Source organism: Tasmannia lanceolata, unplaced genomic scaffold (assembly GCF_043159265.1).
Source record: "Tasmannia lanceolata isolate RefF3 unplaced genomic scaffold, GAP_Taslan_0.1 ptg000008l, whole genome shotgun sequence".
NCBI classification, from domain to species: domain Eukaryota; kingdom Viridiplantae; phylum Streptophyta; class Magnoliopsida; order Canellales; family Winteraceae; genus Tasmannia; species Tasmannia lanceolata.
The window spans coordinates 21,787,213-21,931,391 of record NW_027518685.1 but is presented as its reverse complement, the minus strand read 5'-3'; the positions used below and the strand labels follow the sequence as shown (position 1 = coordinate 21,931,391).

The 144,179-nt window shown below is 38.4% G+C and overlaps 7 protein-coding genes across 10 annotated transcripts; 4 read left to right on the top strand and 3 right to left on the bottom strand.

Annotated features, from left to right (window-relative positions):
* The first annotated feature begins 36,858 nt into the window (after positions 1–36,858).
* LOC143882813 (NAC domain-containing protein 53-like) lies at positions 36,859–50,445 on the top strand. The gene is made up of 9 exons (XM_077386221.1): positions 36,859–36,912; positions 37,888–38,142; positions 38,824–38,977; positions 39,080–39,168; positions 42,501–42,941; positions 47,158–47,334; positions 48,661–49,203; positions 49,306–49,444; positions 49,716–50,445. The coding sequence occupies exons 1-9, from the start codon at positions 36,859–36,861 to the stop codon at positions 50,171–50,173; spliced, it is 2,310 nt and encodes a 769-aa protein (XP_077242336.1). The 3' UTR covers positions 50,174–50,445.
* Positions 50,446–52,879: 2,434 nt separating this feature from the next.
* LOC143884800 (ras-related protein RABE1d-like) lies at positions 52,880–58,703 on the bottom strand. Its single transcript, XM_077388591.1, has 8 exons — positions 58,463–58,703; positions 54,991–55,063; positions 54,807–54,907; positions 54,466–54,531; positions 54,248–54,345; positions 54,110–54,172; positions 53,922–54,014; positions 52,880–53,503 (listed from the first exon to the last, which is right to left on the bottom strand). Exons 1-8 carry the CDS (start codon positions 58,533–58,535, stop codon positions 53,423–53,425), a joined length of 648 nt encoding a protein of 215 aa, XP_077244706.1. The 5' UTR covers positions 58,536–58,703; the 3' UTR covers positions 52,880–53,422.
* An 882-nt stretch (positions 58,704–59,585) lies between these two features.
* On the bottom strand, positions 59,586–71,890 carry LOC143884799 (Ankyrin repeat family protein). Its single transcript, XM_077388590.1, has 6 exons — positions 71,637–71,890; positions 60,465–60,559; positions 60,296–60,374; positions 60,131–60,225; positions 59,952–60,047; positions 59,586–59,862 (listed from the first exon to the last, which is right to left on the bottom strand). Exons 1-6 carry the CDS (start codon positions 71,812–71,814, stop codon positions 59,767–59,769), a joined length of 639 nt encoding a protein of 212 aa, XP_077244705.1. The 5' UTR covers positions 71,815–71,890; the 3' UTR covers positions 59,586–59,766.
* A 5,575-nt stretch (positions 71,891–77,465) lies between these two features.
* On the top strand, positions 77,466–78,608 carry LOC143883426 (zinc finger protein ZAT5-like). The gene has a single exon (XM_077386774.1). It carries the CDS (start codon positions 77,703–77,705, stop codon positions 78,477–78,479), a length of 777 nt encoding a protein of 258 aa, XP_077242889.1. The 5' UTR covers positions 77,466–77,702; the 3' UTR covers positions 78,480–78,608.
* Positions 78,609–85,741: 7,133 nt separating this feature from the next.
* Positions 85,742–124,199, top strand: LDA (limit dextrinase). 4 transcript variants are annotated; one of them, XM_077388588.1, is made up of 28 exons: positions 85,758–86,136; positions 87,382–87,517; positions 88,548–88,600; positions 88,777–88,885; positions 90,962–91,098; positions 91,184–91,383; positions 91,504–91,653; positions 92,619–92,679; positions 95,816–95,936; positions 98,500–98,590; positions 98,661–98,754; positions 98,879–98,974; positions 99,088–99,228; positions 101,230–101,280; positions 102,735–102,805; positions 102,975–103,067; positions 107,080–107,170; positions 110,103–110,174; positions 113,819–113,875; positions 117,319–117,387; positions 117,743–117,799; positions 117,910–117,984; positions 122,089–122,177; positions 122,370–122,447; positions 122,783–122,921; positions 123,270–123,379; positions 123,486–123,585; positions 123,670–124,199. In XM_077388588.1, the coding sequence occupies exons 1-28, from the start codon at positions 85,888–85,890 to the stop codon at positions 123,778–123,780; spliced, it is 2,901 nt and encodes a 966-aa protein (XP_077244703.1). In that variant the 5' UTR covers positions 85,758–85,887; the 3' UTR covers positions 123,781–124,199. The 4 variants fall into 4 exon arrangements, 2 of the variants coding, with proteins under 2 accessions (XP_077244704.1, XP_077244703.1); XR_013253079.1 differs by lacking the exons at positions 123,486–123,585; positions 123,670–124,199 and having other exon boundaries at positions 85,751–86,136; positions 122,783–123,037; XR_013253080.1 differs by lacking the exons at positions 122,783–122,921; positions 123,270–123,379; positions 123,486–123,585; positions 123,670–124,199 and adding an exon at positions 119,452–119,509 and having other exon boundaries at positions 85,742–86,136; positions 122,370–122,411.
* Positions 124,200–129,064: 4,865 nt separating this feature from the next.
* On the top strand, positions 129,065–130,910 carry FRU (FER-like regulator of iron uptake). The gene is made up of 4 exons (XM_077386773.1): positions 129,065–129,497; positions 129,587–129,784; positions 130,465–130,638; positions 130,723–130,910. The coding sequence occupies exons 1-4, from the start codon at positions 129,081–129,083 to the stop codon at positions 130,822–130,824; spliced, it is 891 nt and encodes a 296-aa protein (XP_077242888.1). The 5' UTR covers positions 129,065–129,080; the 3' UTR covers positions 130,825–130,910.
* Positions 130,911–141,708: 10,798 nt separating this feature from the next.
* On the bottom strand, positions 141,709–143,034 carry LOC143884796 (aquaporin TIP1-1-like). Its single transcript, XM_077388587.1, has 2 exons — positions 142,827–143,034; positions 141,709–142,516 (listed from the first exon to the last, which is right to left on the bottom strand). The coding sequence occupies exons 1-2, from the start codon at positions 142,957–142,959 to the stop codon at positions 141,894–141,896; spliced, it is 756 nt and encodes a 251-aa protein (XP_077244702.1). The 5' UTR covers positions 142,960–143,034; the 3' UTR covers positions 141,709–141,893.
* Positions 143,035–144,179: the final 1,145 nt, after the last annotated feature.

Genomic DNA, 144,179 nt, shown 5'->3' with positions numbered 1-144,179 from the left:
CCAGAGATACAGAAGGTCCGTGCCTGATGACGAATGGAGAAGGTCCGAAGAGCGCCTCCAATTCGCCCGAGTGCGAACACTTGGTCTCTTATGCCATTTATTATTAACATCGAAGAGTTTTGGGCAAAAATCATGTGAAATGGGAACAATCCTCAGGAGTCGTCTACCTAAGCATGCATTTCCTGAGGACAAAGATAATAAACACCCATAAAATAAAATGAAAGATGTGTTGCCCAAGCATAGCTAGGTTATGAGTGACATGCCTAAAGGGTGTCTAAGTTCTGGTGGACGAACACATGCATGCTACAGCTAAAGGTATAGGTCTGCACAAGAAAGTAAGAAAACACAACAAAATATACAATATAACACAACCCAACAAATCCTAAGACTCTAAACGATTTAGCCCGAGTCTTCGGATGGTCTGATGTTCATCCAAAGAAGCCTGCGTATCCCCGCCTCCACGAGAATCAAGGCAACGTAGTTCTTTGCGCCTATTCTAAGCTAGGATGCCTAAGACACCTAGACCTCTATCTTAGACTCGATCTAAAAGACCGGACTAGTTATTAAAGCTTCTTGAACGATTATTTAAATTCCAGTGAATTGTAGATTTTAGGACTCCCTATATGCCCTAACTAAATGCTAGTTAGCCCTAAGCTAATGCAGGTGGTTCCTACAACCTATGTGTAACTAGGCTGTGCCCTAAGGAAAACAATAGGATTGCTAACGTATCCAAGACCTAGTCATCAGTCGGCGATGTGAATCGCCAACTAACCGGACGGAGGCACTCCTAGCTAGGACAAACCCTTAACTCTAAAACAAACACAAACAAGCACACAACAAATCAAAGACGAACTCCTAACTCTAAAACTCTCTATCTAGGACAAACTCCTAACTCTAAAGAAAGATTTTTGTTAAAAAACAAGGTTTTAAAGTTGAAGGGTTAAAGCATTTTTTTATTTACAAAGTTTGGCTGGACTTGGGATGAAGATCCCAAGCTGCACTACGTACCTCGGAAGAGGATCAAGCCAACGTAGTTCGAAACGAACTCTCCTAATACTACCTAACAATCCAAAAGATTTAAGTTTTTTAATGTTTTTCAAATATTTTTGACATTTTTAAAGTTTTCAAATGCTTTTGGATTTTAAAACTAACTTTTTCCAATGTTTTTGAAGTTTAAAGAGTTTTCACCCTTTTGGTCAAAGACCTAAGGGAATATACAAAGCAAAAACCTAAGGCTAAACCCTAGGGCAAATAAGGGAAACCCCTAAACAAATAACACTATCAAAAGCAAAGGTAAACGAATCAAGGATTCTCTAACAACACTCCTAAAAGGACAAATGAGTCAAAGACTCTCTAATAACATCGCTAAGAAAGACAAAAGAGTCAAAGACTTTCTAATAAAACTACTAAAATGACGAATGAGTCAAAGACTCTCTAATAATACCACCCAAAGGACGAATGAGTCAAAGACTCTCTAATAAAATTACTAAAGAAGATAAATGAGTCAAAGACTCCCTAGCAAGATCAATAAAGACAACAAAGTCAAAGACTCTCTAATAACACTATCTAAAGGACGAGCGAGTCAAAGACTCTCCAGCAAAATCATCCAAAGGACGAATGAATCAAAGACTCTCTAAAAGAAATGGAAACATGAGTCAAAGACTCCAATAACACCAACTAAAGAATAGACGAGTCAAAGACTCTCTAAAAGAGAATGAAACACGAGTCAAAGACTCCACTAATACCAACTAAGGATAGATGAGTCAAAGACTCTCTAAAAGAGAAGGAAACACGAGTCAAAGACTCCACTAACACCAACTAAAGGATAGATGAGTCAAAGACTCTAAAAAAGAAATGAAAACACGAGTCAAAGACTCCACTAACACCAACTAAAGAATAGACGAGTCGAAGACTCTCTAAAAGAGAATGAAACACAAGTTTGCACATTTGGCAGAGGTAAAAACACCCAGCCGGGCCGGACAGCTACCTAGCCCTAGGGTGCAACAAATGTGCAACCCAATACCCATAAGGGTAGGGGTATGCTGCCAAGCCGAGTAGGGTATTCTCCCAAAACCAAACGGCGCACAAAGATGAGGTTTAGCAAGAGAATGAGACCGGGCGGGTCTAAAAGGAAAAAGAGACCTTGTGCATATTTGGCAAAGGTGAAACACTCAGCCGGGCCGGACAGCTACCTAGCCGTAGGGTGCAACAAATGTGCAACCCAATACCCATAAGGGTAGGGGTATGCTGCCAAGCCGAGTAGGGTGTTCTCCCAAAACCAAACGACACACAAAGAGGAGGTTAAGCAAGAGAATGAGACTGGACAAGTCTCCTATATACAAAGGAGGGGTATGCTACTTGGACTGAGCAAGTCCCCTAAGGATGGGCTTGGGCTAGCGCCTTCATCGCCCTCGCAATGAGAGGGGATTCTAGTATCTAAAGAAAATTAACAGAAATCTATAAGACTGTGTTAGTCTATCAAAGAGAGAAGAAAAGGCTACCAGATAATCTCAAATTTTCAATCAATTATTATAAAAACAAAACAAATATCCGCAAAGTATGATTTACAACTAAAGAGTGCACAATCTGTAAGAATATCAACCATAAAATGGTAAACAACATTAATTAGTCCAGACCAGCCGCTGGATAGCCTAATAAAGCAAGAAACAACATTAAACACTTCTATGCCCAACCACAAGTACCACTGCCCCAAAATGGGGGTGAAATCAGATGATGCTAAAGTAATCATCTGATATCACAAATACACAGGATAATATTTCTAAGCCCGCCTTGAGATCAGACAGTACTCATGTCGATAATATCGAATAGAGTAGTCATCTGATCTCCTTCTTTCCTAAAACAATTTATTTAAATAAAAGACAAGTTTATGAACCTCAAGAGAGTCTCACCTGAGCAGTCTATTTATTATCATCTTCAAAACCTAACTCAAAGATTAGTACAAGAGAAGAATATATAAAAAAAATATCAAAAGATTATGATAATTCCAATTTATTAAAAATTTCAGTGCATACATGGGACATCAACTTGTGCAGATCCAAGTGTGAAGCGGTGAGCCATAAAACATAAAGACGGGCTCCAAGTAACCTTATCATTGCCCAGAGAAGGGTTTTTTTTTTTTTTTAAATATGGTTAAAAGAAATCCAAAAGGTTGGGTAGGCCTACTAAACAAAAGAGGGGAGCGCTACTTGGATTGAGCGAGTCCCCTAAAGATGGGCTTGGGCTATCGCCTTCATCGCCCTCTCGGATTTTAAAAGAACTGAAGGTAGAAAAGCCTTTCTTCGCTCATCCATACCTGAAAAAATTCTCTCTTCTCTTGCTCTCCTAGGAGCAGACCCAAGCCTGCCGGCAATACTCCTCACGACATTCCCTTGGCTCCGTCTCCCATGGAAATCCAAATCATTTTTGGCATCGATGTAGGCAAGTGAAGGAGCCACCATGGGCATTAACATGTCTTAACAATTATTCCAAATCAACCATCCAAACTATTGCTGCCTCCCCAAACTATTCCATGGGCAATTGATCGAAACAGAAAAAAAAGACAAGAAACTTTCGCTATTGTGTGATGCTAGATATAGAACACACAAGGGAGCAACCACACGAATATCAGTACACCTAAAAACCTGCACCACACATCTTGTTCCTTTAATAGAGCGAAATTTTGAGGGTCCTATATATAATACTATCTCTGCTATTAAATGCCTCAAATAGGAACAGTTGATAGGGATAAGCTAGACCTGTACAACCATTAAGCAATGCTCTTCATTAAGAATCTGAAGCAAATAAACCACTACATGCATCACGTTATATCCGGACTAAACTTATTTTTCTTCCCACCACCAACACAAACATTGAGGAATATCCCAAATACCCAAAATTCTAAAAGTCTAATTGGAGGGGTACAAGCTAAACTGGTGTAATTATCAACTCATGACAGTGCCAATACCAATAACCCATTGCTTTCTTTGAAAATTCAGGACCCAATATCTACAAGCTAAAACCACTTAATTATTCTTTATAATAAATCAGATCCAATCCACTAGCTGAAAGAAAAACCAAAATCCCAACTTCCACAAATCAATTAAGATAACATCTTAGCAGAACCATTCTTAAAACAGACGATCTACATGACTAATGTCTTTTATTCAAAATTCTTCTTTTTATTATTTCCTAACAAGTAAAAGGAAAAAGGAAAGAAAGTGAAGATCAGGAAGTACTCCAAACCATTCGAACTACTGGAAATTAACACAAACCATAAACAAAGAAATGTATCAATGATTTGAAGTACCTTAGAAATATTCCCAACACATTGACTAAAGATCAAGATCTGAAACCATGATTTAAAGCTCCCTGTACTTTTCTTGTTCCCCCCCTTATTTTTTTTTTTAGAGATAGAAAATAAAACACTAGAGAAAAGCTAAAATCAATTGGTATGGAAGATGCAGACATTAGGTTTGAGGATCGGATGAAGCTAAAAGAAAACATGAAAAACCAAATGAAAGGCCCAACCAACACACAAACAGTGATAAAAAAAAAAATTAAATAAATAAATAAAAGGAAAGAAGAAATGGAAAATCATACCCTGCTAGCCTTGTAATCTCTCGATCTCCTCTTCTTTGAGTCTTTTAGATTGTCACTCTACCTCCCCCTTTTTTGTTTTGTTCACACAGAGATCAGTATCGCTCTCCTTCGCCAATTCGAGCCTCGACAATGTCGGAACTCCGGCAAAACGGCCGGGAAAATGAAATAGATGCTCAAATTGATAGAAATGTGAGGATTTGTGAGTAAAAGAGGGTTTAGATTAAAACAAATTGGCTAGATCCGATGGGAAGAAAGTGGAGTAGAAGCGGTGAAGGTCAATCGAAGCTTCGGCAAGGTGACCGGAATGTGATGATCGGACCTCCGGCGGGATCACGGGAGAAGGAGACAAAGGCCTCTCTCTCTCTCTCTCTTTGCATCAACTAAAATGGGGCTGGGATTAGAAAAGGGAAGATAATGGTGTAGGTGAAGGGTTTAAGAAGAGGGTTTGGATTAGAGGTGGGTTAGATGGGTTTTGAAGCAAAATAGAAGGGGTTCGAATGGGAAAATTTCAGAGGGATGGAGATGTGGGTTTGGTGGAGGCAGAAACAGAGGTGGCTGACGGTGGCTCGTTGGAGGAGGTAGAGAAGATGAAAATGGGTTTCAAGGTGGATGGGGTTGGCCGGCGGGAATGGGTTGGTAGAGAAGAAGATAGGTGGCTGGCTGGAATTAATGGAAATGGGTTTGTGATGGTGAAAATAGAAGAAGAAGAGGCCGGAGATGGGGATGGTGGTTATCGGATTTCCGATTGGGGGTGGAGTCTCGAACGGTCGGAGAAGAGGATGGGTTTGGATTAGGGGTTTGCAGAGGAGGAGGATGGTGTGGTGGTGGAGGTGGGTATGGGGTGGTTATGGTAATGGAGGAGGGAGATGACCGGCCGGATTTGCAGAGGATGGGTTTGGTGGTGGAGGTGGGTTTCCGCCGGAGAAAATGGTGATTGGGGAAGAAGAAGAGGTGGCCGGCCGATGGAAAAGTGGAGAAGATGGTGGAGATGGCCGGTGGGATTTGGATGTTAGGGATCTGCTTCTCCTCTTCCCTCTCTCTTTCTGCTTTTTGTAAAATGAAATCTCTCTCTGTGTTTCTCCCTCTCTTCTTCCTCTGCTCTGTGTTTCAAACGAGAGAAAAAAAAAGAAGAAATCCCTCCTCAACCCTAATTCGTGAGGTGCCTATATAGGGTAAAGATAAATTCGACCCCTTTTCCCCCTGGACAACCCCCCTCTATGGATATTTATGACTACTTCTTACTCGACAGGGGGCCCAGGAAAAGAATGGTCTAAAAAAAATGATATATTCTGCCCCCTTCCTCTCCTTTGGACAGCCCCTATCAATGCATTTTGTATATTTCTTAACTTACAGGGGGGGCCTCGGGCAATGGCGGAGGGGGAAAATTTTATGGAAAATATCTCCCTCCCCTTGATCCTAGCCCTTCAAATCAGCTTTTGTTTAAGGGCTGGGATCAAAGGAAGCCTAATCTACATAGGATTCCCCTCTGGCTAATTCTAGTCCTAAAGCTCTCACCAACCTAGCTTAGGCCTTAATGGTGACTTGGAGGGGAAGAAAAGCATCTTCGCAAATTACGAAATTGCCCTGGTTCAGGATAATACACCCCTAATTACGTTACACATTAATTCGCATACCCCTATTTTTTTCTGGACAGCCCATTGCAGAAAATTTGGGCTGGATTTCTAGGTTCCCGCGCACCCCTGCTTATGGCTGAATCGCCACCCTTAAGAACTTGCACCATGACACTTACCTCGGCTCGTTTACTACGCAAACGTGCTCGGATCCTGACGAAATTTTACAGGGACCCTGGTGGGACCCTAACCTGCTCTAAGGAAGAATTTGGGGTTCCAACTTAATGATTTGATGAGGTTATGCTCAAACAGGGAGGGATTAGGGTATGGTCAAAATGGGGTGTCTACAGATGCCCCTCTTTGGCAGGGTGTGCTTGTCACACGAATGGCAAAGCTGACAAGACAACTCATTTTGGCCAACCCGATATGAAAACAAAGCAAATTTTAAAAAAAAAAAAAAAAAAAAAAAAGATGTTTACAAGGATTAAACAGTAGAATGACCTTTCAACCAAACTCAAAGACTGCGAGCAAAAGGGAGATAACCTCTCACCGACCCTTAACTCGGCAATTACGATATCTCAATGAGATAGTCTCTCTCTAATACTCCCGACTCAACTATCTAAACCAAAACACAAAGACTCTATTGAAGCACACACGAACATTCTTTTAAAACAAAGCTTTTAAGAAAACGAACCCAATAAAGTTACCTCAAAGAGAGCAGACCATTATCGATGCAGACGTAAATCAATCATTCAAAGAATATCAAATCAAATTACTCAAAGAAAATGTAACACTCATAGAGTCTCAAATCAAACACTCAGAGAGTTTCAAACACACACACAAATCTTTATACTCAAAGAGCCCCAACTACCCGAGGAGTCTGTAACACTCGAAGGGTCTAAACTACTCAAAGAGTCTCAAATCAACACAAAAACATTTATACTCAAAAAGTCTCAACTACCCGAAGAGTCTGTAACACTCGAAGGGTCTCAACTACTCAAAGAGTCTCAAATAAACACACAAAAAAAAACATTTATACTCAAAGAGTCTCAACTACCCAAAAGTCTGTAACACTCGAAGGGTCTCAACTACTCAAAGAGTCTCAAATACATCAAAAACCATTTATACTCAAAGAGTCTCAACTACCCGAAGAGTCTGTAACACTCAAAGGGTCTCAACTACTCAAAGAGTCTCAAATCAACACAAAAAACATTTATACTCAAAAAGTCTCAACTACCCGAAGAGTCTGTAACACTCGAAGGGTCTCAACTACTCAAAGAGTCTCAAATCAACACAAAAAAAAACATTTATACTCAAAGAGTCAAATCAACACAACACAAAAAAAAAAAAACATTTATACTCAAAAAGTCTCAACTACCCGAAGAGTCTGTAACACTCGAAGGGTCTCAACTACTCAAAGAGTCTCAAACACAAACACTCAAAGAGTCTGCAACACTCAATGAGTCTCCTTCCCTCTTCTTTTTTGAAATCGAAGCTTTGCCAGAGCAACACTAACCAAATACTCAAAGTAAGAATTAAACAAGTACGCTAATCACTCAAAAGGCTCTTCTTCTTTCTTTTTCTTTTTTTTGCTGAGGATAAGATTTTTTTTTCTAATCTTATTCTAAAAGAAAACAACTCGACGGGAGAGCTTGAACCAAAAGAGCATGCTCAAACTTCTCTAGTCTCTATTTGAGGAGAATGCCCATTTCAAATATCAATGCATTTGACATCTTTTATGATGCGAGTCATAAAAGATGCCCCTAGTATGATTACTTCCATAACAAAATTCATTTGGAGAGCAACACAAGAAAACAGGCCAAAGGCTTTCATTAATGTATACTTGGGGTTACAAACTTTTCTGATGAACACCTGGGCTTATAAAGCTCCTCAAAAGTACAAGAACATGGTTCTGCTCAAAATCTTGCTTCATTACTGCCATCTGCTAACGCTGGAACTGGGCTAAAAGCCTATCAACCTCTGAATTCTGCTCTACTATACACTTGCTCACAGGAGCCATAAATTCTCTGCTTCTCTGAGAGCTCTGCTTTCCCTCCTGTCTTTTTTTTTTTGCCACCCCGGCTTGGGGAGGAATTTTAACTAAACAGGACTCCGGAGAATTGACCTCGACTCGACAAAGGAAAGACTTTGACGAACAACGAACGAGGACATTGACGGACACCTGACTCAAATACCAAGATAGACTGAAATCTGCTTCTTAGTCTGATAAGATTTTTTTTAAATGGTAAAAGTCAACCACTCTTGGAATCTTTTGAATACCGCGCTTAAAGGTGCTTCAACCCCCCTTTTGGTATTTTCGTCATGGCTATTATCCCTTTAGATTGCTCGGTTTCAACCTCTCTAACTCAAAGGGTATCAGAAGAAGTCTTGATGGCGCTTACTTAGACTTTGAGAAGGCCAAAGAAGCGGAAAGTTAAGCCGGCTTTTAGAGCTCCGCCATCTCCTCATGAAGTCACTGCCATGACCAAATTGCCTTTTCAGGTTTTCGATTCGGCGGACCGCATGCCTTAATTTTTGCCTGGACTGTCTGCCCTTACAGATTTTCCATCCAGCAGGCTCAGCACCCTGATTTTTGCCTAAGCCGCACTTTTGGGTTTTCAGCTTAGCGGGTGAATGACCCTAACTTTTGCCTAGACCGCCCTTGCGGGTTTTCAGTCTAGCGGGTCTAAGACTCCATCATTTTTCTTTCTTTCTGTTTCTCTAAAAACCTGGGCCTGAGTACACCAGAAGGACTTTCGGGTGAGCTTAGGTTCAAACCGGTTAGACTTTGGTATGTTTGCATGTATCTGGACCGAATCTGGATCCTCCAGACTGCCTACGTATCCCCAAAGAAATTGAGAATCAGGTCACGCGTAGTTCGGGTTTAAAATCTTTTATGACGAAAGTCATAAAAGATGCCCCTGGTTTAAGTTTAACAAAGAAATTTTGATTTTGCTTTCGGCTCACAGGTTCTTTTAGCGGAAAGGGGTTTCTTTTCTAGGCCCAAAGGGTTTGCAAATAGTTTAAAACATTTGGGTATTGGCTTGAAGCTCAAATCGTCCAAGGATGGCCTCCTGGTGTACTTAAGCATAATATTTTTTTAATTGATCCAGGTTTGTAGGCTCATTTAATTTTTCTCCATTTTCATTGAGGAGTCTTACGGCTTTTCCAGGCAGGACTTCATCAACAATGTAAGGACCAGACCAGTTCGGCCTGAACTTTCCTCTTGGGTCAAATACCGGTGCCCTGTAGGACTTCAATACAAGATCTCCAGGCTTCAAATGCCGGACACGAACCTTCTTATTGAAAGCTCCCTCAATCCGTCTCTGATATCCCTGGACATGATACAAGGCTCTCAGCCTCTTCTCATCTATCATCTGCAGCTCTTCGTGCCTGGCCTTTGCCCATTCTGACTCTGGCAGGCTGGCCTCCATCATCACTCTCAAAGAGGGAATTCTTAACTCAATAGGGAGAACAGCTTCCATTCCGTACACCAGAGAATACGGAGTTACACCTGTTGAAGACCTGATCGATGTCCTATACGCCCATAAGGCATGAGGGAGTTTGTTCGACCAGTCCTTATATGTCTCAGTCATCTTACTGATAATGACTTTGATGTTCTTATTTGCTGCTTCAACGGCTCCATTCGTCTGCGGCCTGTAAGGGGACGACTTGTGATGCCTTATCTTGAACTCTTCACACAGGTGTAACACCTCTTTCTTGAAATGTGATCCATTATCTGAAATCAACTCGTGAGGTACTCCGTATCTGCAAATTATGTTGGTACGGATGAACTTCGCAACTGTGTTCGAAGTGATGGAAGCATAAGATGCAGCCTCTATCCACTTTGTGAAATAATCAATAGCCACCAGAATGTACTCATGTCCGCTCGAGGATCTCGGATAAATCTTCCCAATGATGTCTATTCCCCATACTGAAAACGGCCACGGCGAAGTCAGGGAGTGCAACTCTGAAGGAGGAACATGAATAAGATTCGCATAGACTTGACACTTATGGCATTTCTTTACAAATGCGAAGCAGTCTGCTTCCATCGTAGGCCAATAGAATCCAAGTCTAAGGATCTTTCTAGATAGCATCTTCCCGTTCATATGAGGTCCACAAACACCCTCATGAGTCTGCTCAATAAGCTCTGCAGCTTTATCTTCATCAACACAAAGGAGTTGTATGCCATCAAATGACCTTCTATACAGCTCTTCACCGCAAATGATGAAATTAGCAGCTAACTTCTGAAGAGTTTTCCTTTCTTTGCTTGAAGCTTCTGGAGGATGACCCTTGCCTGAAATGAGGTTTCTGATATCTGTGTACCAAGGTTTCCCATCTGGACATCTAGCTGAAATCTCTATAGCATTTACGTGCGCAGGAGCCCATTGCAGTCTGATGGCCAGCGGTTGAACTTCCATTGTAGCAGAGATATCTAACATCGAGGCCAAAGTAGCCAAAGCATCAGCAAAATGATTTCTGCTCCTTGACAAGTGAGTAAATGTGACGCTCTTGAATTTCTGGACTAGAGATTCCAAATACATATTATAAGGGATCAATCTATCTTCTCGAGTTTTCCATTGCCCATTAATCTGGTAAATGATCAGGATGGAATCCCCGAACACATCAATATCTTGAATCTGCAAAGCTAAGGCTGCTTCGAGTCCGGCAATACAGGCTTCGTACTCTGCCATGTTGTTGGTGCACTCGAACTGCAACTTGATGGAGATAGGAATGTATTCTTTCTTCGGAGAGACCAAGACTGCACCTACTCCTTGACCACGACTGTTTACGGCTCCATCAAAGTACATTAACCACTTGGTGCTGAGAACCTCTTCTTCTTCGATATCCATAATCTCTTCATTAGGGAATTCGGCTTTTAGAACAGCCCTCTCCTCAACTGGAGCATCAGCCAACTGTTCAGCTACAACCCGCCCCTTAACTGACTTCTGAGTGACATAAGTGATGTCGAACTCGGACAATAACAATAACCACCTTGCAGTCCTTCCTGTAAGGGCAGGTTTCTCAAACAAGTACTTAAGAGGGTCCATTCGTGAAAGCAGTAGAACCCTGTTTGAAAGCAAATAATGCCTAAGCCTCTGGGTTGCCCAAACTAATGCGAGACAAGTCTTCTCCAAAACAGTGTATTTTAATTCGTACTCTAACATCTTCTTGCTGATGTAGTAGATGGGCCTTTCTTTCTTAGACTCAAAATCCTGCTGAGCAAGCATGCAACCCATCCCTGTATCTGTGATAGATAAGTACAACAACAACGGCTGGCCTGGAATAACTGGCGATAGAACAGGGGGGAAGGATAGGCATTGCTTAACCTTTTCAAAAGCCTCCTGACACTCTTCATTCCACTTCTTCGAGGAATTCTTCTTCAGAAGCTTGAAAATGGGTTCACACGTCATCGTCAGATGTGCTATGAACCGTCTCAGATACTGAACTTTGCCGAGGAAACCTCTGATCTGCCTTTCTGTCTTTGGCGGCTGCATTTCTTGAATCGCCTTAATCTTTTGCGGGTCCACTTCGATCCCTCTTTCGCTGACCATAAACCCCAAAAGTTTCCCTGACGTAACACCAAATACACATTTACTCGGGTTCAGACGAAGCTGATACTTCCTGATTCGCTCAAAGAACTTTCTCAGGGCAATAGTGTGCTCAGGCCGAGTCTTCCCCTTTACGATCATGTCATCAACGTAAACCTCAACCTCCTTGTGAATCATATCATGAAGAAGAGTCGTAGCGGCTCTCTGATACGTAGCACCAGCATTTTTCAAACCAAACGGCATCACCCTATAGCAATATGTACCTCACTGGGTAATGAATGATGTCTTCAACATGTCTTCAGGCGCCATTTTAATCTGATTGTATCCTGAGAACCCATCCATAAAGGATAAAAGAGCATGCCCGGCAGTGTTATCTACCAGGAGATCAATGCTTGGAAGAGGAAAGTCATCTTTAGGACTTGCTTTGTTTAAATCTCTAAAATCAACACACATTCTGACTTTCCCGTCCTTTTTGGGCACCGGTACTATGTTTGCGAGCCATTCAGGATATTCCACCACCTGGATGAATTTTACTTGTAACAATTTCTTCACTTCTTCATAGACTTTCAACTCCCATTCTGTTTTGAGTTTTCGGAGTTTTTGCTTCTTTGGTTTAGCACCTAGGATTAAGGGTAATCTGTGCTGGACGATTTCCTCACTTAATCCCGGCATATCATCGTAAGACCAAGCAAAAACTTCTTTGAACTCTTTAAGCAGGGTGATCAATTCCTCGCGTTCTTCAGGAGATAAAGTTTTGCCAGCCTGTGGAACCCGATCCGAGGACGGTGAGGGAACAGGTCCCTAACACCCTCAGGATCTCCACAAAGTGAAGGAGAGCTCTAATTGACTCAGCTATCCAAACCCTCATCACCTTGTTCGACATGATTCAACCTAATCACAGATAGGATAAAATTAGAAGAGAGTAAAGATAACCTTGAATAACGAAATAATAGGGATAATTTTGATCAACCACATGGGAAGGATACGACTGGTGACACTGATTTTGTTCATCAATAATCATGGATGATCAATAGATCAGAAAGGTAGACCATGGCCACAAAATGACAGAAGTAGGTCATAGACTGGATCTCAAATCTGATGATGGATATTGACAACTGTATGATCAAGAGGATCAATAATGATAGATTATGGTCACAGAGACAGCGGACAAGCCATCAACCACATCTAAGACAGAGCATGCAAATAGCAAAACCTAACCCAATGAGTAATATCTACACATAGCATGGATCTATGGCATATCAAAAGAATGGGTACATAGTCGAAGGGCAACATACATATATGACATGGGTCTGTGTACACAACATGAATGAACTCATGATCAAAGGGCAATAGATAGACCATGGCCATGAGAGTGACGAGTATGGACCATTAATTAGGTGACTCTGAAAGACTGTATATATGATCGATTAGACCAGGAATCCCTCACTGGAAAAGAGGGTTCTAATCTAACCAACCGACAAAACTGAGTATGCACACGAGATTCGTACAATCTGAAGACAAAATGACAGATATAGCCCCAACAACCGTAAAAGAGATACTATCGACTGCATCGAAGGAATGCAAATAGGATGAATCAGACATGGAACACCTACTGCAAAAGGGGGCCTGATCTGAATGACCGACTTTGACAAATAGGGTATGTACAAGAAGATGGCAAAACTGTACATCGACTGAGTGAGTAAGACATGTACGATGGAATAACACAACTGTACACTCAGAAGACAGACCATAGCCTATGATCAGGATAAAGACCAGGGAAAATGATTAACCATTTTGAAGACTGGAGAATGAAACTATGTAGCTAATAGTTAGACCAGAAAATTCTATTGACAAACAGACCCTGGTCTAACAGGTTAGCACAAAGACCGATCAGGACAATAAGGAATCAAGGACTGGACCATGGCCATGAAAGGTGGTGAACAGAACCTTCGGCTAGACCCAAAACTGAAAGAAGGAACTGTGGACCCCGATCCGGAGAGGACGATGAGGTGAGGGGACAGGCCCCCACACCGTCCTCTGGATCATCCACGTGTGAATGAGAGCCCTGCCAAGGAACTCTCGAAACGGATGCCACCCTCACAGCATAGCACGAGTGGCGATACAAAACGAATGAGATACATCCTGATCAGGAGCCAGGGCTCGAAACCGAGATGTACCTAAAAAGAACTCAGAGTCGCCATCCATGGATAGGCCATGGAACCCTAAAATCAAATCCTCTGTGCAATGGATAACCAGAAATATATATGGGTTCGTGCCTGGTTACGAATGGGGAAGGTCTGAGAGCACCCCCAATTCGCCCGAGTGCAAGCACTTGGTCTCTTATGCCATTTTCATTAATTCCAAAGAAGTTTGAGTAAAAATCATGTGAAATGGGAACAATCCTCAGGAATCGTCTACCTAAGCATGCATTTCCTGAGAATGGAGAAATAAACACGTAAAATGAAATGAAAAATGTGTCACCTAAGCAAAGCTAGGTTATGAGTGACATGCCTAATGGGTGTCTAAGTTTCTGGTGGACACGCACATGCAAGCTACAACCAAAGGTATAGTATCAGTACAAGAAAGTAAGAAAACATATCAAAACATGAGACACAAATCTATGCTATGTATGACGGGACAAGACAAGTCCTAACTCTAATGCAGGACTGGACTCGGACCAGAATGGCCATCCATCCTAGCTGCGCTACGTATCCCGGCCTCGGGAAGAATCGGAGCCCACGTAGTTCGATGCCCTATTCAAAATTATGATGCCTAAGACACCTATACCTCTATCCTAGACTCGATCTAAAAGACCGGACTAGTTATTAAAGCTTCTTGAACTATTATTTAAATTCCAATGAATGGTGGATTTTAGGACATCCTATATGCCCTAACTAAATGCAGATTGATTAGCCTTAAGCTAATGCAGGTGGTTCCTACAATCCTATGTGTAACTAGGCCGTGCAACCTAATGAAAACCACGGGATGACTATATGCCTAGTCTAGCCATCGGTTCGACTAAATGTCTAACCGATCGACTCGAGGCCTCCTAACTCTAGGGACACTCACACGACAGGACATACCATATCAATACAAATCAAGACAAACTCCTAACTCTAGAACACAACCTAAACAGCTAGGACATACTCCTAACTCTAGAGGAAGATCTTTTTGAAAATGGTTTGAATATTTTTGTAACTTTGAAAGATTTAAAATTTTTATTTTTAAAGGTTTGGCTGGACTTGGGATGTGGATCCCAAGCTGCACTACGTACCTCGTGGAAGAGGATCAAGCCAACGTAGTTCGAAACGAACTCTCAAACTACGCTTATAAAAGAAAACACTCAACACTTTAGATTTTTTTAAGGTTTTTGATGTTTTCAAATGTTTTTTGAGTTTTAAATTTCTAATTTTTTTTTGGATTTTAAAGCTTTTCCAATGCTCAGGACCTTAAAATATTTTCAATCTTAAAGGGAACACGCAAGTAATACCATAAACTAGGGCAAAGCCCTAAAGCAAAAGGGGAAACCCCGAATAAGCAACTAGCGTCTCAAAGAGACAAACCACAACAAGAAAGATAGCGTCCCAAGAAGAGAGAAAACGATCCAAGATCCCAAGCAAGCAAAGCTCTAATAAGACTGAGTTAGCCTCTAATCAAAAGCGAAGTAATCAACAACTCTAAAGGAGAAACTCCGAACTAACAACACTAAAGAGGGGAACAAATGAGTCAGAGACTCTCTAATACTACAACTTAGAGGAGGAATGAGTCAAAGACTCCCAAATAACGCCAACAGAAGAACCAATGAGTCAAAGACTTCCTAGTAATCCAACAAAAGAACGAATGAGTCAAAGACTCTCTAAAAGAAAAGAAATACGAGTCAAAGACTCCACTAACATTAACTAAAGGATTAATGAGTAAAGACTCTCTAAAAGAGATGAAAAACACGAGTCAAAGACTCCACTAACACCAACTAAAGGATATATGAGTCAAAGACTCTCTAAAGGAAAAGAAATACGAGTCAAAGACTCCACTAACACCAACTAAAGGATAAATGAGTCAAAGACTCTCTAAAAGAGATGAAAATACGAGTCAAAGACTCCACTAACACCAACTAAAGGATATATGAGTCAAAGACTCTCTAAAGGAAAAGAAATACGAGTCAAAGACTCCACTAACACCAACTAAAGGATAAATGAGTCAAAGACTCTCTAAAAGAGATGAAAATACGAGTCAAAGACTCCACTAACACCAACTAAAGGATATATGAGTCAAAGACTCTCTAAAGGAAAAGAAACACGAGTCAAAGACTCTACTAACACCAACTAAAGGCTAAATGAGTCAAAGACTCTCTAAAGGAAAAGAAACATGAGTCAAAGACTCTACTAACACCAACTAAAGGATAAATGAATCAAAGGCTCTCTAAAAGAGATGAAAACACGAGTCAAAGACTCTACTAACACCAACTAAAGGATATATGAGTCAAAGACTCTCTAAAGGAAAAGAAACACGAGTCAAAGACTCCACTAACACCAACTAAAGGATAAATGAGTCAAAGACTCTCTAAAAGAGATGAAAACACGAGTCAAATCAGATAATATAAGATTGAAAATCTGTGATCAAGATGAGATGAGATAGCATAAGATTGCTTTCAACGGATGGATCATGAATGACTAATCCTATGAGATCTTTGAAAATGAATGGGATTTACATCCTAACCCCAAAGGAAAAGTTTTTTAATCTTCGCACATTTTATCAGTGTTACCTGAAGGCATCAACCCTAACCATAATCTAGCGGAGTGGAGAGAGGATCTCGACTCATGACTTTGTTTGTGTACCTAGGACCGATCGTAGCCATTGGAAGATGGACTACGGCCTAATCTAGACACAAATGGGTAGGATATCCTAAACTAGGCTCACACACGTGATGCACATGTGTTCGTATACTACATGCATGTGTGGGTTAATCTAGGGGTAAGGCCAAGAGTTCCCTTAGCGCGAATCCATGTTCGATATACTGTACCAGTGTCCGGCGTATCAGTACGTGAACAAGAGATCCGTTTACGTACCATAAAGGTACTAGGCTAAGGGTGGAATGCTTCTCTAGCACAGAGGCACCAGGTGATGAAATCCCAGTCAACCATGCTAGATAACACTCCGGGTTCCTAAAATAGGACGTGTGTGCATGTGAGATGCAGGGGTTTAGATGCAAGTGATGTAAGTGTGTGCAATAAGTTCGCGCAATCTATGATGCCTTCAGGTTTTGTTAGATTAAGTTTGAGTAAATGTGATTTTATCAATGGATTTTATCAATTTTAATTTCGAATTTCGAATGTTGAAAATCACTTGGTAGTAATTAATTTCAAATTTTCAATGGATTGTATCAATTTTAAGCATATGAATGATTTTACAAGTGAAATTATTGCAAACGAATTCGAAATGAGTTGAAATTTCTACAGCAGCAAGATGGGAATGTATGTAGCTTAATAGATGAGTTTTGCAGATTTTTACATTAAATTCATATTTAATCTTGATTTAACAATTAAATGACCAGATTGCCAAATTAACACAGAAACTACAAGAAATAGACATATAAATTCTATGAAATTTCTACAGAAATAAGATATCAATAAAATGAGCATGCGGTGAGAATTTCATAAATTATAAAGACTATTTACTACCGATTTCGGATTTTACAATTTTCAGACCAGATTAAGAATTAACACTACATCCCATATGAAAACAGATCCAAATCACTCGAAAATTTTACAGTAACAATAAATATGGAAGATAAGACTACTGTAAAAATTTTAAGAATTTTAAGGGTGATTTGATGTCAGTAACAAGTCTCACAAAATCTGATAATTTTCAAAGAAAGCATTAAATAATATACCAAATAAACTCCAAAAATCCTTAAAAATTCATGGTAAAATGAATCAGTACCATATTAATTTCCCACGAAATTGCATTAAATTTGGAATCTGTTTGGTATATAATTAAATTTTTCTTCGTCAAAAGATGTTTTTTTGAAGAGTTTTCTATTTTTAAAACACAATTTGCGGAAAAAATCAGAAAAATTCGGAAAAATACAGAAATATTTTGAGAAAAATGCACCTACCTGTGGTGAAGATCTTGCCGCCGCCGATCCGATCCGCCGTCTTTCGCTTTCTCTTAGAGGGAAGGATTGGGAGGTGATTGGGAGAGATAATGGAAGAAGAATATAGGGAAAGGGATTTGAGGGAGTGATTGGAAGAGATAATGGAAGAGAGAGAGATAATGGAAGGTAAATCTCCTCCTCTTTCCCCTTTTTTTTATGGATGGAAAGGAAGATATATATAGGGAGAGAAAGAGAGAGAGAGAGATGTGTTGGTGGAGAGCTCATCATGTTGTCCCTCTTAGTGGAGAATCCATCATCATTCTTCTTAGTGGAGGGCCCATCATGTTTCTTAGTGGAGAATCCATCATCATTCTTCTTAGTGGAGGGCCCATCATGTTTCTTAGTGGAGAATCCATCATCATTCTTCTTAGTGGAGGGCCCATCATGTTTCTTAGTGGAGAATCCATCATCATTCTTCTTAGTGGAGGGCCCATCATGTTTCTTAGTGGAGAATCCATCATCATTCTTCTTAGTGGAGGGCCCATCATGTTTCTTAGTGGAGAATCCATCATTATTGTTCTTAGTGGAGGGCCCATCATGTTTCTTTAGTGGAGAATCCATCATTATTGTTCTTCATAAGAGGCCTCACAAGAGGCCCTACTGAGGCCCCACAATGTGGGCCCCACAACGCGGGCCCCACAACGTGGGCCCCACAATGTGGGCCCTCGGTTGATTCGAATTTTAAACAAATGTTCAATGCGGGCCCACCAAACGGGTCCAAATTCTCCCTCGCTTGGATTCTTATGAATAATCTCTCTCAACCTCTCACGGAAAAATGCGAAACATGGCGGAAATGATCGGATGGGGTTTCTCCCAAGCATAGCGAACTTGGGTCCGGTCAAAATGGGGTGTCTACAGATGCCCCTCTTTGGCAGAGCGTGTGTAACACGCGAATGGCAAAGCTGAACAGACGACACATTTTGACTGACCCGAAACCAAAACAAAGCAAATTTTTGGGTTTTCAGTTTTAAAACGATATTCACAAAGATAAAACTCTACTAACAATAGGGAGATAGTCTCTCACCGACTCTTAACTCGGCAACTAAGACATCTCAAAGAGATAGTCTCTCCCTAATACTCATGACTCGACTAATTAATAAAAAATGAACGAACGATTACAAAAACACAAACATTTTTTCTTTTTCTTTTTTTTTTATATATCAGGCTAAGCCAAAGTACACATAACAATTGCTCAAAGAGCACAAACCAAACAAACAAACCAATCACTTCAATTACTCAAAGAGCTTTCATTTTTTTTTTCTTAGAAACCACGTTGCAATTTGTCTAAGACAAGCACAAACTCAAACACTTAAAGAGTTTTTCCTTTTTAGAAACCTGCAAAAATAGGCCAAAGACCAATGTATTGAAACTCGTCCAAAACAAGTTCAAAACCAAACACTCAAAGAGTTTTTCCTTTTTAGAAACCTGCAAAAATAGGCCAAAGACCACTGTATTGAAACTCGTCCAAAACAAGTTCAAAACCAAACACTCAAAGAGTTTTTCCTTTTTAGAAACCTGCAAAAATAGGCCAAAGACCAATGTATTGAAACTCGTCCAAAACAAGTTCAAAACCAAACACTCAAAGAGTTTTTTTTTCTTTTTAGAAACCTACAAAAATAGGCCAAAGACCAATGTATTGAAACTCGTCCAAAACAAGTTCAAAACCAAACACTCAAAGAGTTTTTTTTTTTTTTTTTTTTTTAAATCATGCCGATCAGTCAAAGACTCGACCAATTATTAGGGTAATCGAATATTCAAGCTAAACTCAAACTTCTAATACCCGAGGCGAGACTAAGTCTCAAGCCCAGCGATAGTTATACAGATCATTGCTGAAAATAAATCTGTGTAACTATCTGAGTAACTCTGACTCCTCTCTTTCAAGGTAGCGAATCACTCCGGATCATGCGGTTCTGCTAAACAGTTCCACGTAAATCCAAATTCGTAGGTCCTGCTAAACAGTCCCCTACAAACCTCTTCGCAGATACACATGACTCCTAACACGTTAGGAAGCTGCACATTGCGGGACGATGATTAGGTAAGTCACCACTTGACATTACACTACTAATCATCTGGGTACTAAGTACCAGAGGCGAGACTAAGTCTCAAGCCTAGCGATAGTTATACAGATCATTACTGAAAATAAATCTGTTTAACTATCCGAGTAACTCTGACTCCTCTCTTTCAAGGTAGCGAATCACTCTGGATCACGCGGTTCTGCTAAACAGTTCCACATAAACCCAAATTCGTAGGTCCTGCTAAACAGTCCCCTACAAACCTCTTCGCAGATACACATGACTCCTAACTCGTTAAGAAGCTGCACATTGCGGAACGATTGATTAGGTAAGTCACTACTTGACATTACACTACTAATCATCGGGGTACTAAATACCCGGGAGAAGGAAGAAAAGACCAATCCGTGTAACACAGGATCGGAAATATTTTCCTTATTAAAACATTTCAAAAAGACCAAACCGTGTAACACAGGTTCGATAATTTCCATCTCTATTAAAATCTTTCAAAAGGACCAAACCGTGTAACACAGGTTCGGTAATTTCTATCTCTGTTAAAAACTTTCAAAACGACCAAACTGTGTAACACAGGTTCGGTAATTTCAAACTCTGTTAAAATCTTTCAAAAAGACCAAACCGCGTAACGCAAGTTCGGTAATTTCAAACTCTGTTAAAATCTTTCAAAAGGAATGAAGAATTTACCATCTTTGATCGATTTCACTAATGGGCCAGTCATCTCTTACCAAGAATAACTAGGAGCGCATGATCTTTGCTGAAAGCAAAACTCAAATAGATTGATGAGATTTTCAGGTGCTGACTCTCTTTAACAGGTGAGAAGCATTCTGATGAGGTTTGAAGGATGCAGGAGTAGATTTTATACTCCGCTGGGAATTAAAGTTTCTGAAACTGACTCCAAAAGAAACAATTGGATCAAGGAATTCAACTCAAAGAGTATGTTCAAGCTTCTCTGGTTTCTATTTGCTAAGAATAGATATCCCAGTTATCATTGTGTAATATCTTTTATGACGCAAGTCATAAAAGATGCCCCTAGTATGATGTGCTTCCATGACAAAGTCTTAAGAAGGCAGAACCAAGGTAAGTAGAAAAAATTTGAGTTTGCATGGGTTCTTTCTTTGGTATAGTGGTAAAACCAACTCTACAAAGGCTGAACGTAAGAATTCTTCATTTTGCTCAGTGTTTGAGGCTTTGATGTTTCAGGCAGGTCAGAATAAAAAATCTCTTGCCCTTCTTTGATTCTTAAACCAGGATTTACTCTAGATTTTTCTTTACATTTTGGAAGGTGTACACCCATTCTCTTCAGTGCCAAACACTTTTGATTCTAAAAGAAAATAATGATAAACAAGGAACAGACTCCTGAGGACTCTTTCAAAGAAGACTTACAATATTAAAGGGACTTGACTAAATTCTGATTCATCCTTAGATAAAATGTGTTATTTTTTTAAATGGTAAGGTCAGCCACTCTTAGAGTACTCTCAAAAACTATGTCAAGATGACCTAATTTCCTCCATCGGGATCTCCGTCATGGTTGTTACCCCTTTCGGATTGCTCGGTCTTAATGCCCCTAGTTTAAAAAGGTGTCAAAATAAGTCTCGCTGACACTACTCGGATTCCAGGATTCTGCCCTGTGCAGAGGTGGCTTCTCCGTCTCCCTGATTTCTCTCTTCAAAAGAAGTCATAACTTTTGCTTTCCAAGCTTTCAATCTGAAAGACCACTTATCTCAACTTTTGCTTGTACTCAAACTTGGGAATTCTACGTAACTGAGGAACTCCTTCTGCTTCTATTCAACTCAACTGTTCATGGGAAGTCTTTGCCCTTGACTGGATTACCTCTTCAAGTTTTCAATCCAGCAGACCACTACCCTGACTTTTTGCATAAGCTAACTCTTTTGGCTGTTAACTTAGCAAATGTATATCTCTAGGCCGCCCTTTCGGGTTTTCAACCTAGTGGGTCTTCAGACTCTCATTCTTTTCTTTCTGTTTTTCTTTTCATTCGCCTCGAACCTTTGCTTGTTTCACCAGAAGGACTTTCTAGGTGAGCTTGGGTTCCAAAGGGTTGAATACCTAAGGTTCTAAAGATTTGAACCGAATCTGGTCTAGCCAGACTACCTACATACCCCAAAGATGGAGGATCAGATCCGCGTAGTTCGCTTTGGGATTTTTCAAAGAATGGTTTAGCATTTAGCTTCAAAATTTTCAAAGGGGATTTTATCCCAAGGTTTGACCGAACTTGAATTAATCAAGTTGCCTACGTACCCCTGAAGAGGTGGGGATCAGGTCCGACGTAGTTCGGGTGCATAAATGCCCCGGGTTTATAATGTGTTTGAAAAGAAGTTGTTTTAATTTTGCTTTTGGCCCAAAGGGTTTACAAATGGATTTTAAAACATTAGGATTTTGGCTATAAAAGCTCAAACGATCAAGGATGGCCTCCTGATGTATTTGATGTACAAGCCCTTTTGTTTAAGGTTCAAAGCCTTTGAAATTTATTTTTTTTTTTTTGAGGAGTCTGGTGGTTTTCTGGCAAAACTTCAACCACTGTGCTCCACTCCCGTCTCAAAGATCTTGAATTTATGCTCAAGATTCCACAACTCTGTCTGAAAATCTTCTCTCAATATCTCATCAGCTCCACAGGATGCCTGACGCTTATCTCTTTAAAATTTTATTCCTCAACTGGATGTCTAAAGCAGATGAAGTCTTGCTTTGATCAACGACAGGGCATTCCCCTGGTTTATCCTTATAGGATCAAGCAAAACTACCTCAAACCCCTCTAAACAGGTTTATCAATTCTTTGCGCTCATTAGGAGATAAAGTTTTTCCAATCCATCCATCCCGAGTTTCGGATTTCGATACCACTATCAATGGCTTTGATTTCTTCTTTAAGTGGCTATGCTCGACGCTCTTCCTCTCGTTCGACCATCTTTCAGATCTCGAGGTGAATTTCGTCTGCATTCTCATCCGAGAAGGGGGTCTTTAGTTGTTTAAACATTAGATCTAAGAGTGAATCATAGAGTATCAAAGATACGAAATCAACAATTTTATTGAATTGAAGACTGTAAGTACATTGATGATTTTTGACACACCTCAATGGGCTCTTCAACAGTTCTGATAGAAAACAGAATACTGACTCTGTATAAGAAAGATTGACAGACATGACTTCATTTTTTTTTTTTTTAACATCTACGTAACTGAACTTTTTCAACTTAGAGAGAAGAAAGTTGATGTACACTCAATGAAAGACAAATCTAAAGATACAGGACACTTCTTCAAAGGTAGTGAACTGACACTGAAAGCTTATAGGTGATACACCTTTCCTCATGATAATGATAACTATAAAGTTCAATCCCGGAGTAGAAATCACAGAAAAGGCAACTCCACAAGGTCTAGGTTAAATGGGGCAACAAAAGGCTTATGTTGACAATGTGGGTAAAACAATAGACTGCCTGGATCAAGTATGATTAGAAATAGCCAGTCTTTAGAAAAACTGGTCTTTCGCTAGACATAGACTCTTGACTTGGAAGCACACACACTAGATCAATAGTCATGGGATAAAGATTCTGAACAAACAGAGAAAAGAGTAATCTTGAAATACACCAAAGGGTATTTTATTCTAAAAATCAAAGAAATATTGTCTATGAAGGTCAAAGCGAAATAGACAGTGATATTATGACCTACATCAACAGGGTTTCAATGAATTCTCAATCCACACCTTGAAGTCTCATTTGAGTATAACTGCTCTTCTTTTTGGGAATGAAAGAGTCAGGAACGATAACCATCCATAATCAAAATAAATTTCGATCTCAGCAATGATCATGCACTCAAAGAATACAGGTAAGATCAAACTTTTCCATTAATGATTTCGATATGATCCAAGGGTAAAAGATATATGATAGGTAAACATGGATCAAAAAATCAATGGCTCAGATAATAGACCATGGCCATAAGAATGACAAAAGTAGGGTCAAAGACCAGATCTAAAATCTGAATGATGGATATCAACAACTGTACGATCAATATGAGATGAAATGATAGACCATGGTCATAAGGACAGCAAACGAGCTATCGGCCAGATCTCAAGACAAACAGGTTGACAAATAAGGATCTAATCCTACTAAATGATGTATACATGAGAATCAAGACAAGGCAGACTGACTCCAAAGGATAGCAATCATGCTTAACATACTTTTGGATAAAATCCAGCAGCATAACGGCTATACGAGGAGGTCAAGGTCCAGACTAAGTAAACTGACTCTAAAGAGTAGCCGTCATGCTCAAAATGTTCTGGATAAAATCCGGCAGCATAACGACTATACAAGGGATCACCCTAGCTCAATCGAAAGGTATGAATAACGGTTACTAGAGAAGGGTGATCAACAGATGGACTAACCAAAGGTGAGAATATACAACAATGGGTCAAACCCTATAATCAACAGATCAAGGGCTAAACCCGGCCAAGGTAATGACGGTCAAAATCCACTGACTAGATCTAGATCTAAATTCGGAATGGATATAACCGACTGAAAGGAATAAGGAATCTCTGACTAAGAGGAGAACCATAATATACATAATCAGTATATATAAGTAAATACACATACACACAAATCCTAACCAGGGGCACCAGCCCTAATTCTAATCTAGCGGAGTCGAGAAAATCTCGACTCAAGACAGACTAATGAGTGTACTAGGACCGTACTGTAGTCATGTAAAATGAACTACCCTAGTCTACAAATGGGGCAAAGCTCCTAACTCTAGGCTTCACATGTGTAAGCAACACATGTTCGACCCTATATGAATGCAATATACACACGGGTACTCCCTAGTTGGGCTTCACTAGGTCAGTAAGTATATATATATAAAACAAAGTAGGGCTCCGGACTCAATCTAATGGGTGCTATGCATATGAAACATACTTAATATGTAGCGCTGGCGCATAGCTTGGAAATAGATTCAACAGTACCATCAGGATGTAATAACATCCCAGTCTTGCACGCATTGAATCTATCCCATGGAGCCAATAATGAAAAACAATGAAAAACAATAAAAGAAATAAAAAAATATGACAATGCATGATGTGCAGTGTGTGAATCCTTTGTTTTAATTACGCACCTACCTGGTGCCCCTGGATTCTAACGATAGAGTTCCCATTTAAAATGATTTTAGCTCAAATTTCTCCAAAGTTAATAAAAATGGCATTTTTAAAGAGTTAGGCAATGTTTCAAGAACTCCCCAGCAGAGTCGCCAGCCTGTGGACCCCGATCCGGAGAGGACGATGAGGTGAGGGGACAGGCCCCCACACCGTCCTCTGGATCATCCACGTGTGAATGAGAGCCCTGCCAAGGAACTCTCGAAACGGATGCCACCCTCACAGCATAGCACGAGTGGCGATACAAAACGAATGAGATACATCCTGATCAGGAGCCAGGGCTCGAAACCGAGATGTACCTAAAAAGAACTCAGAGTCGCCATCCATGGATAGGCCATGGAACCCTAAAATCAAATCCTCTGTGCAATGGATAACCAGAAATATATATGGGTTCGTGCCTGGTTACGAATGGGGAAGGTCTGAGAGCACCCCCAATTCGCCCGAGTGCAAGCACTTGGTCTCTTATGCCATTTTCATTAATTCCAAAGAAGTTTGAGTAAAAATCATGTGAAATGGGAACAATCCTCAGGAATCGTCTACCTAAGCATGCATTTCCTGAGAATGGAGAAATAAACACGTAAAATGAAATGAAAAATGTGTCACCTAAGCAAAGCTAGGTTATGAGTGACATGCCTAATGGGTGTCTAAGTTTCTGGTGGACACGCACATGCAAGCTACAACCAAAGGTATAGTATCAGTACAAGAAAGTAAGAAAACATATCAAAACATGAGACACAAATCTATGCTATGTATGACGGGACAAGACAAGTCCTAACTCTAATGCAGGACTGGACTCGGACCAGAATGGCCATCCATCCTAGCTGCGCTACGTATCCCGGCCTCGGGAAGAATCGGAGCCCACGTAGTTCGATGCCCTATTCAAAATTATGATGCCTAAGACACCTATACCTCTATCCTAGACTCGATCTAAAAGACCGGACTAGTTATTAAAGCTTCTTGAACTATTATTTAAATTCCAATGAATGGTGGATTTTAGGACATCCTATATGCCCTAACTAAATGCAGATTGATTAGCCTTAAGCTAATGCAGGTGGTTCCTACAATCCTATGTGTAACTAGGCCGTGCAACCTAATGAAAACCACGGGATGACTATATGCCTAGTCTAGCCATCGGTTCGACTAAATGTCTAACCGATCGACTCGAGGCCTCCTAACTCTAGGGACACTCACACGACAGGACATACCATATCAATACAAATCAAGACAAACTCCTAACTCTAGAACACAACCTAAACAGCTAGGACATACTCCTAACTCTAGAGGAAGATCTTTTTGAAAATGGTTTGAATATTTTTGTAACTTTGAAAGATTTAAAATTTTTATTTTTAAAGGTTTGGCTGGACTTGGGATGTGGATCCCAAGCTGCACTACGTACCTCGTGGAAGAGGATCAAGCCAACGTAGTTCGAAACGAACTCTCAAACTACGCTTATAAAAGAAAACACTCAACACTTTAGATTTTTTTAAGGTTTTTGATGTTTTCAAATGTTTTTTGAGTTTTAAATTTCTAATTTTTTTTTGGATTTTAAAGCTTTTCCAATGCTCAGGACCTTAAAATATTTTCAATCTTAAAGGGAACACGCAAGTAATACCATAAACTAGGGCAAAGCCCTAAAGCAAAAGGGGAAACCCCGAATAAGCAACTAGCGTCTCAAAGAGACAAACCACAACAAGAAAGATAGCGTCCCAAGAAGAGAGAAAACGATCCAAGATCCCAAGCAAGCAAAGCTCTAATAAGACTGAGTTAGCCTCTAATCAAAAGCGAAGTAATCAACAACTCTAAAGGAGAAACTCCGAACTAACAACACTAAAGAGGGGAACAAATGAGTCAGAGACTCTCTAATACTACAACTTAGAGGAGGAATGAGTCAAAGACTCCCAAATAACGCCAACAGAAGAACCAATGAGTCAAAGACTTCCTAGTAATCCAACAAAAGAACGAATGAGTCAAAGACTCTCTAAAAGAAAAGAAATACGAGTCAAAGACTCCACTAACATTAACTAAAGGATTAATGAGTAAAGACTCTCTAAAAGAGATGAAAAACACGAGTCAAAGACTCCACTAACACCAACTAAAGGATATATGAGTCAAAGACTCTCTAAAGGAAAAGAAATACGAGTCAAAGACTCCACTAACACCAACTAAAGGATAAATGAGTCAAAGACTCTCTAAAAGAGATGAAAATACGAGTCAAAGACTCCACTAACACCAACTAAAGGATATATGAGTCAAAGACTCTCTAAAGGAAAAGAAATACGAGTCAAAGACTCCACTAACACCAACTAAAGGATAAATGAGTCAAAGACTCTCTAAAAGAGATGAAAATACGAGTCAAAGACTCCACTAACACCAACTAAAGGATATATGAGTCAAAGACTCTCTAAAGGAAAAGAAACACGAGTCAAAGACTCTACTAACACCAACTAAAGGCTAAATGAGTCAAAGACTCTCTAAAGGAAAAGAAACATGAGTCAAAGACTCTACTAACACCAACTAAAGGATAAATGAATCAAAGGCTCTCTAAAAGAGATGAAAACACGAGTCAAAGACTCTACTAACACCAACTAAAGGATATATGAGTCAAAGACTCTCTAAAGGAAAAGAAACACGAGTCAAAGACTCCACTAACACCAACTAAAGGATAAATGAGTCAAAGACTCTCTAAAAGAGATGAAAACACGAGTCAAATCAGATAATATAAGATTGAAAATCTGTGATCAAGATGAGATGAGATAGCATAAGATTGCTTTCAACGGATGGATCATGAATGACTAATCCTATGAGATCTTTGAAAATGAATGGGATTTACATCCTAACCCCAAAGGAAAAGTTTTTTAATCTTCGCACATTTTATCAGTGTTACCTGAAGGCATCAACCCTAACCATAATCTAGCGGAGTGGAGAGAGGATCTCGACTCATGACTTTGTTTGTGTACCTAGGACCGATCGTAGCCATTGGAAGATGGACTACGGCCTAATCTAGACACAAATGGGTAGGATATCCTAAACTAGGCTCACACACGTGATGCACATGTGTTCGTATACTACATGCATGTGTGGGTTAATCTAGGGGTAAGGCCAAGAGTTCCCTTAGCGCGAATCCATGTTCGATATACTGTACCAGTGTCCGGCGTATCAGTACGTGAACAAGAGATCCGTTTACGTACCATAAAGGTACTAGGCTAAGGGTGGAATGCTTCTCTAGCACAGAGGCACCAGGTGATGAAATCCCAGTCAACCATGCTAGATAACACTCCGGGTTCCTAAAATAGGACGTGTGTGCATGTGAGATGCAGGGGTTTAGATGCAAGTGATGTAAGTGTGTGCAATAAGTTCGCGCAATCTATGATGCCTTCAGGTTTTGTTAGATTAAGTTTGAGTAAATGTGATTTTATCAATGGATTTTATCAATTTTAATTTCGAATTTCGAATGTTGAAAATCACTTGGTAGTAATTAATTTCAAATTTTCAATGGATTGTATCAATTTTAAGCATATGAATGATTTTACAAGTGAAATTATTGCAAACGAATTCGAAATGAGTTGAAATTTCTACAGCAGCAAGATGGGAATGTATGTAGCTTAATAGATGAGTTTTGCAGATTTTTACATTAAATTCATATTTAATCTTGATTTAACAATTAAATGACCAGATTGCCAAATTAACACAGAAACTACAAGAAATAGACATATAAATTCTATGAAATTTCTACAGAAATAAGATATCAATAAAATGAGCATGCGGTGAGAATTTCATAAATTATAAAGACTATTTACTACCGATTTCGGATTTTACAATTTTCAGACCAGATTAAGAATTAACACTACATCCCATATGAAAACAGATCCAAATCACTCGAAAATTTTACAGTAACAAGAAATATGGAAGATAAGACTACTGTAAAAATTTTAAGAATTTTAAGGGTGATTTGATGTCAGTAACAAGTCTCACAAAATCTGATAATTTTCAAAGAAAGCATTAAATAATATACCAAATAAACTCCAAAAATCCTTAAAAATTCATGGTAAAATGAATCAGTACCATATTAATTTCCCACGAAATTGCATTAAATTTGGAATCTGTTTGGTATATAATTAAATTTTTCTTCGTCAAAAGATGTTTTTTTGAAGAGTTTTCTATTTTTAAAACACAATTTGCGGAAAAAATCAGAAAAATTCGGAAAAATACAGAAATATTTTGAGAAAAATGCACCTACCTGTGGTGAAGATCTTGCCGCCGCCGATCCGATCCGCCGTCTTTCGCTTTCTCTTAGAGGGAAGGATTGGGAGGTGATTGGGAGAGATAATGGAAGAAGAATATAGGGAAAGGGATTTGAGGGAGTGATTGGAAGAGATAATGGAAGAGAGAGAGATAATGGAAGGTAAATCTCCTCCTCTTTCCCCTTTTTTTTATGGATGGGAAGGAAGATATATATAGGGAGAGAAAGAGAGAGAGAGAGATGTGTTGGTGGAGAGCTCATCATGTTGTCCCTCTTAGTGGAGAATCCATCATCATTCTTCTTAGTGGAGGGCCCATCATGTTTCTTAGTGGAGAATCCATCATCATTCTTCTTAGTGGAGGGCCCATCATGTTTCTTAGTGGAGAATCCATCATCATTCTTCTTAGTGGAGGGCCCATCATGTTTCTTAGTGGAGAATCCATCATCATTCTTCTTAGTGGAGGGCCCATCATGTTTCTTAGTGGAGAATCCATCATTATTGTTCTTAGTGGAGGGCCCATCATGTTTCTTTAGTGGAGAATCCATCATTATTGTTCTTCATAAGAGGCCTCACAAGAGGCCCTACTGAGGCCCCACAACGCGGGCCCCACAACGCGGGCCCCACAACGTGGGCCCCACAATGTGGGCCCTCGGTTGATTCGAATTTTAAACAAATGTTCAATGCGGGCCCACCAAACGGGTCCAAATTCTCCCTCGCTTGGATTCTTATGAATAATCTCTCTCAACCTCTCACGGAAAAATGCGAAACATGGCGGAAATGATCGGATGGGGTTTCTCCCAAGCATAGCGAACTTGGGTCCGGTCAAAATGGGGTGTCTACAGGAACAAAACTGCACCTGATGATAATAGATCAGAAAAACTCACAAACATGGACCTAAGACACCGGAATGATCATGCGATAAGAGATCACAAGGTAAATCATGATCTAGCTGACAACCGAGCAAGAGTAAGGGTCATTGATCAGGTCTGAAGGAATGCACGACCGCGATAGATACAGAAACCTAATCTAAGAGACAGGTCATAATCTAAGAATAGATACAATACATGCACGTACATATATACATACACCCTAACCAGGGGCACCAGCCCTAACCTGATCTAGCAAAGCCAAGACAATCTTGACTCGAAAGTGTCTGTGAGTGTACTAGATAGCGCGGCGGGTAATCACGGTGTGACTTACCCTTCTATACTATATGGGTAGGCTAACTTCTATCCTAGGCTCACATATGCTGGTCGCACATGTTCGTCCTATATGAGTACATATATATAGTGTCCTAGCAAGGGTTCCCTAATTTTGGTTATAAAGGGAGCAGCTAATATATATATACATAATATAATGAAATAAAAGTAGGGCCCGGGCATTTCTACTGGGTACTATGCTTATGACCATACCCTTGATGTATAATGCCAGCACACCCAGCATTATACAGAGTATGTTCACCGCTCATCGGCTGCTGTAGAACACCAGCACACCCAGTGTCTACGGCTGCAGCTCCGGCGCATAGCTTGGAAATAGATACAACGGTTCCCTCAAGGTCATAATTACCCGTCTGGTACGCGTCATATCTATTCCCTGAGGCCAATAATGAAAACAATGAAAGAAATAAAGAATATGCCAATGTATGATGTGCAGTGTGTGAATCCCTTGTTTTAATTACGCACCTATCTGGTGCCCCTGGATTCTAACGATAGAATTCCCATTTAAAATGATTTTAGCTCAAATTTCTCCAAAGTTAGTAAAAATGGCATTTTATAGAGTTAGGCAATATTTCAAGAATTCCCCAGCAGAGTCGCCAGCCTGTGGAACCCGATCCGAGGACGGTGAGGGAACAGGTCCCTAACACCCTCAGGATCTCCACAAAGTGAAGGAGAGCTCTGCCAAGGAACTCTCGAAACAGGTGCCACCCTCGCAGCATAGCATGAGTGGCGATACAAAACGAATGAGATACATCCTGATCAGGAGCCAGGGCTCGAAACCAAGATGTACCTAAAAATAACTCAGAGTCGCCATCCATGGACACGCCATGGAACCAAAACAAATGCTCTGTTTGCAATGGATAACCAGAGATACAGAAGGTCCGTGCCTGATGACGAATGGAGAAGGTCCGAAGAGCGCCTCCAATTCGCCCGAGTGCGAACACTTGGTCTCTTATGCCATTTATTATTAACCTCGAAGAGTTTTGGGCAAAAATCATGTGAAATGGGAACAATCCTCAGGAGTCGTCTACCTAAGCATGCATTTTCTGAGGACAAAGATAATAAACACCCATAAAATAAAATGAAAGATGTGTTGCCCAAGCATAGCTAGGTTATGAGTGACATGCCTAAAGGGTGTCTAAGTTCTGGTGGACGAACACATGCATGCTACAGCTAAAGGTATAGGTCTGCACAAGAAAGTAAGAAAACACAACAAAATATACAATATAACACAACCCAACAAATCCTAAGACTCTAAACGATTTAGCCCGAGTCTTCGGATGGTCTGATGTTCATCCAAAGAAGCCTGCGTATCCCCGCCTCCACGAGAATCAAGGCAACGTAGTTCTTCGCGCCTATTCTAAGCTAGGATGCCTAAGACACCTAGACCTCTATCTTAGACTCGATCTAAAAGACCGGACTAGTTATTAAAGCTTCTTGAACGATTATTTAAATTCCAGTGAATTGTAGATTTTAGGACTCCCTATATGCCCTAACTAAATGCTAGTTAGCCCTAAGCTAATGCAGGTGGTTCCTACAACCTATGTGTAACTAGGCTGTGCCCTAAGGAAAACAATAGGATTGCTAACGTATCCAAGACCTAGTCATCAGTCGGCGATGTGAATCGCCAACTAACCGGACGGAGGCACTCCTAGCTAGGACAAACCCTTAACTCTAAAACAAACACAAACAAGCACACAACAAATCAAAGACAAACTCCTAACTCTAAAACTCTCTATCTAGGACAAACTCCTAACTCTAAAGAAAGATTTTTGTTAAAAAACAAGGTTTTAAAGTTGAAGGGTTAAAGCATTTTTTTATTTACAAAGTTTGGCTGGACTTGGGATGAAGATCCCAAGCTGCACTACGTACCTCGGAAGAGGATCAAGCCAACGTAGTTCGAAACGAACTCTCCTAATACTACCTAACAATCCAAAAGATTTAAGTTTTTTAATGTTTTTCAAATATTTTTGACATTTTTAAAGTTTTCAAATGCTTTTGGATTTTAAAACTAACTTTTTCCAATGTTTTTGAAGTTTAAAGAGTTTTCACCCTTTTGGTCAAAGACCTAAGGGAATATACAAAGCAAAAACCTAAGGCTAAACCCTAGGGCAAATAAGGGAAACCCCTAAACAAATAACACTATCAAAAGCAAAGGTAAACGAATCAAGGATTCTCTAACAACACTCCTAAAAGGACAAATGAGTCAAAGACTCTCTAATAACATCGCTAAGAAAGACAAAAGAGTCAAAGACTTTCTAATAAAACTACTAAAATGACGAATGAGTCAAAGACTCTCTAATAATACCACCCAAAGGACGAATGAGTCAAAGACTCTCTAATAAAATTACTAAAGAAGATAAATGAGTCAAAGACTCCCTAGCAAGATCAATAAAGACAACAAAGTCAAAGACTCTCTAATAACACTATCTAAAGGACGAGCGAGTCAAAGACTCTCCAGCAAAATCATCCAAAGGACGAATGAATCAAAGACTCTCTAAAAGAAATGGAAACATGAGTCAAAGACTCCAATAACACCAACTAAAGAATAGACGAGTCAAAGACTCTCTAAAAGAGAATGAAACACGAGTCAAAGACTCCACTAATACCAACTAAGGATAGATGAGTCAAAGACTCTCTAAAAGAGAAGGAAACACGAGTCAAAGACTCCACTAACACCAACTAAAGGATAGATGAGTCAAAGACTCTAAAAAAGAAATGAAAACACGAGTCAAAGACTCCACTAACACCAACTAAAGAATAGACGAGTCGAAGACTCTCTAAAAGAGAATGAAACACAAGTTTGCACATTTGGCAGAGGTAAAAACACCCAGCCGGGCCGGACAGCTACCTAGCCCTAGGGTGCAACAAATGTGCAACCCAATACCCATAAGGGTAGGGGTATGCTGCCAAGCCGAGTAGGGTATTCTCCCAAAACCAAACGGCGCACAAAGATGAGGTTTAGCAAGAGAATGAGACCGGGCGGGTCTAAAAGGAAAAAGAGACCTTGTGCATATTTGGCAAAGTTGAAACACTCAGCCGGGCCGGACAGCTACCTAGCCGTAGGGTGCAACAAATGTGCAACCCAATACCCATAAGGGTAGGGGTATGCTGCCAAGCCGAGTAGGGTGTTCTCCCAAAACCAAACGACACACAAAGAGGAGGTTAAGCAAGAGAATGAGACTGGACAAGTCTCCTATATACAAAGGAGGGGTATGCTACTTGGACTGAGCAAGTCCCCTAAGGATGGGCTTGGGCTAGCGCCTTCATCGCCCTCGCAATGAGAGGGGATTCTAGTATCTAAAGAAAATTAACAGAAATCTATAAGACTGTGTTAGTCTATCAAAGAGAGAAGAAAAGGCTACCAGATAATCTCAAATTTTCAATCAATTATTATAAAAACAAAACAAATATCCGCAAAGTATGATTTACAACTAAAGAGTGCACAATCTGTAAGAATATCAACCATAAAATGGTAAACAACATTAATTAGTCCAGACCAGCCGCTGGATAGCCTAATAAAGCAAGAAACAACATTAAACACTTCTATGCCCAACCACAAGTACCACTGCCCCAAAATGGGGGTGAAATCAGATGATGCTAAAGTAATCATCTGATATCACAAATACACAGGATAATATTTCTAAGCCCGCCTTGAGATCAGACAGTACTCATGTCGATAATATCGAATAGAGTAGTCATCGGATCTCCTTCTTTCCTAAAACAATTTATTTAAATAAAAGACAAGTTTATGAACCTCAAGAGAGTCTCACCTGAGCAGTCCATTTATTATCATCTTCAAAACCTAACTCAAAGATTAGTACAAGAGAAGAATATATAAAAAAAATATCAAAAGATTATGATAATTCCAATTTATTAAAAATTTCAGTGCATACATGGGACATCAACTTGTGCAGATCCAAGTGTGAAGCGGTGAGCCATAAAACATAAAGACGGGCTCCAAGTAACCTTATCATTGCCCAGAGAAGGGTTCTTTTTTTTTTTTTAAATATGGTTAAAAGAAATCCAAAAGGTTGGGTAGGCCTACTAAACAAAAGAGGGGAGCGCTACTTGGATTGAGCGAGTCCCCTAAAGATGGGCTTGGGCTATCGCCTTCATCGCCCTCTCGGATTCTAAAAGACCTGAAGGTAGAAAAGCCTTTCTTCGCTCATCCATACCTGAAAAAATTCTCTCTTCTCTTGCTCTCCTAGGAGCAGACCCAAGCCTGCCGGCAATACTCCTCACGACATTCCCTTGGCTCCGTCTCCCATGGAAATCCAAATCATTTTTGGCATCGATGTAGGCAAGTGAAGGAGCCACCATGGGCATTAACATGTCTTAACAATTATTCCAAATCAACCATCCAAACTATTGCTGCCTCCCCAAACTATTCCATGGGCAATTGATCGAAACAGAAAAAAAAGACAAGAAACTTTCGCTATTGTGTGATGCTAGATATAGAACACACAAGGGAGCAACCACACGAATATCAGTACACCTAAATACCTGCACCACACATCTTGTTCCTTTAATAGAGCGAAATTTTGAGGGTCCTATATATAATACTATCTCTGCTATTAAATGCCTCAAATAGGAACAGTTGATAGGGATAAGCTAGACCTGTACAACCATTAAGCAATGCTCTTCATTAAGAATCTGAAGCAAATAAACCACTACATGCATCACGTTATATCCGGACTAAACTTATTTTTCTTCCCACCACCAACACAAACATTGAGGAATATCCCAAATACCCAAAATTCTAAAAGTCTAATTGGAGGGGTACAAGCTAAACTGGTGTAATTATCAACTCATGACAGTGCCAATACCAATAACCCATTGCTTTCTTTGAAAATTCAGGACCCAATATCTACAAGCTAAAACCACTTAATTATTCTTTATAATAAATCAGATCCAATCCACTAGCTGAAAGAAAAACCAAAATCCCAACTTCCACAAATCAATTAAGATAACATCTTAGCAGAACCATTCTTAAAACAGACGATCTACATGACTAATGTCTTTTATTCAAAATTCTTCTTTTTATTATTTCCTAACAAGTAAAAGGAAAAAGGAAAGAAAGTGAAGATCAGGAAGTACTCCAAACCATTCGAACTACTGGAAATTAACACAAACCATAAACAAAGAAATGTATCAATGATTTGAAGTACCTTAGAAATATTCCCAACACATTGACTAAAGATCAAGATCTGAAACCATGATTTAAAGCTCCCTGTACTTTTCTTGTTCCCCCCCTTATTTTTTTTTTTAGAGATAGAAAATAAAACACTAGAGAAAAGCTAAAATCAATTGGTATGGAAGATGCAGACATTAGGTTTGAGGATCGGATGAAGCTAAAAGAAAACATGAAAAACCAAATGAAAGGCCCAACCAACACACAAACAGTGATAAAAAAACAAATTAAATAAATAAATAAAAGGAAAGAAGAAATGGAAAATCATACCCTGCTAGCCTTGTAATCTCTCGATCTCCTCTTCTTTGAGTCTTTTAGATTGTCACTCTACCTCCCCCTTTTTTGTTTTGTTCACACAGAGATCAGTATCGCTCTCCTTCGCCAATTCGAGCCTCGACAATGTCGGAACTCCGGCAAAACGGCCGGGAAAATGAAATAGATGCTCAAATTGATAGAAATGTGAGGATTTGTGAGTAAAAGAGGGTTTAGATTAAAACAAATTGGCTAGATCCGATGGGAAGAAAGTGGAGTAGAAGCGGTGAAGGTCAATCGAAGCTTCGGCAAGGTGACCGGAATGTGATGATCGGACCTCCAGCGGGATCACAGGAGAAGGAGACAAAGGCCTCTCTCTCTCTCTCTCTCTCTCTCTCTCTCTCTCTCTCTCTCTCTCTCTCTCTCTCTTTGCATCAACTAAAATGGGGCTGGGATTAGAAAAGGGAAGATAATGGTGTAGGTGAAGGGTTTAAGAAGAGGGTTTGGATTAGAGGTGGGTTAGATGGGTTTTGAAGCAAAATAGAAGGGGTTCGAATGGGAAAATTTCAGAGGGATGGAGATGTGGGTTTGGTGGAGGCAGAAACAGAGGTGGCTGACGGTGGCTCGTTGGAGGAGGTAGAGAAGATGAAAATGGGTTTCAAGGTGGATGGGGTTGGCCGGCGGGAATGGGTTGGTAGAGAAGAAGATAGGTGGCTGGCTGGAATTAATGGAAATGGGTTTGTGATGGTGAAAATAGAAGAAGAAGAGGCCGGAGATGGGGATGGTGGTAATCGGATTTCCGATTGGGGGTGGAGTCTCGAACGGTAGGAGAAGAGGATGGGTTTGGATTAGGGGTTTGCAGAGGAGGAGGATGGTGTGGTGGTGGAGGTGGGTATGGGGTGGTTATGGTAATGGAGGAGGGAGATGACCGGCCGGATTTGCAGAGGATGGGTTTGGTGGTGGAGGTGGGTTTCCGCCGGAGAAAATGGTGATTGGGGAAGAAGAAGAGGTGGCCGGCCGATGGAAAAGTGGAGAAGAAGGTGGAGATGGCCGGTGGGATTTGGATGTTAGGGATCTGCTTCTCCTCTTCCCTCTCTCTTTCTGCTTTTTGTAAAATGAAATCTCTCTCTGTGTTTCTCCCTCTCTTCTTCCTCTGCTCTGTGTTTCAAACGAGAGAAAAAAAAAGAAGAAATCCCTCCTCAACCCTAATTCGTGAGGTGCCTATATAGGGTAAAGATAAATTCGACCCCTTTTCCCCCTGGACAACCCCCCTCTATGGATATTTATGACTACTTCTTACTCGACAGGGGGCCCAGGAAAAGAATGGTCTAAAAAAAAATGATATATTCTGCCCCCTTCCTCTCCTTTGGACAGCCCCTATCAATGCATTTTGTATATTTCTTAACTTACAGGGGGGGCCTCGGGCAATGGCGGAGGGAAAATTTTATGGAAAATATCTCCCTCCCCTTGATCCTAGCCCTTCAAATCAGCTTTTGTTTAAGGGCTGGGATCAAAGGAAGCCTAATCTACATAGGATTCCCCTATGGCTAATTCTAGTCCTAAAGCTCTCACCAACCTAGCTTAGGCCTTAATGGTGACTTGGAGGGGAAGAAAAGCATCTTCGCAAATTACGAAATTGCCCTGGTTCAGGATAATACACCCCTAATTACGTTACACATTAATTCGCATACCCCTATTTTTTTCTGGACAGCCCATTGCAGAAAATTTGGGCTGGATTTCTAGGTTCCCGCACACCCCTGCTTCTGGCTGAATCGTCACCCTTAAGAACTTGCACCATGACACTTACCTCGGCTCGTTTACTACGCAAACGTGCTCGGATCCTGACGAAATTTTACAGGGACCCTGGTGGGACCCTAACCTGCTCTAAGGTAGAATTTGGGGTTCCAACTTAATGATTTGATGAGGTTATGCTCAAACAGGGAGGGATTAGGGTATGGTCAAAATGGGGTGTCTACAATGAGAAACAGGATGATCAAGTTAGGTGTTACCAGTGTAGAAAGCTTGGACACATTCGTCCGAAGTGCTCGTTGAACAATAAAGACAAAGATTACAAGGGGAAGAAGATAGACAAGAAGAAGAGCATGAGTGGTTTGAGTTCTTCATCCGGGAGTGATTTAAGCGATGAGGAAGATGCCGACATTTTCTTTATGGGGGTTGAAACTCACCAACCCAAGGTATGTGATAAAATTTATGATTCTAATGATGATAATGATTTAAATGATGAATCCCCTCCTTATGATGATTTGCTTGACATTTGTGAGAAAATTGAGGAAGCCTTGCTTCTTGAAGTTTCTAAAAGCCAAAACCTTAGAAAATCACTTGAAAACATAATTAAGGATTTTGAACTCTTAAAATGAATATGACTTGCATGCTTATGTTAATGAGAATTTGGCTATGGAAAATCAATTACTAAATGGGAAAGTTGAAAAACTCATTTCAAAAAATAAGGAATTGAAAGAAGAATATGATAAATTGTCTTTGAAGTATGAAGATTTGAAGATTATATCTCAAAATTTTGATGGTAGTAAATGTGTTTTAAATGCGATTCTTAAAAGGAAGATTGTCTTAGGAAAGATAGGTCTTGGCTACCAAAACCTTCCAAGGAAAGTTCCTTACAAGAACAAATTTGTGAGATCTTCATCATACTCCTATGATATTACTAGTTCTAGTTCCTTTGTGCCTACATGTCATTATTGTGGAAAATTAGGACATGATAACTATGCATGTAGACTAAGGAAATTATTGCACTATGTTTGGGTTAGAAAGGATATACTTTATGCCTCTATGGAACCAACACTGAAGGACCCAAAAAGATTTGGGTACCTAATGTACCAACTTGATTTCTTATTTTGTAGGTATGCTTGAGCAGTAGATCCACCTTGGACAAATGGTATTTGGATAGTGGATTCTCAAGGCATATCACTGGGGACCCTTCCAAGTTTACTACGCTCACCATGAAGGATCAAGGCAAAGTGACCTTTGGTGACAGTGGAAATGGAAGGATCATAGGTGAAGATACTATCAAATTCAAAGATCTTAAAATTAATAATGTACTACTTGTTGATGGCTTGATTCATAACTTGCTTAGCATTAGCTAATTGTTTGATGTAGGTAATGAAGTTTTATTCAAAAATGATATATGCATTGTTAGATGTTCAAATGATAATAGACTAGAGTTTATTGCAACTATGGATGTTAATGTATACAGATTATTAGTCTTAGAAGAACTCACCAATAAAAAATTGTTAACTCGAATTGGATTTAAAATGGCTAAAGCCAGCAAGACGTTACATGATCCTTTCACCTGGCCCACTAACCTTAAGTAAACTAGATTTGAAATGGCTAAAGTGAGCAAGACATTACTGGAACCTTTCACCTGGCCTACTAACCTTAACTGTACTAGATTTTGAATGGCTAAAGCTAGCAAGACGCTATGGGGTCCTTTTACTCGGCCCATTAACCTTAAACTGATTGGATTTGAAATGGACAACTGGGATTTACGGGCCTCTAATCAAACAATTGGAATTTACTGGACTCTTTCCACCCACTAGTTGTATTGGAATTTGATTGAATAACACAATTGGAATTTACAGGGCTCTTTTACCCTCCAATTGTGTTGGAATTTGATTGACTTTGAGTGAATTAGGCAATTGGAATTTATGGGACTCTTTCACCCCCCTCCCCCTCCCCAACAAAAAAAAAAATTGCGATTGATTGATAACACAATTGGAATTTACGGGACTCTTTCACCCCCCTCAATTGTATTTGAATTTGATTGGAATTTGAATGATTGATAGACGATTTTGATTGACTCTGATGAGGGACATGATGACTTTCTAGGGTAAGGCGGGAAATTGACCCTTGAAATAAATCTCGGGGGTATCACCCAGCTGTTTAAAATTCCTAATCTACCCTTTGCTCCTCTTTAATTTCATATTTATCTCTTGAAGAGGTGCAATGCCCTTATCAAAATCTCTCTAGGATTTCCAAAACGGTTATCACAATCTACATTTGATACGTTTTTTATTTTTTCCAAAACAAATCACCCTCTTATAGCAAATTTTGGCTCGTATCTATCCTTGAGTTTCTTCCGCAAAAAGTATGCTCTCTCTCTCTCTCTCTCTCTCTCTCTCTCTCTCTCTCTCTCTCTCTCTCTCTCAGAATCTATCTTTTTTAACCTCTCCCTTCGTCTCTCGGTCTCTCTCCCTCTATCTCTATAAATCTCAATTTACCTATCTCTCTCTATAAATCCCTCTCTCAATCTCTCTCCCGGTCTCGCTCGCAGTTGTCTCTCTCGATCCATCACTCTCTTTCAGTCTTCTCTGAATCCCTCTCTAGGCCTTTGTGTTGTTTTTTTTTTTAAAATCCTCACCTAGAAGATTAAGATTATCTCTCTTACCTTTTCCATTCTCTCTCAACCTTATCAAGGTATATCTTAAGTTTAGAACTTTTTTATTTTTTGTTTCTCATCACTTTTTGGAACATTGGAATGTGTTTTACATCCTCTCTCTCCTCTCTCTCACCCTTTCATTTTGCTTGTTTGCTTCTGAATTATGCATTTGAATCACCAAAAGCATAGGCTTCTTTATGTTCTAGAGTTATTCTGTGATATAAGTTTAAATAAATTTTTGGCAATCTTTTAATTTATTGTTTAATAATAAATTACTGATTATCATATATCTACCATTCTCTGTCACCTTGGAGAAATTTTTTGGCTCTATCCCTGATGGACAATCCCCTGATTATAGTGTCTGGTAGATGAATCCAACTATTTGGAGCCCTCATTTAATCAATGATGATTATTAAACCATTCAACCATAATAAAATTTAGGGAAATGATTTTAGCACTACTCTTTTGACATGCGGCGAAAGCTTCTTTCTTTTAGTGTTAAAAGGGCTGTCAAAAGGTTATTTACAGTTCCCCAAAAGCTCTGACAATACCAATTAAAAACAAAATGATAAGAGGCTTTCGCAACATATCAAAGTCATGGAGTGCTAAAAACATTTCCCTTTTATTATCTTCCCTTCCCCTTGCTTCGATTGCAGATAAAATATTTCTGACTGAAAAAAATTTCTCAGGATAATTTTTCCTTGCACAATTTAGAGGCAAAAAATATGATTATGGTTAATTTAGAGGGATAGGATCTTAATTTTAATATCCCTCTAACTAAAAATTGAATAGGATTGTTTAAAGTTACCCTTTTTCATATGTAATTAAAGTAGAAAATTTTAGAAATATTTTTCCTTTATAAATTCATTCATAAAATTCCTGCTATCCAAACAGGGACCATTAGTAATTAAAGGAATACTAGACTCAAGAGCGGTCTTGCAAAAATCAGGGTAAAGGGCGCCCCTATTGGCTGCATGTCAACAAACAGCATTTATAATGCCTGCACAGTAGAGTTTTGAGTTTGTTGGCATGCAGCCATTGGGGCCCCCTTTCCCCTGTTTTTTGCAAGGGCGCCACTGCCTTTAGCATATCTCAATTAATTAAACCATAATTACGATGATATTTTCACCCCACTTCAGTACGCTTTTGCCCCACTGGGACGTGATTTGACAGTCAAAAAGCGCACTGTTCACGTTAACAGGGGGGCGAATGCTTACTGTAGAGGGGGTTAAAATATCATCGTAATAAGATAAGCATTCAAAGCAAACTCTCCACTTCCTCCTCTCTGAGCTGGCACTACTTTTTAAAGTCCAACGTGCAAAAAAACACAAAATAGAAGTGTTTTCATAAAGTACAGTATGGCCCGCACCATAGGATGATCCAAACCGTCCATTAGATGGGCCACAGCCTAAATAGGTTGTGCCCCAAAAATTATTTCCATAGGCTGATCCTAACCCTCCGATCTGAATGTTAGAGGGTTGACCCTGACCGTGTATAGATCGGAGGGTTAGGATCAGCCTATCGAAAGGATTTTTAGGGCACAACCTATTTAGCCACAGCCTATCTAATGGACGGTTTGGATCATCCTATGGTGCGGGCCATACCGTACTTTTAATAAAGTGAGGAGTGCGCTCATCAAAATATATTCAGCTCCAATTAAAATAGAATAAGGGAAATGATATATCTCCCCTTTTTCTTACTTTGGGCAACCCCTTGTAGTGTAAAAGAATAGTCATAAATACACTACATAAGCAGGGGCGATGCCACATGAGAGGAAAGGGGGGCAATTGCCCCCCTTATTTTTTTGGAAAAAAAAAATATGCCTTTATTTTTTAATACTTACCCCCTTTTTAAAAAAATATGCCCCCCTTTCCAATCATCCCTAAGATAGAAAATAAGTTTAAAATTTTAATTTTACCATTTTTATCTCCCTTTTTTGTGCAAAATTTACTATAATTTTTGCCCCCGTGCAAAATTTCAGATAGAAATTTTTTCTATCTTAATTTCAAGATAGATAAAAAATTACTATAATTTTTGCCCCCCTTGTGCAAAATTTCTGGCATCGCCCCTGTACATAAGCTTGTCTCAACTCTCAAGTAAGCAAGCAAATATATCAGCATAATTTCCTTTCCTTTCTTTTAGATAAAAGTGGGCGGCAAAGCATCACTGGTCCCAGGTTTCCGGTTCCACCCAACAGACGAAGAGTTGTTGGGATACTTTCTCAAACGCAAGGTATGTGGAAAAGCCCTACGAATCGATGTGATCCCCACCATCGATCCTTACAAATTCGAGCCATGGGACCTACCAGCTCAGTCTCATTTGAACAGTCGAGATTTGGAGTGGTATTTCTTCAGTGCACTAGACAAGAAGTATGTTCATGGGTCGAGAAAGAATCGTTCCACGGACTTAGGATTTTGGAAGAAGACCGGTAAAGATCGGTCCGTTAGTTGTAACTCAAGGACAGTTGGTATGAAGAAGACGTTTGTTTTTCACATTGGCCATTACCCTCGCGGGAACAGGACTGATTGGGTCATGCATGAGTACAAACTCCATGACGAGAAGTTAGAGCAAGGCATCGCTCAGGTGAAAATGGAAAATCTACAATTTCTATCTCATCTTTGTTAAAGTATTAAATGATTTAAGTAAGGGAAAGGTGTGCGTACTCGGTCGAGTAGATAAGCTTATCTACTCGGTCGGGTTAAAAACAGTGGGGGCCCACATTTTTGGGGTGATCCAAACCATTCATTTGAAAGGCCCTTACCTAGATAAGGTGTCCACGAAAAATCAGCCCCATAGGATCATCCTAACCCATCCAACAGTGGAGGGAAAAATGGGAAAAAATGGACAAACACAGCTTGTCCACAAATCTGCCCATTTTTCCCTCCACTGTTGGATGGGTTAGGATGATCCTATGGGGCTGATTTTTCGTGGACACCTTATCTAGATAAGGGCCTTTCAAATGAATGGTTTGGATCACCCCAAAAATGTGGCCCCCCCTGTTTTTAACCCGACCGAGTAGATAAGCTTATCTACTCGACCGAGTACGCACACCTTTCCCAGTAAGGGAAAGCAACTCTAGCAACTTAATCTTTATTAAAGTACAAAAGATAAATAACGCCTTTCTCCAACAGTTTAAGCTTTTGTAGAAGTTAGTAAGTTAATATGGTATCAAAGCCAAAGGTCTGGAGTTCAAACCTCCCGGATAGCAAAAATCCACATGAGATGGTCGGCCCAAAGTGGGACCACATGTGCCACGTGTTTGCCAAGTGGGCCACACGTGCGGAGTGTTGACTCTTTATGTGAAAAGAAGTCTTTTTGTAATTCAAACTTACAATGGGGTGTTTTTAGTAACTTTATGTATGCTTTTGGGCTTCCCTCCAAAAAGACTAAAGTCATGAGAAAACTTTAGTCCTAGATGGGAAGTGTGAGAGGATGAGAGTGGCCATATATATACTTTCACTCTCTTAACTTTGTAAATGAGCAAGAGGTTATGGGGATCCTACGCGCACGGATCGCCCACTTGGGTCCGGTGGGCTTTTGATCTTACCACACACGCGCGCCGTCCGGCCCGGCCGGCCACGCGTGTGGACCTAAGGCTTTTCTTTTTCTATTATTTATTTTTCCTTTTAACGGTCAAGAATTTATTTATTTTGTTTTAATTCTTTTTTTACCGTTTGAGATTCCTTAATCGTGGTTTAGTGACCGTTTGGAAAACGTCTCTCACGCACTAAAAGAGTGAGACGTTTCATCATAACGGATCGATTACCTTTCTATATAAATCGGTTTTAGAGAAAAAGAATGAATGGACTTCTTTGACACCTATTCACCTGTAACCAGAATAACTACAATAAGAATTTTAATTGCCATAGCTGCAATCTATAACCTGGAAATCCATTAAATGGATGTCAAAACTGCATTTTTGAATGGTGAATTAGATGAGGAGATCTATATGGATCAACCTGAAGGCTTTGTAATCCAAGGCCAAGAGCAAAATGTGTGTAAACTTATAAAATCTCTATATGGTTTGAAACAAGCCCCAAAACAATGGCATGAGAAGTTTGATAGTGTGATGCTATCAAATGGATTCATAATAAATGAATCAGATAAATGTGTATACAGCAAATTTAGTGGGGATAGTGGTGTTATTGTTTGTCTGTATGTAGATGATATGTTAATCATCGGAACAGACATTAGTGTAATTAAAGGCACTAAAAATTTTTATCGAATAATTTTGATATGAAAGATCTGGGAAAGGCAGATGTAATCTTGGGTATCAAAATTAAAAGAAACCCAGAAGAAATAATTCTATCTCAGTCTCATTATGTAGAAAAAATTCTTAGAAGGTTTAATTAATTTGATTGTAAACCTGTGGCTACCCCATATGATTCTAGTATAAGATTATGTAAGAATAAAGGAAGTGGAGTAAATCCACTTGAATACTCTAGAGTTATAGGGAGTCTAATGTATTTAATGAACTGTACTAGGCCAGACATAGCCTATGCAGTAGGTAGACTCAGCAGCTATACCAGTAATCCTGGTAGTGATCAATGGGAAGCTCTAATTAGAGTATTGAAATATCTTAAAGGAACCATAGACTATAGTTTGCATTTCACTAAATATCCTGTTGTACTAGAAGGGTATAGCGATGCAAATTGGGTATCTGGATTTGAGACCAAATCAAGGAGTGGATATGTTTTCACTCTAGGAAGTGCAGCAGTTTCTTGGAAATCAACCAAGCAAACGTGTATAGCCAGATCAACTATGGAGTCTGAGTTTATTGCTTTAGAAAAAGCAAGTGAGGAAGCTGAATGGCTTAGAAACCTTCTAACTGATATTCCATTTTGGAATAAGCCAGTACCGGGTATTACAATCCACTGTGATTGTCAAGCTGCTATTGGGAGAGCAGGTAATAATGTATATAATGGTAAATCCCGACACATTCGTCGGAGACATAACTCCATAAGACAGTTGTTGAAGAATTGAGTGATAACCATTGATTATGTAAGATCAAGTGATAATATATCAGATTGTCTTACAAAAGGACTAAATAAAAATTTAGTCATGAGCACATCGAGGGGGATGGGGCTGAAGCCAACTGTTTAGATCACCTATAACAGGAACCCAACCTATCTGACTGGAGATCCCAAGAAGTATGTTCAGTGGGAAAAACAAGTTATTTGAGTGATCTGTTTTGCACCAAGTTGTATGTGAATTAAGTTCACTAAGCCTATCCCTATGATGTGGGTGCAACCTGTAACAAAAAGAGGATGAGTTGTAGGACTCTTAATGTTATCTATAGCTGACTAGCTGATTGTCAGTGGGGTGCGTAGTTACAGGGCACTCCTGATAGATACACCTATATGAGTGTGGAAGTGTGGCCGCTTCCTATGAGAATGGGCTAATTTCTCTAGAGCGCTCATGAAAACAGGACATAGCACATGGCCGAAAAGTGCGACACCGTATGAACTTGCTTATGCCTTCTCTGTTGTGTGTGTGGTATTTTGTCTCAGTTTATTACTAAAAGTGCTTGGTTCAAGATGTATGTTCACCGAGTACTTGATAAACTCAATATACCTACACTAAGTAAAGGTTCAAGTCCAAAAGACACCTCTACTGACGCATAACACATCTTGCCTTGATCAAATCTATTTACATTTATGATTTATTTATTTCTTGTAATTTTGAATTAGTGGGGGATTGTTGACTCTTTATGTGAAAAGAAGTCTTTTTGTAATTCAAACTTACAATGGGGTGTTTTTAGTAACTTTATGTATGCTTTTGGGCTTCCCTCCAAAAAGACTAAAGTCATGAGAAAACTTTAGTCCTAGATGGGAAGTGTGAGAGGATGAGAGTGGCCATATATATACTTTCGCTCTCTTAACCTTGTAAATGAGCAAGAGGTTATGGGGATCCTACGCGCACGGATCGCCCACTTGGGTCCGGTGGGCTTTTGATCTTACCACACACGCGCGCCGCCCGGCACGGCGCGGCTCGGCCGGCCGCGCGCGTGGACCTAAGGCTTTTCTTTTTCTATTATTTATTTTTCCTTTTAACGGTCAAGAATTTATTTATTTTGTTTTAATTCTTTTTTTACCATTTGAGATTCCTTAATCGTGGTTTAGTGACCGTTTGGAAAACGTCTCTCACGCACTAAAAGAGTGAGACGTTTCATCATAACGGATCGATTACCTTTCTATATAAATCGGTTTTAGAGAAAACAGAAGATCATCCTTGACGGATTCTTCTTCTGCTCTTTCTCTTCTCTGGCTTTCTCTCTGGTTTTCTGCTCAAGGCTTTTGGCAAATATAAGCGAGTTCTTAGGCATCCGGGCTGCGTGAGTGCACACCCCTGGAGCGAGAGTTGTTGTATCCTTGAGGCATACGCCGAGACGCCCATCTGCACCGTTGATTCGTCATAGTGGGGGCGAGATTTGCCTTAAGGACAGCGAAGATTCTTCGTGCCTCAACTCGATAAGTGATCTAACGATTTCTTTTTCCTTCACAGATTATTATTGCAGAAAATAGTATTTGTAATCTCTGTCTTCAAGTTGTGAGATTAATTTCTTATAAGGTATTTTTCGAATCCTAAATTACAGATTTGCACATCAATTTTTCTAACACGGAGGAGTGTTAAAGTATAAAAGATGAATAATGCCTTTCTCCAACCGCTTAAGCTTTTGGAGAAGTTGGTAAGTTAACAATCTTTTAGAGCAATTGGTTGTTTCACATTCTTCTGTCTAGTTTCTTTTGAATTGGTTGAATTGTTCTCTAATTGTTTTCTTGGGATTTGGGTTTTCTAGGATGCGTTTGTCCTCTCCAAAATCTTCAAGAAAAGTGGTCCAGGGCCTAAACAGTGTGAACAATATGGGGCGCCATTTCTTGAAGAGGAGTGGGATGATTATGTAACAGTTCATCAGAAAGAAAGCGGCGATAATGCCTTGTCTGGTTTTGTTCAGCCAGATGACGATCATCAGCAGGTACATTTTGTATTTCTTATAATTTCTATTTCCACGCACACTGTTAAATAATTTCTATTTCTATTCCTATAGATGCTCATAAGTTCAACCATGAGAACTCCAAGCAGGTCCCGGTTTTTGCCAATGTAACTCAGATTTACTCCTTCGCAACCATGCTCACTCCCTCTCCAGAGGCAGACTTCATAGCTTTGTTTTTCTGTGAACGAGATTTGCATTTTTCCCCCTTTATGTTGTATTAATTTTGAAGCATATAAGACTTGAAACTTGTGGAAATTCACACCTAAATTTTTATTTATTTTTCTCTTTTCTTGGTGTTCTCTGAGCAAAAAGGAGAAATAAATTTGTGCACATATTTTTCCTTCATGTTGTACTGGTTTTGAAAGATATAAGAATTGTGACTTATGGAAATTCATACCTTAATATCTATTTGTTCTCTCATTTCCCACCTTAATTCATCTTAATCATTTTCTTTTCTTTTTTGAGAGTTTAAAACAGTGTTGTCTACTTTGCCTTGATTTCATCTTCATAGGATGACGATGGGAGAGACTAGGAGTGACAAAACAGATTTGGATACCCTAAGTTCTTAGATTGATTAGAGTTGGTGTCTTTATCTTAGGAGAAAGTCAATGCACATGACCTAAAATGATTTTTGCCATAAACAAACTGACACTTAAACTGATTTTTGCTCTATTGGAGTTTATAAGCCAAGACTGTTTTTTCCGCTTATAATGTTCTTAAAATGGTGGTACATATTCATAATTCTATATGTATGTATGTATTCTGTTCCCTAAAATTTCTCAAATTCTCTCAAATTTTTTTAACTTATTTGAATTCTTGTCTCCCGGATTTTTTTCTCGACTCCAAGTGTTTGGAGAGAATCAGGAATATTGTTCTAAGGAATATCTCAGGAAGGGAAAATCTTAGGCTATATTAATTTTTTAGCTTCATATCAGCAAAAATGTTAAAATAAATTATTTAAAATATATTGTTTAAGAAGAATAGAAAACTTTGTAAAAATATAGCCATATTTTCACAGTAAATGTTAAAAAATGAAAATCTCGCCGTATTTTTTAAATCTCAGGATTATTTTGGGAATTTATCATTTTATCAAAATATTGCGATAAAGTCATTATATTCTGAAAATGTCAGAGATATTTGTGCTCAATATGGGTTAATGAAGTGATCATTGAAAATGGATGGTTGTAACTTCTACTGTAAGCAGAGATTGATGAGATCCTTTTCATGTCTTTATTCTCATTTTATCTGCTACTTAGTTATTTATCTTCAACTTACAACATTTAACTGACATTTTGTATCTGTTTGTAGAACACAGAATTGATGATTGGGTATGAAAATGCTGTCCCTGAGGTGGAGCTTGATTTGCACGATAGTGGAAATCATTTAGAGGACCCTGTTGGGTTCCTTGATGACCAGGAATTCTTACACCACACATGTGAGCATACCAACTTCCTAGAAGCTCATGATGACCAAAAGTTTGATGATTTGGATGAAATTACTGACTTATCAGAACTGTGTCAAATGTTCCCACCAGTCACACATGAATATTATTTGGAACCAAATGATCTTGTTCATCCTAGAGAAGTCGATTATACTTGTGGTGAAACAGCTTATGACAACGAGATGTATTTCGATGCTCCTCATAGTCATAATCCACCAACTGAAGATGGACCCTTACAAGGAGTGAATGACATTCTAAACGTCAATACCTCCGGGTCTGACTCGCTTGATGATTTTCTTACGTACTTCAATGCCACTGATAATGATGCGTATTATGCATCGTTGGCTTCCTCTCCAATGCTTTCAGAGAGAGTAGATTCTGTTCCTAACCAGCCAATTCTTTCCTACAAGGTAACACACCCACCATCATCACCTTTGAAAATGCTCCAATTACAAAACATGGTTAGTTCATTGGGATGGAATTGAAACTGGGGCATCATTAATTTTATTTAGCTATTGCAGATGGATGAAGAAATGGTACAGTCAAATCTCGGATTCCCACAGGTCTCAAATGCGCATGGCATAGAAGGTGCGTCCACCTCGAATAAAAAATCAGGAGCCAACAGTGGGTTAGGAGACAGAGTTTTTGATGGTGAGTTAGCACGTGTTAACAGTCATGCAGTGCACAATTCCTAATTTACAAAGAATTTGCCACTAACTTCTTGTGGAACTTGCACTTGGCATATGTATAGTAAGAAAATGTATAGAACCATTATAACAGTTATCATTTTGAAATTCATTATCTGTCAATAGGAAAAGAATGAGTGTAGGTCATCCTGTGGTGATATTGTTTCAATTTTCATCCTAATCTAGCAATGGTTGATCGTATTATATTTTAATCTTATCTACCTTTCCTGGTGCAGATGTCCAATCGGAAGAGAGTCGAAAAAAGTCTATGGTCGAATGGGTTTATAGCATGTTGGAATCCTTCCCATCACCTCCTGCAAATGCTGCAGAACATCCTCTGAAATGGATGAGCAAAACTGTGGGACAGAACTCAGCAACTCAGTCTTCTGGTCCATTCCATGCCAGTACTGAGATGATATGCGCTGGTGGTTTGTCCGTAGAAGGCAACACAGAGCAATTACCATGGCAGAAAGATGGGCACCTGGGATTCTTGCTTAACTATGATGTGCCAGGGAGTGAAGTGATGTCTTCTGAACCTCTGATCCGTGGCTGGGTTAACTTTGATTCAATGACAAGCATACCACGCAAGGTGATATCGGTGCTGAATCGGAGTGGGTTCTCTCTTTACATCCTCTTGGCGACCCTAGTTCATGCAGTAAGCTTCAAAATTGGGAGCTTTATCTATACAAGATAATTCAAGTATCAATTCCATGCGGCATTTTATTTTTTTCAGTCTTCTTTATGAATGAACATTTAGAGTGCATTTTAAAGAGACTTCCAGTTAAAGAAATGAAGATAAACAACAACCCATCTTATTCCATTCTGGCTTCTATAATGTTTAGCAGATTTGTCATGAAATCATGACTAATGTTATGCGTAGATATTAAACTCTCTAAAGTCTCTAATTTAGCGGAAGTACTATGCGAATGTGCTCCCACATACCATCATTGACAGGGTGTGAAACAAATGTGGTAAACCATGCGGGAAATGGAAGTGGGATGCGAGCAGTTTAGAAAAAAGAAAATGTGGGAAGCGGGAAAAAAAAGAAGCACTGAGAACATACTTGAAAACCATGATTTTTTTTCATTAAATATTAATTTACCTAGTGTTGAGAAAAGGGTAGGGTAGTGGGTGTGTGTGTGTGTGTGTGAGTGAGTGAGAGAGAGAGAGAGAGAGAGAGAGAGAGAGAGAGAGAGAGAGAGAGAGGACATTAGTGAGGTGATAGTGGGAAGTGGCTGAAAAATAAGGAAAAGAAAAACTCTGAGTATATAATATTTCTTTTTCCCTATTTTTCTGCTATTTCTCTCAGTTCTATCCCTTCCTCTTGTTTGAACCTATGTTCCCCTTGTATCATCATTCTCTTTTTAATGAAAATTACGCTTACCCTAACGAAAAATCCAAGTTTTCTTGACTTAGTTTCAAGTATACATCATATGATTCCCGTGATTGCTTTTGTTCTTTTCCTCGTTTGTTTCTTTTTGGTTTCTCTTTCTATAGGAATTTTCATGCATCCACTCAGGGATGAAAGAAGGGGTGTTTCCAATGAAATATTTCGGTCTGGCATCCCGAATGACATCAAATGAAGAGAATTAGAGAAGTGGAATAATCAAACATTTGTCTGGAGTAGGAAAAGTAGAGCAGGTTAGGTCTGTGCTCAACTTCTACCAACTCTACTAGACAATCATCTTTCAATGTGGGTGTATGGAATTCTTTTCCATGCTGATGATATATAGAGAGACTGAACGTCTGAAATCTCGACAGCTGTTTTTTCTTCCTTGAACAGATGGGGCGTATGACACTAGGCCGTGTAGTATTAAATGCAAAAAGCTTTTCCCTGCACAGCGGGTAGAGTCTCGAATCCAAAAATAGCCACAAATGCTTAAAATTCAAGAATTGAAGAGACCTTCACAAATCACAACACACTTCAAAAACACTATGGCCATGTTTGGCAACCATGAATTATTTTTTCCATGATAAATTAGTTTCTCAAGTGGTGGGTAAGGAGTGGGGAGGGTGGGAGGAGAGAATAGATAGTTCACGAATGAGGAGAAGGTGAGGTGGCAAAAAACGAAGGAAAAATAAATCTTTTTTTTGTGTGTGTGTGTGTGAAAAGTGTATTTAAATTGCCACCGACCCTCACCATCAGATAAGTTAATATTCCAGGAAAAAATTCACGGTAGCCAAACATGCCATATAAAGAAGTGTTCCAGAAGAGGATTTTTGGGGTTGCTGCTACACAATTGAGAGAGAGATTTGCAATTGCAGGTAGGGTGAGTTTAAATCAACTGCAGAATAGCAATCCGTATTTAAATTGCCATCATTCCCACTGTTAATGTTCATCCTGACATTTAGCTACTCAGATGTATATTAGCCACTGTCTACAGTGCATGGAAAGATGCCACTTAAGGCGTAAGATAGGTAGTTATGTTGGGCATGGTAAGTTTAGAAGGTTGCTGCTGCTTTGATGAATTGCTTCTATTAATCAGGAAAATAAAGTTGGTAGGTTGCTGCTATTAATTATAAGAATAAAGTTAGTAGGTTGCTATTAGGATTGATTATTGTTAGAATTGCTCTTATTTAGGAACTCTTTGCTATTTGGTAGATTGTTTCCTGTTTTATTAGTAGCTAAAGTCCACTATTTATTGCTTGATTGTAATTGGAATAGGATTATTGAATGAAGAATTTTATCCCATAAATTGTTTCTTTGAGCACAAAGGAGGACCGGCCATCCCTCAAAGTGGGTCAAGAGGCTGATCTTCCTTCTAAGAAGATCAATTCCGTTGCAAACCGATTCAAGTTCGTAGCATTTGGTATCGGAGCAGCACGGGTCAACCTCATGTAGAAGCAATTCAAAGGAACGATAGACTATTGGGATGAGACAATGAAAGAGATCAAAAGGCATATAGCTTCTGTGAATGCCAACTTCAGCAAGATGGCATTGTCGTGTGGCTTGAAGTTAGAAGGACCTGCTTAGGTTGAGAGACATGGCAGATGGGCAAGTAGCGAAGGAGAAGAGGATTTGGAATTTGAATCAAAATTACAAGCAAATAGAATTGGAATTCTGGGCAATTTGAACATCATAATCATCAAATCAATATGGCCTGCAAATAGACAATTAACAGAGAAATGTTCAACTGGCATTAATCATACAGATAAGATCGTCCACTTGAACTATTTTCAGGCTATCAACTGTCCATATTTTTCTACTGTTTTATTGAGTTTTTTTCCTTGGTATTTTTTCCTGATACGAATTTGCTCATCAGCAAGAATTAAAAATGGATTCAATATTCAGCCATCACTTGTGCTACTATATTTCAATCGATGGGATAACATGATCACAAACAGTACTGTTCCAAGGAGTTGAAATCCAAAATCAGGAGGAAATAGAAGCAATTAACAGTGCAGAAGATGATGAATTCATTACCTCTCAATGTCTTACAAGGGCCAGATTTTGAGAATTATGTACTGAGAGTTCAAATGAATAAGCCAGTCAATACACTGAATGCACTGATCTAAACCAAGGAAACAAGCAAACCCAACCATCATTACTCAAACCAAGAGATTGGTAGGGAATAATTAATATTGAAAGGGTTCATATCTGAGAGACGACCATTTTGAGAAGAGATTGGCGGGGAATAATTAAAATTAAAAGGGTTCATATTTGAGAGGTGAACATTTTGAGAAGAAAATAAGACAAGCACAAAACAAATTACCCAACTAAGTGTCAGAAACCTGATAGGTGACTGCAGACTATTATCTCCCACAGCCTAGAAAGCATTCAAAGGCCACTCTACAAATCAAATGCGGAGCAAGATACGACACCCAAGGTTCAACAAGCTAGAAGAGCAAAGATGCCACCCAGAATGCCTCAACAACCACGCACACGACTTCCCCAAACTAGCCCGTTCAAATGATAACCCAGAGTGATCTTACTGGTCTGCCACTAACCACAGCAAGCTGATTTCTCTGGAGCAGTACTTGAACCCGTAGTTGGGTCTGGTTTACTGATCTTGATGCCCTGTGGCTGCATGGAAAAACAAAACTCAAACTGACGGTTTATTGTGTGCACTAGTATTCCAGGCCCATGCTATGCATGGGTGTAAAATGTTAGGCCCCAGAGATTGTGGACCCACCCCAACAAAACCTAAGCTGTAAAATGGTAGGCCCCAGCCATGAGATGTAAAGCGGTGACCCCATCTCATGTGTAAAATGGTGGGCCCCACCACATCATAGCATAAAGTGTAACATATCAGTGGGCCCCACTATGTGCTGAGTTGCACAAGAGGGGAGACACACGCGCGCAGGCGCAGAGAGAGAGAGAGAGAGTGCGTGGGTGAGGAAAAGGTTTTCTGAAAAAAAAAATCCTTGGAAGAAACATGGTTCGTATATATTATAGATAGATAAATCCCACTGCTCCAGAAAAAAAGGATATTAATATATACCTCGGCCTTGGAGTCGGTATCTGCAAGCCTTTGTTTTATATCTCTAGCGATGGAAAAGAAAACTTGCTCCACATTAAGGTTTGTTTTCGCACTCTGTCCATAAATGGGTTCCAAAGAGGGTCAAGATATCATTGATGCAATCCAGATTTCATAATCGTATCCTTGGCATAGATCAAGTTTGAACTTACCGTCTCAAAAAATTTGATACCATATTCATCTGCTAGCGACTGGCCTCGGGAGGTTGGCACAGCCTGTGGAAAAAGTTGTACTCATATCAAGAATACATCTGGAAAGGAAAGCAAATGGATCTTTCAAACTGACCTTACCCTTTTGCTCTCATCCATATCAGCCTTGTTCCCCACCAATATCTTGTTCACATTGTCAGATGCATGCTGTTCAATGTTCCTGATCCAGTTCCGAATGTCTAAAATAGTTTGCATCGGGATTCACAAATACGAATATGATAATCATGATTTTGACGATTCAAAGTCAAGCTCAAATAGCTGCCAAAATGGGTAAAAGTAACAAGACCAAAAGTGGATACTGTTGAAAGAAGACTCGTCTGTAACATCATACACCAGCAATATACCCATGGCTCCCCTGTAGTAAGCTGCACAAGAAATATTAAACAAATGAAAATGACATATGATAGATGAAGTCCAGTAATAAGACATTTCATTCAAGGGTAATGAGTCTAATGATGGAGTTTTTCAACGAGAATATCCTCCTAGCCTGTCCCTAGGTTAACCAACAATGAAACCAAAAGCAGTGGGGGACTGGGAATTGCCACCTTTGACACTACAGAGGATGTGGAAGGCCAATTCACAAAAAGCTGTTACCGAGCAATCTGTTCCAGCCAGCAAGCAAACACAGTCAGCGAATTACCTGTTGTAATAGTCCGGAAACGTTCTTGACCAGCTGTATCCCATATTTGCAGTTTAATACGCTTCCCATCAAGCTCAATGGTCCTGATCTTGAAGTCAATCCTAATAGGCAGGCATTATTCTGACTTCAGAAAGCAGCGTGAAATAGTCTTAATCATTCCAAATCAAAGGTTCCGAGTACACACCCTATTGTGGTAATAAAACTAGTCGTAAACGAATCATCAGAGAAGCGCAACAGCAGGCAACTCTTCCCAACTCCTGCAAAATTGGATCAAAGAAATTCAAACAAATGAAGAAAACAGCAGTGCCAATAAAAAGAAAAAGACCCTATATACCAATAGTAACTCATAATTTGTTGCCCAAGCAAAGAATTAATTACGAAAGGAAGAGAAAAAAGAAGGCACGGCTATAACTGAAACCCAAAATTACAGCACTTGCAAAATTAAGGATAGGCAACTTAGCACCTAATTCAAAAATGTTCTGTTAGCTTTCACAAGGTCAAACAATTAAACAAGAGTGCTGCTACAGTGCTACGGAAACCGAGAGTGCAACCGCGAGTGTGACCGAACAAATATCCTTTTCCCATCTTGCAATAGCAGGGGTAGTTTTGTCATTTCAAGGGAAAAAAAAGCCATAAAAATGAAAAGATTTCTGCCGTGGGAAGGCTATTTGTTCGGTTACACTTTCAGTTGCACTCTCTGTTACCGTATCATTATTCACTAAACAATGCACCGGTAAACAATCACACAACAAAATGTGGCTTTGTAAAAATTAACAACCCAAAAGAAATAGCACAACCTCTAACGGTTATAGCCCCAAGATAATAGGCATCCTGAATAACATTCAAGACTTACGAAGCCAGCCTCATTACAATAGCTAGTAAACAAAATGTGACAACAACTTGAATTAATAACATTTCAGCGGAAAGCAAACCATCATCCAATTCTAGATGTCACTCAAACTACAGTTGCGGTTAGATAAACCTCAGTACAAATACATTCGACAAATGTTGATAAGGCAAAATGATCAGAGAAACTTAGAGTTGTATTTATTACATTATTGTTTCAAATTTTTATTGAGAAAAACTAGTTATTTATTGTATTCCTTATTACATTATTGTTTCAAAATTTTATGTAGATGAACAAGTTATTTATTGTACTCCTAAGTTGGGGCATTTTTCTAATTGCATCCCTCTTCTTGCAAAATGAAGACACGGACAATTAGGTCATATTCTTCACAGTAGCAGAGCTCGAGAGTTCAAGTAAACACCTTGTTTTCTATGACCAAAATCTGCAGAAAAGCCGCAGCTTTTATTCCTTAAGGCTCTGTTCCATTGCCATCGTCCTCTCAGAAACCCCGAGAAATGACGTGGCAAAAAGGAAACTGAAAGAAAATAAGAAACGAATAAAAAAAATAGACAAAATCAAACAAGGAAAATAAAATTTTTCAAGACAATCGTATCCTTGTCCCCTTAAAACAAATTATAAAATACCCGTTACATCCTTTTACGTCTTCTTCCTGTGATTCCTCTTCTTCTATTCTTCTTCTTCCTTTGTTTGGTTCCCTCCTATTCTTCTTCTTCCTTCGACCCCTCTCGGAAGAACATTAAACCTACCAATGTCAAGAGTTATTAGGGACATCAAAAAACCCTCCCGAAAGAACATCAAAAATCCCCTCATCTTCTTGTGAAAACCGATCGTTCTTACATTCTTTGTGAAAACCAATCGTTCTTACGTCATCCTCTTCAGCGCTCGGCCTTCTCTCCATGGCCGCTTGATTTTTTCTATTAACAGAAAAGTCAAGAAAACACCCTATTCTGTTGCTAGGAAACGAAAACAATGTTGGTCGGAAATGACGAAAAATCACAAGAAACCTTTTTTACAAGGTGGAAATTCGATTTACACGCCAGCTTAACAAAAAAAGGTATCTGCTGAAACCAGCTAAACATATACTCTGTCTCTTCTTTTCCTTTTCATCTCTTGAAAATCAACTAAACAAACCCTAAGATTTTTTTTCCTAGCATATCAAAGGTCTCTAAAGAATATCGGCTTGCATCATAACGAATTTCCAGTTTTTAAGGCATCCAAGACACCAGCAATATCCAAAATGGAGAAGTAATGCATCTGGACAATGATGATGAAGATATAATTCAGATGAGTGATAATTATATCGCATCCAGTATCTTCATTTTCTTAAGGTACTAGTATGTTATGTATAATGGTCACTATATGTTATTATGACACTCAAAGAGAGGGGCTGAGCATATTGTTTCAAGTCAAGACACTCATGAAAATTAGAATAGATGTGTCCACCGAGGCCAATGGACAAAACCCTAGGGCCAATCTGGCCTCTATTCCTTAGATGAGATGCATTTTTCTTCACTTTTTTTGAATAATAACATGCATTTTTCTACATTGGGATCCCCCATTTTTCTTTTAGTCCATTACAAGTACATTTCATTTATGTATCAGTATTCCTCTTTGATATATCCACCAGAATAAAAGGAGCTTGCTCAAGAATGGCCAAAATCTTGCAACAAACAGAAACTGTTATAAGCTTAACCAATTTTGTCCTCTGTGTGCATGAAGTGTGTGGGTGCTGTTTAGCCTATATATTTCAAGTTCTATCTATAAAAGGACAAGAACCCATGATTTGAGGCTCCCAACTGCATCAATGAATAACTTAAATACTACTTTGTTTGTGCATTCTCCAAAAACTGAAATCATCATCTTCCAATCACTAAAAATGCTAAATTAGTTAACATCACATGGAGTTTCACTTCCTTGAGTTTGTTCTTTACTTCTCCATTTCCAAATTCTTTGCATCCTTTGAGAAAGCCTTCTATTCACAGATTCTCTGCCACTCAGATTGATGTTTTATTCAATTCTCCAATAAAAATTAAAAGAAAAAAAAAATGGCAAGTGACATTGAATATTTGTGTAGATTTAGAAAGTCACATTTGCCTATATATTCACTGATCCCCCATTAAAAAATAGTGCATCAGGAAAGATACACAATAAATTGTAGAAAAGATTGAAAAAAAAAAAAACTCCGTCGCCAACACTATACCGAACCTAGATCTGCCAATCGAGATACTGAAAAAAAAATAATAAAGATTCAAGAGAACACATAACATTTATGGGCCGTTTGGATACAAAAATTTCATAATCTAGGATTGTAAAATCCTTGGTTTTACAAGCTAAAACCTGGATTTTATTAGCTAAAAACCTGATTTTATAAGCGAAAAACTGGATTTTACAATCCTGAAAATGTACAATCCAGGTTTTAGCATATAAAATTGAGCTTTTTAACTTATAAAATCCAGGTTTTAGCTTGTAAAATCCATGATAACCCTAGATTATAAAACACTTGTATCCAAACTGCCCCTTCAATAAAATTGAAGCGTTTGGAATAAAATAAGAAAATGAAATCTGGAGTCTGGACATGGAACGACAGAATCATTGATATCAACAAATTCAACCCACCAAAACGAATCAAAGATCTGAGATTAATAACGCCAAAAAATTAAGGGAAAACGAGAAACACTAATAAGACGATGTAATACCATCCAAATTAAATCATTCTATACAACAAAAGAAGAAAAAGGAAACCTAATTTGTTCATAAAAACATATGAAAAAGAGAAAAAAAAACTTGCCGCTATCTCCGATGAGTAGAAGCTTTATGAGGAAATCGTAATCAGAACGAGGTCGTGCTGGTGCGACCGCCATTTTTAATTTGTTGGCTTTCAATTTGGGAGAGACGAGAATCGAAAAAGGAGATTTTGGATCCCCCACCCCACTACACAAACTAATTTCGATCTAACCCTAGCCCTAGTTTGCTTATCTGTACAACCATTTTTCTGATTAAAGCAGATAGTACGGAATATGAAGTTGGGTGCCATTATTGAAACAATAGGAGAGTGCGGGTATCAATCCCTCTATTTATAATTGATGATCCTCATTGGACAATTCTAACCTCCAGTTAAAATAAGATTGTTTTGAATTTTAATTTGGGAAATGATATCCCCCGCTACCGTATTTTGATGATCGCACTTTATTATTTGGGCACAACCTATTTAGGCTGTGGCCCATCTAATGGACGGTTTGGATCATCTTATGGTGCGGGCTATACCCTACTTTTTTAATAAAGTGAGGAGTGAGATCATCAAAATACGGTAGTGGTGATATCATTTCCCATTAATTTTTAATAGCTTCCATTAGTGGCCACAATTGGAGGGTTAGAAAATTAGAATTGCCCGGGATTGAATTTTACTCCGTGGGCCATAGCTAGGGTTTGGGAATGCCATTCTGTTTTTTCTGTTTTTAAGTTCTCTGATTAAGGTTAATAAAATTTCTAGTAGCCCCACTTTAGACTGATCTGAACCGTCCTTTGGATGGGTTCTGTTTTAGATCTCCTATAGATTGAAAGTGAATAGTTAGATTCTTCCTATAGGTCCTTTTCGAACCATGTGCGATCTGATCCGTTGATCCAATTGGAGACTACGAGTGTAGCAAAAATTTCCGTTGAGAATACTTTGATTGGATGATCGAGACCTTTGATTCATTAAGCGCATTTGGGTCATGTTTGGCTCATTGAAATCTTACCCGATGGGGAGGGATTGACATGAGAGGGACTCAGTGAGGGGAGTGTAAGAAAAGTCTAAAAAACAAGGAAACGAGTTGTAAGCTTACTCAGAAACAAAACAAGGAAAAAAGGAGGTAAATGCAACTTCAACAAGCAATCCAAGTAGAGAGTTTTCAGTTCAAGGGGAGATCAAGTGACTAAACTGTCCAGATATTTGATTGTATGAGTAAGAATTCTTTTCCTAGATTATATAAGTCGGTCATAAAGAAATTTTGAATTCTCTTCGACTCTCAGAAGATGAAGTGCAGCTAGTGTTTTATAAAACTGCTATTTTGTTCAATAGAAAACCGCAGAGTATTTTCATATTTCTTTGTCCTATTGGCAGCCCACAGCATCAGCAGCAAAGGCGGCGGCAGCTTCTTCCAAAATGCTCCTGACTTCGGTTTCTGCATCTGAGAGCTCAGCAGGAGTCTGTAGGAATCATCAACTATTAGTAAACTCAATTATGAGCAATTGCAATTAAGAAATGTATGACATATGTAGTTAACACTTCCTCTAACCTTTCCAAAGATATTTGTCTTTCTAGGAGAAGCCCCAGCTGTCAGCAACAAACGCACGACATCCAAGTGTTCTCCTCTCGCCGCATGATGAAGTGGCTAGATGCAAGATAAATCACACAATCAGAGAACAAGTTAATCAGAGTTAAGGTGAGATTTTTTGGGGTTTTGTGCATACTCACAGTATCACCTTCAGCATCAACTGTATCTAGTATCCGCTTTACACTGTCTGGGCTATTAGCAGCATCAATTAAAAGTCGAACAATTTCAGTAAATCCTGCAGAAAACTTTGTTAAAATGGATTGAGTGTAAACAATTTAAGGAGTTTCTGAGGAGTTAATGTCTACCTCCTGCACATGCATCATGAAGAGGAATAGCCCCTTCGTCGTCCTTGGTCTCCAAGCTAGCTCCTCTTTCCAACAGTAGCTACAGAAAATATGAGAAAGATTTGGTTAGTATCCAGCTTATTGTCACCCAAAAAAAAAAAAAAAACAGCTGGGTATTTAGGTTCCCAACCTGGACACAAGGAAGATAACCATAGAGACAGGACAAATGAAGGGCGGTGTCCCCATCTTCAACTGGATCATCAATACTGCCGGCGTTGAGGTTATCTGTATTTTTGTTTTGAATGATAATAATTATAACATGTAAATGAAAAGGTGGCACTGTGGCAAATGACTTGGAAAAACGTAAAAGCTCAAAAATGGTACAATAACAAAGGGAAAAAAAAAACCAGAAAAAAAAATAGAAGTATAATAGAGTTTGCTAGCATCCTAGTTCCATCAAATATCATTCTACTTTTTTGCTAAAGATATGCCTCTGTCAAATAAACAAAATTGTCGTATAATATATTTGAATGTAAATACAAAATTAAACAATATTGTCGTATAATATATTTGAATGTAAATACAAAATTACTGCTATTGTGCTTAATTTATGCACATACCAACTGATGTGACACATTAGTATTACATACCAGCACTACAGTAGTACCGTTACAGTTTGATAAGCACCTCTCTTTACAAACTGAAGTTAAATTTTAGTGAAGTGTTATAACCAACACTTCTACAATTATTTTACATATTGAAGGGGAAGCCTCCATATCACAGTACTGCAACTAGTAAGTTAAAAAAAAAAGAAATGTAAAATCTACTCCTCTGCTGGGGACTACATCTAAGCTAAACATAAATAAAATAAAATTCACCACTTCCCTCACGACCAATTGCTCTAGTAAACATGTGATAAGAACCATCTACGTGAAGCAATAAGAGACCAAGAAGATGGATGTTGACACATGTGCAAGAGGGGCCCACTCCACCACTCGACAATCACGAACAGATTTGGAGGAAACCCATGTTATGGGAAAGGGCAAATTTACAAGTTTGACTTGCTCATAGATGAGACAAGTGGCCCTCTAGAATTTGTTGACACTTTTTTGATTGAAGAGTTTTATTAGAAAGGCTATTCAATTGTTAAGGGTCATTATCTAATGTTTGAGGATAAAGAAATATTTCCTACGTGGGTTAGTCTAGGTTAAGTAAGTTGAGTCAAAATACAAATAGTTTCAATTTACTTTGTTGATGTAAATGAGTTAATAGAAGAGAAATAACTAATTAGGAGTCCAGTAGTAGGATAGACCTCTAGTAGTTTCCTACTTCATTTCATTGCAGAGCTTTAATTATGAGTCTTAAAAGGGAGCCAAGATTTTCACGGGGTTTCTCCATTTTGGAAAGGAAATTTTTTACAAAGATCTTGAAAACCCCTAGTTGATCAAGCATTGAGTCCCATAAATGTGGCTATCTTCTTGAATTGATGAATCATAATGAAAATTGAAGCTTTTTGCCTGTCTGGATTGGGTGATTCTCAAACTAGATCATTTGGGGGATGCATTGATCATATCCTTGGGTTTGATAGTTAGAGGTGGCATGCCCTAACACCAACTATCATCAGTAAGCTCTCTTTGTTCAACTCCATTGTTCATCTATTACTTATTCCAATCTCCAACATTCCTTGCCTACAAACTTTTGTTTGCTTTTTGCTCCCAATTTTATTCAATCTGGATTGGTCTATTACTTTCACAAAAAGAGCACCAATTGATTGATATCATTCGTCGATCAACAGTCTGATCAAGATGAAACACTAAGATCTACCTTTAGACTATAAGCAACCAAACACAATCAAATCTCAACCTGATGCAATATTTAGATTTTGATTTATCAAAAGATCTGGTTCTGAGTTTTGGTAAATTCTGAAGATTAGGAAAAGGCACATAGGTTTGATCATCTGTGATCCGATCGACCTCAAACGTCAATATCGTCGTCCCCTAAGGCTTTCTTAATATATATATCCAAGTTTCACGACGATCCAACGGTCAGATCCTTCCCGATCTTTTGGGACAGTTGCATATTTTAGCATATTTTCTCTATTCCGAAAATTCTATTCTTATTTCCAATTTAAGCCTTTGAATTGGATTCCCTCTAGTTCATCTCTAAAGTCTAACCATCTAATTCTAATTTCCCAAAATCCTATAACAATCCATCTTCGAAAGAGTCCTACATCAAGATGCCTCCAAACACATCTTTGGACTTCACATATGGAGTATAAATATGTTTACTTACCTTTTCTTGAATAAGGTAACAATCTACTTCAACACGATTAGTCCTCTCATGAAACACGAAGGTTCCCACTATATGAGTAGCTGTAACGATACATCTACATTGGCTCCTCAACCTTAAAACCCATCTCAGATGTGTTTTCAACCTCATTAACACATGTAGCGTGAACCATCGAATTATACTAGGCCTCTGCAACCTAGAAACACACTCTGCTTCTTACTTTTCCATGTTATCAAAGTTCCTCCAATGAAGGTACAATACACATTAGTGGACCTATCATAGGGGGCCCTAGCCTTGTCAACATAAAAATAACTCTCCATACTCAAGTGACTGTTGGGCTTAAAAATAATCCCTTTGCACGGAGCACCTTTAAGATATTGCAAGATGTGCCTGACTGCTTGTCAGTGGGGAACTTCGGGCGAATGCATGAACTGACTTTACCACAATTACTACAAGAGCAATGGCAAGACGAATGATAGCCAAATAGATAAGCTCCCCAACAAGTTGCATGGGTCATTAAAAAAACTCTCCTTGATCCTATAACAACTTACTATTTGGCTCCATGAGTATCAACTTGTTTAGTACCCAAGAAACTTTTCTCCACAACAATCTATGACATACTTTGTGACAGAATAATACCATCGTCTGATCTAGTTACCTCAATACCAAGAAAATACCATAGCTGATCAAGTATTCCGTGTGTGGAAGTGTTGCAAAAGATAATTCAACTCATCGATACGAGTCTGGTCATTGTCTATATTAACATTGCCGTCAACATACAGTACCAAGACAATTATACTAGAAAATTTTCTCAAGATAAATACAAAATGATCCACATGGCTCTTGCAAAAACCATATGTATTGAGAATATAGGTAAATTTCTCAAACCAACCCTGAGGAGATTGCTTTAAACAATTTGTTACTTCAATCTACAAACCTTATCTCGCTCCCCTTGGGTAGCAAACCCAAGTATTTGCACCATATACACTTACTTTGGTAGGTCACCATTTAGGAAGGCAATTTTAACATCAAGCAATCACAAAGGCCAGTTCATATTAGCAGCAACTAATATAATCATATGAATTGAATTGATTGTGGCAATGAGAGCAGAGTTCTCAGAATAGTCAATGCCTAAGGTTAGAATGTAACTTTTAGCGGCCAGCTGTTTTTCGGACTCTCAACCTTACCATCACAAAGATATATAACTGCATAGGCCCATCTGCAACCAATCACATATTTTTTAGTTGATGAATCAGTAAGCTCCCACATATTGTTTCTTATGAAAGTAATTATTTCCTCATCTATATTTTTTTATCCGTACGAAAAAGGGCTTCCTGATAAAACTTAAAAAAATATATATAGAAGAAAGAGATAATACAAATTTGTTCAGCACAAGCTTGTTTACATTTGCAAATAGCAAATAGAAGAAAGAGATACTGCAAAATGCTTATAGGGGAATACAAATTATCAAAGAAAGCAAATTAAGCAACAAGATGTTCAGCACAGGAATAGCAAATAGAAGATCAAGACAGTTGGAAATAGAAATGGGATCTATATACAAAGAATACGATTGATTAGCTAGTTGTTTCCATGAGCAAACCCTTGGAAAGTGCTTTGGCATATGACAAATGAGTTCGAGATGATACCCAAATCATAACCTAGTTATGGAATTCTGTAAGATCCAATTTGATGTTTTCGGATACATCTAAGGAAATATAGGAGACTGGTGCAAACCAAGAGGTTCGCAGGTTATCTTGGAGAATCTTAGGAGCTAAATGAGTTAATTGTCCGGTATGTTAGCACAAATCAGTGCCACTTCCAGATTAGGTGTATAGAAATTAATCAATTCAGATTAAGAGATTACTTCGATCCAACCTTTGAGATAACTGCAACAGTAAGTCAAAAGCAATGTTACCTAGAACGTGGTTCGTTTTGGTACGTGGTACGGGAATGGGTACGGGTTACAATGGTGGCCCAATACGCTGTATGATTAGGGTAGGCTAAGTTGGTTCGCTACTTTGGGTCGTGGGTCAGTTTGGAGCGCCAATTCAGGTCGCTCTCTCTCTCTCTCTCTCTCTCTCTCTCTCTCTCTCTATATATATATATATATATATATATATATATATATATATATATATATATGTGTGTGTGTGTGTGTGTGTGTGTGTGTGTGTGTGTGTGTGTGTAATTTCATATATTTTTACAAGATTGCCATTCCATAGTGCATTCTACATACATTTAATAAATAAAATAAAAAACCTCATGCATGCCATCATATTTATTCAAAATGAAAATTCCAGTTCCAATCCAACCTAAAATATATAAAATTTGAGGATTTCCAAATATCACTATATTAAGTCCCAGCTTATATTACATTCTTAGAAATATAAACAAACAGAAAATAACTATTCAATTCTGAAATAAAATCATAAAAACATGATAAATGATCAAACTAATAAACTATTGTGCAACTCTCTTTCTCTAGTCCACCGAAGTGTTCACTTTTGCAAAACTGGATATGCGAGTTTGTTGTAGTCCAACTCGACGAATTGATGGCCTGCTTGAACTTGGACGAGCGAGTCTTGTGCTAGAAGCTGATATCAACGCATGCGAAGATGATATTTCATCATATTTTTTTGTAAAATCGTCTGAAGCTTCGGGGAGCCCTTTTTTGGCGATCCGGGTCACAAACGACCGACGTTTGGGATCATTCGACCTCAGATCGTGGGTCGGAGGGTGGGATGGCGACCCAGGTAACATTTGTAAAAAGTTATGCTCAAACATTCATTCCTACAGTGTTCACACATCCAACAACAATAAACATATAAACGGATAGCAACAAGATGATAGTCTAAACATAATACGAAAATAAAGAATGCAATACGTCTAGGGCACAAACTATCTCCTACCTAGGGTTACAATGATTGAAAAGACAAGGGTAAAAGTATAAGGTCAAGGGTGTCGGTGAGTCAAAATGGCAAGTCCAAAATGGGCTGAAAATAATAAATAATCAGATCTCACCAGTCGATAAGTGCATCAGCCCCAAACCTGGAGTGAAGGGGCCCAAGAGGAGTGATAGAGCAGCCGGGAAGTCGATCGGTCCAAGTAACCTGGAGCTGTCACCACATGGGAGAGCAAAGGAGGGGGAGAGATGGTGTGGAGATATTTGTGCACAATCCCAAATGGAAAAACAGTCTCCTAGAATACAAGGCGCCACAAAGGAAGAAATGGAGGACGAAAGAGGGTATGGAGGTTTTAATCGGAAAGGTTATCAACCTAGGAAAGAAAAGAGGGGGATACCCCAAAGCAGGAGTATTGGCTGCACACCAAGTGCAAATCAAGCTGTTGGCTAAATCCAATAGCCTGCGGAGCAGTCCAACAGCCCTAAGATGGCTGAAGACTGCAGAAAATCGGCAAGGGGTAGAAAATGATGTAGAAGAGGGAGAGAGGAGAAAAGAAACGAAATAGAGATAGAATAGAGAGGGAGGAAAGACGCGGCTGCGGGCAGCAACCAGCCCCATGGTTAGGTAGGTTATGAAGGAAAACAGTGGGTAGGAAGGCGGGGAATATGAGGGAAAGCAAGAAGAAAGGAAGGAGAAGAAGTGGGGAGAATATAAGAGAAGGTAGGAGGAAAATGGGAAGAGGAAGAAGGAAGAGAATAGGAGGGTCTCCCCAACTTGAGTTTCATGCCAAAAAGGGGGAGGGGGAATGATTCTTCTCTAAAAATTTGTGTTTTTTGTCTCCTACATTGACCCTCTTTTATAATGTTTGAAGAGAGTTAAATGTGGGCCCCTTCTTTGCCTAATAGAAATAAGTCACTTAAGTTAACATGAAGTTACTCTTGAAAAAGGTGAAAGTTAACATGAAGTTACTCTTGAAGCAAAACTTTCATCACTTGTCAAAGATTCATCAAAGGTTGAAGTTGTCCAAGTTAACATGAAATTACTCTTGAATCAAAACTTTCATCACTTGTCAAAGATTCACCAAGTGCTCTATTATGTTAGGATTATATACAAGCATATTGTGAAAATAAACCACCACGGCTTCACTAATAAAGGTCAAAGTTGCAACATCATGCACACAAAGGTGCTCAATGTGTTTGATGATCTGAATGGCCTAACAAGTCATTCGTAGTCCTGTACAGCCCACCTTAATCTTTAATGCAGCCTCCTTTTGTCACATGTTGGGTTTCAATATGAGGCATTCATTTCTCATGTCGATCTAGAAGAACACTTGAGGAATAAAAAGCGTGTCTAAATATCATTCAACGGCATAATAGAAAGACCAATAATTCACCACTACTTTGTTGATTGGGTGGTCGTCATGCACCATAATCTGTACTTGAATGTAAGTATATTTGGCAGTGCCCAAGCACCTTTCACCAATCAACACTTTTGATAATAAAGCATCCACTTGCAGTCAAAATTCTTTACGTTCAGCCAAATTCATTTAATAAGCCACCTGATAGGGGAAACTTGCATTGGACACCAAACCAACGGTATATCGAATGTCCCAGGAGATAGTTTGTTCATAAGCTTCTCCGGAATCAAATCTTTCAATTTGTGCAAAAGGACCAAGTTTTTTTTTTTTTTATAAACTCCTAATAAAGCATCCACTTGTAGTCAAAATTCTTTATGTTCGGCCAAATTCATTTGATAAGCCACCTGATTGGGGAAACTTGCATTGGACACCAAATCAATGGTATGTCGAATATCCTAGGAGTAGTTTGTTCATAAGCTTCTCCGGAAACAAATCTTCCAATCTGTGCAATAGGACTAAGTTTTTTTTATACCCGAAATTTATCAAGGAACCCAGGGCGGCATCTTAAATTTTATTTATAAGACGATATGACTAAGTTTCATTGAGTAAACTATCTAAAATATATCCACCCTCATTCATGTTTTTCCATAGTAAAACATAAATCAAGTGTAGTTTCTTGACTTTCCAGTTGTCATCCAGTAATGAAGAAATTAGCTGTCATAGAATGAGACATACCACTGTTGGAATTACTAGATGTTTGATTGCCCTCGAGATTGGGATACATGACCAAGATCTCTATCACATAATGCAACATATGAGATGTTTGACCACTGAGAATATACGACTCAGCAGTTTCACCACTCCGGTCATCTTTCTCGATGCCGAGTCCAAAAGTACAGGTGAGTTAAAGAAAAACTAACGCTATAATTCAAAACTTTTGTAAGACTACGTAAAGAGGATTAGAGGACAAAGTATGAACTTGTAACATAGAAGATAAGCACAAATAATGTACTAAAACATGATTGTTGCCCTTCTAATTAAAGAGAAAAAGGGACTTGCATGTGTGTGTGTGTGTGTGTGTGTGTGTGTGTGTGTGTGAGAGAGAGAGAGAGAGAGAGAGAGAGAGAGAGAGAGGGATTATTAAAAAAGGAAGACCTATGTAATGTCAATATAAAGGTTATGCAATGAAAGTAAACCACTAGGAATCCGCCAAAAGTAGAAAACTTGGTAGAGAAATGAACAATCACACAAACTAATAGAGCATCACAAATAATACTAGAAAGAGATAAAACGATAATAGATTTGATCAAAGAAGGGTCAAAACCCAGAACCCAAAAGGAAAAGCTCATAACTACTCAATAAACTTTTGAGTTTTGAGAAGTTAACCAAAACTTAGATTTGATCAAAGAAGGGTCAAAACCCAGAACCCAAAAGGACAGCTCATAACTACTCAATAAACTTTTGAGTTTTGAGAAGTTAACCAAAACTTCATTTTATACATATAGGCCCATAACCATAGGCATAGAATTAATTTCGGCCATCAAGAAACCAAAAAATGAAAAAAAAATAACTTCCAAACTATAGAACTTTTAAAATTAGACTCCCTATGGGATAAAAACACTATTCATGTTTTTTTTTGGTCCACCAAAACCTACCAAAACTTTATCACAAATTAAATAAAAATGATAGAAAACTCAAAAAATATAATGACCAGAGCTCCGAATGGTTCATTATTGATGGTAGAATGACATTTCCATTCCTCTCTGGCCTATATTTCAATCGTGGTCAGCCCTCTTCTTTTCTCGAACTATCTTTGCTGAATTATGGACTTGTTCACGAACTTTGCTTGCATCTAAAGTTTTCTTTCAATTGGAAGAAGAGAAGGTCGAATAAAGGTTTTTCCTCGTAGAAAGAAGAGGAAAGGAAAAAAATTAAATGCACCAATCTTTTGATTATTGTTGTTGTTGTTGGCGCTCTCGTTTTTGGATTCTATGGATGTTTGGGAAACCCTCCACTAAAGCAAATCCGCACGGATGTTTTGCAGATACAAACCCTTCTCGGTTTTGAGAAAATCATCCACTAAACCAAGTCCACATGGATATTTTGCAGATACAAACCCTTCCCGCTTATGAGAAAATCCTAAAGAAACTAATTAATATCAAAGAAAAGTATAAGTACGAGAATTTGCATTTTTAATCAAATGACTCACTCTAGTCATGACCCCAACTAAGCTAATATGACCAACCTTTGTTCTTTGTTTTAGCAAATCAGAATCAGTCCCGTCTTTTTTTCGCGCTCATCCAAGTCATGAAGTCATCCCAAACTTGGAATAAATCATGGCAAGTCGGGACTTTTTTTAATGTAAGAATGAGTAACACCCGACCCGGTTTGGTGCATAATAAAGGATGAATGACGAGACACAAGTAGACTCGGTAAGTTTTCCAGCCTTTCTATAACTTGTCACACAACTGTAGTCCCAGTTCGATGCACTTCAGATTGTGAATGGGCGCTGACATGGGCGACTCAACTAAGTCTATAGAAAATTAACAGTAAATAACTGCAAAACCTAGTGTCACACAATATGTTAATTGATTAATCATTGAAATATATAAGCTTAATATGGCAGAAGCAAAGTGTGACAGCCAAAGTAGGATAGCCAGATTATGAAGCAAGACTAAGGTGGAATTCTCATAGCAAGGATAAGATTATGGTAATCATACTCGTGATAGAAATGCCTAAAAATGACACTGGTAGAGTTCCTAAAAAATCCCACAAATGTTTATAATATGTTGCCATATTTGTCCAATATAGAAAAATCTATACCGATTCTTCACATTCACAGGATTCGATTGCAGTACAGAAGAGTACAATCCTAAACTGAGAGAGAGAGAGAGAGAATGCATTTACTCAACAATATAAACTCATAGAAAATTTATTCAAGTATCAGATTATTCTATGAATTTCCAGCATGATAATCCAATAAGAATCCTAAGAAAAGGATTTGGTTCTTAAAACTATGTAGTCCTTTTAACGGCATTGATATGGACTGATATGTGCATGTTATTGTGGTGTATATGGGGTAGTTTGAGAGTAATTATTATGTGGTTATGGTTATGTAGTTAATTCTTGTACGGGCTAGTCATTGGAGATGTGCCTCGTAAGCTATGATTTAGCCGACACTTTGAATTTATTGAAGACACACGTGTCTAGCCGTGTCTGACACGACACGCGTGTCCATACGTGTCGACACTCCTTTGGACACTTTTAAATGTATTACTAGGAGTGTTAGAGTTAACGTGAGTGTGGACAGGTATTTGTGTAATAATCAATAATTGTATGTGTATGTAAGTGACACCATTTCTAGATTTTTAAATGTTGCCACGTCAGACAACTCATATCAATGTCAAAACTTGACACGCAACTCCATATCGATAAATTATGATTGTATATACTATCTATTTTAGCCTGTCCCCGTTTCTAATTATTGGAGTTTTGCTGTGTCCGACACTCCGTGTCAGTGTCAACACGCGACACCCGTGTCCGTGTCCACAAATCATAGCTTGAAAATGGGTAGATGGTCTTTTGATGTGGCACTACCTTTTGGTTATATTTAAAAAGTATATTCTAGTGAAAATGCTGAGAATTTGCAACCAAAACAGAAACGTATGTCTCAGGAGAGTTATGTTATGGTTCCTCTCGAATTGAACAGAGACATATGTTTCAGGAGAGTCGTGGCTCCTTTCGAATTGAACTGAAACTTAGAGGCCATTTGGATACGCGGATTTCAGAATCCTGGATTTCCTCAAAATCCTGGATCGAAGATGAGAGAAGGAGACCGCCTGTCATTTTCAGATTTCACGCCCTTCTATCCGTCAAACCAGAGATCAGGAGATCGTCCCGTTTCCGGGTTTTAGAAATCTCAAGATGGAGGAGAGATTTCTAAAACCTAGATTTCTTACTTAAAATCCAAGAAACACTGTCCGGACAGCAAACAGCAGCTTGATTATGAACTCACTTTTACACTGTTTTCAAACTAAAACCTGGATTCTAAAGTCCATGTATCCAAACAGCCCCTTATGTTTCAAGAGAGGTCATGGTTCTTCTCGAATTGAATACAGGACTGTTTGGTTGCCACATGCCTGGCATCCTCAAGGATGTCCCAAGCCAAAAAAATGTTCTTTTGGTAACTTTATGGTGCTTGGTTGCCAATTTACACAATCCCTTAATTCTACTAGACAAGATTCAAAGGTAATAATTGCTTGTCTGATGACGTGGAACCCATGTTCCCTACTTATACATTCCATGCCAAATTTCTCCAAAAAAGAGGATTTCGGCAAGTAAGAATCTCTCTCTCTCTCTCTCTCTCTCTCTCTCTCTCTCTCTCTCTCTCTCTCTCTCTCTCTCTCTCAGTAATGACAACCCCTCCCATTACTCTACGTGGTTGGCAACCAAACACTGCTTATCACTATTCTACCAGGTAAATCCGAGGTAGATCAAACACTAAAAAAGTTTGTCTCCTCCCTATATGCCACTAATCTACAAGGCAAGTATCTGCATCCAAACAGGGTTAGGAGGTCCGATTGCCTCAAATCAACCCTTCCCTTCTCTTTTTCTATATTGTTTTTAGTTGTGTTACGGCCAATTAGGCACATAAGATGGACGGACAAGTTGCATGCTTCAGACCGGTAACCATAGAAGAGAAAGACAATGGTAAAAACTAAGAGAGAGAAACAGAAATGAAGAAAATAAAAGAAAAAACAAACAGAAGCACCAAGAGAATAAGAATGAGAATGGGAAGGAGTTTTTAGGGTACCGATAGCATGGCGAAGGGCTTCAACATTGCCGAGCTGGGCTGCTTCGGTTAGGGCACGAAGATGGGGCGGTGGGTCCACATCAAGATCGAGCCAACCTTGTTCTTCTTCTTCGAACAGACCCTCCTCTTCTTCTTCACCGTCCTCCATTAGTCCGTTTCGCCTGTGAGGAACCGCCATCTTTTTTGCCCTTCTCTCCACTATTCAGAAGAGAAAAGAGAGACAAGGGTTCGAGAGACATATGATAATTTTTTCAAACAAAACGCCTTGCTGTCCTTTTGGTACCTTGCTTATTGCCCCATCCACGTGGCTGTTAGATTGATTGATCCAGAACGTTCATCTAATGGGCCATACTATGTATGTGACCAGTTGCAAACATCACACTGCTGATGATGTGAACCCGTTTGATCAATGTGTTTTTACACATTCTAATGGCCTCTCTCATTTTCTTATTGCCCAGAAATGAGAAGTGATGAGAATTGGGAAGATCTAGTTCGACAAATCCTCCGAAACTCATGTAATGAATTTTCGCCTCATTGTTTTTCAAGCCATGCAGATTTGATTGATCGGGTTTTCTATATGTGGATTTTTGAATCCATGATTTAGTTTGAAAGCGATATAAAATTCTATAAAATTATGGATTTTAAGAAAGAATCCGGGTTTTAGAAATCCCAACCCCATTCTGAGAATTCCAAGACCTGGAAGCACGGGATGATCTCCTACTCTCTCGCTCGGAGGAAAGAAGCGTAAGAAATGAGAAAACGACAGACAGTCTCCTTCTCTTGTCACCCATCGAGGATTTTGAGGAAATCTAAGATTCTAAAATCCGCATATCCAAACGGTCTCTTATTATTCTAATTCTCCCATTGCTGCTTGTTTCTTTGGCTCTCCAATCGGAATGGATGGCCAACACACCCTTAGTTGATTAGACATTTAGAACAAGGCCTATAGTCACTGTCGGAATGATGGCTGTGTTTTTCGACACTTAGTATTCCTTTTTCTCTAGAGTTGGCTGAATCGGAGGAATAGAATCATGCCTATAGCACTCCACTTGTAAAAACAAAACAAAACACTATCGCAAGCAGCATTTCAAGTCCAATTTGGAGAAATTAGGGGTATGGGCCGAGGTTATGAAATGACATCTCCACTTATTTTAGGCTTTTGTGTTCTCCCTACAGAAAAGAGCACAGAAGTGATAGGGAGAAGGTGGAAGGGTTAAAGAAAATGCCCAATCATAGTGGGCAATTTTAAGGTCTCATGTCAGGACATGTATGTGCAATTGTGACCATTGATCTTGTAGAACATCACGAGGCAACCCATATGATCTTGGTTCTGTTGCGGTCCAAAATTGATTGAGTCTCCTGGTAGGTCCTTTGAGACGCCTTGAGTTTCATAAGTGCTACGAGGGACCTGCGTTCACAGATAAAGGGTTAAGGCCATCCGGAGTTTGGAAATGAGTTTGGAAATTCCAAGGGAACCCTTCCACACTCAAGTCACCTATGGACTTAAACATATAGAACTAAGCTTCAAACTAAAGATCAGGTTTACATTGCTTTGTGTTACCTTTTCTCCTCCTCTCCTCTCCCTGGATGCTAGGTGCGGGTTCCCTTTTATAGAAGAAGATCCCTTAGATTGTGAGTTTGTTGTGTGTTTGTGGCGAAGAATGGTATTGGAGTCTTTGGGCGGTGCCCCCGGTCTGCTCAGCCTTTTTAGGGTGGCCCTAACCATGGACGGGACCTTTCAGATGATAGTCGTGATTGGCATTGTTGTGCCTATTTCCAAGGTTGGTCGGTGACCTTTGATTGTCTTGCTAGGAGGCACGTGGTCTGTTGAGAGTGGTGTGCTGAGGAAGATTGCGGCGCCTACTTGGGGATTATCATGGCTTGGGGTGACGTGTCTCGCCACGTGACCTCAAGGCCTCAATGGGCTCAGGGAGTAGATAGGAGGACACACATCACCTCCGTGCCCTCAAGCCCTCTGTGGGCTCAAGACCAGCTCGGGTGATGTGTCTCACCTTCGTGGCATCAAGGCCTCTACGGGCTCAAGAGCCAGGTGGGATGACGTATCACACCATGTGGCCTCAAGACCCTTGTGGGCTCAGGAGCCAGATCGCACTCTGTGGTTGGTGCTCAAGCTTCATCCCCAACAGATATAGCCTCTACTTTTTTGGGCTGAGCCGAGCCAAGAAAGTACTCTGGTCTCGAACTCATGAAGTCAGATCTCTGGGGTCTGTCCGCCTAGAGTCTCCTGCCATTGAATGTGACGTCAATTTTGGTCAACACCGAAATATGTACCAAAACCGAAATTTAAAACCGTGGTTACGAGTACTTGCATTTCCTAGAAATCGGAGTTGGGATTAACCTTTTAAAGGAGGAAGTTATGGGAATCGCGGGTCGGTGAAGTGATGGCCGTCAAAGTGTCAATATGGTCGTCAGTTTGGGCCCGTACTGTCTTCCACGAATCACAGACTGCCATACGCTGGGCAGGATTCCCGCCGAGCTATGGGATTTCCGCATGCCACCTGGCCAAGCAACTCGATTGTTTGTGCCACATGGCAGCTTCTCATTGGAGGTCGGTCGTAACCCATTCAGGCCACGTGTCGATCTATGATTGGAGTTTTGATTTGACCCAGGGGCGTAGGCAACGATCGAGTACCTACATAAACTGAAGTGCGCCCTTGCTAAAACTAGCAGCGTGCCCCGATTGGATCACGTCGTCAATGTGCATTTATAATAGCACTGAAAAAAGGCTAAAGTAATGGGGTTATGTTTAGATTAATAAATCTTTACCATAAATTGACACTGAAACCATTAACAGTGCCGTTTGTGATAAAACAAGGGTACATTATTTATTATCACCGTAATTTTTTTTTAAAGAGTAGCAACTCTGTGTTAGATCTGTCTTGTTCGATGATAACGACCCGATGGGTTGGGTTGCCGGCCTGGTGTTTAAAATACTGGTGTGATAGAGGAGTTAATTCACGAGGCAAGTGTGAGGTACGAGTAGATCTCGAGAGTGGTGTAGACCTAATATTGGGTGGAGTAGGCATTATGTCCCTGTCTTTATTGCTTTTGATAATGCCACTTTGTTTTTTCACACAAACACATTTCTATGTATTAGTTCCAACTTCCCCTAGTGCTTTTCCAAGACATCACTAGTTCTACCACTACCACTAGTACCACATTAGCAACATAGAATGACAACATGATCCTCTTTTCGGGCGTTTGTTACACCACCTCTTCATTTTTTTTCTTGTTCTTCTGACTTGTACCATTAAGTATTAACATCTTGCTTTAAAAAATAGAGGAAAAAACCATTGACTCCTACAAGGCATTAATCCCACCAATCTTGCAATAGAAAAAAACAAAGAACGAAGAGCTAGAAAGAAATGATTGGAATCCTCATAAGATGGTTTATATGATTCTATAAGTGCATACTTGTTTAAAAAAAGGCCAAAAAATCAATGGATTGGGTGAGTTTCTCTCTTAGGAGAGTAATTGCAGAATCTAATCTCTTTCTAGGATAGTGTTGCAACAGACATGCTGGCATGGAGTGGCTCAAAAGCTTCTCTCTCTCTCTCTCTCTCTCTCTCTCTCTCTCTCTCTCTCTCCCACGTGGATGACGTTGGAGTGGTGCTAGCTTTATGGCAAGTATTCTAATGGGCTCTGCTGTTTTGAGCGGTTTACTTGCCTTGAATCTCTGGGAGTGTTTTGGGCTCTTTGTTTATTTGTTTTTGGGTGATGATTTTTTCGCCCGCCGTGTAGGATAATACACCCCCCTGTTAACATAAATTGTGGGCAGACTATAACTCTTTTTGACATCAAAATCAAGTTAAAAGTGGGGGTGTATTATCCTACAAGGGGGCGAAAAAATCATCTCCCTTTGTTATTTTTATTCTGTTGTATTTGTTTTGTGGATATGAATCTAGAATAGGTGGGAGAGAAGCCATATTCCACCAACCGATGCCTTCCTTCCTCCAACTACTACTGCAATTGCTGGCGTTGCATTACGTGCTACACACAACCAGCAAAACAATTCGTTACGCCAAGAATAATATGCCCTCAATCCACTCTTCCATTGACTTACCACCCTAAACTAAAACATAAACCCCATTTCTATCCACATCTTGCTAAACGAAAAGATAAAATAGCCTATGATGCATATATATAGCCTAGATGTGTGGGTCCCATCATGATCGGTTTTTTAAAAGCTCTCCCGGTCAATTACCGGATTGTCTTGCGCAAGTTGAGAAGGTTTATTAGCTTAGACTTTCAGAGTTAATGAAAAAATTGATTGTGATAAATTATTGACTTGCTTGAGCAGATTGGTGTTACCTTGGCTAGATTCTTTGTCCAAATATGAATTTCTAGATATTGAATTGAACAATTCATTTGTAAACCCGAGTGTTAAAAAAATGTAGTCATTAAGGTCAACCTTATTGAATGAAACAAGAACTAGGGAGTAAGCGGTGAAAAAGATAGTAAGCGAACACCCTATACTTTATGGTTAAGTGATCCATTGATTAGAAGGTTACTTAGGATCATTTGATTTGTTATTCAAGGCCGCCGCTTACTACATGTGTAATTTAAATGGATCAAATTGGGTACGTCTCCCCTAGGCTTAGAACCAAGTTACGTCGGTTCTAACATAATTGGTTTTGAACTATTGTTTAAAAACTTCTCCTGAGTTAATTAATTATCCACTCACTCAACTCGGTTTCGGTCCTATCAAGTCAATGTGAGACGCCTGCCTGAGTTAATGAAAAAGTGATCCAGTGAATTGTTGACTTGTGCAAGTTGATTCGGTTTTCCCGGAGCTAAGTTGGGAGCTAAGTTGGTCTGGGTAAAAGTTTCTAAACATTGGTCCAGCTTAAAAAGCTGGCGGGCCATCGATTCTATAACTAGAACTAGAAATTGAATGATGAAAAGCAGAACAATAAAACATCACATTTTCAATGCTTTAGGCAGTGTTCGTTTAAGATTGTGCTAATCTATTGTGAGCCCACAATTAATTATGCGAATAATTAGTTTTGGCCTCACAATCGGCTAGCACAATCTTAAACGAACAGGACATAAGAGATCTATTGACCCGATTGTTAGGATCGTTCTAGTTATCCGAGGTATATAAGGCTCACCATATGGATGTGTTAGATGGATTAATGTGATCCCATCTCCCTATTTCATTTCCCTATTTATTTTATCTTTTCCATTGAAAGATAGGAACCGATGACATATTACAATGAATCAAAATATCACGAGATTAGTACATATATGAGGGAGGTTTGTTTTATGGTGAGTGAAGGGTGTGTGATTGCTTACAACACCGTCTCCACTACCTCTAGTTTTTAACTTACGCCTGTTTTCCACCTTTAGTTAGTAAGAAGCAACGGAATGAGTAAATCCAAAAAAAAAGAAAATACCATACCCCTAGTTTCTAACCAAGGTTTTTCTTCCACCTATACTTAGTAACAAGCAATAGACTAGGTAAACCCAAATAAAAATAGAAAAGGAGTGCCGCATTTTCCGTGGTTCCAGGCTTGCAATCCAATCCTATCGAGAGAGAATCGTTAGAAAAAAGTAATGGGTTTGCTTGAAAGCAACCAAACCCCTCTCTCCCCCCTCTCTCTAGCATGCTTTTATCGTGTTTTCCATTGGTAGTTTTTTTTGTTCCTTCATTTTTCCCATGGGTGTGAAAAGACTAGTGGTTAGCTACCCTAACAACCTTTAAGAGTGTCCACTATACACAACTCAAATATAGCTAGTATTCGTTTTTGCTGTTGGGTGTGTTTCACTGCTTTTCCCCTTTCCCTTACTTTAATCCACACCTCTCTCTCTCTCTCTTGTTATATATAGAAAGTTGGAAACGGAAGATTGGCGGACTAATTCACGGTTAGTGTTCACGGGGCGGCTTTGACTCCAAACTCATTCACTATAAATAATAACGCCAAGTATCTCACCTTGCTTCCTCCATCACCCTCTATTTAGCCTGTCTTAACTCATTTCTTACATGCACGTTTCTCCTTCTTTGTCACTTGGTGTATTCTCTCTTCTCTCTCCGTCCTCGAAGCCATGGAATTCCGCGAAGAAGCCACAGGGACCAATGACCAATCCCATGTCATCGTGAAGGGGAAGCGAACCAAGCGTCAGAGGCTCCAATTGCCCATCGCGGGTGCCTTAACAAGCTCCTCAAGCGTTGGCGGAGATGATCAAAATCTCCCTTCTCCTACCTCCTCTATTGGATTCTCTGAAAGCACCGAAGAAGAAGAAGATATGGCCAATTGCCTAATTCTCCTCGCGCAAGGGGGGAATCGAGACGTCCAGTCGAGATTAGAAGAGGTTAGAGACGAGAGGGTCACTAGCCGGAGATTCACCGAGGCCGCTACTACCACCGCCGGTAAGGCGGGTTTCTATGTCTACGAGTGTAAGACGTGCAACCGATGTTTCCCTTCGTTCCAAGCCCTCGGTGGCCATCGGGCAAGCCACAAGAAGCCTAAGGCCGCACTCGTGGAGGACAACAACCAATTCATAGGCCCATCTCTTCAGCTAGGTAAACAGATGATTCCTTACAACAGCAACAGCAACAACAATAACAAATCGAGGGTCCACGAGTGTTCGATATGTGGGTCCGAATTCTCGTCCGGGCAAGCACTAGGTGGCCACATGAGGCGTCATCGAACCACGATCATGGCGGAAGCTCAAGAAATCAAGAGTAACAAGAGAGATAACATTCTATCATTGGATCTCAATCTTCCTGCCCCGGAGGATGATCACGATTACTCGAAATCCGGATTCTCTTTACAACCTCTAGTCTTCGCGGCTTCGCCTATGGTGGATTGTCATTACTAGGATCGGATCTCTAATTCCGATCATATGTGAATTGTCACTACTATTATTAGTATGTTATAATTATCATTATTGATTCTTTGGATTCATTATTTTTTTTTTTCATTATGAAAAATCTCTAGTTAATGGTTAGTTTGTGCTGGTGGGGAGATGACCTTTCGTTCACGAAAGGTGTGTGAGTGCTTGGGCATCTTTTCTTTTAATTTTCCTTGTTTGGTTTTCTGTTGGGTTTTTTGTGCCCTTTAGAAAGTGGATGGTGGTGATGTGGTAGCAGTGGAGAGGAGCTTATTTTTCGGCCACGAAAAGTCTTGGATTAGGTTCTAAGCTTTTCCTTCTCAACAAAACTCTCCCTCTTGCAATAAATGCCAAGAATAAACGGATAGGAAGCAAGTAGGCAACTGCCAATCTCACAAGGATACATCTGTACTCTTCTTATTTAAATACGAGTGTAATAAAATAAGTCTTGCGTTAAGTTCAATTTGGACGGCCAACCTCTCTTTTAGACTATATCTCTCCAAACCCAAATCGATAACATACCCAAGTGAATGTTATCTCGTCTCCTCGTGCCACATGCATCCCATTTGTTTGTTTCAAAGAGAGAGATGGGTGTTTGAATGCTTAGGTAGCAAGTCATCCCATCTCACAATAATGTGGGATTTAGCTAATTAAAGTCGTTTTAGTATATTAGCTGTATGTAGGCAGGTAGCTTAGCAAAGACATGCGTCTACTTTGCGTGAGATGTTCATCTACATCAACACTCTTTGACATTGTTGCACATGAAGGGCGGTTACCTTCTCCTAACCTCAACCCATAATTAAGACAAATCTTTATTTTTGATAAGTAAGATGACACTGTGTAACTGCCCTTTTATTAGAGATTTTATTAAGTCGACGATTGGATTACTTGCACGCTCCCCTTTTAACGTGATTTGACGTGAAAAGTGGGCAACTTTAACGCTTTTTGACATCAAATCACCTTATAAGGGGAGCGTGCAAGTAATGCAGGGGGAGTGAAAATATCATCTCCCATTATTAATTATATGTTGTGTGCGTTGAAGTCCACTATTTAAAAAAAAATTAATGTGGGGCCCACTTCATATGATGACAGAAACCGTTCATTTGTTGGGCCACAACTTAAATAGGCCGAACCTAGTAGATCATGTGCATAGGATGATCCTAAGCCTATCTATAGTGGTTTCTATAATGTTCAGTCCCTCTACAGATCGGAGGGTTTGGATCATCCTATATACAGTAGGTCCCACAATACTTTTTGAAAAATAGTGTACTTCAACATATAATATTCGCTGCTTCTTGTCACAAAGTTTTTGGATTTGGCTAAACATAAATGGGCTGTTTGGATATGTGGATTTTAGAATCCGGGTTTTAGTTTGAAAGCGGTGTAAAATTCTAGAATTTACAATCCATTATTCTGGATTTTGATTTTAAGTAAGAAATCTAGGTTTTAGAAGCTCTCTCCCATCCTGAGATTTCTAAAACCTGGAAAAAGGGGGTGATCTCCTTCTCTCTCGCTCGACCAAAATAGGGGCGAGAAATCAGAAAACAACGGACAGTCTCCTTCTCTCGTCTTCAATCTATGATTTTGAGGAAATCTATGATTTTAAAATATTGATATCCAAAGGGCCCCAAAAGGTTCCCTATTAAAGCACTTGCCTTTGAGATGAAGTGGCGCAGATGCAGTGGTACGGTGGTACCTCCCGTGACTTAACATTTTGGTAGTTTCTCCAAGTAGATGATTATAAATGTATTATTTGATTTTATTTTTGAGATATAATATCTCCAGGGTAGAAAGAATAGATGAATGGTATAGATTAAGTTGTTGTCATGTGGGTGGGGCCAATCATTGAATACCATGAGAACTCTCATAAATTGGGCCCCATTAATTAGATAGACATGGGACCTAAATGGATAAATTCCATTTTGCATCTTCTGATCTAAACAACTATGAAGTGTACATGAAGTCTATTAATGTCAAAACTCCCTTTAAGAAGAAAATGCAAATATAAAATTGTAAATGAATGAGAATTCTCTTGCACTACCAATAATTATGCCTCTCCTTTTTTATTTCTTTATTGTTAGTCTGAGTAAATGCTGCCGTCCCAAGTGGGGGCATTCCTAATGACTATGATGGGACCTAGCCTGATGTGGGACAGGTTTAATGGGCGTAGCCGAACGCGTTCCATCGGTCCTAAGTGGGGTCTGCCTAGGTACGTATGAGACCAGGTGGGACCTAGCTTGATATGTGATAGGTTTAACGAGCCTAGCCTAACGCGTTTCATCAGCTCGGAGCTGTTGGCGTATTAGTTAGGTACCTAACATTTGGTAGCAGAGTAGCCACCGTGTAATGTTTTCAAGTCACGGAAGGGACAACATGTGAAGAAGACTACTTGCAATGGCTACTTGGTAGAAAAGTCAGAGCAAAATTCAAAAGTGATGTTGGAAAATTTTAAATATTTTAAATAGAAAAGTCAAAGATTCTTTTGCTTTGTGTTTAAAATTTGGAGGGAAGATTCAAATTAAAGTTCTCCCCCCCTTTCTTTGAAAGCTAGAATCAATTGCATGAATGGGGACTTGAACTCAAGACCTTGAAGTGTGTGTGATTGTTGTGCTCTTTAAACTAAGGCAAAATAAATAGTCCTACATAAGAACTTGTGAGAAATCTTCTCATCCATATAAGATGGAGAGTTGGAGAAAGGCTTGAGCCTTCAAGGGGCTTTAGAATTTGTTGGGTCTTGGGCTTTTAGAAGAGCACAAGCCTATGTGTAAAAAACACACACGCGCGCCTCGCCGGGTTGTGGCCTGAGGTCCGAGTTTGGGTTTGGGTTTACAATAAAAGTATCTTTTTATAATAAAAAGGTTTTAACTTTTTAATCCCTCACGTGTTTGATATTGAGAGAGCAAACCGTTTCAAAACTCAACGGTCACAAATATGACTATTGGAGGAAAAACGTTTTGTCTCTTCTCTTTAATGATGTCTCTTCAAGCGGACATGTCTCTATGCGTTTTTGTCTTTTAATGGCTCTTCCCAACGGACCCATAGTGTCTATAAAAGGGATAAGATAGCACAGTTTTAGAGACACAAAAATAATTCGTTTTGTTTTCTGCCTATTTCTTGCAAAAACAGAATTAATTTGCCGCTCTGTTTCTGTTACCTTCTTCCTCAGTTTCGTTCCCATCTGAGCACAGTTTCATTAGTGATTCTGGGTGGACCACTCAGCGAATGCATGTGGACTGGAGCCAATTTTGGCTATTTTATCTTGGAGCGTCGGTTCACAGATCCTGGTTGCACCGGTAGGCAACCAGGTAGGGGGCGGATACGATTCTTAAGGAGAGTGACTAGTGGCACAACTCAGCCTTCTCCTTCTCAATCTAATTTCCAAAGGGTTTTCTGCCAAACATATAAGTTCTATTTTATTTATGGTTTTCAAACAGAAAGAGTTTTCCGTTTCAACTTGCAGATTTTTGGGTTCGAATTCCACTAACCATAGATGAGACATTTATTTTATCCAACAAGTGAAGTAATCATAAAGTCGGCTGCCGTGGAAAGGGCTACCTGGAAAAAAAATCAAGAGTGAAAGCCGTCATAAAATGGGTCGTTTGAGACTGCAAATGTCAGTGTGGTTGAGTGTTGCGATCCACGATGGGGGCCTGCCAAGGTATGGGAGTAGGTGGGATCCAACTTGATATGCGTGTTAGTATGCAATCACTCTATATAGACTGTGGGTAAATTTGTGTTTATTTAAAGTGCACCCGCATTACAATTATTTTATACCCAAATTGCACTTTCAACCAAACTAGTCCTAAGCAAATAAGTCGGTTACTTGATCTTAAGTCTTCACATGAGACAAATATGATACAAATATCTCGAAATGTAACTTTCTAACTAATAAAATGAGAGGAAGTCTAAACTTAAGGGAGCCCTTGCAAAAAAGGGGTGAAAGGGCTCCCCCTTTGGCTGCACATCACCATCATGTTTGACTTTTCAGCCATTATTAATGCATGATGGTGATGTGTAGCCAATGAGAGAGCCCTTTCACCTCTTTTTTTGCAAGGGCTCCCTTCAGTCTAGAATTCCTCAAAAAATGATAATCTATCTTAAGAAGTTTTAATATAATGATGTAGTTGTCATATCAATTTTCTGTTACGTAGAAAGTGATTGATTTTTGCTGCTGCTTCAAGATACTAATCGATAACTAAGAAAAACATTCAAAACTACTAATGGGCCACCTATCTTTTGGATGCACCCATCCTGGTCTTCACTCAGTAAACTTGAAGATCCTAAAAAAATTTGTTTGAGCAAACTAGAAGCTACAATTGATTACTCCTTTTATGTGTTTAACAATCTTTTGCAATGCTTTTAAATAGAGACCCTCAAAAGTTGCATGAATTGGCATACTAATTTAAAATCTAAAAACATCATAGAATCCCAAAGCACCACCAATGGTTCTATTCATTGTAGCTCTTAACCAACATATCGGCAGCCAAATTTTACCATGGTGAATTTGTACTATCGAAATTCATACTATAGCCACCAGCCACCATAGAGGATAAACTCGGAAATCAAAATTATGGGAAACTCGGCCAATCAGGCAAGACTTCAAAAAAGGAAACTTTCCTTGACTTCTTAAGACTCTACATTATAAAAGGGGGATCAGACTCCAAGGTATGCATTCATAATCTCATTCTCTCAATTCCTAAGCCTGTAGAGAGCTCAACTTGAACTTGTTGGCATCGAAGAGTCCCTTGAAGTCTAAGTCCAACCATCTTAGATGCTCTTTTTTGTTCGCAGGTCACAAGTCATCTTCCTAGGAGCCAGCTCGGCACGGTTCGCTTTCCGAAACCCAGTTCAGATTTCAGCAATAGATTGGCGTTGTCCCTAGGACTGCGAAAGAAAATCTAAACCCCTGAGGATGCAATGAGAAAGAGCAACCACAACACCAATCAAAGATACGCACTCAGAGCCCAAGTTGCAATCTGCCCCAAGGCACATGTTGGGGGTTCCACGTGAAAGCAAAGATCCCACATCGAAAAGGTTGAAGGATGTGGATGAGCTTATGAGGATTCGGGCACCCTACCCTTAAAAGCTAGCAAAGATCCCACATCGGAAAGGTTGAAGGATGTGGATGAGCTTATGAGGATTCGGGCACCCTACCCTTAAAAAAGGGTGACTTCTACCTGAGTCCAAACAAGTGGTATCAAAGCCGAGGCGTGGCAACCCTGGTGTACCTCCGAGGATGGAGATATCCCTCGGGGAAGATCTTAATAACCTCGGGGAAGATCTCGTAGTTCTCACGTTGCACCCGCGTGGAGGGGCGAGACTGTCCACGTTGCTTCCACATGAAGTGGGAGCTTGTTGGGGGTTCCACGTGAAAGCAAAGATCCCACATCAGAAAGGTTGAAAGATGTAGATGGGCTTATAAGAATTCAGACACCCTCCCTTAACAGCTAGTTTTTAAGGGTGAGTTCTACCCGGGTCCCAACAACACAATTCTCCAACCCGTCCTGAGCCTCTCATGTAGTCCATCATCAGCCTACTGACGTCCATCCTGTAGCTCAGGAGGTCGTAGCAATGGTAGGCCGGGTCAACGGGCAAGCTCAGTAGGTTGCAACCCTAACCGACATGGTTGAAAGGCTAGTGGAGAAGGAAGACCTCTCTTCAAGATGGTGAAAACCGAGATGACCGGTCGCCCTCTCGAAGAAATGCAGGAAGTAGATCAGACTTTAGCTCAAGTCCCAGACTGCACTACAAAGGGAGGCTCGAAGAACGCCAACGTGCACAAGAAGACTAAGGAAATGGGCCAGAAGATCAATGCCGTGACGAAGGAGAAGAACCCCACGGAAGAACTGCAGTTAGCGAACGAGCCTCCCTTCACAAAGAAGATTCATGAAATGGGCTCGAAGAACTACAAAAGAACTACAGTTAGCGAACTACAGTTGCCTCCGGGATTGAAAATGACCCGTATGTATCAATACGATAGCATAGTAGATCTCGTTGACCACTTGGAGACATTTAATGAAATGATGCTGCTACATGAGGCGTCAGATGCAGTCATGTGCCGAGCTTTCCCAACCACACTGAAGAAGGCTGCTAGTGTCTGGTAGTCAAAGCTTCATCCTTCCTTCTTTTAGTAAGCTGAGTCACCAGTTCTGAAAGTTGGTGGTGGAATCGATACATGTGGTTGAAGCTGGTTTGCGTGAAAAACAACAAAAAATCATTTCCACTAACTAAACCAAGATCTTAGTTACTAGATTCATATTGGTGATGAGTTGAAATTCGATGGTGAATAAAACTTTACCAATATTGTCCAAGCTGACAATCACTGCTTGATCTACTCCCCGGTAGGTGTGCTCCACGTCGCTCAAACCCAAGCTCCTCCGGAAGTTGAAGTAGTGGCTCCTAATTGTTACCAAGATTTTAAATTTTGACCAAAACCGAAATTGGTTTATCCGAAATGGAATAAAATTTCAATCGAAATTTCATTTCCTTCGAAATTTTGGCCAAAATTTAAGGGATTTGATGCAAATAAAAAAAAAGATTTTTTTTGTTAAATAATAGTTTCCCGAAATTTCAGGGATTTCATCCAAAATTATCTCAAGATTAAATATTGTTTTATTTGATTTCGTGGATTTTGCCCGAAATTTCTGGATTTCAGCCCAAAATTTCAGTTTAAATGAGGATCGAAATCACTCCCGAAACCGAAATTTAAAACCTTGGTTGTTACGTAGATGAAGGTGGAAGAAGAAGAGAACTAGGGATCCAATCCCAACTCTGAAATCCAAGAGGTTTCAAGTTCTTCCAAAGAACTAGAATAGAGAAGGGGAAAACGAATTCGGAAGGGAATGGGTTGGATGCTTTTCACTAGATGATTTCCAAAATGTGCAAGTGTGTAAATCGTCCAACCCCCATTTCCCTTTTATAGACACCCATGAGAAATTTGTTTCCTTATAAGAGTCCTTTTGAACTTTCGAAACTCTAAATAACTATTTTTTTTTTCCAAAATAATTGCATAGCCAAAAATGTTTTTGCTGCACAGTTACCTAATTTTTTGCCACTCCACCCTCATCGCCACTTGGAGACACCCATTTATCATGGGAAAAAAATATAAAAATAAAAAAAATTCATGGTAGCCAAACCTGTCCTTTATCTTTCTCACCCATATTTTCATACTTCCAAATTGGAAAATGAGATATAATCATCTCATTTTTTTACTTGTACAGCCCATCTAGGCTAGTGTAAAAGAGTAGTGATAAACACAGCAGAAGAGGCTGTCGGCGAATATACTTGGCCATAGTATTTCCAATTAATAGTACCACGGCTATGTGATAAAAGCCTGGGGTAGCGCACGAGCAAATGCGGAGCAGGACTGCAGAAGGCACCATCGTTTGGAATTACCATGCTTTCTATCATCCAATACTTTCTTCCCCCGGGCTCCTCCTCCATATCTTCCTCGCCTTGCCAGCTCGGCCCCTGCTCCAAGAATAAGAAGAAGATTATCCACATGGTTCGAACAACGCCCTTCTATTTCCCTTTCCAAAGCCACAATAGAGCTTCCACTATTTCTTGCTGCTCCTCCTCCTCTGCCATGCCTGCTGAGGCAGAAGTAGAACCCGTTCCCTCCTCTACGTCCAATTCATTGTTACAGGTTCTTTTTCTTTTTCTCCTACACATATACTTTGATCACATGCCAACACTTAAGAGCACGCACAGAATGTGAATCACATCCCACATAATTTAAAACAGAGACAGCAATCCTAGTTAGGCGATTTGAAGCCCAGATGAGATATGGGTACTGTTCGATTGGTACTGATGAATTAGTAAATTTTCTACACAGTCAAAATTATGTATTGATTTTTCTATCAAGTCTCCTCTTTAGGAGGAAGGTGTTCTCTTTGGTCCTGGTTCAGTTTATTCATTAGTTGTTGTAAGCGTTAGGTACCTGACCAACATCCCAAACGCTCCATAGCTTATGGAACGCGTTAGGCTAGGCCCTTTAAACCTGTCTCATGCCTGGATGGGTCCCACCTAATCCCATACTAGGCGGCCCCCCACTCAGGACAATAACAGTAAGAGATCTGATTGGCATATGGTAAATGATTTGCAGCTTCAAGATTCAAAGTGGGATATCGAAACTTCTATTGGTTAGCCTGTGCCTTTTAATCTTGGAGCCGATTGTGAGGCAGCAACTAGAGGACAGATGGTCATCCTCGTAGGCTTTCTGGATAGTTCAATTTCTCGTTAGGATGTATTTTGTTAGGATCTCGAGAGGCTTAAGGTTCAATTTCTCGTTAGGATCTCGAGAGGCTTAAGGTTCTACTGTGGGGCAGTGTCCCTTTCTTTTGTTTGTTGAAGAAATTTAAGAATGATAGGCATTATTGTAACATGTGAATGTAATATGAGATAGCTGGCCATTCTGAAGTTTCTTATTTGTTGATTTTCAATAATTGGTACTTAAACTGTTTAAAAGCTCCCTGGATCATTTGAATTGTTTTACCACAATAACCATTGACTTGCTAGAGTTGACTCAGTTTTACCTTGGGCGAGTTCTTGTTGGAGTATGAATTTTTAAACATTGGTGACTGAAGAGTTTAGACCTTTCAATGTCCGAAAATAAAATGTAGGAGAAAGTTAATTTAGATGGATCTTAATTTCTTTAGTAGTTGAAGTATGTTTCTTGATTTGTCGGAGCATTAATTTTTAAGCATTGGTTACTTAGTACAAAAACACTGTTGGATAAAGTTGGTCTAGATAGCTCTTAAATTCATTAATATGAGTTGGGCGACTTTGTTTTTAAACATTTGTCGAAGTATGAGTTTTTAAACATTGGTTTCTTGGCACATTTCTAATCTGCTTAAAGCAGCATTCTTAGTTTCTATGGCTTCATGTGCAGGGTAGTCTATCTTATGCAAGAGCATATTGGGTTTCTAGATCTCTCATTGCCTGGAATGTGAATGTGGAGGACACATTCTTCTATCTATATGCTAGCAAATCAGCTAACTTATCTCTTACAGATGTTGGCATTGAAGGTTAGAGAATCTGTGATACTACTTCATAATTTCTACCTTTCAATTTAACCTTTTCATTTGTCGTTTTCTTTGCCAAGAACCTAAATAATGAACAAATCACAGGCAACCGTATATTGAACATATGGGCAACAAAAGCTAAGGCAATGTCAGGAAAAAATGATGGAATGATGAGACTTGCCTTCCAAAACTGAAAGTTCGTAAGGTTAATTATATAACATGTAGTCAATATGGCGTCATCCCCATATGTATAAGTTCAGGACCAACATCGAGAAGTTCGGGACCCACATGGATAAGTTCATGCTGGGGGATTTGGATATAAACCGAATGAGTAGATTTGTCTTCAACAAGAATTAGCAATTGATCTTACTGTTCAGGAACCACATGGATAAGTTCATGTTGAGGCCAAGTTGCTCCCTCTATGGACCTGTGTCGGTTTATATCCAAATTCCCACTCTTGACAGTTCAGATTGAAGGAGATCCCTCGACTGAAAATAAATGCCAATGGGAGGTAACCTCTCTAATTGGCAACAACGTAAAAAGTACCGTGAAATCTGTCAATCACTTTCCTCAGTGGACTTCCAACAAATTCATCATGAAGTCATATAAAAAGTGACAAGCTTGCAAACCATGGGCCTCAATGTTATATAACACTATTCCAACATTATAATATCCACTTTTTTGTTCTTTTGCTTATCAGGATCCTTCTTAGTCAATTAATAAGAAAAGTGCAATTCACTCACTGGAGGCTCAAACTATTGGATCACTGCTTCTCATCTCTATTCCTCTTAGAAAATCATTATCTGCATTCTAATTCTTTTGACTGTTTAACAATTCTATTTTAATTGGTTGATATGCTTGTTCCTACAGCCTAGACCATGGGTTATGAGCATTTTGTGTGTGTGTGTGTGTGAATGGTATGGGTTATGAGCATATTGCTCTATAAAATATAATATTCCCTTCACTCCATTGAAGGGACATGATATATGCCTTGTGCAGGGAAACATACTGATGTATAGTTTTATTCTAACAGGCCATGATGTGGAAATTAAACTTGAACATGACATTAGTTGCCTTCCGGAAAATGTGAGTTGTAGATATTGGCTGCATGAACAATAGTTGTCAATCTTCCATATTTTCACTAATAATTGCTTGGGACAGTTATTTAACTTGACCCTCTTAAAATGACGAGAAGGCTCATAATGATTTTGCATTACAATCCATCTTTGACTAAAGGTTTCTCTCAAAATACTTATTCCCAGGTAACCGAGAAGTTTCCTCATATTGTAGATTATAAACCTTTCAAAATCCCATATTCTGTGGATGTCGGAAGCCTCATCAAATGGCAGTTGGCCATTGCCTCCTTTGATGGTAAGAAAAATGGTAGACCTTTTTTCCTTTAAGTTTCTGATCTATAGTATCCTTAATATCATAATTTCAGTGATTTATCTAGTTTTGATCTAAATCTAATGTAATTTGTGCTTGTCTAGCTCCCTTCAAATTGTATCTAGCTATGATTTACGCTCTTTTGCAGATTTCCAATTGTCCACATTGTCTACTGACCACACTTAATTGATTCTGTGCACTTTCTATTATTGCTAAACTCATTCCAATTGTTTTGAGCATTTGCCTAAACTTTTGTTCTTCCACACTTTTAAAGCATTGCCAAATTATCATCACTTTACTAATTAGTTGAGGTCAGGATTCTTGGACATTCCCTGCTAATGCCTCTTCTTGTGCAGACATACATTAAATCTTGACGTTCTTTGTTCAAGGATTGACACTGTATTGGATGCAAGCTGGACAAAACTTGCATTATCACATATTGTTCTTCAAGAAAAAAAACATTTGCTCAAAATATCTCGTTACTCTTAATAATCACAAAAATCGTCGAACAGCTAATGTTGTGCCATCTATTCTGATTCTTTCAATATAAAGCATAACTCACTTTCTTTCTTTTTTTAAATGGAATAGATCATGAGTCGAAGCTGCAACCATAACCTGAGTTTGATTTTACAGTATTTTGTGTTTCTTTTCCAATGAGTGCCTGTGAATCCTGCCAACCCTATTTCTGTTAATTATTTTCAAGATCGAAATGTTAGTTTGATGAGTTTTATAGGTGCCTTTGAATTGTGTATCAAACTTCACATTAGCTTACACATACCTTAGGATTCTATGGATTTCACATAATTAATATTGTTCGAGTATATGCCCTAAAAGTCAGTACATTTTTGTATTTGTGTGATTTATATCATTAATAAAAGTTACATTTCATGACATCTATTGGGTACTTTTATTAGAATGTGTGTGATGTGCTTATTTTGTAACACATATTTATCCCTAGGTAGCAAAGTAGGAATACAATGCTCAAAGATCCTAAGGAGCAGGGAGATATGGTATTCCGATTATTTCCAGGCCTTAAATGTTCCTGGTTGGGGTCGAGATTTGATATCTCCTCATGTACGCAAACAACACCAGTCTTGCCTTGATGCATGTGTCGTGGCGTGGGTTATCTTGGTCACCGGGGTAGTGGACCCTAAGCAAGAAGAGTGGGTGCGATGATCGGATCACGCACTGAACATGATCATCTCGTAATAGCTTTAGGACAAGAGTTGATAAGGCTATTTTGCCCAGACAGGACCCTTTACATGTCCTTCGACCTGAGGGGTCATATTGGTATGTGGGCCCATCCGCTCTAAGATTTTGGTCTATCTTATAGTGGTTCTGGTTCAAGGTCACATTCAAGTAGTACTGAGTCTTTGGGCAAACCCACGTTGTCAATAGTGATGCCCGACATGGAATTCTTTATCCCAATATTTAGTGGCTGTCATCTACAGTTTTGGTTAGAGCAGACGGCCTATCAAATAGCTTGGCCAGGCGGATTTGATAAAGTGTTTATCAAATGTTTTCCTAAAAATAATTGTATGTTTTGAAATGAATTTGCAAATGCATTTGCGGGCCTATATTGCTTGACTGAAAAGTATACTGAGTGCGCCCCGAGGTAGTAATTGTCCACCCCTTGTAGGATCCAACTCAGTAGATGTAGATTGGAGAATGGACGTGCACATTTGATGTGATTAGGGGTATGGATGATCTGACAGTTATCTTCAGAGTTACGTCTTGATGGAGGCCATTGATCCAATGCGATTGTAGTTTTGACTACATAGCGAGATCGTAGTGGGGCCTATTTTTGGGTTCTGCAAGATCGACCGTTGGATCCCTGCAATGATCCCACTCGCAACTCGTATGACCCATTTACATGCTTGTAAAATGTGTCCCGATTCAAATGAAGCATCTATTTAGTTTGATATTTACATTTCTGCTTGACATGTGGATGATAGCCTGCAATACTTGCTTTAGGTTAAAGAAAATACATAAGCTTTATTTTCAACTGATTCGAACTGATGCCAATGTGACCTACAATTACTGAAATTTTCTTTTATACAGCTGATGGAAAATGCAACGATGTGACTGGCTTGCAGTTACCTGGTGTTCTTGATGATTTATTCTCGTACAGTGGTCCACTTGGTGCTCTGTTTACTAAAGAAGCCGTCTCACTTTATATTTGGGCTCCTACTGCTCAAGTACGCCATTTTCACCAAAAAATCATCTTTGGCTAGTTTCATTTCTTTCACTATATAATTTTATCTTTTCTTGTTGTAAAATCAGGTTGTTCGTGCACACATCTATAAGGATCCATCTGGTGGTAATCCTTTTGAAAGTGTCCACCTTGAGGAGAGAAATGGTGTTTGGAGTATTGATGGTCCGAGAAGTTGGGAGGGTAGTTATTATGTGTATGAAGTTTCTGCCTACCATACCAGCACGTTGCAAATTGAAACATGCATGGTCAATGATCCTTATGCCAGGGGGTATGCTTGTTATCTTCATTTTGTGAGCACTTGTATGTTTTAATTATTGTATTAACAAATATCTGTACATAAGTGTGCATGTATGCCTATTTTGTTCATATTCTCATCTTTTTTGAGTAGGATCTCATCAGACGGAGGGCATACTTTGTTAGTCAATCTTGATTGTGATACTATAAAACCGGAGGGATGGGATGGCTTAGCAGATGAGAAGCCAAATCTTTCTTCTTTTTCTGACATCAGTATCTATGAGTTGCATATAAGAGATTTCAGGTCTGTAATCCATTTTCTCCTGACACAGTTTGTCCGTAATATTTCTAATATATGGCCAGCAAGAGCTCAAGGATGACTAAATCTAGAAGTTATCCCATCTTTTATGTTTTCATGTGTAGCTTAAATCTTAAGAAAAGTTTTATTTCTTCTGACACTGTTTATCCTTAATATTTCTAATATACGGCCAGCAAGAGCTCAAGGATGACTAAATCTAGAAATTATCCCATCTTTTATGTTTTCATGTGTAACTTATATCTTATGAAAATACTTAATATTGTCATACATATGGAAACCATAAGTTATATATTGTTTATGCTTTGTTCATAATTCTTTTTATTGTATTCATACTCCAAAGGCTCTCTAATCTTTTTAATAGTTCTTTTTATTGTACTTGTTAACTTACCAACTTCTCCAAAAGCTTAAGCTGTTGGAGAAAGGCGTTATTTATCTTTTATACTTTAACAATCTCCCGAACGTGTGGCCCACTTGGCAAACACGTGGCTCATGTGGTCCCACTTTGGGCGGACCATCGCATGTGGATTTTTGCTATCCGGGAGGTTTGAACTCGAGACCTTTGGCTCTGATACCATTTTAACTTACCAACTTCTCCAAATGCTTAAGCTGTTGGAGAAAGGCGTTATTTATCTTTTGTACTTTAACATTATTCATACTCCAAACGTTCTCTAATCTTTTCAATAATTCTTTTTTTTATATTCATACTCCGAAGGTTCTCTAATCTTTTTAGCTTGATCTATTACTGGATGTGTTTCTGTTTAGGTTGTTTTAAAAATATATCTGGAGGATACTTTGTGTTGTAAATGAAGGTGATTGCTCTGTAGAATTTTTAGTTCTGAGTTGCAATTCATTTATTAAATGGCCCATTTGATTTCACTCAATGCTTATGTTTTGCACAGGTGGCATCATTAAAATTATTTAGCGTTAACCTTAATGTCTTGCATTTTCAGTGCGAGTGACCAGTCTGTGAATCCTGAATTTCGAGGAAGCTATCTTGCTTTTACTTCTCAGGTAGTCTTTGTTTTAGTTCATTAACAGTTCTAAATTCTGATATGGTTCTTAGAAATTCCTCCAATATTGTTGTTTTTTGTTTATCTGCATAAGAAAACATCTCTATGTATCTTTGGACTAGAATGCAGGTGGTTAGTATCGCCGATTCTTAATTGCCTTAAATTTTGTAATTCTTGTTTTAGGCTAATCTAGGTGACAGTTACATACGGTGCTTGTGAGATGAGATCATAATTAGGATTAGGGAGTCATGCTGAAAGTTACATCATTCAACATCTAGCTGATAAGCACATTATGCTGAGTTCTTGCTGTGGTTTCAGGTACAAAATAATTTCTATATAAGTGATTGTGAAATTACTTGTTCCACCTAGAATAAGATTTTGATTGCGAGATGGAATTATGATTACGAGATAGGTAATGATAAGCATCCTAATTATGATCTTGATCTCAAAATCCCTCTCCATCCTTATCACGAAGTCATATGTTGATTGATGTTCTCCTTTTTACGATTCAATTTCTTCTACTAGAAAGAACCCAGACCCTAATTGTCATCATAAACATCAAATAGGAATGAAACAAATAAAATTTAGATGTAGGTGGAATGAAGCAAATAAAATTTAGCAGTCAGATTTGCTGCACCTGCGTCCAATTAAATGAGATCAGATCTGATTCTGTAACCAAACTCAATGAGGATAGTAGTTTACTGATTTTCTGTTGAAAAGTCTTCAATCAGTCCTTTGCTACAAATAGGAGCTATCAAAACTCTAGAAGGAACAACATATCCATATCTCTTTTCAGGAGCAACTGAGTTCACCAAAAGAATTTGCAGTATGCTCTTCATGTACAACTGAACTACAAAAGAGACGACAGTAGCTTGCACATTGGAGGTTTTCTTCACCAAACAGATTAGATCTCCGAGTGTCATGAGTGGAGAGTTGCACACAATTAAAAGAACACCTGAAACATGGAAGATGACAACAGTAGGCAGTTTCTGTTCAAGAACAACCAAAGCACAAAAACACAGGACAGCAAAAAAGAGGTAGATATAGAGCTTTCTCAAAAAAGAAAAGAAAAAAAGAGAGGTACATTTTGTAATTTTCTTTTACAAACCCTTTAAACCCAAAATTGTTTTTAAGCATTACGGCTTCACCTTTTAAGATAAAAAATGCTTTTGATTTTTTTTGAATGGCAGCTTTTATCTATTGATTATTTTAGTAATTATGCATGATACCATTTAAGTGTAGTAATTATGCATGATACCATTTAAGTTATTCATGTGTATACATCACTTACTGTGAAGTTTCATATTTGAATGGTACCTAGGTGAGACCCACGGTTTCAGTTTTGGTCGGCAAAAAAATGGAAACATTTTGGTTTTAGTGGAAAATTTGGTGCAAATCTTGTAAAATCACGGAAACGTATGGAAACATGCAAATGATGAAATTTTAAAATGAAACTTTGGGAAATGCTAAAATAAGCACAAATACATACTTAGAAACCAACACATAAGCAAGAAAGCCATCCATAATGGCTTAGTCACATCAAAACCTAATGACATGCGTTGGTCCCATGCCGATCTAACATCCCAGACATAAGATACGGTTACTTTGCTGTGTATTTCAATGATGCTGCATACCAAATATCATTATCTACATTAATGAAATGAAATGCAAACCATAACATCTGTCAATTTTTTTTTGTCATTTCGACCATTTCGGTTGAATTTCGAGAATTTTGGTAGAATGTCGGGAATTTTGATCCAAATTTCAGGAATTTCGACAGAAATAATTACATGGAAGGAATTCATGTAGATTTCGATTCGGTGGGGATGGAAATGAAAACATTTTGATCGTTTCAGGGAAATTTTGAAGAAATTTAAAACCATGGGTGCGACATCCCACAATATTATTCATCTACCCTCGATCCTAGGCTCCTAACTTCCAGTGCGAAAAGATTGTAAAAGACGGAGTGCATAGGATTTTCAGATAGTGGACATGTTGATGTTGTGTGTGACCAATCCATCATTAGGTGCAACTTATCCGTGGTTCCCACCAAAATACCTACTTGGGTCATCACCAAAGAGAAATAACAGGTGGAATGCTTTGATCGGGCAAGACGAGAAAGAGCCCAATAAAGCGAAGTGAGTCGTATTTACTAAAATGAGGAAAGCCCCTTTTTTTTGGTGAACCCCATTAAGACTATTGTTCCTGTCATGTTTTATTCTGGTTGTTGGATCCTGGATGACTTTGCAGACGGTTCGAGGCCGAACAGACATGGGTTCAAACGCCGAATGTAGGATCCTAGGAATTCTCCTAATGGGATATGCGCCAATTCAATTCTGAGCGGATCGTGAATTGGACATCGGTGGATCTGTTCTGAAGTTGACCAATTGACACCCCTATTGCTTTCAAAGTTTTAGCTTGAATGTAAATGGATAGGGTCTGATTCTAATATCATCATCCTTGTGGTCTACTTGTGTCCCTTTTTTGATTGATGTTGGCTGCATTCATGTCCGTGAGTTTCATGTTTGGTGGGCCCACGATCTTCATCTCCTCTTGCTTAGCAGTGCCTGTGCAAGTCTGTCATGCCGGTTGATTGCGTAACTTTCACCAGGGCTTTTGCAATGATTAGGTTGATAGATGATTGCTGGGGTGACCATAGTCTTCTCCAGGGAAGCTTATCTAGTAGTGAGCACGAAACCATTTCATGTATCTTAATTATTGTGAATGGTCAAATGCGCTACATCATGTATATTTAAATTTAGATCAATTCCAAAAGAAGGTAGTTATATTAGATCCTAGTATGGATACACTGGCTTACTTCCTAATCAGGTAATTAGTATGGGAACCTTAGTATTCTTATTTCCACAACATGAAAAAAATAATATTTGTGTACTAATGTAAGCTGTGTAAAGTTACACAAGGCTACTTAAAATCCACCTCCCACTTGACCTGAAGGCTTATAATTTATATCTCCATGTTTCATCCCCTAAATGGAGTAAAGTCACTTTTAAGCAATGGATTAATTAATGCATCCATGAGAGTATACTTTGTGTGGTTAAATACTAAGTTAATAAATTTCTTTGCGTGGTTAAATACTAAGTTAATAAATTTTATTACATAGCACCATATTATTTCAGGATTCAGCTGGGATACTACACCTACAAAAGTTATGCAATGCTGGTCTCACTCATGTGCATCTTTTGCCAACCTTTCATTTTGCTGGTGTTGATGATGAGAAGGAGAAATGGAAGTACGTAGGTAAAGAGTTTTCTTTCGTTAGGATTTGACTTTTACCAAGTGTTTTATAGATTCAATAGTTCATTCGTTTTTTTTTTTTTTTTTTCAATATTTTTACTACCGACATGTCTCTCTTGTCGTATATATCCCTAATATTCTATTGGAGGTTAAGCAGAAAGGAGGCAGGCGTTTTTTAGGGGAGGGGGGGGGGGGGGGGGGGGGGGGGCATATTTTTAAAGTTGTGGGGGCTCTCACAAATTGTTGGTGACTCTCCATGGACTTGCAATGTGATGGTGCGGACACCTGGAACTCGCATGGACTTTTTGAGACTCGAGGGATTTCAGAGTGACGCAAGCAAAAAGCCCATATCTCATTGAAAATGATAATATACATATCTCAGGAAAAATGACTAAAAAATACCCATATCTCATTGAAAAGACTAAAGGACCCATATCTCACGGACAATGACCAAAATACACCTCTCTTACAAAAAAATGATAAAATTCCCTTCTCTTAGAAAATGACTAAAATACCCATATCTAATGAAAAATGACATAAATATACCTCATAAAAAGTGAGAAAAATATACATATATAAAGGAAAATGAGAAAAGTATCCATCTAATGACGAAAATGCCCATATCTAAATGAAAATGAAAAAAATATACATCTCATGGAAAATAACCAAATTACCCTTATCTGATAAAAAAACCCAAAAACACTATGCCATTGAAAATGGCCAAAATACCCATATATAATGGAAAATGACAACTTTAAAATATCTAATGGAAAATGACAAAAGTAGCTATCTAATAGTGAATAACGTAACTACCCCAATCTCATGGAAAACGATACAATCACATTATCTCATGTAAAATAGATTTGCCATTTTCCATGAGTTTTTTTTATCAATTTCTGTGACATATGGGTATTTTATCTTTTTATGAGATACATGTATTTTTTTATCATTTTTCTTTATTGGTGTATTTTGGTCGTTTTGTATGAGACACGGGTATATTGGATATTTTCCATGAGATATAAGGGTATTTTCCTCATTTTGTGAGATATGGAGTGTTTGGTGATTTTTCCATGAGATGGGGGTATTTTGGTCATTTTAATTATATATGGGTGTTTTGGAAATTTTCTATGAGATAAGGTACTTTGGTCATTTCCCCTGAGATTGGGTTATTTTTCTTAGTTACCATGAGATATAGGTATTTTTGTCATTTTACATGAGATGGACATTTTAATCTTTTTCATTAGATAGGTTACTTTGATATTTTTTCATGAGATATGGGTATCATTGTTATTTTATATGTGATAGGGCTGTTTTGGTTAATTTCCATTTGATATGGGTATTTGGTCAATTTCCATGAGATACTGGTGTTTTCTTGTCATTTTCTATGATACATATGGATTTTAGATTTCCACTTGGTTTAGTCCAACAAGTATGAAGTCTCCTTGGGCAATTATTTCTTATTTATATAGTGAAATATGAAGTCTCCTGGGATTCTACAGGCTTGTCTGGGGAACTCTGGACTAATACCATATTTCATAGTTCCCTACAGGTTGCTTTAGAAATCCCATTTGATTAATGCACGGCTGTCCAAATCCCAGCGAGGCCTTGTGAATCCCGTGTGACCCCCTCCCCTCCCTTCAAAAAAAAAGAATGAATTTTATGATCCTCTTTCCCCAAAGTATGCATGTCTCTCTCCTAGTTGTAGATGAATAAAACACCTCTATGCCATCTTATTCTCCTCAGTGACAATATTACCTCCAAGAAACATACAACACCTACTAGTAGACCGCTGATCTGTGTCAGACCCTGCCCAATCAACATCTAAGTATCCTCAACATCGACGATGATTGGCATATAAAAAACCTTCCACGGAGCTACCTTTAGGAACCTAAGGATTCTGTGCACAAAATCAACATGAGTAGTTTGTGAAATCATCTTTGATCCTAGTGAGGCTTTCTTTCTCAAACCATCCAAACTCAAGATTGTCAAGCATTCTCCTAAATCCTTCACCCGCCCTATATAGATCTTCACATCCAAACTCAAGATGGTGAAGTTTTCTCCTAATTCTAGGGTCAAGTTGGCTAGCAGCCATGGATCTAAACACCATCAATCACTAGACCTGAAATGTGTTTGTGCCTCTTTGCGGTTTGCGGTACTGTGAAATAAGATTGTATTTATGTTGATCTTTTTAACCAATGTCTTGTGCTCTCATATTATTATTTGTTAATAAAATTATTCTCTAGGTTATATATTTTAGTTACCTTTATGGGTGATATGGCGTGACGGTCGTCTTAGGTTTTTATGCTTTATGTGTCCTACAACCATATTTCATAATATCCAAGTAACGTATCTAGAAACATGTGTTTAAACCACCCCAAAGATACTCATTTTTTTTTCAATTATCCATGTCTCTTCCACAACAACTTTCCTAAGATTTGAGTGCTGGTTCTTTCCGCTAGTAGTTTGGAATTTCTTGTTGTAAGAACAAAATTGGTGTAGTTATTCCTGAATTGTCTTATGTTGGTGTCTTGTTTTTTGTGTTTGATCAATGTGAACACTTCTACAGACTATGATAGACTGGCGGCATTATCTCCAGATTCAGATAAGCAGCAAGCTGAAGTCATGGCAATACAAGATGAAGATGGTTATAACTGGGGGTAATATATTTTTGAATTGTATAGCATTCCATTCTTATTTTTGAATTGTATTTTCTTTTAATCACAAAAGGTACAACCCTGTTCTTTGGGGAGTTCCAAAAGGAAGCTATGCAACCAATCCAAATGGACCATGGCGTACTCTCGAGTTCCGTAAAATGATTCAGGTGCACAACTTATAATTTATATTATTAAGTAGCAGCTATATGCTATTGCTAGTATTGCAGGTTTCGAAGTTAATTTTGTAAATGGCTAATTGTCCACTCTTATACTAATATATCTTGATTTCAGGCACTTAACCGTATTGGTCTCCGTGTTGTGTTGGATGTTGTGTACAATCATTTGAATGGAAGTGGTCCGTTTGATGACACCTCTGTGCTCGAAAAGGTCATCTGTGTTATTTTATTCTTTGCCCATGTCTTATGTTATTTTATTCTTTTATACCTGTATTTGTTAAAGGACTTCTGAATCCTATTTTTACACCATGAGTTCAATTGTAGGTAGTTCCTGGATACTATCTAAGAAGGAATTCTGATGGATGCATTGAGCATAGTACGTGCGTGAATAATACTGCTAGTGAGCATTTTATGGTAGAAAGGTTGATTCTTGATGATCTCTTATGCTGGGCAGTTGATTACAAGGTAATTCACAACTGAATATTGTTTTGACTGTAACCATTTAAGATTATTGGCGATTTAAATTCATTCTTTTTAACTCCGAGAATTTGTTGCTGTTGAGTTGTTTGCATGCTTTTCTCTGTTGCCCTGGAAGCTGTTCCTGTCAAAAAATAAGTTATATAATTGATCCCCATGTTAAAAGTTTATTGTTATTGGGCTAAAAATTTTCAATACCAACTGTGATTAGGGCATGTGGAATCAACTAAGAATATTCATTAAACTCATGATGAAGTTCGAGCTAGTGATTGAGCCCTTAAATTTGTCTTCACTTTCTTTTTTCTTTTCTATCGGTGATATAATTGTGTTAGCCGAACTGTCTGAGACCTTCACAATTACTTTGTATTGAACTTTCTTTCCTAAACTATCCATTAAGAGGATTGGGTTTGCTCTTAAACATCCCTTTTCCTTTGCTTTCACCTTTTGGATTTTTTGACTTCTCATTTGTGGTCTTAGGCTTCGACGCAGCAACCTCAACCAAATTGTCTGGCTCTCGATAATCCTTGACCTGATGTTTTACAAACTGGTCCATCATCACTCACTGCTTGCCCACAGATAATGACTGAATTTTTGAGAATTTAAGGCGTAGGAGAACTGATCCCCTGTCAGGAATGGGTGTGCTAAGAAAATTCAACTTGTAGACAATCCGCCATGTCATTTATATGAGCAATTCTTTGACAAGATATGGTCATGGAGACATATCGAGATATTAGAGACAAAAAAAACATTAATATTAGTTCCCATTTTATTATGTAGGTTATTTGTGTTTTATTCCTGATCTTTCTATATAATAAATCTGCTGAATCAGTTCATGCATTCACGATGGACACTATCTTGAAATGTTTCACTAGATTTTTGTGTTATCTTTTGATGTCTATGCCTCTCATGGCCAATTAAAATTCACAGACAGTCTTTTCAGATGCTAGATTGAGCAGGGAATTGATGTGTGGTCCACCATAGGTTATTGGACATTTATTGGAAGTGAATTTTGTGACACAGAAGAGTAAAAAGCAGACCCTGGAGCCCGATTGAGTGCTTGACGCAGAGTACAGAGCTGTGGCATGTGCTCTTGGAGAAATCATGTGCACACAAAAGTTGTTGGGAGAGATAGTTGTATTACTCCAAGCTCCAATGCCCTATGCCCTATGACAACCAAGCGATAATAGATATTTCCTCAAATCTAGTGTTCCATGGAAGAATAAAAGGTGGTCCAGTGCACGAGGCTCCCGCTGTTGCGGGGTCTGGGGAGGGCTAGATGTACGCAGCCTTACCCCTGCTTTGCAGAGAGGCTGTTTCCGTGACTTGAACCCGTGACCACCGGGTCACAATGGAGCAACCTTACGCTTGTGCCAAGGCTCGCGCCATGGAAGAATAAATCACAAAAAATTTACTTGTGATTATGTGAGTGAGAAATGACCAGGGTCCAGAGATGACATCTCCACTCTGTCATACCAGTGTTTTAATTGGGAAATATATTCACATAAAGTCCAAAATCAATTAGTTCTCTAGTTGACAAACTGGGCTTGCATGACATCCATGCATTAGTCAGAGTGGGAATTTGTGTATTATTGCGACTTCTATGGGAATTCCCTCGATATTTTTCTTTACTTACAATTTTATTTCCTTGTATATTCTCTCTTCTATCCGTGGATTACTAAACTATTCCTGAATGTGTAACGAAAGCATATGAAAGAAGGATGAATCAATTGAAAGATCTTTCAAGTTAGGACATCTTATCTCTTCATCTACTGGTTTATCTTTGATTTGCAATTAACAAATAACGTGCTTGCTCCCTAATTTTAGATTCAATTGCATACATTTTGATATTGAATTCTTCAACAACATTAGTAAATAGAAATCATGTATGAGTGATTGATAGCTTTCTTGATAATTTATTTTGCTATGAATTGAAATCCTATCATGCACTATATAATCTTTAATGCTATATTACTCTGATTTTCTTTTTAGGTTGATGGATTTAGGTTTGACCTTATGGGGCATATCATGAAAAGGACCATGGTATGTATATGTATGTCCATTTGTCAATTACTGCGTTTTAATACATTCATCTTATTTAAGATGTTCGGAAGCATGTTATTATGCCAGGAAAATGCTATATATAAAGTTTATCTGCCACTTAGTTTCTAATGTTTCATCACTTGATTTTCTTTTTTGGTTACTGGTTATCATAGTTCAAATTTATCCTTCATCAATTGATAAACAAACTTATGAAGGTTTTTAATGAGGAAATTAGTTTCAAAATGGCCTTTAAGCTTTTTCCATTAGTGATGAATAAATGTTGTATGATGCCCCAAGATCCCAGTTTACAAAATAACAGCAACTTCCAATCACAATCACCCTGGAAGTCCTAGTGTTGGTAGCAAGGTTTTAAATTTCGGTTTTGTGGAAATTTTGGTGAAAATGATGTAAAATTCAGTTAAAAATTTCGTTTTTTTTAATTTCATGGAAATTTCGGCAATTTCTGTAGAAATCTCGGCAGTTTCGGTGAAAACCTTTAAATTTCGATAGATTCTTCAAAATCTTGATGAAAATCTTGTAAATGAGTATGAAAATGAAATTTCGGTTGATATTTTGGCTAAATTACCAATTTTTTGCCGAAATCCTTTAAAAAGACGATTCATTGTGAATTTCATTTCAGTCTTGGCTGAAACCAAAATATTTCAGCCGATATTTCAGATTTCGGCCGAAATTTAAAACCATGGTTGGTAGAACTAACGTTACTTCCGATGAACTTATATGTTTCACCACAACAACAATAAACAAACAATACTTTGAAACGACAACAATATTTCAAGATCCTGGTGCACACCAATAATTCATAAAACACAATTTAAGATCCTGGTACACACCAATAACTCATAAAACACAAAACTGGGTTTGCACACTAAATATCCAAGTAAACTTCAGATCATACGCATCGAAACTTTATATTATATAGAACTATACATCTGGATATCCCAATCCAAGGATCATTGTTGCCCGACAAGAGTGGGCAAATTTGATCGATTTTTAGACTTTCCGGACACCCTTGAAAAATCCATTACAAAAAATCGTTGCCCTTTAGGGTTGGAATCTGGGTGAAATTTTTTGGGTTTTTCCCCGCATGAAAAGATGAACCCATGGTCAAAATTTCATTGGAAAGATGAATCTTGTTGGTGGCATACCTTTTATGGTGTCTATCATTGGGAAGCCATCCCTGATTAACATTTGAGTATTCTATTAAGTTTCAACGTTGATTGATGAATTGTTACATGAAAATAGGCATTATTGTCTGCAACTGATTGGGATCTGTACTTATAACATACAAAAACAAAATGCTATAGTTAAAACGGATAAATGCATATTCCAATTTCCTTTCTGGAGTTTTCCAGTTGGTTGTTTAATTTGTTGTGGCAATATATTAAACTCATTAATCTTGTATCGTGAAATGTTTCATTCTGTTTGGAGCACAGGTCAAAGCAAAATGTGCTCTCCATGGCCTATCCAAAGATGAAAACGGAGTCGATGGTTCTAAGATCTATATGTAAGGATCATGACATTGGCTATACCTTTACTTTCTTAGTACAGATATGCTTCTAACCACTGATATCTTTATTATTTGTCAAGGGATGTTAACCTTTGTTTATCTATTAATTTGTTTGAATCTTGTGACACATCCGTACAATTTAAATTGAGTTTCTTGTTTTTTGTAGATATGGTGAAGGATGGGACTTTGGAGAAGTTGCAAAAAATGGGCGTGGCGTAAATGCATCACAATTCAATATATGTGGGACTGGCATTGGGAGGTACTATGATCCTTTTTTCTTATGTGTTTGGCTTAAAATATTTGTATTAGAAAGCATTTTGACTGTAATCGAGCTGTGTTCAGGATAAAGTTCTAATTTGATCACTTTATGAACTCAGACACTTAATCTTCTCTAGTACTTCAAAACTTGTCCTTGGCTTGAGATTTATCCCTTGATTTCTATTTTTGACTTAGTTGAGTCAATGGAAATAAATAACAACATAATTGACTGAGTCTCACGCCTAGAGTAGCTTGCCACCACATTTTATCCCTTCTGGAGGGAGACCCGGGAAACAGGAGGTGTGGGGGGGGGGGGGGGGGGGGGGTTGAGCGCTAGCTTGTTGAGGTATACCGTATTGTAGCCATGTAGGGGTATTTTATTCATTAGAATATAAATGACTTGAAATTTATAAAAATCAAAACCTTTTGCTATACGGCTTATGTCAGCAATCCTACTACAATATATGATCAAAATATTCTTTGCGATTTGTGGTCTCTATTCCCTATTTTTTCATCGATTTGAAGGTTGGTTTAGATTTCTATTCACAAAGTACAGAAACATCAGATCTGGAGTTTTTCAGTCCGATTTGGAGCGAGGTTTTCATTTCAGATTTGGAATTTTTCTGATCAGATCTTGACTTATTTTAGTTCATATCTGGATTTTTCAGTTCCGTACACATGATTAGGAGACATCTTTTGATGACGGCAAATAGTTCTCTCATTTTTTTGTTCTCAGAATTGATCCCCGACAAAGGATTTTGACTAACAACAAGTCAACCATCACGTCTAAGTATCGCGGTCTTAGGAACTAGTTCTACCATGAGTAGCTATGAAGACAACACGCCTAATGTGCAGATCACAATAGTTATTGGATGACACTAATTATCCTGAGTGGTTAGTTAAGTAAGATGTACTGACGAGAGGTAAATTGTGTTATGTTACTAAGGTAATGATGAGACCGAAGGAGGATGATCCTGATTATGATAAATAAGAGTATGGGGGCTTGATGGTGATGTCTTGATTGCTAAATTCAATGCAGCCTCATATCAGTTATGGATGTTTATTCTTGAGATGGGGGCCTTGACTTCTTTCCTTGACTAGGCACATCAATGGAGTTCTACCTTTATGGGCCCTTTACTGCATTGGCTATGATTCGTTGAAGAGGAAATTTTTTGAAAATGCCCGCCCAACCTTCTCCCTCTCATCTCCTATATACTAGTAGGTATCTTTTCTTTTCTTTTCTCCTATGTATGCCGAAGTGTCCATGGGAATATTTCCTCCCTAAGACTGCCTTTGTGCCAACCCTGGTTGTGCTTGTGGCTGCCTCACACCACTTCCTCCTACCGTCCACCAGGTTACTCTTGAACTACCCTTAGCGCTCCTCGAACTACCCCCTCCTGTCTCTTGTTATGGGCGGTTAAGCCTCCTCATCTGTATCTTGTCATGATTAGAAGCCATGGACTCACATGGCCTGCCTTTGCTCAATCCTTTGTGTGTCTCAATGTTAAGATGGATATACAATATCATCACTGACGTCCATGCGTTCCACCGTATTATAGGTTCTTCCCAGCACAAAGTCCATGAATTCCTCTTCCCTCACTCTTTTCTGCTTAACCTCTTTGTACCCATTTAGAATTTTTGAGATGGCTTTCCTAACCTCCTTAGGTACAATTGGGTGTTCTTGAACATTTTTATAACCATATGCAATTTGTTGTTTTCATCCGGTAACACCACCACTAGACATCCTCTTTGTACAATAATTGCGCATAGTCTTCAACTTATTATCATCAATTGACATGCCGTGTTGCTAATCAATATCATGATCATCCATGTCTCTATCCTGATGATGTGGCAGCATGGTGATCTTGATAGATTTGAAAAAAAGATTAACAACACATAATGTAGAACACACAGAAGTCTCACTATTTGTACATAATACATACTCATACACTCCACGTTTTGCATGTGAATCATATGAATAAAATTATGTTACACATACTAGAATACCAACTAGTTTGGGACAAAGGCTTAGTTGAGTTGAGTTGAATACTAGAATACCAAATAATACACTAAATGGCGAAAACATTTTTCTTTCCCTTTTAAAATTTTACCATTCTATTAAGAAATTTTAAATAGCAAATAGTGATAAAATACAACATAAATTTTACGTATCATAGGCCCTGGATGAATCTGCCCATGCCTTGATTTTATTTTATTTTTTATTTTTAATATTTTTTATTTCCCAATAAAAGTACACAAATTTAACTATAATATTAAAAATATAGTATATAAAAATAATATTATAAATTACAATAGTGTGATCTGTGTTATTTATATAATTCTACTGTTCTCTTTTATTCTTTTATGATTTTTAAATATTATGTAATATTTTTAAATATTTTTAATATGAAGAATTAATTATTTTCCCTAGTTTTAAAACAGTTTTCTAACTAAAATAATAATGCAAATAATTTTCAAAATAAAAATAAACCAAGTCTGTCAATCATTAGGTCAAGCAAGAATAACTAAATAAATTATCACTCAGTAGATCGTGCAAGAATAACTAACAAATAAAAAGAAATTGATTTCAAAAATTTTGATTTTATTTATTTCTGTTATAAAATTCTTTTAAAAGAAGGATACCTATATTTTTGATAGATAACTTACCAAATGGGAAATATTTATCAGTAGATCATGCAAGAATAGCTAACTTTTAAAGAAAAATTAGTTCTTAACTTGCATATTTGATACATTATTTTTCAAAAATACAAATTTTCCCTTTTTTAAAGAATTTAATAGAATTTTTTTAAATTAAATAACTTTTGAAGTGAAAAATGACTCCATCAATCGGTAGATTGAGCAAGAATGACTAACCTATAATGAAATTAGAACCAACCTTTTTTTCTCTATTTTTTTAAATCCATGAAAAATGATGTTTTTTTGATTAATCCGTCTACAAATTTGTTCTTTAATGCATGATAATTATAAAAATGAAAAGAAAGCATTCCTAGACTTTGGGGTCGAAAGACCAACTTTTAGGGGAATTTCAGTGGCAATATTGACATGTCGGACGACATATGGAAATATATACACTATCATTGTAATGTTTTGGTCGACATGAATAAAGCAATATCGACGTGGTCGATACTTCTACGACATTTTGTTAAGAAATCATTCTTGTTGGATTTCATTTTAATGGACACCAAAACCTACATTTGCCCCCCTCCCCAGTCAACACACACAAATAAATAAATAAAAGAAAAAAAAGGGAAAAATGAAATCGCAGTTGATGCAATGAAGTAAAAAAATATCTCTATTAAGTGTCAAACCGAAAGAGGAAGGAAGTAAAGACTGATTGAAGAAAGAAAAACAGCAACCAGCTTGGTAAATCTGAATTTAACTTGAGAAGATGCTTTAATCCTTATCCAATTCAAACAAACCTGTGAACTCATGCAAATCTACAGGAGAGACTTCCAATTTTAGCCAGCATAATAAAATACCGTCAAATCTTCCAACCAATGGAAAACTACAGGAAAACCTTTCCATTTAAAAAAAACTTACAACCCATACAAATTTACATACGCTGACATCATCTTGGTTGCACAGCTACGATGAATAATTTTACCCCTTTTTGTTATTTTATTTTGGTTCGAGTCACGGAAACATCCTCTCTGCAAAGCGCGGTAAGGCTGCGTACATATAGCCCTCCCCAGACCCCGCAATGGTGGGAGCCTCGTGCACTGGGCCGCCCTTGTTATTTTATTTTGGTGCTCATGTAGGATCACCCATGGCCACCTACTTGGATGTTTTAGGGCAGTATCATGCTCCATGCCCTATAATTTATTGTAGTTGAATTTTAAGAATTGAGTTTCTTTAGCGTAAATGTATCGACTAGATCGAGTTTTCAACTTCTGTCCTTCAGACTTCTCTATGAAATCATTATGCTCAGATAATTATTTGGGTTGTTAAATTGCCTCTAAAATCATGCGTTTGTCAATTAAAATTTCTTTCAGCTTTAATGATCGTATAAGAGATTCCGTACTCGGTGGATCTCCATTTGGTCATCCACTTCAACAGGGATTTGTGACTGGCTTATCATTGCAGGTAGCCAATTCCTTTAGTTCTTGTTCCATTGCCATCTTTTGGTTAATGATTCTATTTTAAGCTTTGTAATCAAACTATATAATGTTGATTCATTTTTAGTTTTGTCATCTATACCTTTATTGGGTTCATAATTGAAAATTGAAAAAAGTAATGATTGTTTTATGAATGATTCTAAATAAATTAAATGTCCTTTTGTATTCGGTTTGGCATTTTTCTGAAAATATTATTTTTCTACATTTTAGTATTTGATGAGGATTGCTATTTTAATCATAGATCTCTGTCTCGATCACATATTAACAGCATGAAGGTCTCAATCAAGCTGTTTATTATTGCAGGGGCAATTCTAATCAAGCGTATAATTTTCATTATTGATGTTTCAATCAATCATTTGCTACATCTTATGCCTTATTGAATGATTTTAACAGTCTTCTCTTTGCTTTACATTTTTAAGCTATGACGGCTTTGAAGTTTTGGCATACTGGATTGATAAAAGTTGAAGATGGGAGAATCATAAAATGTTTTTCTTGTAATTTTGATTGAGTTGTACAATTACAAGGAAATGTAAATGGCTAGATGCTTCCAACTATTTTACACTAAATTGCCATTATACTAAAAAGAACAATGTAAAACTCATATACATCAAAGTTATAACTCGTCTAATCAGTTCTTATCTGGGAAGAGAAAGAAGGCACATAAAAAAATATGAGTTTCTTTCAAAAAAGAATAAAAGAGAGAAAGGAAGCATTCAGTACCAAAAATAGTGCACGGTCATAATACTCAGAAGCCGAGATCTGATCCTGAAAATAATATGAGGGCCACAAACTACATCGGCAGGAGACAGATGGAACATCAGTCCGCATAAAACAGTCCACTAACCGTCTATAAACAGGCCACCTATGGCACATCAGTTCCTCATTAATACACGATAGGGCTGGAGTTCATTAACAGTCCACAAACAGTCCACTACGGTATAGAGTCCATGGACAGTACGAACATTAATCACTGCAAAACAGTCCACTTCGGCACGAATTAACAGTCCATTCATATGCATAACAGTGCATTACAAGGGCACTATACCATGGGCACTACACCATCTGTTGGATATATTAATAATAAATTAAATTTGCATTTAGGGAGTGGGTTTGGAGATTGACTGTAGATCTATTTATTGAAGGCCTAGATCAAGAGATGGGAAGAGGGCGGCTGTGGATCTAGCATTTTGTAGCATATTCAAGCTAGATCGAGATTGGAGCATATGTTTAGGGTTAGATTGAGGGTTTCAAGTGGAAGGGTGTACAGGGGTAGATCTAGGGTTTCGAAGGACAGATTTAGGTTTCCGAGTATGGGGAGTGGTAGATACATGTTTTTTGATGGTTTGATCTAGTGTTTTAAGTTGTAATCCCCAATGACGGTGGAGGCATTAAAAACAAAAGTGCGACCCCATTTCAGGTGGAAGCGGTATCAAATCATAGGCTTCTTCAAAGCTCAGAGGATTAGAGCATGTGGCTAACGAACCATGGTGTCTGGGGTTCGAAACTTCGAATCCCTCCTTGCCCCCCCAAGGCATAAGAAAAAATTGTGATCCCCAATTAAGGTGGAAGGGAAAAAATGAAAGGGGTTTGAATTCCTCTTTGCCCATAAAGAAAAAAATTGTGATCCCCAATTAAGGTGGAAGGAAAAAAAGGAAAGGGGTTTGAATCCCTTTCTAATGTTTCTTCTTGGATGCAATCCCAATTAAAGATGGAGGCCAAAGAAGAACCCAAAGAAGTATCTTAGTTTTCATCTTCTTCATGGTACCTATGCTATGATACCTAGTTAAGGAATGTTAATCTTCATGCATGCAAGTAGGGAACAAGAAAAAGAAGAAATACAAGAAGAGTAGGAAGAGAAGAATGGGATGGAAGATAAATCATGAGAGTTATCTCTCCCATCCCACAAATTCTTGTTTATATAATGATTCAACATATTAGTATTACAAATATGCCATTATTGACAGGCTTACATTGAAAGTATAATGGACCCTATTTAACTTCAATATCTTCAATAGAAAATGACAAAACCTGTGAACTGCTAGAGTTACATGATAGGGAGCATGTGGGTGTACAATTTGAAAAAGATAGAGGCAATTTTGTTTAGGATAAAAAAATAGGGAAACCATAGAAGGTGGGTTTTGGTTGTGTGTGTGTGTGTGGGGGGGGGGGGGGGGGGGGGGGGGAGCGGGGATGGCACTTAATATAATATTTACAATAAATTATTTAGAAATTTTTGCATATGTTTCAAAGACTTCAAAAAAATTCCCAGATTTCAGAAACATTGCATGAATAACTAGCAAAATTCACTATTTTTAAAAGGTCAAGATGTTTCCATTATTTTATACTGCTTCAGGAAAAGTCTTTCCCTGACAATTCTGATTGTTTTTTGCATTTTCATAAGTTGTCAATAGGTTGTAACTGTGACATGGATTCCTACAAATCTCTCAACCATGCAGTACTTGTGATGTATTCAAGCCACACGATCCTTTTTGGCCAATCTCTACATCCTGATAGGGTTAGTGCCGTTCCTTCTAATGACATCGAAACTCTTAAAGAGGAAAGGCTAATGGGCATTAGACTCAGTCTCACTACTTAATTGATAAAGAGAATGCCAGATGTAAGACCTAAATTACTCTATGGTTGATAGTTGAACAAAATGAATAGAAGAAAATGCCTTTAAATACCATTAAATTACCTGGATGAAGATTGTTTCTGGACAGACTTGTTTCAAAGATGTAATGCTGTCAAATGTCAATCTAGTCAATAGGCATATTTACAGAAAGTATGTTTGATTTGCCTTTATGGAATATTCTTTTGATTTTCATTGATCCATGATTTTTATTGTTGATTTAATTATAAATTAATGTCATTACATGTCTCCTGTTTTTTTTTTTTGGTAGCCTAATGGACATGATCACGGTGTTAAGTCTGTCGTGGACTGTATGCTTGCATCATTGAAAGATCACATCCAGGTTGAAGCTTCATAACTACCTTTAAAACTTTCATTTTTGAGCATTCATTGTTTGAGCACACATTCAGTTATTAAATATGTACTTTAATGCATCTCCTTCTCATGGGTATATAAAATTCCTTTAATGTTAGACTATTGACACAACTAGATAGTTTGGTTCTATAATGTGAGTTTCATTTGGTTCAAAAATTATCCTGATGTTTGTAATGTAAACAATTTCTTTTTCAATGATCATGTAATCTACCCAGTGTTTTTAAAAAAAAAACGTTTATATTAACTTAACAAAAAGCGGCAAGAGCCCATGCAAAAGAAGGGGAGCACACAAAACCAACAAAGACAGCAACAAGATTACATTATAGGCATTTTCATTCCACACCATTAATTCATTACAACTTTTCCAATGGTTAGCTAACATATCAGTTAAACCTTTCCATTTCATGTGTGTATGAGTGCATGAGCAGTTTGATATTCTATAAATAATATCATGCAAAATAGATGTGGAAAATGCAGTCACTATTTAGGCCCTGTTTGTTTTGGATTTTGAGAATCAATTGTGAGGCCAGAACTGATTACTGGATTCAAGGTGGATCCATTGGTGCAACAACCATTGGGATTATTCAAGGATCCAAGTGTTTTCTATTACATTTTTAGGGCTATTCAAGAATCCAACTGTTTTCACAGCAATTCCCATGAAGTGAAGTGCTATGCATCTACCAATCCCTTTGTGATAATCACTGCAATTTACTAAACACTGTCGTAGTTCCTTCCCAATAAGTTTAGTACAAGCACTTACACTTTTAAACTTGTTCACTCTGATATTTGGGGGCCTTCCCCTGCTATATCATTGTTTGGGGATTAATATTTTGCCCTTTACAGAAAAATGTACTCAAAGATGGTGCTTTTTATCTTTAAAGACCTTTATATGATGATTATTACTCAATTTGACACGAAGGTCAAGATCCTCCGTTTTGATAATAGGGGAATATTTGAGCTCTGTTTTCCTGAACTATTTTCACATCGTACGTCAGAAGTCATTTGTATATGCACCATAACAGAATTGGGTTGCCAAAAGAAAAAATGGAGAGCTACTTGAATTGACTCATGCTCTTTTGTATGTTAGGACAGTTCCTAAAATCTTTTGGTCTGACGGTGTCCTTACTGTAGCATTTTTCATTAACTAGATACCTTCACGTGTTCTTGGGTACAAATAACGGGTTTAAAACCCAATTCCTAATTGGCCTTTATTTCCTATTCCAAATATTTTTGGGTGTTTCTGCATTGTCCATAACTCCATATTTATAAAGTATCTCGTACTAAACTTGATCCTCAGCATCTCAAATGTGTTTGCCTGGGTTATTCTACATCACAGGAAAGGTATCAGTGTTACCATCGTCCCTCTCGTCAGCACCTTGTAGTGATAGATATTACCTTCTCTGAATCTGTATTTGTTCTATGCCTCCATATAGTCCTCTCTTTAGGGCAGAGTTGTGCTCAACCTTTTTTTATACTCCTGCATTGCCCTCTTTACCTGAAACAAGGAACACAAGGAACACTAGGGATAACAATAAGACAATGAGCCTAACGAGTTGCAGGTTTATACCAGGAGGAAGTTAAGATAAGATTTGTTTCCTCCTGGGAATCTATCCTTGGATATAGATATGGTTAATCCTGTTGCCCTCTTTACCTGAAACAAGGAACACAAGGAACACTGGGGATAACAATAAGACAATGAGCCTAACGGGTTGCAGGTTTATACCAGGAGGAAGTATAAGAGAAGATTTGTTTCCTCCTGGGAATCTATCCTTGGATATAAATATGGTTAATCCTACCTTTCCTCTTCTACCTTTCCTTGTGTCTAAAGCTAAATAGCCATATAGCCGGCTTCACTAATGAGATAGGGCGGATTCCCAAGGCCAGGCCGAGCTAGGAAAACCGGTGCGCCTTTTAAGTAAGGGCAAGGGAGCCTCTTTCTTCTAGGGTCAGCTTCCCGGTCTTCCTATTGCTGTCTGCAAAGGTAAGCCTGCTTCTATGCAACATCCTATATCGAACTTTGTTTCATATCAGTCCCTGTCTTATTAGACCTTCTAGCTCCTTTGTCTGATGTGTCTATGCCTTTTAATGTTGTAGATGCTTTATCTCATCCTAAATGGAGTGATGATATTTATGAGGAGATGAGGGCTCTAGAAAATGCCCCTTGAAAATTAGTGGACCTTCCTAGATGACACCAAATATAACCAGGATGGATCGGTCGGCAGGTTCAACGCTCTTCTTGTGGCAAAGGATACACATAGTCCCATTACATTGATTACTATGAGACATTTCCCCAGTTGCCAAAATGAATTCTATCTGAGTATTATTTTCTATCGCAGTAAACTTGGGCTAGTCTCTTCATCAACTAGATGTCACAAATGCCTTTCTTCATCTGAATCTAGAGGAAGAGTCTATATGATGTCTTTGTCAGGTTTTCAGTTTCCAGGTGCACAAGGAAAGGTGTGCAGGTTAAATAAGCATTTTATAGTCTCAAACAATCCCCAAAACGAAATCTTCCAATTGGCATTTATAGATTTCAATACTGTTTCGATCATGTAATCTCTAACGCGTCACTTTAGTATTAAATTACAGAAATTTGGTCAACATATCAAGATTCTTTTTACCAAAGTGCACAAAGAAGCTTGGGTTTTAACATTTTTTCTCGGCAAATGCTTATTTTTTTTATCTTCTAATTTCATTACATGTTAGTTCTTCTTACCCGATCCACTGATTGACCGAGTTAATTTCTTTCATTTAAAAATTAATTTTCATAGTAGTATTCATTTTCAAAAATTATCATAGCAGTATTAGTTCAAATTCATCTTAGCATGTTTTGTGGTAAAAAGTACTAATACACAGCGGAAAGTCTCCTCAACCGTTTAAGAATAGGAAAAATAGTGGCAATGCTCATAGGAATGATTCCTCTGAGAATGCTCATCTTTCATACAAGAATGAAGAACATTGAATTATCTACTATTTTGCATGGGAGAGGTCCTGTAGCTGGATATTTTTGATAAAATTGAAATCTATACATTATTAATAACAATAATTATAATTATTCTAGAAAATAAAGTGAATTAGGTTTTCATTTATTCTTGTTTTACCATATATTCAAGGTATTTTGTCGACATGTTTGATGATGATATTGTGCAAAATGAAGAGCCCTTGCCATATAGTTTCCAAGAATATTGTAGTAATGGCTAATTTAATATACTTCCGTTTGATCCCTCTTAATACCAGTTCTCATATTTATGTCTATTGTCATTATTATTTTTAAAATTAATATACTTCATTTTTTTCTCCCTTCATAATCTCGTTTCTCATATTTATGTCGATCGTCATGGTTATTTTGCTTTTCATTCTTCCTTATTGCTTCTGGTGAAACTCTTCCAACGAAACACTTAACATTCACCTATTGGTTACTTTCGAACGAGGTAATTCTTCAGGGCCTTGGATGAATCCTTTCATTATATTTATGAGTTCTAATTGAAACAACCATTCATTTTTGTTGTCCAACCTATGGTTTATTTGTACATTATCGTTTTCATTTTTATCATATTTTCTGTTGTTGTTTGTCCCAAGTCATGCTAAAGTCATTGATATGCTAAATTTAAGGTTGGATTGGCTGCAAACTTGAGAGACTTCGTGTTAACAAGTCACACGGGCGATGTGGTAAGAAACAACCTTTATTGGATAGTACATTCAAATTTTCTGTTTATCTTATATTGTTTGATGCTTCTTCATATCTAACCGTTTCACATTTGCTGTTGTGACGCTACTAATAAAAGTCATTCTTTCCCATTGTATTTTATCATATAGCTTCCATAATAGATATCTTGATTCTTGTCTCATGTTTGATGTTACATGCAGTAAAATTTTCTCTTATTGTTTGTTATTTTTATGGAAAATATGTTTTTCTAAGTTGATCTTCCTACTTTACTGGAACTATCCTTCTAATCACAATGTATATTTCTCTGTCCGTTATAATATTGAAATATTTTATCTGAAAAAACATTTACTCCCTCAAAAAAATAATAATAATAATAAAAAAATAAATAAAAAAAAAATAAAAAAAAAATATATATATATATATATATATATATATATATTTTTTCAATTCATGAAAAACAGTAGTTTCCTTGAAAACGTTAAAGTCTGATAAATTGGATTCACCTTTGGATGGAAAATGTGTTCTTCAAAAGGTGCCCTACAATTAGGTCTACAATTAGGTATCCCAATTTGTTTTCAGTGATGGTTCTTTTCAATTTTATGTTGGAGAGTGGGAAAGAATATTAATTTCATAGAGGAGAGCTAGAGAGAAGCATCACAAATTCATGGGGCTAGTAATTTATTCTATCTCCTAAGTAGGCATATAGTCCTAATCACAATGTCATAGAGAAGAGAGGTAGAGAGAAGCATCACAAATTCATGGGGCTAGTATTTTATTCTATCTCATAAGTGGCATAAAGTCCTAATCACTTGCTTATATAAACATCTAATTATAGAAATTACAAAACTGCCATTAATGAAGCAACCCACTATACGATACTGGTGTATGCACCAAACTCAAATTGTGACTTAAATGCATCATTTTTTACAACCCCCCCCCCCCCCCACCCCACCCCACTCAACTTGTATGTTTAGCTTGTTAAATTGATGGATATGATGATCACTCGCAGTGAAGATGTTTGCTAAATGGTTTTTACTTGGAACAAAGAGTGGAGCTACCTCGCCGCTTTAGGCCCCCTCTGAAAAAATGGAATTCAATTTCTGTGTTTAGTTCTTCCATAGTTTTGGCCTAAGCACTAATTTTTTTTTTTAATTTAATTGCAATTTGATTAACACAATACAATTTTACATGCCCACTTGAAAGCATATGCATCTCCCGAAGTTGTTGCCTTAACCAAATCATATAAGTAGTAGAGGAAGCCATTGCTCTCTATTTTGCTTCTTCACTAGATCTTGAAATTCTGTGTTGCTTCTTATTGCTCAATGAAACTAGACAGTCATTCAGTACAACACATTACCTTGTAACTGATTTCCTAGTATCAGGATCTCCTAGCCATTCAACATTTGAGAACCCAGCCAACTTTACTTCTGAACAGACCATATAACAAACCATGAGTCAAGGTTCTTTTATGATTTGAACTGGATCAGCGCAAGCTTTCGAGCACGGTGACAAGATGAATTCCGAATGAATTTCCTTTAACTTCAGAGTACTGAAGTTAAAGGTGAAGACTTCTGGAACTATTGGATCTGAGAAAGATTTGTGAAATCTTGAAGAGCTGATTCTTTGACAATTGAAGTCTTATAGATCTGGATGAGAAACTAAAAGCCTCAGAATATAATGGAATTTCAACTAAAATTAGGCAGCAAGACTTTAGTCGAGATCTTGAGATCTATCTTTTGCGAATGTGATTTCACTGTCTGAGCATCCCATGAAAAGGATACAAAACCTCTATGAAATCATAGAAATTTATAAGACTTAGTCTGAAGTAGAAAAACACGAGGGAAGTTAAATAACTTCTTAGGAATGAGGAATTAGGATGGAGATCTAAGTCCTAGCTTGTTTCAAGATTGGAGATAGAGACAGAATTCAGTAGCTAGAGATTCTGATGTAGCTAAGGGCATTAGATCCGAACAGTATGGAACAGATCTTTGTATAATCATTCTAGATCTTATAGATTAAACTAAGTTGGATGTTCAGAAGAGGACTTGGATTTAAATTCTGGAAAATCACATAAAAATGAATGGCACAGAAGTCGATCAACGATTCTATGGCAGTAAAGCATAGATCTGTGACTGCTAAATCTTTGCAATCGAGTCTTGATATTTGATCCAAGATCTGACTTGGAACTCAGATCCAGAAAAAGGTTGTATTGGGTCCACGATTAAGCGAGATAAGGAACACGAATTTATGACAATGAAGTTGAAATTTCACGTAGGAAGAACAAATGAACAGAGACACAACTGAAGAATTCAGATTTGAACAAAACACAAGCTGTAATTGATCTTCGAAATGGAAGCATTACAAACAAGTTAGGAAAATTGTAAAAGAAAATGGATGGATGCTCTTACTGATATGGAGAGCAATAATTGGAGATCCTTACTAAAAGTGGAGCTCTTTTCTCACCACAAAGCGACGATTCTTGTTTGAAGAAATATTCTCCAAGAGCAGCTACACGAACAGAAAATTCAGTACATCTTTCAAAACTGCTGAAATAAGGTGATGCTCTCTATTTATAGAGGAAGGTAGGGGTTCTAGAAGGATCTCTTGCAGCCTTGCTGCATTGTGTCCCATGGCCTGCTGGCTTGCTTAGTTGGCATGGCCATATGTCACTTGGAGATTCACTAGTGTGTTCCTCCCCACGCAAGTGTCGACCAGTTGCCCCAAGCCCCCAACTCCCACCTATAATAATGATAATGACCATGATGTCCTCTTAAATGCACTTGATAATTTAGAAATACCTACCAAGTCCTCCATTTAACCAAAACCCACAATGCCCATGACTTGTATTCATTTCCTATTTTGTCCCATGAATCAAAAAGATCATTTATGTCCTAGGGTTAAATATGTTAATGACTAATATGTCCTAGCACACAAATAATAAATCCTTATATAATTACCAATTCCTACTATGGGTTGAGTGTTTATAGAAATAACAAAATCAAACACTTCCGGGCTGACCAAAGCCTAGCCCATGATCATGGAATTGTTTTTTTTTTTTTTGATTGAAAGGCTTATTTTGAATATATAGTGAAGTTAACCGTAATTTGAAAACTTACACTACAGTGGATTGTCTATCACTGGCAGAACATTTTATATCAGACTGTCACCTAGTGTGAGTCCAGAGGACTGACAGCCTTTTTCGTGGCGAACTATGTGGAAGGGTATTTTAAATCAAAGTTATTCCATTGCATTCTTATCGCGAACGATTGTCAAAACTGTTAATGCTACTAGGAAATGTTTTGGATACTAGAAAATCTCATGACCTCTTTTGTTTCCCAAAGTTTTCATTTGTAGGAGTAAATCTATCGTTCTTGTAAGAAATATGGCTTACAATTCAAAGAGCCATTTACAGTTTGTTTATTTATGAGTTCTTAATGTTCCTCAGGTGAAAGGATCTGAAGTTCAAACTCACGATGGTTCACCAGTTGGCTATGCTCTATGCCCAACAGAAACAGTGAGAATAGATACTTCATTAATTATTGTTTCTCTTCTCAATATAGGCACGCTTATGTTTGTTTCACCAGGGCAAATTCCACCTCATTCATCAAATAGAATACATCAAAATTGTGTATATTCCTCTTATGTCTGGGGATCAGGACTCTTAATTATGTTTCTAAATATGGGCCACCACAAAACACTCTTAATTCCATCACTCTAACTGTCATTGACTTTTTTTGGGATGCTAACCCATTATTTATACATTTCTGACTCATTTTGGAAGCTCATATTGTATTTATTTGGTTCAGCAACCGCAGTTTATAATGTTCTAAACTACATGAATATGATGTAATACAGTTTTTACTGTTCAGGTTACTTATGTGTCTGCTCACGACAACGAGACGTTGTTTGACATTGTGAGTTTGAAGGTACATTTCACTCAACTTTTCAAGACTCATTCGTAGTATAAATTGGAAAATATGTCATTCTTCAACTTTCCTAGAAGTCCTAATTCCATCTTCTTTTATAATCCCCGCAGACTCCATTCGAAATTTCTGTAGATGAAAGATGCAGGATAAATCATTTATCTACAAGTATAGTGGCACTTTCACAGGTTCACTTCATGCTTTAAGTTTTTCATTTCTGGTCGACAATTCTTCCCATGGACTTTCTATAATCAAAATAAGCATCAAGCCCTGAAATTCATATAATTGGATTTTGAATAGGTTTTTTTCACATTGGCCGTGATTCATTGTGTTGATTGATGTTGGACTTGAGCATAGCCCTGAACACTTCATACTTTCAAAGCAGTCATATCTGACAACACATTGCTTGTACAAAGTGTTGCAAAATGTTTTCTCCCCTCTTAATCGTCAAGCATGTTTTGCCAGTTATGAGTAAATCTTCTTGATACATTAAGAGGGGAAGCAGGGGAGGGTTGGGGTGGGGGAGCATACGTGAATGCATAGTATGGATGGAGAGGAACACAATGCCATTGTATATAAATAATAGAAGTAAATCAAGATAATCCTTTGGCATTAGCATAACAATGATAAGAGCCAGAGCCTACATAACGACTATTACTATTAGCGGCCTATAATTTCTGAATGTCAATCAAGTGCCAACCTCTTAACTAGATGTCACTTACCTTGATTCAATAATCTTACTTATTATTCTTGCTCTATATTTTATGATCTCCAATGATTTAATCAATACCATGGAATCCCCATCTCTTTATCCAAGAATTAGCCCCTTCTCTATTCAAAAGCTCTATCTTTTTTTTTCGTTGGTATTTAAATCATTTCCCATTTTAGAATACCTCTTTCCCTATTTCCTAGGGTTTCCCTTAACAATTAAATTATTAAATACAAGCCTCAAAAGCTCTATCTCGCCAAGATGCTGGTAAGGTTTATGATATGAAGTATAATATATAGAGAAACTTATGTCATAGGACTAAAGTTCCCTCAATCATGGTGAAAGACTATTGATTGTCTTCCATTTCAAAAAAAGGACTATTGATTGTCATCATTGGGAATTGAAAGATTCAAAATTGACATTGTTTGCAAACATTTGTCGTAGGACTAAAGTTCCCTCACTCACGGGAAAAGCCAATATTGATTATTATCATTGAGAATTTAATGATTCAAAATTGACATTGTTGGCAACTCCACAAAATGGGCCATCACAATAAAGGCAAAACCTGCTTCTCCCATGGGCCTACATTCCTCAAATGTTCATCCACTGTTTCTGTCACACCCCAAACCGACCTCATATCCAGGCATGTGATGGTGCTGCACGCCTGCAAGTAAAACCCACAGACATGCAAGGCTAGAATATCGAGCAGTCTACCTTTCTATTAATACCTCCAATAACTAATGATGTTTGCAATAAATAATTCAAACAGACAATTATTCCAAGTCTTCAATATCTCATGAGAATAATTTAATTAAACTATGAGGGCCATCCCACTCCCATCCCATAAAATCAACGAAATCAACACAAAGTTCATTTTGTCTTTCAAACTACTCACTGAATCAAAAGTAGTAAACTCGGACTCAACGGTCCTTTCTAATTTGCGCAGATGCTCCCTCCAAGCTCATGCAAGTCAAGCTCGGGATCTAGAAAAATGATATAATGGGGTGAGTATGACGCTCAGCAATTCATATGGAGATCCTGCATCGTAGAGACAGCTTCTGCAAGGGAATTTTTCAATTTTAAAGGTTCATAAATTTTATTATGACAAAAAATTACTAAACCCCAAAAGAGGATTTTGTCCTCAGTCGAGGTATACAACTAAAAATTGTCCTGTTTTTTTCTTTCTCATTTTTTTATGATTCATTTCTCATTTATCTCATTTCATGGATCCGACATAAAAATGAGATTTTTGTTATTGTGAAAGCGAATCGATGGGGAAAGTTAGAATCTCCATCTCGCAAATTATCAAGCTGAAGCTTTATTAAGAACAAAAGCTCCGCGTGTGTTTCCATCCAAAAACTAGAAAGAATTGAAAATCCATTATTCTTCAATTGAACAACAGCACTGCAGAACTCCTACTGAAAAACCTTTAGAACTCAGTAACAACCAAACTGAGATTAGGAAACACTCCAAGGTTACATAGATGGCTTCTTAAACCTTATAATTCTTTTGTTGTAATTTGGTAAGACCCAATGCCTTTGGCTCTGCCTTACACCATTTCCCATATAAATTATCTGACTTTTCGGAAATCGATGAATCCCATCTTTTTTTTTACCCTCATGTTTCATACAAGGAAGCGGATTACATCCCATTAATTATGATTCCTTACAAGCTGAGGTACAGTAAAAATAGACAGATTCCAGCGATACACCATCCTTGGCCAGACAGACGGTCCACCGTCACATTAGCAAATCTCCTCCTATGTTCAATTTGGGGTCGGATTTGATGAACCAAGTCCGTGATTTCCGTAAGAAAGTGTGAAGTATGGGATTCGATGAATCCCAGCTTGAAGTATGGTAAGTGAATTGTAGCACTAGAGTCAAAGCAACAATCAGTAGATGAATCAGAGTTAGGAAAATCTCATCATACACCAAAATTATATCCTGATTAGCATTTCTTCTAAAACAACAATCCCAGGTCGCTCTTGTTCTTGCCATCTTTGGCTATGCTCTCTTTGATAAAGAGTCCAAAATCCTGACACCAATAATACCGATGCCCCTGTTGATTTTTGTATTCTATACTTATTCTATTCTTTTTCCTAAGCCCCTGCACTTCATTTTTTTAGTAAGCAACACCTTTTGTTAAATTTTGCTTCTATGATTGTTCAACTCCTAATTTGTGGACTTAGGTTTTGAAGCAACAACTTCAAAAATCTGGATGGATTCAAATTGATATCCCTTCTAACAATTTTATCCAAACCTATTATTGCAGATTACTAATCCATCAAAACCATTCCATTTTCTTAACCCAGAAAAGAGTGCGGCCCCAGGGGAGACCTCAAAATTTTGTATAGAATGCGAGAAAAACATGAGGAAACACCGCCTAGCCTCAAAAATAAATAGAGGGAACCCTAAAGGAAACCCAAAAGCCTCAGGCAAACCACCACCCTCCGATGACTCCAGTCAACCTGAAAACCAGAATGTCCTAGAAACTGAAGAAGAGGAAACCAAAAACAATCTTGAAACCCCATAGACAGCCGACAAGGACAGTCTTTAAGAAGAGGTAAACAATCTGACCTCTTCTGGCCATGCAGAGCTGGCTAGAATACTGTTGGTCCTCATCTTCCCAGCCAAATTCCTCATCTAAAAAATATTCTATTTAATCTGGATGCATCAAAAAGGCATTAGAAATAATTTCATTCCTAGCTCTATCAATCAGATCCTGGACCCTAGCATCTATATGTGGAATTCCTGCTAATTGTCCCTTCAGCTGGGTTCAATAGATGGCTCGCAACCAACTGACACAGCTCCAACAACCTCTTCACTAGTTTTAAGACGCCTGAGAAATTTACCTCGAACTACTAATTTGAGCATTAATATGCGGAACAACAGAAGTTTTACTAGACTTCTTTGCTGCTACAGATCTGGTTTTACCTTGTGTACATGAAATTTTCGGTTTCCTAACACCATTTAACCGGGGATTAACCCCTAATATCTATTTCCCTTTGGTAATGAAGGTAGAGAATTTTCAGTTTCTACAATTGCTTTTTCTGTTGTATGATCTGTTCTGACCTATCCGACGGCACTGATAGTATGTAAGTTTCCTCACTGGATCTTTTTGAAAGGTCTTTTCACTCTTTCGTCAAAAAGATCCAGGCCTCCTAATAAATCTTCCTTAGAAAGGACCTTCTCTACTGAAAGCATGATATTACCTTAAGGCTTGGGAAGTTAAGGGCATTGGATAAACCATTGCTTCACTGAGAACATGATATTTCCCTAAGACTTCTGGCATCTGATAACTGGGCCATGCCATGAAAAGTTGTGCCAAGAAACTCTGACCCATGGACAATACCCATGACATCATTAATCTGGGAACTGTAGATGTAATAACTAAGATTGGCTGACATACCTTTGAAAGGCTTAAATTTCAGTAACTAAGATTAGTTTAACATACTTTTCGTGTTGGTCAATGTATTATAAGGGCCAACACTTTTTACTGATTGAGGTGAAGATTTGCAGTATATAATACTTTTAAACAATGCCTTAACCAATATAATGATGTTTTTACTGCTTTCTTTTCATAGGGAATACCATTTTTTCATTCTGGTGATGAGATGTTGCGCTCAAAATCACTTGACCGTGACTCATACAACTCCGGGGATTGGTTCAACAGGTGACTGCTTTTCTTCACTTTAAACTATGTTACAAAATCTATTTGTCTTGCAATATAATACAAACCTCTCCTTGGATCATTTAATGCCGTAGAACTTTTTCAGTCTTAATGTCTGACAACTAATCAATTTGTATCGAGTTTGAAACCTGATTTTTTGTTTATGTCAATTTGATATTAACTTATATTTTCCAGGCTGGACTTCAGTTATGAGTCAAACAATTGGGGTACTGGCCTTCCTCCCAAAGTAAAGAATGAAAAGAACTGGCCATTGTAAGCATTTGTCTATTTATTCAGATATTTCATTCTTTCTAGTCTGAAAATCATCAGGTAGTGTACTTGTCTATTTCAGTCAGGTCATATTTTCAAGTGTTTTGGCATGATTGGTCTCCTCAGAGTCAATAATGCCATGCATTCAATAAAAGTACACTCCTGCCAACTGTTCATAGTCACACTCTCATCACTTCCCATATTCCTTTTATAAGTTGAGGGCATCTTTTTTTCCATTTTCTCGTGCGTGCTTGTGTGTGTAGGCATTTGGTACTTGGAATTTGATCTCATTGACAGATGTGCTTATGTGCTTCAACTTTAAATTGTTACCCATTCAGGATTAAACCACGGTTGGCAGATTCATCCTTCAAACCTCAGAAACGTCACATCCTTGCTGCAGTAAGAAATTTTGAGGAAATGTTAAGAATTAGATACTCTTCACCACTTTTCCGTTTGAGGACTGCAAATGCCATCCAGGTGAGTTACTTTATACATTTATACACGTAGGAACTTTAACTTTTAAAAGAGGCACATGGGAGATTTGGGAAGTAGGACTTGAAGGTACTGAAACATCCCATAACATTTCTGCGCAGGTAATGAAACATCATTCCTGTAATATGCTTGTGTAATTGGATCTATAATGAACATTTGAAGATGATATATCTCTAGCATCTTAATATGAATACCCCCATCCTTGATTCAATAAAATGTCCAACGCTGTTATTGTAATAATGACATTAATATTCAATTCCTTGAAATTTTTATCGTACAAAGATTTTTACAATTTGCAGAATGTTCTTATCAAAATGTGACATCTTTACACAGGAAAGGGTGCGGTTCCACAACACTGGCCCATCATGGGTACCTGGGGTCATTGTTATGAGCATTGAAGATGGTCATGAAGGCATCCCTGGATTAACTCAACTGGATACCATGTGGGTAACATAAATCACACTTGTTTTTTTTTTTCAAGGGGAACAGCTCATCTTCGCAAATTGATTATCTACATAATTGTATTGTTATATTTGTCGTTCCATACAGCTACTCTTATGTCGTTGTAGTCTTCAACGTATGCCCAACTGAAATCTCATTTGCCAGCCCTGCATTGAGATCAAGAACTCTTCAGTTGCATCCTGTACAGGTATTTTGGTGTAGTAGTTCCATGATTTTGGAATGGAAGTGGAGCATTATAAATGAAATTCTTTTCTGTTTGGGGCTTGTGCAGTTGATGTCATCTGATGAGCTAGTAAAGAATTCGGCATATGAAGCATCCACTGGTTGCTTCACTGTTCCTCGACGAACAACCTCAGTATTCGTAGAAACTCGGGACATCTGAATATTGTTGGGGGCACGTCTTAGTGAACCAAGAATCAGATTGATGCAGAAAGAAACTAAGTAGTTACAGCTTCATTGTACCATGAATAAATAACTGAAAAGGTATCAATGCTGTTTCTGAAATTTTGAAATAAAGAACTTCTTCATGAAAGAATGTTGTGGCTCTCATGTCATGGTCGTCAACAGGGGAGAAGATTCTTTCCCTTGGACTGTTAAAGTTGTACGAACCATGAAGGTGAAGTAGGAATAAGAGTTGATGTTCAGACAAGTCATAAATATTCACGGGAATTGTATATCCTGTGAGATTTTATTTATTTATTTGTTATTTTCTGGTTTATATGAGGAAAATTTTAAAAATGCAGAATATTTAAAAATATAAAAAATTTAATATAAGAAAAAATAAAAGAAATATTCTCTAGATATCATGATCTTTTTCATTAAATAATAAAAGTAGAACTATCTCGATATTTTAAAGGTTGTTGTTTTATCACAATATCATGATAAAATCACAATATTTTAAAATTTCAGAGATATTTGAGACTATAATAGATTGTATCAGATGACATCCACTTGGAGAAAGGAACTGAAGCTTTGCCATTGGAACCAAATCATGTTAAACAAGTCTTATAAGTGGACAGCCACCTCCACTGGTACAATTTCTTATGATCCAAAACTTTCTTTGCAAAACCATCCAATTAAGACATCGTCTTGATTATTGACAATGGAAGGTGGCCATTAGCACCCTGTTTAGGTAGGTAGGTTGAGATTGAACCTAAGTTGCACAACCAAGGCAACATAGTGTGGCTAAATGCATTACTCAATTCATGTATCAGCAGCCAAGAAAAGTGGGACTTCTGACATGATTTTTGTTTTCTTTGTTTCTTATTATTCTATTCGAAGAGGGTTAACATAGCTATTTCTAAAAAAAGGGTAATGTTATATCGAATTTTTTAGGGTAAAAAAAATGTTGCTTTCTGAAGTCATCACTTTGAGGGTTAGATGAAGTAGAGCCAAGGTGGTTAACTCCAGTTGGTCAATTAGGAGGGTAAATGTAGTGGGCCATGAGTAGTGATGTAGACATCTCTCACATCTATGCACAATCAAATATAACAAAATAACTAAATAAAGTGTCTATGTAGAATAAAACAAACATGTCCTAAATAAGCTGCAGACTAAAGTTCCTCATTATTAGTCTCTAAGTCTCGATGGTTTAGGAGCTAAGATCATTCTTAAATGGTCTAATTGCCATTTAAGAGTAGGTTGAAAGGGTTGTACAAAGACAGAGAGATGGGGACGTCTTTAAATTGACCGAGGTGGACGAAAAATCTGAGATTGACCTCCCAAAGCCAAGGTAACAGTTAGATCTCAGTTCAAGTTCAAAAAATCGAGATAGTTGTTCTGAAGATCGACCTTGATGGACCGATGTGAACAGTCTCAATGCCAATGACAGCCTATCAAGGAAAGCATGTATATCCTGGACTATCCTACCTTCCGAGGAGATAGTTCAGACTGCAATATCCACCCTATGATCAGCTCTGCAAGAGAATTTCAAGGCCAACAGAAGCAATGATGGAGATGTGCTTCACAGCTCGCCGAGCCGAACAGACGAAGGTGAGAGAGCCCATGCTGACCTACAGAGAGCGAGGTAGAAGATTACTTCCTTGGTCCCGGACTACCAAAGTGGGGGTAGTATGTTGGGGGTAAAATCTGGTACCCAATCAGAGCCTGAAATGTGGCACTGAAAAGACTCACACAGTAATTCACCTTGCTTCTGGAAGCCCGTGAAACCCTAAAACTCACATCCGTCACAAAGGATAAACTCGGAAACCAAAATTTTGAGAAATTCGCTCAATCAGGCGAGACTCCAGAAAAGAAAACATTCCTTTGCTGCCTAAGACTCTACTCTATAAAAGGGAGACTAAACTCCAAGATAAGCATTCAACATCTTATAACACATCACTTTCATATTCTTGAGCCCTGAGAGAGATTAGTTGGTACAGTTGACGCATTCTAACTTAGGAATCACTTTCCTATTCGCTTTATGCGAGGGCCCAATCCCGATTTCAACGGCAATAGAAAGTATGACTTTTCTAGGCTAAAATGAAGCCCTCACTCCAAGGTCATCCCCCGTGTCCTTATTACAAACCCGTCTGTTTTGGTTGTTACTTGTTCCATCCGAAACCACTCCCCACAGTCCCTTCATTTCGTCCCTCTCCAAATCCAATAAGCCAAAATGCTCATTTACAACATCAGAGGGTGTGAGTTCTCCACGTGCTTTTCTCTGTTGCACTTGTGTTATACCCTACGTCCATTGTGCAACTCACGCTATATTGTTATTAGTATTTTCTCAGAAGCAAGTAGAGCCTTGCTTACTCGCATTCTTAAAATTGTATTACTTGGTCAAAAGAAAGGTACATGTCTTACCTAACCGAAAACCTACACGATTCTTGCACGATGATTTTAACTCTTATTGAACCGTAAAACAAGTCAGCTACTTATCACATTCATATCCACTGTAGGCTTTGATAATTTATTTATCCGAATCCCTTGTCGTTTAGCCCTTGTTTAGTTTGCAAGAAATTTTTTTTTTGGGAGAATTTTGGAATGAAAAAAATTGGCTGCTGATATTGCCACTACCAGGTTTTGATAATTGCACTAACTCATCTTGTCTTTTATTATTTAAACAGCTGTCAAAAGATATCTCAGTTCCCAAAAAGCTCTCAAAAGTAATTAAAAACAAAAGACATGAATTTTGTGTAATTATTAAAACATGGTAGTAGCAATATCAGCAGCCGAAATTTTTTCCAATACTGAGAGGGACCTTCAATTTGTGATAATATTCGGGATCAAACCTGCGACCTCAAGGTTGAGAATCATAGCCTCAGCTATTGAGCTACAGGCCCAACGCAACCCTGTCCTGATTTCAGCTCTGATTAGATGGGCATTTTCTTGAATTTAGGTTTGGTTAGGGTTGGATAAAGCGAACCAGATTTAATTTTGGTTTGGGTTTGAGTTGTGATTTTATTTTTATTTTATTTTGTTCTTGCCAGAAGCCAACACAAACCCAGGCCACCTGATTTGGAAAATTGGTTAGACAATTTGCATGGGTTAAGAGATTAGTAGCAGGTTGGGTTAGGGTGGACCTGAGGTTACGGTTGAGGTAATGTTACCTCGGCCTAGGCTAAGATTGGATTCAACCCAACCTTACTCGGCCTGAATTGCTCCATTATTACCTTCCCACCCTATAAATTACTTTATATATTTTAGTATTGATAAATGTTGGAATTTGAAGCACCAGGATGCGATGTTTGATGTTTGAATTATAATCAGTTGTGTAGGGTACATAAATCAAGCACTGGTCACAAAGTGTCACCTGGCTCGTGAGCCCACAAGGATCTTGAGGCTGCATGGCAAGACACATCATCCCGTCTGGCTGCTGAGCTCAATGAGGCCTTGAGGTCATGGGGTGAGACATTTCATCTCACCTGGTCCCTGATCCCGTTGATGCCTTGAGGCCACGTAGGCAAGACACGTCATCCCACCTGATCCCTAAGCCCTATGAAGCCTTGAGACCGCGTGGTGAGGCACGTCACCCCACCATGATGATCCCTTCACCTAGCAGCCAGAGGGGAGGCATGACAAAGGTACGCCTAAGCTCATGTTTGAAGCTTAATTAGTTCCATTTGTTACCTCCTGAGCCGACTTGAGTGTTGAAGAGTTCCCTGGGAGTTCTCAACCTCCGGTGACCTTAACTTAGTCTGTGGGTGCAGGTCCCTTGCAGCTCTTCTGAACTAGGGCACTTGACCAAATCTAGACCGCAACAAGTTGACTTTAAGTATAATTCAATGGGGAAGATGTAGAAAAAGAGATCAAACCACAAAGCTCTGATACCACTTGTTGAAAACAAAGATCAAAGTGAGAAGAAGCAAAACCCAAAACCCACAAAACACAAATAACACTACTAGGGAGAGAGAGAGTGGGAGGCACAAAATCTTCTCTTGAATATCTTATTCAAAAGTTTTCACCAAGTTCACGGTATACCACTTTTAATGTTTTCATCTCTTCTCTATTTTAACGTTTTTTCACTAGCTTTAATGAGTACAATCTTGTGTTTGTAAGAAAGCACAACCCTAATATGACTCTAAAACTCAAGCTATCTAAAACAAGAAAATTAAAATTAACATTTTCCTCTCTTCACTATTCCCGCTGTTATTAATAACTTTAGATTTTAGGGAGGATCTTCAAAATTAAAACAAGAAAATTGAATGAACCACATACCTTTTTGTAGAAAACGTTTTCCTCCTCCAAAGAACTGAAATCTCCAAAAGTTTTTCTCTATGGCAGAATTTCTGCAGATTTTGATTTAAGATGTATTTATAGACTTCTTTAAAGAGTCCCACTAATTCTAAACTTTGCAAATCCTAATCTAATTAGACTAGGAAACAATCTCCCAATTGGGCTTCTTACTAAGAGACTTTCTTTTATTGGACTCTTAATTATTTTGGGCCAAAAAAAAAGAGAAAAACATCCCCACCCATGGACGAATTTTTGCTTGGGGGTAATTGGGGTATTTCAGTTGAATCCGAGGTGCCTAGCCCCTACCAGTAGAATGAGCTGTTAAGAAGCTATTTCCATGTTGTTCCGGTCAGCCCTCATCGACAAGTGGAATGAAAGGAACTAGTAGAAACGTCCCTAGTAAAGGGAGAGGCAAGGGAAAGGCCCAACCCAACTACTAAGGGCGCTGCACTTCTCAACTAAAAACTAGGGGCGCCAAGATGTGGTCCAGAAGTTATGTTAGACTACGTGAAGTGGAGTCCGGGTGTGGTCTGGCTGTCTATTGATTGATGTAATCTTTGGGGTGTAATGTGTCTCTCTTATCTTTTAGCGCGTACTTATATAAGCATCAATTGAATTGCAGCTTATCTTTTAGCGCGGACGTATATAAGCATCAATTGTGTCTCTCTTATCTTTTAGCTCTCGATTGTACACGTAACTATTAGGCTTCCTTGGCTTCCTCTGGTATAGCTAGTTTATAGCTTGGGGAGGGGGCTGGGTTGTAATTTTCCCTACTATAATACAGTGGTAAAGTCAGCTAATTGAGTATTTATTTGTCTATATTTGGCTTGCATATGTATTAACCGGAGTGGATTTTAATAACTTAGAATCCCACGTAAGGAACCCACCGAACTTGATTCCGTTCACATTTAGTTAGGTAAACCTGTTCACCCTCCTTAAAAACCTTCCGTTTTAGATATCCTTCTTGAAAACTGGCAAACAACCAAAAAAAGAACCGAGTGAAAGATGGAGGAGAACAATGCACTCAACAACTTCAATTTTCATGATTTTACCAACGATAACAACTGGGAGCAAATCATTGAGCTTCTTAGTGGAGATAATGGGATTGTAGACTCCATTCCATGTCACAATCAAATATTCGATGAGTTAAATCAAGACACCGGATTTGCCAATAATGGCTTGCCTGGTTTAAATTATAAATCAATTTCTGACCCCAACTCGTTTCCTGAGTCCACTACACTTCCCTTAAATGGAGCAGAGGAAGATGGAGAAGAGAATGAAGGAGATGATTATTCTAGTGGGACGACAACAACAATGAGGGGGGTCGATCGGTCGAGGACGTTGGTGGCCGAAAGGAGAAGGCGAGGCCGAATGAAGGAGAAGCTCTATGCTTTGCGTTCTTTGGTACCTAACATAACCAAGGTTAATTTCTAGTTTTGTTACTTGATCTTATTTTTCTTCACTATTGCTTTGAAAGGTACATGTTGTCTTATGTACTTATTGCTATGCAGATGGATAAGGCGTCGATCATCGGAGATGCTGTTCTTTATGTGCAGGATTTGCAAAAGCAGGCAAAGAAGTTTAGAGCTGAAATCGCAGGGCTTGAATCGTCCTTAAGAGGAGTGGCAATGTCACAGGAATCTATTGAGAATCCAATGCAAACTCATGTTTTAGACAGTAACCAATTGATTTCGAAGAACATAGTGCAGGTATAGTCCTATGAATAGTCATTTCAAGAGCAATTTTTCTTGTAAATTTTAATCTGAACAGGATATATAGATTGAAATTTACAACAAATTGCACCCAAAATTTCAATTGGATTCCATAACCAGACTGACCTTGGATTAATATTGAATGCTCAATGGAAGAATTTGCCTTAATATCTTATTAATTACATACTGAAATACTGATCTGTTTCCTTCAAGCATTGCCCTAGTTTGTTACTTACATCATTTTGTTTCTTTCAATTTTCTTTATTAGCTGCAAAGCTCTATCATATTATTATGTATATTAAACACAAAAATACCCTTCATAATGTTTAGTATCCCTCATATCATAATACCCTTCATAATGTTTAGTATACACCATAGTATCTTCTAATCGCAAAACGATTTTTTATAGCATACCACATCCACCCTGTACCCTATACGTGTCGATCAAGACCCTTCATCAAAATGGGCTTATCTGGACCCCTTTGCCAGTTTTTTTTTTTTTTTTTCATCCCTTGGCAAGAACTAATCAGATCTTTAGGAATGTCCGATTGGTCGCGAATGTGTCTTATCCGTGGTGGATCCCTATGCATGGATGGCACGGATCGATCACTGGTATCATAAAGGTTGATCTTTATGTCTGTGTTACACGAATAACAAATGCATATGGGGCTTTATAGGTGGATTTATTTCAATTGGAAGAGAGATCATTTTACGTGAGGTTAGTGTGCAACAAGGGACAGGGGGTGGTAGTGGCTCTTTATAAGGCTGTGGAGTCACTCACATGCTTCCATATACAAAGCTCCAATTTCACCACCCTCCCTGACCGGTTTGTGTTGACTCTTACACTCCATGTAAGATGTTTTTTCCTTCTTATTCTTGATGGAATTTTTTGTTTTGGTTCTAGTAATCGAATACTTATGTTGTCTAATAAGCAGGTTCGAGAAGGTGGGGAAGAGATGAATGCGTCAACCGTGAAGTTATGGGTGATGGGGGCTCTTCTAAGCCAAGGATTCGAATTTACAATGCCAGTGGCGTAAAGAATATGATTAATGGCTTTCTTCTAACTCTTACCATTCTCCTTATACAGGGAATTGTAATATTTGCTAAATGTGATGTGAGATGTGAGGAGTCCTTTTCTAGAACTTGTAATGAATTCTCAAGGATTATTAACAAGTTGAGTGTTGGATTTCGTTGAAGCTTCTTTATGAAAATGATAGTATGTTTAAAAATTCCCTGTAAATTAAATAATGTATATCTTATATAGCCCAAATCATCCATTTGCTTGGCCTCACTGTCAATCCCCCGTCGCATAAAATTAAAAATAATGTCGTTCACCATGAACCTGACCGTATGTTTACTGGGCCGGAGTTTTGCTAAATTTGTCTTTCATCCATTTGCAGGCAATTAATCAGATGATGATGATCATCCAATCGAAGCATTTGAAGGGTCTTGTGAGATAGGAGGGTTGCATTATATTGTAATAATAATATTCCCGAGAGTTAAGGATAGATAAGGCAAATTTTGGTCTGACCTTTGCAGAAGATAAGTTATGATATTATAGGCGAATTGGAAATTGCAAGGGATGCCAATTGCAAGGGATCCTTGAGCAATCCCTATGCAAAAAAATGCAATTTTTGGTGTTTGTTTGCCAACTTAGCATCACCTTCCATTGACAAGATGATAGCTAATTATTGCTTCACTGGTGACGTGGCATCCATTAGCTCTCCGTATACCTTCTATGCCTCATTTTTGCAAAATGATGGAATTTTTCAAGTAGAATTTTGCTCTCTCTCTCTCTCTCTCTCTCTCTCTCTCTCTCTCTCTATATATATATATATATATATATATATATATATATAGAGAGAGAGAGAGAGGAAAAGGATTGTACGCTCGACCGTACCTAGAGTTAGGTACGGTAGAGTGCCAAATCACATGGGTCCCACATTTTTGGTGAGCATCTAAACTATTCATTTGCAAGGCCCCATCATAGATAGGGTGCATACCAAAAATCAGCTCCATAGGATGATCCTAACCCATCCATTTGTGGAGGCCAAAATGGACAGACAGTGTTTGTCCACAAATCTGCCCATTTTGGCCTCCAGTTTTGGAGGGGTTAGGATGATTCAATGGTGCTGATTTTTGGTATGCACCCTATCTATGATGGGGCCTTGCAAATGAATGGTTTAGATGCCCACCAAAAATGGGAGACCCATGTGATTTGGCACTCTACCGTACCTAAGGTACGGTCGAGCGTACAATCTTATTCCTTATATATATATATATATATATATATATATATATATATATATATATATTGGTAATGACACCCCCTACCATACTTATACGAGATTGGCAACCAAACACTACTTATCACTATTCTACCAGGTAAATCCTAAGTAGATCAAACATTACAAAAGTTTGTCTCCGCCCTATTGACTACTTATACCACTAATCTACACGGTAACCATTTGCATCCAAATAGAACCAAAAGGAGGCTCGGTTCGCTTCTCAGCCACTTACGGTCGGCTCCTCCCAGAAATAGCATTAAGGAGTTGATAGTCACCGAGACCACGGTTTAGGATTCTATATAAATGTGACGCCCCAGCTCGATCCCGAAGCCTTCGCACCTGTGCTTTGGCACAAGTTAAAACATGATACGAAAGATATAATTTTTTCGATTAAAGACTTTCGGATGGGTAAAAATTCTTAAATTTGCAAGGAGATGCATTCAAAAAGAGGAAAATAAGAAGAAAAAGAGGTTGGAGAAGAAAAAAGAGGAAGAGGAGCTGAAAAATCCCGGACCCCTCTCACCACCAAGGTTTTAAATTTCAGTCCTCACCGAAATTTAAATTTCAGCCGAAATTCGGTAAAGGGACTTGAAATGTCTGTTTTTTGGGCTGAAATTTCGGCTGAAATTTGGTGAAGGATTAAAATATTAATATTTTATCCGAAATTTCTGAAATTTCGACCATCGTGAATTTCAGACGTTTCGGTTTCGGTCTTGACCGAAATATGAAATTTAAAACCTTGCTCAGCACTTCCAACGGGGGTATTTTCGTCCAGTATTAAGTGGGTTGTGAAAGGGCACTTAAATCAATTGAAATTATGTTAAACTTAACACTAAATAAATATAAATACTAGAGCAATGATAGATAAAGGGAGCCCTTGCATAAAGAGCCGCAGCAAGTCATTTTCAGTTACATTTTAAAATCAGTTGAAAAGGTAAAGTCGGTTACAACATGAGACTGATTTGTAGCTTTATTAGAATAAATCCCTGGAGAATGAGTGGCCGCTGAAGGATAAGTTGGACGCCAGAGAAACTGATCCAAGGTTAGAACTCTGAAGAAATACCTATTTTTCTCTGTCGTTTCATTTTCATATTTGTAAATATGAACATTTTTTTTTTGAAAGGGATTAGGGTTTTGTCGTATTTTCGTACCCACAGTCATCCTGTCAAAGGGAGTCCATTGAGTGTTTCTGACAGTCATGAGTTAGGAAGATATGTGAGTTTAACGAGTTTTCGACGACTGGATTAGATCTGATGGAATCCTCTCTCCACGAGAATATCAATGGATCTAACCACAGTCGATTCCTTCATCCGGTGAATAAATTATGGCTATTTAAAGTTATTTAAATCGCGATTATACAAGGATTTTCTAATCCTGGATTATACAACCCAGGTTTTAGCTAATAAAACCCTTATTTTTAGCTTATAAAATCACAATTTTAGCTTGTAAAATCCAGGATTTTACAATCTTGGATTATATTTTGCACCCATATTTTAAAATGAGTTCCGTCTTGTCAGACCGAAATCATGTAATAAGCATGAGTTTATGGAATTCAAGGTGGAGTTATTGAGCAGTTAGAAGAAGGAACGGGATGACCGTGGTAATTGGAACTCAAAATGGCACTTGGAAATATTACTGAGATAGAATGAGTAATTTATCCCTTAAAAATTAAAAAATAAACATGAGACCTAACACTGGTACTATAATTAAGGTTTTAGAAAAGTCTATAAAACTCATAAAGATCTCACTCCTTGGTAACTTTAGAAAAAGAATTCCCTACACCTTGCATGGAAGATTCTTTGATAGCAGTAAATGTGGTCCTCCGTAAGTTTAAAAGCCGGCCCAAAGGAAGAAAATCACCTTGCTATCCCGCATTAGAGACCTACTTTCCTTCTAAACTAATTGGAAGCTCACCCACACTTGGAGAGAAGCAAACAGTTGAATGTCCCTGCAAAGGCGAAAGAATTCCCCCATTCCTCACACCCATAGCTCTGTTTGGTTGCTTATTTTGGGGGGATTGTAGGAGTTTCAAATGCATGAGATCTCCCGGAGATCTCCCCAAAGCATGTTTGGTTGTCATTTACACCTTTGACCACTAGACAACTTCTAGACATCATTATTGATTTTTATCCTAGGTGGCGCCTATGTGGCGGAGATGTTCCCCCCCCCATAATCTTCTCTCCTTTTCTCACCAAAATGGAGAAATTTGTTAGGGGAATTAGGAGAAATTCTTGTCTTATTCTTTTTCTCTCTTCCACTATATTTTGATAATGACACCCTACATCTTCCGCTAATTTCCTCGCGCAACCAAACACTACTCGCAAATCTCCCTTCTAATGTTCTCCCTATCTTCCATTCTTGTCTAATTTTCTTTGACTTATTTTTCTCCTATTCTCTCACCCATCTACAAGCAACCAAACAGAGCATTGTAATGGAAGACTTTTCTAGTTATCATTATCAAAGATTGTAATCCTTTTCATTTAATACAGTGGTCGGGGTCTGCCAACCCCAAATTACTCTACCAAAAAAAAAAAAATCTTTAGAAAAAGATCAATCTCTAGAATTTGGATATTAGAAGAGACCACTCTAGATCTCGAGGTTGAACACAGAGTGATTTGATGTAGTCAGTTATTCGACTCTGTCGAACCAATTTCTGGTGTGCATAGATTGTGAGACACCCTTTTAGTTTTGAAAAAAAAATTACTACGGAATAATTCAACAAAGCATATGTTAGAAATTTTTGAGTATTTTTTTGAAATATTTAGAAATATGCGAGAAAAACGTAATGTGGTCTTCAATTTACAACACGCACAACAATTTTTTTTCTGTATATATGCATTTATTTATTTTTCTTTGTTAGATTGTCTACAATGGGACGTAAAAATTTAATAAGATTTTATCAATTAATCAAATAATTTTGTAACTATGGTGACACACCGAAGCGAAAAACAAATCTCACATACTGATGGCTGGAATGAATGGAAAAGGATATTGCTATAAAAATTCATCGGAAAATTATTCTTTTGAATTTTATTGTTGCTAGATTAGGATGCATTTAGTTTTCACTTTAATATCCGTTTTCTATAATTTTGAAACAAGTCATTAATTTTTCATTGTGAAAATTAAAAAAGAATTTCTCTTATTTGAGATTTTGTGGACTTCAAATTAAGTCATAAAAACAATAAAATAATTCAAATATTAGGAAAATTTTCTAATTATGGTCATTGCAACTAACACACACATAGGACATGTTTGGCAACAATGAAAAATCATTCCATGGAAAGATGAGATGAGAAGAAGGTAGGAGAGTGAATTCATGAGGCAAAGTGAAGAGAGCACTAAAAATCACTACGTATGGGAAACCTGAGGAGATGATGTGGCAAATAGACAAGAATAAGCAAACAAAAAAAACCAGAGAAGATGTGTTCTGTTATCAGGAAGAAGGAAAAAAACTGGGGGCAGAAGAAGAGAGCAAATGTAGAAAATGCCTGCCAAATCAAGCCGATGGATTCCACTGCCACAGTGAAGACAACTAAACACACCGTCAACGGAAGTTTGACCAAGTTCAAGACCCTTTTCCAAACCTTTTTTCTGCCGCAAGTGCCGCAACGGGCCTAAAAAATAATGAAATATAATACGCTAGTTCAAATTGAGATTTTCCCTATTTATGAATCTCTTTCAAGTAGCCTTACTAATATTCAGTGGAATGTGTTGGGGTACCGTACCGACTCTAATACCAACTCCAAATACGGGAACACACCCAATATAAGCCATGCAAAGGAACCATCGATACCGACTCAACTCTCCTGCCAGATCCGTGCCACACACCACACCGAAGCTACTTGCATCATCATCGATACCGACTCTCAAGGAAATGAGACACAACTGCGGAAATCCCGCCACCAAGCGAGAAATTCGGTTGACCGTTACACTAAACCCACTCCTCACCTCAAAGGGAGGAATCAAAGGTTGCCAAGGTCGCCACTTCCCAGCTCCGCCTGGAAATGTAGGGAATCACGCCCCCACGATTGTAACCGCCACCCATTCCGTCCCACGTGAGCAGAATTAAGGGCACTGTTAATTTTTAAAGTGTATTTTTTTGGGTTGCTTTATTTTATTTTTATTTTGAGAGATGTAGTGAGGACAAAAATGTATTTTGTGTCCATGGGTATTTTGGTCTTTTGTTGGCCTAGCTTGGACATGTGTGAGCCACACATGTTTGCTCCATCTTTTCCCACGACTTACTAATTTCAAATTCAAACCTTTACATGGAACTCCATACCCACCACTTTCCTAAGCATTTAAGACACCACTTTTCCATACCCACTACCACTTACCTAAGCTATTTTCTCTTTACTATCCATTGACTAAGCCTATTCTCATAATTTCATTTTGGTAGAGATTCTCCATCAAGCAAGAGACCTCCATTGAAGCTCTTGTGTGCAAGTTAGTGTTTGAGGCTTTCCCATATTTTCTCCATAGTTTTGAAGCTTTCTTATTGAATCTTTCTTCCCTCCTTTTGTTCTTGTGTCTTGTATGTTTTGTTCTTCTCTCATATATTGAAGCACATCTCTTTTGGGCATTGTTCTTCTTCTACTTTGGTTGTTGTTCTTGGGCTAGTGTAAACTTTGGTTTCACTATTTGAGAAGAAGATTTTTCATTGTTGTGAAATCTGTCTTTCTCTATAGGCACAACTGGTGTCGTGGACCTCGTTGATCTCCTCCCCTATAAAAGAGCGCACACACACTCAAGCAAGGACACATTCACATTCACAACCATCCACCCCATCTTGCTGGTAACTGGATTTAGCCCTCACCCCTTTTCATCGTCCTTCCTTCTGTGCTGTCCATCTCTGACTTGAGTGTCGAAATGGCCGCCTGGAGCTATAATTCAGGGCCCACTACGCTTTTTCTGTGAGCACAGGATCACAGGCTCCACCATACTAGTACATGCAGTCAGATTTTGTACACTATCATAATGTATTTTGGGAAATTATGTAGTCGGCTTTTTTTTTGTGTGTAAAAGGGTACTCATAGATACAAAGAGGGGGTTATCTTAATGGAAATTTTGAAGGGGCCAAACATGCCATATCACATATGGAAGCAAAATCAAATCCGACATAGTCTGAAGGAAAAAGGTGTGGTAAAAATTTTTACATGTCACATGATAATGACAACCAAATCAAAAAGAGGCCCACACAATATATAAAGTGAGTGGAGTATGGACAAGGCATGCGTGAGTGAGAGCATGGCCCACGATGGGACGTGTCCTTTTCCTCCTTTTATTATGCCCATATGTCTTAAATCGACTTCCCGTGTTTGTCTCTCTCTCCTCCTTTGGGTTAGAGAGAGAAAGACATATGGGGTCGATTTAAGATATTTGGGGGTCGACTTATCACTGCCTAATGCTCTGTTTGGATGCCGGTAATTCGTTGGGAGATCTATATCCCAGCGGTCAAAGGGGAGATTAAAAGGTAGATCTAAAACAGATCAGTCAAGGGGGAGATTAAGGGTGGAAGAAAGAAACATTGTTTGGTTTTGTCTTGCAAATATTGGGGGGGTTTGGGGTAAGGGCAAAAAGATCTCCCCAAGATCTTCTCCACAAATTTCTTTGATTTGAAGAAATTTGGAGAGAAGATCTCGAGCGAGCCACATCACCCGACCGTCGCCCGACAGTGCTAGTGGTCAAAGACCTTCAAAGGCAACCAAACAATCTCAAGAAGATCTCAAGAAGATGTTCTCCCCTCAATCTCCTTAAAAATAGCCAACCAAACAGAGCATAATGGGGAGTGATAAATCGATTCAGCAGCCCAAATGTGACAAGGGAAGTAATATATTCGCCAACTTTTCATCCCCCAGCCACTCAAATCCCTATAGTGTATTTATGATTACTGTTACGGCCCGTTTGGATACCCCTTGGATTTGGATTTGGATTTGGAGGTGAATTTGGATTTCCAAAATTCATGGATTTGAAATCAAGAATTTTAAAATTCACAAATTTATAAATAATGCCATTTGGATGACCACGTATAGATTTGGATTTCAAATCTAAATGTTTTTTTGTTTGGATGCTCTTTGGATTTGAATTTGAAATCCAACAAAACCAAAAAGCGCTAAAATACTTGATATAGGGGCATTTCAGCCATTTTTATGATCCGGGGGTATTCTAGTCATTTTACCCTATATGGGGAATTCTGATCATTTTTTATGTCGTAAGGGTGTTTTAGTCATTTTTCATGACTCAGGGTATTTGGTCATTTTTACCAGGTATAGGTATATTCCGGTCATTTTGCATGACCCAGGAGTATTCTAGTCATTTTACCCAATGTAGCGTATTTTTATCATTTTTATCTCATGAGGGTATTTTTAGTCATTTTAGTTATTTTTCATGAGCCATAGGTCGTTTTTACTTGATATAGGAGTATTTCGATAATTTTCCATGATCTTGGGGTATTTTAGTCATTTTACCCTATATGAGGTTATTTTGATCATTTTTATTTTTTTATAGGGGTATTTTAGTCATTTTGCACGACTCGGGGGTATTTTATCATTTTTACTTGGTATAGGAGTATTTCTAGTCATTTTACCTAATATGGCATATTTTTATCATTTTTATCTCATGATGGTACTTTTAGTCATTTTAGTCATTTTTATGAGCCATATGTCATTTTTACTTGATCTAGGGGTATGTTAGTAATTTTCCATGATATTGGGGTATTCTAAGTCATTTTACCCTGTATGAGGTTATTTTGATCATTTTTATGTCATAAGGGTATTTTAGTCATTTTGCACAACTCGATGGTATTTTATCATTTTTACCTAGTATAGGGGTATTCCGGTCATTTTGCCTCACTCGGGGGTTTTCTAGTCATTTTACCTAATACGATGTATTTTGATTAGTTTTTAATGTCATGTGGGTACCTAAGTCATTTAACACTTTTTTAGTATATTTTGGCCATTTTAACCCCTTACAGATCATATTTAGATTTATAAATAACCTCTCGCATAAAGGATTTATAAATCCAAAAAATTACACTAACATGAGGAATTTGTAAATCTTGTGGATTTCACTCAAATCCAAATCAAGATGTCCTAAAGGCTTGCACTATTAGGGGTATCCAAACGGGTTAGTGTAATTTTTTGGATTTATAAATCCAAATTCACCTCCAAATCCAAACCCAAGGGGTATCCAAACGGGCCCTTATTGCACTACTAGGGGTGGTCTGAGAAAGAAGAGGGCGTGAATGATATATTCTCACCCTTTTCTTCTACAGGTCACCCCTATTGTTAAGAGTCTTATGACTTATGACTGCTCTTTTTGGGCAACAAGGAGGTGGCCCGGAGAAGAAAAAGGGGCAAATACATCATTTCCCATGTGATAATATATCCATCTTTTTATCCATTTACATTTAATTTTAAATAAATAATAATTGAAGCTTGGCATATCATAAGTATATTCCATCAAATTGCAGTCACGTGATGCGGGATATGTATTTGCCTAGCAATAGTAATGTCTAATAATACATTTGAGACATGCATGTGGTGACCGTGGGCATACATTTTGTGAGCCATATGGAGACCAAGTTCATGGCAAACGAATTTTGGATTTGGCAAAGGAAGTTTGGATTTGGGATATGGATTTACATATTCGGTAAATTTTAGGAAAATTTTTGGAAGACTTGGAGAATATTTTATATAAAAAAATGGGGTGGAGATACCCTCCGTCATAGAAAAAAGGACGGAATGTGAGAAGAACACGATGAATTCCAAGGGAGAGGAACATCAAGAATGCACACTCGTACATGCATATGATCTTTATCACAAGTCTCCGGCACTAATGCATACTGTAGCTGAGGGTGCTGGCAGTTAGACGAGCCATACAGAGGCAGAGAAGGTATGGAAATAAAGAAGATGAGTGCGGTTGGACAGGCATGTGAGGGATGTTATGACAATGTTGATGGCTTGGGCACAGCTATCGTCCATGTGGATGAGACGGTGGTTCAGAACTGTCAGGGTGGTGTTGATGGGGTCGGGACAGAGAGGTGCAATAATTCCAATAATCAAATTAGTGTGAACCATAGCCTAAATTTTGTTAAGCCACGTTTGGATACCCAAGATTTAGATTTGGATTTCTCACAATTGCAGTTGAGATTTGGAACTCGATCAGATCCTTCGATTTCCAAATCAGCTACAAGAGTGAAAAACAAATCTGATTTTCAAATCTTTCTTAAGGACATTATTTGAAAATCTATATTTGTTGCAATTACCTTCACTCTTGTTGCTCCTCGGCCTTCCTGGAGCAGCCAAGCGTCCCTCTCTTCTACAACATGAGCATGCAGTTGATTGATATATTTTTATTCAAAACTCAAATTCAAATCTAAATACAAAAACATGAGTTGTCCAAACGGGCCTAAGGGCATGTTTGGCAACCATGAATTACATTTCATGAAATATTAATGGGGCCAATTTTGCATAAAGGCATTTCGGGGCTCACCTTTTAAGGAAAGAACAACCACTTCGAGGTAGCTCTTGTCTTATTCGTTTAATTAATATCAGGTAGCTGACCTCATCTGAAAATAATGAGCAGCCAAATGACTTTTTCCAAAGCGGAGATGATATTTTCACCCCTCTGCAGTACACATTCGCCCCTTATAACGTTAACAGTGGGCAACTTTAAGCTTTTTGACGTCAAATCACGTTAACAGTGGGCGAGCCTAGCAAATTTCTATTTTTTTTTTCACCTTTTTCTTGCATTTCCCATCCTCTTTCCACTCTGTCCTCTCACGTCTCTCCTCCTGAGTTGTACGACGAATATTCCATGGAATAATTTCTTATCGTTGCCAAAGGTGCCTTTAATAATTGGAAAAACATATTGCTTAGGCCTGTATGTTTTGGATTCTGAGAACTGACGAATTGCGAGCCCACACTCGGTTGTCTTAATTTAAGTCCTTTAACTAAAAATCAGTGTAAAATAGGGGTGTAGACGAGCTCGGCTCGGCTCGTTAAGCTCAAAAGCTCAGCTCGGGCTCGGGTTATATTAAGTTCACACCCTTCATCTTCCCTGAACAGCCCTATCTAGTGTAATTTGACTACTTTTTTTACACTATAAGGGGTGGTCCAAGTAACAAATGGGGTTCCAAAAATGAGGTGGTCCAAGTAACAAATGGGGTTCCAAAAATGAAGTGACATATTTTGCCTGCCTCGTTCACTCCTTGACAACCCTTTTAGTGTATATATTAATATATAATATATATATTTAAATATATTAAATTCTTAACGAGCCGAGCCGAGCCGAGCCTGGGCTAAATCGGGCTCGGCTCGTTAAGGATTCTCCGAGCTCGAGCCAAAATTGACAACCTTAGTGTGAAAGCATAAATTTCTCGGCTGTCAGTGACGTTCTCTTTTTTGACGCATTTCGTCCAAATAATTGTGAACCAGTCACATCTCTCACCATGCTCCGATAATGGCAGGCCTAACTTTTTTGTATTTTTTTATGGGAATTTTCTTCCCACATACAGAAGCCAATCAGATAAAAAGTGAGAAAGGACTGCTCGTATAAAAGAATGGAGCAAAGCTTTCATCAGAAAAACCAAGGAAAAAAGATGAGTAGATGAGGTGGGAGAAAGAAAAAAAATTTATGAACAAGAAAACAAAGAGATTTTCACATTCAAGTGAATGGTAGTAGCATTAGCATAACAAAGTCACAAACAGTTCCGGCCGGGTATAATGGCAAGTAGGACAACATGAAAGAAACCCAACAAACAACCAAACAAAAATGAAAATAAATTACAGAATTAAATCCCGCCTCTAATCAAGAGCTTAATAGTCAGTAGATGGAAGAGCCTCATGGGATTGAGAAATGAAGAAGAACTCATAAACAAGACCCGCAAGTCCGCCTCCAATCAAAGGTCCAGCCCAGTAAACCCATTGATTCTTCCAAGTCCAGCTAACCAAAGCCGGTCCAAACGAAACTGCGGGATTCATAGACGCACCAGTAAAAGCACCACCAGCTAGAATGTTAGCACCCACAATAAAACCGATCGCGATCGGTGCAATAGTCCCCAAACTACCCTTCTTAGGGTCGATCGCTGTCGCATAAACAGTATAAACGAGCCCGAAAGTCATCACGATCTCGAACACAAACGCGTTCCATACAGTTACTCCACTAGAGAGGGAGAAAGCTGAGGTGGTCATGCCGTTGGTGGCGAATTTTAGGAGGAGGCAAGCCGCGGTGGAGCCTAGAAGCTGGGCAATCCAGTATATGATCCCGCGGAGGAGGGTGATGTTCCCGCCGAGGAATGCTCCGAAGGTCACCGCTGGGTTGACGTGTCCGCCGGAGATGTTGGCTCCGACTGATACGGCTACGAATAGGCCGAAACCGTGAGCTAGGGCTGCTGCCACTAGACCGGCAGGAGTGGTCGCAGCATCGCTTGTCAGCTTACCTGAAACCAAAAATAGAAACTTGGTCAAGAACAGAAGTGAGAGAAACAGAGCAACCCGCCTGTAAATCTCTCAACCCTAACTCAATCCATCGAACCAGAAATCGGGTCGGGTTGGTTCGAGTTCACCTTGGGCTAAACTAAAAAATACCATTTTAGAGGAAAAAGGTCGGGCTGCCAAGGCCTCAACCCTAACCCAACCCGAAATTAAATCGGAAATGCCAACCCGAGCCAAAATTGCTTGGGTTGAGCCCAACCCATGTTCCACCCCTAGAGTCAATAGAAAAGTGTTATGACAATGTTAATTTCTTACTGAAAGCCATGCCAGAGCCCTCTCCGGCGAAGACAAAGATGAGTGTGCAGATGAATTCTGCAAGACCTGCCTTTAAGGTATCTGGGTGTATTGCCTCTTCAGTCCCTCCAACTGCAATGCGAGAGATAGGCATTTTTCCTTCTTACAGATACAGACTCCTCTACAGAGTGTCTCTCCCTCCTGCAACTTTTGGATCTGATCTTTCTAACTTGTGTTGTGCAGTTACTTATAATTGGAGTTGAGGGATTGGAGACTGGTAGTAGCCGGTTGCCGGTTGGGTCTGAAAAATAAAAAATGAAAATAAATTGGACAAAAAATAATAATAATTAGGAAATGGAGGGAGTGGGGTTGGAAAAGAAGCAGTGTTCCCGCTCCCTCGTCGCTATCAAGCCAACTCAGCTTCTGCCTCCAAAACGCTATCAGAATGCCACGTGTCTTCCGATTATCAAAGACACGTAACGTGCGCTCACGGCTGGGAGAATCGCGTTCCCGAACGTGATGTGAGGAGGCGTTTGTCGTCTTATAGCGATGCTCTCGAAGCCTCTAAGGCTAAGTAAAAACATAATTATGGAAATTGTTTTAGGAAAAATAATCCAGAGCCCGAGTTTGTAGTTTAGTTTTCATTGAAAACGGAAAAAATTTCCCATTTCGGGAGAAAAACATTGAAAATGAGTTTACATAACACTAAAAAAATTCATTTTAGAGAAGCACAACATGGGCCCACCACGTGTGTGGTCTTGGCCCTTGATCCGAGGCCCCCATTTTATCTCATGAATTGAAATGGTTGGCATGATCTCATTTCTTATTCAGATGGTAGCCAACACGTACAGAAAAAATATAATTAAAAACTTACCTATAAAAAATATTAAATTTAAAAATGGAAATGATTGAGATCATATGAAAATTTAGATTTTTTATTTTTATTTTTATTTTTTGTCATTTAATCTCTAAGATACCCCCAATCAAATAAACTACCTCAACTACGTAGAGCAAGAACTTAAAATATAATGTATTTTATAGCTATAAAGAAATTTATCTGAAACTATTGAATAGAAATATAGAGAAAGATTTTATATGGTGTGAGCCCGTATAGTACATTATTTTTCAAAATGTATTATGCGGATTAGACCATAGGATGATCCAAAACGCCCATTTGTTGGGCCACAATGTAAATAGGTTTTGCCCTAAAACCCATTTCCATAGGATGATCCTAGACCTCCGGATCTTAGAGGAACTGCATATTATGGAAACCTTCATAGATTGGAGGGTTGGGATCGTCTTATGGAAATGAGTTTTGGGGCGCAATCTACTTACGTTTTGGCCCATCAAATGGACGGTGGATCATCATATGGT

What these genes read in the sequence shown, in the direction of transcription:
- LOC143884796 (XM_077388587.1), bottom strand. Translation starts at nt 142,959, where the DNA reads ATGCCTATCTCTCGCATTGCAGTTGGAGGGACTGAAGAGGCAATACAC. An exon ending in GGGCTCTGGCATGGCTTTCA is followed by an intron (nt 142,517 to 142,826) that starts GTAAGAAATTAA and finishes TTTTGGTTTCAG; the next exon opens with GTAAGCTGACAAGCGATGCT.
- LOC143884799 (XM_077388590.1), bottom strand. Translation starts at nt 71,814, where the DNA reads ATGGCGGTTCCTCACAGGCGAAACGGACTAATGGAGGACGGTGAAGAA. An exon ending in AGCCCTTCGCCATGCTATCG is followed by an intron (nt 60,560 to 71,636) that starts GTACCCTAAAAA and finishes ACAAAAATACAG; the next exon opens with ATAACCTCAACGCCGGCAGT. An exon ending in TCATGATGCATGTGCAGGAG is followed by an intron (nt 60,226 to 60,295) that starts GTAGACATTAAC and finishes AGTTTTCTGCAG; the next exon opens with GATTTACTGAAATTGTTCGA.
- LOC143882813 (XM_077386221.1), top strand. Translation starts at nt 36,859, where the DNA reads ATGGAGGAGGGAGATGACCGGCCGGATTTGCAGAGGATGGGTTTGGTG. An exon ending in GGATGGGTTTGGTGGTGGAG is followed by an intron (nt 36,913 to 37,887) that starts GTGGGTTTCCGC and finishes ATGCTCAAACAG; the next exon opens with GGAGGGATTAGGGTATGGTC. An exon ending in TGGAAATGGAAGGATCATAG is followed by an intron (nt 38,978 to 39,079) that starts GTGAAGATACTA and finishes TGTTTGATGTAG; the next exon opens with GTAATGAAGTTTTATTCAAA.
- LOC143883426 (XM_077386774.1), top strand. Translation starts at nt 77,703, where the DNA reads ATGGAATTCCGCGAAGAAGCCACAGGGACCAATGACCAATCCCATGTC.
- LOC143884800 (XM_077388591.1), bottom strand. Translation starts at nt 58,535, where the DNA reads ATGGCGGTCGCACCAGCACGACCTCGTTCTGATTACGATTTCCTCATA. An exon ending in TTTCCGGACTATTACAACAG is followed by an intron (nt 54,532 to 54,806) that starts GTAATTCGCTGA and finishes TTTCTTGTGCAG; the next exon opens with CTTACTACAGGGGAGCCATG. An exon ending in GTATCAAATTTTTTGAGACG is followed by an intron (nt 54,015 to 54,109) that starts GTAAGTTCAAAC and finishes ATTTATGGACAG; the next exon opens with AGTGCGAAAACAAACCTTAA.
- FRU (XM_077386773.1), top strand. Translation starts at nt 129,081, where the DNA reads ATGGAGGAGAACAATGCACTCAACAACTTCAATTTTCATGATTTTACC. An exon ending in TTTCGAAGAACATAGTGCAG is followed by an intron (nt 129,785 to 130,464) that starts GTATAGTCCTAT and finishes GGGGCTTTATAG; the next exon opens with GTGGATTTATTTCAATTGGA. An exon ending in TGTTGACTCTTACACTCCAT is followed by an intron (nt 130,639 to 130,722) that starts GTAAGATGTTTT and finishes TCTAATAAGCAG; the next exon opens with GTTCGAGAAGGTGGGGAAGA.
- LDA (XM_077388588.1), top strand. Translation starts at nt 85,888, where the DNA reads ATGCTTTCTATCATCCAATACTTTCTTCCCCCGGGCTCCTCCTCCATA. An exon ending in ATATCATGAAAAGGACCATG is followed by an intron (nt 101,281 to 102,734) that starts GTATGTATATGT and finishes TTTGGAGCACAG; the next exon opens with GTCAAAGCAAAATGTGCTCT. An exon ending in AATGAAAAGAACTGGCCATT is followed by an intron (nt 122,448 to 122,782) that starts GTAAGCATTTGT and finishes TTACCCATTCAG; the next exon opens with GATTAAACCACGGTTGGCAG.